General features: G+C 42.5%; 9 protein-coding genes across 16 annotated transcripts in view; 4 read left to right on the forward strand and 5 right to left on the reverse strand.

The window, feature by feature from the left end:
* Positions 1 to 179: 179 nt before the first annotated feature.
* On the reverse strand, positions 180 to 4,796 carry c4h6orf120 (chromosome 4 C6orf120 homolog). Its single transcript, XM_018749352.2, has 2 exons — positions 4,229 to 4,796; positions 180 to 2,718 (listed from the first exon to the last, which is right to left on the reverse strand). Exon 2 carries the CDS (start codon positions 2,657 to 2,659, stop codon positions 2,105 to 2,107), a length of 555 nt encoding a protein of 184 aa, XP_018604868.1. The 5' UTR covers positions 2,660 to 2,718; positions 4,229 to 4,796; the 3' UTR covers positions 180 to 2,104.
* A 344-nt stretch (positions 4,797 to 5,140) lies between these two features.
* ppm1g (protein phosphatase, Mg2+/Mn2+ dependent, 1G) lies at positions 5,141 to 10,453 on the forward strand. Its single transcript, XM_018749267.2, has 10 exons — positions 5,141 to 5,737; positions 6,199 to 6,268; positions 6,653 to 6,738; positions 6,905 to 7,034; positions 7,305 to 7,810; positions 8,150 to 8,269; positions 8,392 to 8,626; positions 8,766 to 8,895; positions 9,016 to 9,115; positions 9,254 to 10,453. Exons 1-10 carry the CDS (start codon positions 5,627 to 5,629, stop codon positions 9,440 to 9,442), a joined length of 1,677 nt encoding a protein of 558 aa, XP_018604783.2. The 5' UTR covers positions 5,141 to 5,626; the 3' UTR covers positions 9,443 to 10,453.
* A 2,954-nt stretch (positions 10,454 to 13,407) lies between these two features.
* dna2 (DNA replication helicase/nuclease 2) lies at positions 13,408 to 26,488 on the forward strand. Its single transcript, XM_018749534.2, has 23 exons — positions 13,408 to 13,436; positions 13,623 to 13,679; positions 14,627 to 15,669; positions 15,913 to 16,080; positions 16,210 to 16,393; positions 16,634 to 16,782; positions 16,963 to 17,094; positions 17,284 to 17,506; positions 18,172 to 18,289; positions 18,560 to 18,719; positions 19,153 to 19,353; positions 20,255 to 20,485; positions 20,692 to 20,808; positions 21,385 to 21,494; positions 21,664 to 21,773; positions 22,565 to 22,786; positions 23,238 to 23,431; positions 23,573 to 23,662; positions 24,250 to 24,457; positions 24,573 to 24,662; positions 24,997 to 25,179; positions 25,784 to 25,930; positions 26,196 to 26,488. Exons 1-23 carry the CDS (start codon positions 13,422 to 13,424, stop codon positions 26,250 to 26,252), a joined length of 4,209 nt encoding a protein of 1,402 aa, XP_018605050.2. The 5' UTR covers positions 13,408 to 13,421; the 3' UTR covers positions 26,253 to 26,488.
* Positions 26,489 to 26,499: 11 nt separating this feature from the next.
* On the reverse strand, positions 26,500 to 32,665 carry LOC108932864 (phenazine biosynthesis-like domain-containing protein). 4 transcript variants are annotated; one of them, XM_018749537.2, is made up of 10 exons: positions 32,564 to 32,665; positions 30,099 to 30,227; positions 29,900 to 29,999; positions 29,499 to 29,597; positions 29,050 to 29,159; positions 28,768 to 28,797; positions 28,410 to 28,498; positions 28,120 to 28,295; positions 27,918 to 27,980; positions 26,500 to 27,687 (listed from the first exon to the last, which is right to left on the reverse strand). In XM_018749537.2, exons 2-10 carry the CDS (start codon positions 30,180 to 30,182, stop codon positions 27,569 to 27,571), a joined length of 870 nt encoding a protein of 289 aa, XP_018605053.1. In that variant the 5' UTR covers positions 30,183 to 30,227; positions 32,564 to 32,665; the 3' UTR covers positions 26,500 to 27,568. The 4 variants fall into 4 exon arrangements, with proteins under 4 accessions (XP_018605053.1, XP_018605052.1, XP_018605054.1 ...); XM_018749536.1 differs by lacking the exon at positions 32,564 to 32,665 and adding an exon at positions 30,962 to 31,019; XM_018749538.2 differs by lacking the exon at positions 32,564 to 32,665 and adding an exon at positions 30,845 to 30,863.
* Positions 31,975 to 39,062, forward strand: hnrnph3 (heterogeneous nuclear ribonucleoprotein H3 (2H9)). 2 transcript variants are annotated; one of them, XM_018749540.2, is made up of 11 exons: positions 31,975 to 32,034; positions 34,168 to 34,271; positions 34,416 to 34,571; positions 34,917 to 35,060; positions 35,805 to 35,943; positions 36,575 to 36,765; positions 37,061 to 37,153; positions 37,240 to 37,352; positions 37,467 to 37,602; positions 37,734 to 37,790; positions 37,952 to 39,062. In XM_018749540.2, exons 2-11 carry the CDS (start codon positions 34,184 to 34,186, stop codon positions 38,029 to 38,031), a joined length of 1,197 nt encoding a protein of 398 aa, XP_018605056.2. In that variant the 5' UTR covers positions 31,975 to 32,034; positions 34,168 to 34,183; the 3' UTR covers positions 38,032 to 39,062. The 2 variants fall into 2 exon arrangements, with proteins under 2 accessions (XP_018605056.2, XP_029106903.1); XM_029251070.1 differs by lacking the exons at positions 31,975 to 32,034; positions 34,168 to 34,271 and having other exon boundaries at positions 34,529 to 34,608.
* A 1,214-nt stretch (positions 39,063 to 40,276) lies between these two features.
* rufy2 (RUN and FYVE domain containing 2) lies at positions 40,277 to 55,852 on the reverse strand. 4 transcript variants are annotated; one of them, XM_029251408.1, is made up of 18 exons: positions 55,236 to 55,851; positions 51,711 to 51,977; positions 51,154 to 51,271; positions 50,134 to 50,235; positions 49,912 to 50,035; positions 49,601 to 49,665; positions 49,397 to 49,462; positions 47,248 to 47,317; positions 47,055 to 47,156; positions 46,676 to 46,792; positions 46,381 to 46,548; positions 46,200 to 46,297; positions 44,671 to 44,790; positions 44,224 to 44,353; positions 43,390 to 43,484; positions 42,868 to 42,916; positions 42,644 to 42,724; positions 40,277 to 40,614 (listed from the first exon to the last, which is right to left on the reverse strand). In XM_029251408.1, the coding sequence occupies exons 1-18, from the start codon at positions 55,507 to 55,509 to the stop codon at positions 40,471 to 40,473; spliced, it is 2,190 nt and encodes a 729-aa protein (XP_029107241.1). In that variant the 5' UTR covers positions 55,510 to 55,851; the 3' UTR covers positions 40,277 to 40,470. The 4 variants fall into 4 exon arrangements, with proteins under 4 accessions (XP_029107241.1, XP_029107242.1, XP_029107243.1 ...); XM_029251409.1 differs by having other exon boundaries at positions 40,278 to 40,614; positions 51,804 to 51,977; positions 55,236 to 55,849; XM_029251410.1 differs by lacking the exons at positions 40,277 to 40,614; positions 42,644 to 42,724; positions 42,868 to 42,916; ... (1 more) ...; positions 44,224 to 44,353; positions 44,671 to 44,790 and adding an exon at positions 45,138 to 45,616 and having other exon boundaries at positions 55,236 to 55,852.
* Positions 55,853 to 72,340: 16,488 nt separating this feature from the next.
* On the reverse strand, positions 72,341 to 111,012 carry tspan15 (tetraspanin 15). The gene is made up of 8 exons (XM_018749268.2): positions 110,522 to 111,012; positions 100,681 to 100,866; positions 98,286 to 98,360; positions 95,917 to 96,012; positions 89,743 to 89,859; positions 82,256 to 82,306; positions 80,245 to 80,361; positions 72,341 to 74,499 (listed from the first exon to the last, which is right to left on the reverse strand). Exons 1-8 carry the CDS (start codon positions 110,606 to 110,608, stop codon positions 74,338 to 74,340), a joined length of 891 nt encoding a protein of 296 aa, XP_018604784.1. The 5' UTR covers positions 110,609 to 111,012; the 3' UTR covers positions 72,341 to 74,337.
* Positions 111,013 to 117,804: 6,792 nt separating this feature from the next.
* tacr2 (tachykinin receptor 2) lies at positions 117,805 to 123,294 on the forward strand. The gene is made up of 5 exons (XM_018749387.2): positions 117,805 to 118,534; positions 121,591 to 121,785; positions 122,114 to 122,264; positions 122,490 to 122,686; positions 122,885 to 123,294. The coding sequence occupies exons 1-5, from the start codon at positions 118,134 to 118,136 to the stop codon at positions 123,072 to 123,074; spliced, it is 1,134 nt and encodes a 377-aa protein (XP_018604903.1). The 5' UTR covers positions 117,805 to 118,133; the 3' UTR covers positions 123,075 to 123,294.
* Positions 123,295 to 125,824: 2,530 nt separating this feature from the next.
* hk1 (hexokinase 1) overlaps positions 125,825 to 141,773 on the reverse strand; it is an 18,301-nt gene continuing 2,352 nt past the window's right edge. Inside the window, exons 2-18 of the mRNA XM_018749438.2 lie at positions 140,596 to 140,758; positions 134,841 to 134,989; positions 134,623 to 134,742; positions 134,343 to 134,438; positions 134,094 to 134,193; positions 133,639 to 133,822; positions 133,192 to 133,347; positions 132,568 to 132,801; positions 130,747 to 131,051; positions 129,972 to 130,120; positions 129,611 to 129,730; positions 129,170 to 129,265; positions 128,647 to 128,746; positions 128,297 to 128,480; positions 127,689 to 127,844; positions 127,341 to 127,574; positions 125,825 to 127,158 (exon numbers count right to left, since the gene is read on the reverse strand). Coding sequence (XP_018604954.2) covers positions 127,011 to 127,158; positions 127,341 to 127,574; positions 127,689 to 127,844; positions 128,297 to 128,480; positions 128,647 to 128,746; positions 129,170 to 129,265; positions 129,611 to 129,730; positions 129,972 to 130,120; positions 130,747 to 131,051; positions 132,568 to 132,801; positions 133,192 to 133,347; positions 133,639 to 133,822; positions 134,094 to 134,193; positions 134,343 to 134,438; positions 134,623 to 134,742; positions 134,841 to 134,989; positions 140,596 to 140,758 — 2,694 coding nt within the window. The 3' untranslated portion in view covers positions 125,825 to 127,010. The remainder of the gene's footprint in view (positions 127,159 to 127,340; positions 127,575 to 127,688; positions 127,845 to 128,296; positions 128,481 to 128,646; positions 128,747 to 129,169; positions 129,266 to 129,610; positions 129,731 to 129,971; positions 130,121 to 130,746; positions 131,052 to 132,567; positions 132,802 to 133,191; positions 133,348 to 133,638; positions 133,823 to 134,093; positions 134,194 to 134,342; positions 134,439 to 134,622; positions 134,743 to 134,840; positions 134,990 to 140,595; positions 140,759 to 141,773) is intronic.

Raw genomic sequence — 141,773 nt, forward strand, 5'->3', positions numbered from 1 at the left:
AAACAGATTTATATAGAATGAAAAAAAAAAACCAAGCCAGAACATTTCAAATACTTACAAAAAATATATTTAAATTATCTACCAATTAATGTAGGTTAATAGGTTAAACAGGAGTAGCAAAATGCAGCCACATCATGAGTCAAGTTATTTTTATGACATTTTTAATAAAGTTTGGCACTTTCATACATTTTTTTTTTTTTTGCTTAGTCAAAAGGTTGAGCTTTTTTTCATGTTACATGTGATGCACTTTTCATTAAAGCATAACTTCTTTCCTGTTGGCTTTTTGGCTTTAGTTTTTTCCATGTTATACAGTATGTGAAAACAAGGAATTACAGAGATCCTGGCACCTTTTGAAGAATAACATCCATTGAGTAAAATAAAAATTTCAATGCAAATGACATTTTGTTAGAGAAAGAAAGTTGGCTTCTGGATTTTTACCACAAGTACAACTAATGAAGCATGAAGTTCAGAAATGGCCAACATCCATGACCCTTGCACCACACTGTATGTGATCACATACTTTATCCAATTTTCATGATAGGTTGTAAATATCAGTATACGGTTAGTGTGTTCTTTCCCCTCTTAAAGATTTACTATGCTATTATGTCACAAAACTTTTTTCAACAACTGCACTGCCACAGAAAAAAAGGTTAAAAATTTGCCAGTCATCTTTGCCTGATTTTTTTAAAAAAAAATCCAGCTGGACACATGATAAGAGCCAACTGGTAAAGTATTTTGGAGTGATACCTATTACATTTATGTAAATGCAAAATAAATGTCAGTACTGAAGGAAAACAGGCAGTAAAAAATTTGTTCTGTGCTCAGAATTTCATTTTGTAATAGAATCATCCTGCTCCTTACGGAGATGACTGCATAGCTTCCTATACAGTTATAATAAATCATATATGGATACGCAAAAGATTCCTATGTATCAACACAAGTCAATTTACAAAAGAAAACTATTTCTGACAAAGAAATACTAACAATAATTAATTTTACCAAAGCTGGAATTTCATCCTTTTTTGTACATTTCTTAGTAAATGTGTTACAAAACTTGCATCACACCTGCCACACTGCACTTTCTTTATAAACACATTTTTAAAAAAAAAAAAAAAATCTAATTATGCATTAAGTGTACAAATAATCAAGAGGAAAAAGAAGAATATTCCCTTACCCTGAGATTATGAGCTATATATGACAAAACTCCTTATTCAGATTTTTTGCAAGGTAACAACTGACATTAGAACTCTAAGGAAGAATCAACATCTAATTTTTAGGTGGGCTAGCCTTCAGCACTGGTAACCATTTAAATGCTACCCATTATAAGCGCACTAACTACAACGTCAGACACAGAGTGCACACTCCCTGTATTACGCGACTGTGTTCAATATGGGTCACTTTTCAAAGTCGTGCCTCCTGACCACATTTGTTGGCACTTGACACAACCACTGCTCCTGTCACTCATCCTCTTAGTCATACCCAACAGCTGCCCTGTCAAGACAGCAGTTAAAGGTTAGATTATTTGCAGCAGAATCTTTTGTACTTTCACTTCCGTCACCTAGAAAAGCAATGTTGTTCAATAGCTTAACTCAGTGTTGCTCAAGTCTCCATGTACATGGGTTTTAAAAAATTCTCAAGTTACAGCTGGACAATTAATGCATGGAGTACATTCATCAAGAAAATCAAAGGCACTACATTGCTTTTGCCACTGTCAAAGATACTGAGGATACCCTCATTTCAACAGTATATAGGCTGAGGAATATAGTTTAAACAAAAAAAAGGATGTTAGAAGATCATTGGCGGCAGGAGTTGCAGGAAGGAAGTGCACATTTGATGGAAAGCAGTGTCTGAAGCCGAATGACTGGTAAGTATACATGAGAAAGACCAAATCCTGGTACGATCCTTGTTGAAGTACTAAAGATATGTTTTCAGAAATATGTGAACGAAAAAAAGATGCTTATTTTCCTCATTTGAATTTTCCTCCACTAATAAAAGTTGCTGCCAGTGTCCTAGTGCACAAGTGAGTTTGATTTCTTCAAACTGCAGTTATTTCACAGTATTGCTGCTTCTATTAAGTCTGTCAATATCCACCACAGACAGGACTTCAAAAAAGAATTTCAAGTATTATTTTTAAAATACCAATGAGGACAGTTGAGAGAATGGATTCATCCTCATGGAACTCGTCTGTGATTTGGGGCTGCTTCTCCTGCTTGTTGGTCTCTTCTGAGAAGTAAGAACCTCTGTCAAAGGGGTCTTCTGGAACCGACTGGTCATAGAATACCTTCATTTCAAACTCGCTTTCCTGGTACGATGGATGTCCATAGATCCCAATCCCAACCGGCCGGGTAAAGTCCACTGGAACCACCACTGTGTCTGAGCCACAGGTAGTCGACTGCAGCTTGTATGTGTCAAAGTTGGGGCGCAGAGTCTTGTCCGACACATAGATGTCTGCATCTCCTTTGAGGCTCTGCATGTACAGGATGATGCGCCCATCATGGTTAAGCCTCAAATAGCTGTAGTTTCCCGCACCAACATGGCCCTGCACCACATGGAGGAGGACCCAATCCCCAGGCATGATATCATGCTCGGAGCTGTGGAATAAGCCCCAAACCTGGGACATTAACAACACCAAAGACCAGGGGGTCCAGCACAGCCTCATTTTTACTGAAGGCTGTCAGCAACCAGAAGGCTAGGTGCTTTAAGATCTCTGAGGACAACCTGGGGAAAAAAAACAAGAATGAAGCATTTAAGTTTTTGAATGAGTGAAGTTATTTAATTAACTCTGTCCAAAGCTTCAAAACATCACATACTGCACACCTGTGTAAAGGACTGTAAAAACTGATTTACCAAATGGCAAACTACTGAAAAATTAATGCTTTATAAAAGGTATTTTCAAGACTTTTGAAAATCTTAAAAGGACAGCCTTGTTTTGAAACAATTCTATTCAATTTTAAATATGCCCCCCAAGAAGCAAATGAGACCATACAGAATTTATGCAGTTATTAATAATTGACTGACAAGCTCTTTTGTACTCATTATATAAACAAGTAGAGAGAGACTGAAAAAAATCCAATTCCTATAATCTAAAGGCTTAATAGTAAATGTGCCAGACTAATCTATTCCACAACATGACATTATCAGTGTCTCTACAGAATATACACACTTGTAGTTAAAAAAAAAAAAGAAAAAAAAAAAGGAGTGAGATGATGTTAATATGGACCTGTACAAAGGCATCACTGTAAGACAGCATGGGTTCTGTGTAACTCTAAAGCAATGCAATACAGAGCAGTACTCCAAACAACTAACTCCTTGCCATCATAGACAATGACTCTCACTCTCTGCAGGCCACCCTGGATAAAAAAAAAAAGGGGAACCTTTTGCAAGAGACTGGTCAAGGTGTGCTGCTCCATAGAGCCACCTGTGGTCCTTCCTGCCATCAGGCTTCACCAGATTCATGAGTCCTCTCTCACTGTGAGGGTGGCTTCTTATTATTACATTTATTCATTTATTATACACTTTTCCTCAAAGCCACAAACATCGCCAAGAAGTATCAAGCTATCAATAGTACTTTTCACCTTTTTAACATATTTCCATTTGCTGTCTATTTACAGTAGTCACTATGTGCTTTTGCACAACTATTTATTACTGTTTATTCATCATGAATAAGAGTATCTTCATGAATCTTCTGTCACTGTGTTGCACACATGACATGCTGCTGTAAGTTAATCATTAATCATCATGCAACGGGCAAGAATATCATTAAACCACAATCGCTGACATTCATTGAATGATTCAACTGGATGTAAGTATTTCCTTATAACAGATAAACAGAGGTGAAATAATAAATACAGTTATTATCATCACTCAGGAATTTGTACGTCGTGCCCCAGTCAACGCCTCCAAGCAAGCTGCAACGGTTCCAGCTGCTGGGCGGTTCTCCAACTTTACAATAAAACTGTAGTAGTAAGAGAAAATTACAATAAATGTATTTTCTGTAGTGAATATGATATTTCTTTAGCGGCGAACTGCGTTCATGCAGCCCTCGCTAGCTGAGCTGCTGAGGCGATCACAGCTGTGTGTGTGAAGCAGCACGTCGCGAACCACACACACACAGCGTGCGTAATCCTTCATTCCGAAGAGAACCCATTAGCGACTCCTAACAGTAAACAAAAAGTACACAAAACACCCGTAACATGTAACTCGTAACTAATACGAAGTAACAACTCACCTTCGAGTTTGCCGTTTTAACAGCGCAGCAATTTTAAAAAGAGCAACTCGAGCTCCATTTCTTCCACTTTCTGGACTACAGCGAGCCCTGACGAGATCACGTTGCTTCTCGCGAGATTTTTTCCATTCCCAGGGCACTGTTCGCCGCCCGTCTTGTTTCCAGTTCGAAAGTGTACGAATGCTTAAGCGTTGCTTGGCGTGGATTTAAATGCTGCGAACTGAAACTTTTTACAGAATACGCAGCTACGACAAAACCTATGAACGGGAAACTACTTATCTAAGCACGTGAGAAACCCTTAAAAGTTTTAAGGGGTTTGTTTGAAACTACTTGAGCCATCGAATACAACACTACGTAAATTTAGCCATTCTATATATCGTCCATACACAGGGTTACATCCACGTAAGTCCTGTTAATCGTGTTTCGTTTAACAAAAGAGTTCAACCGCACAAGAAAATATCAAAAACAGATGCGATGCCCACATGATTTTTTGGCAGTCACTCACTAGTCGGAACTTGGTCTAGTCATTGCTGCAGTACATAATTCAACTAGTGGAATTGTACCACTTTAAAACTCTCAGAACCCTGTAGTACACCGAAGTTGTTGCGGTTCACTACAATGAAGAACACAGACAATATAGTGTACAATTTAAACAGTAGAAATAACAAAATTTTACATTTAGTATTCCTAGTTCTCAAGGTAGCATGAACTCCTATCCAGAATGTTTTGAATAAACGATTATCAGTTATACTAATGACCTATTGTAAGTTATTTCTTACAGTAATACAACCTATAGGAGACACCGTTAATAACTTTTGGCGCGCTTGACAAACCCACGTTTGCTTCCGGTGCAGCGCTCATGCGCAGTCTTTGCCACTCGATAAACTTCCTGTGTACCAGTCATGCGCAGTTCTTTCGATCGATACATTTCCACTTCCTTTACACCCCGGGTTCACTTTGGAAGGCTGTTGATTATGGTTTTCGGTGCACGTGCTGTCATTTTTCTTTATTTTTAGCTGTTTTTTTACGAACGGGGAAAACACTTTTGAGAAGAATTATTACAAGCGCCCTATTAATTCTTTCATCCGACAGTTTTTATCACGTCCCATCGGTGGGTTAGTTCAGTGTGTGTGTCTGGTGTTGGAAAACGTCCCGTTGGCCGCTGGCTGGCTGGCTGTACCGCCGGGACTCCTCCTCGGTGTTCGAAAAAGCAGTTTACGCCGGAGTGCGTTCACACCGGGGAGTCGCTGGAGTCCCAGAGAACCGAACATAGAAGAGTGCGATGGTCAAGAGCGGGTTGACCACTAGAAAGCAGATAGAGTAGACTAAGCTCGCACTTCTCTTCGGCTCTTGCGGTCCCCCCGATTCGTTCTTCACCCGTCCCTCCCGCCCTCCTCCAGCATGGGCGCTTACCTGTCCCAGCCCAACACCGTGAAATCCTCCGCCGACGGCGGAAACCAGCATCTGAGCTTCGGGTTCGCGGCCATGCAGGGCTGGCGTGTCTCCATGGAGGTAAGAAACGTGGACTTGCTGGGATTTCAATTTGTGTCTTGCCCGGCCCCGTGTCTTCAGGAGTGGGGCATGAGTTCGAGCTCTGGACATTCATTCACATTGTGCGCGGGGTTGGCTGCACAGACTCCTGAGTGGGATTCACACACAGGTTGTTGTTGGCAGTTCACGGCACCGAGATCATGTTGGGCTGCATAAGATCACGTTTTCCATCTTTAGAGGTTTTTTTTCTTGAAATCACATTGTAGTCATCTGTTGAATCAGATGTAACTGGTGGGGAAGGGGGAAAAAAAAAAGTTTAAAATCTGTACAAACAATACAGATCCTAGTCTGGCTGTGGTTTTGCTACACTTTGTCAACAACTTTGTTAGAAAGATGTGCTCCATTCTTGCTGGGCATGAGAGCAGCTGCCTTGTATCAGTTGTTTGCCACTAAGTTTGTTTTGTGTGTTGTTGTATTTCCAGGATGCGCATAACTGCATTCCGGAGCTTGACGAAGAAACGGCAATGTTTGCAGTTTACGATGGACACGGAGGTATGATGATCAGTACTCTTCAATTGGTCTTTTACAGGGGAAGGTGGAGCCAGATTACCATAAATGTTCACCACGTGCTACACAGACATTTTCCTTCTGATCTGATCAACAGATTACTACATTGTTGTTATCCTTATTGTTTATGCATTTAGCTGAAGCTTTTCTCCAGAGGAACTTAACAGTTTTTAGTTTTGTATCGTTAACCCCCCACCAGAGATGGGGTTTAAACCTGGGTTCTCCGATTGCAAAGCATTGGCCCTAGCCACTACAGCACCTGTGTAGAATGTTCCAGATTTTCTCTGGAGGTAAGTATGTTGATAATCATTGTGTGTGGGACACTATTTTGGAACAATGTCAAATGACACCCTTGATTTGTGTTTAAAGGTGAGGAAGTAGCATTGTACTGCTCCAAATACCTCCCAGATATAGTCAAGGATCAAAAGGCATACAAAGATGGCAAGCTGCAGAAGGTAAGAGCAATGTATTTTGATGAAGTCTTGCGTAACAGCACACAGGAGAGCAACTAAGAAAGATTTTACCGTGATTCATCCTGTTACATTTCACAGTAATGGGTAATAAGGCCAACCTGAGAAATTGAGAGCTTCAGTTGCATCAGGACATATGTCTGTGTTGCAGGCTCTGGAGGATGCCTTTCTGGCTATTGACGGCATGATCACGACAGAGGATGTGATAAAAGAACTGGCTCAGATCGCCGGCCGTCCTCAGGAAGATGCAGCAAAGGACCGAGTAGCTGAAGAAGATGACGGTGAGGAAATAAGTTCTATTCTTCTCTAAATATTCTGTTTCTGGGTAGTTTTTTCTTCCTCTAAAAAGGTGCATTAAATTGAGGAAGAGAGCACATCCTTTGTGGTTAGCACAAATGTTTGACTGGACACGGAGGGCACAAAGCTGTTTTGATATTGCTGACGTGTTTCTCAGTCATGCTGATTCACAGCTTGCTAATATCCGGCAATGCAGGTCTGTCGTATGGAGATTGGCATCTCAAGTGACTTATTCAACCCTTCCCTCTTATCAGTGGACAATGAGGAAGCTGCGCTTTTGCACGAAGAGGCCACCATGACGATTGAGGAGCTGCTTGTCCGCTATGGGCAGAACCTGAACTCTGTCAGATATGGGAAAAAAGCCAGCCCTGCATCCAAGAAAGAAGCTGGGGATGAGGTGAAGTCCCACTTGGAGAAGGGGGTAAATGGGGAGGCAGAGTGTGAGGCCACAGGAAGTGAGAGCAGCAATGGGAAGGAGAAGGTTGGAGGCTCAGAGGATGGGGCTGGCGGCACAGGGGATGGGGCCAGCAGTAAAGCTCGGGGTTCCAAGACGAGGGCCTGCCGGAAAGCAGGAGGAGATACTGGGGCTGGAGACTCAGGTCAAGGCGAAAAGGCAGCCAAGATGGAGGGGGAGGCCGGGCCCTCCTGCTCTTCCTCCACAGCGCAGGCCCAGTCTGGAACCAAGTCAAAGTTCTTTGAGGACAGTGAAGAGTCTGAGGAGGCAGAAGATGAGTCTGAAGATGGGGGCAGCGAAGAAGAGGTGAGGAAAAATAAAGACTAATGAAGTACACCTCTTCTTTCATGACAGGGTTCCTCAGCGCTGTGGCTAAGTAAGATGCTGTATATCCACATTGTCATTTTGCCTCAGGGTTTAAGCTCTAAATTTAAAAAAAAGTTTAGTACTGGGAAGTGTGAAGTTGGCAGGAAAACTTGCATATACAGCGGCTTACCTGGACAGGGTCTCCTGTTCTATAGGATGCCAATGGGTTTAAAAAAATCTATGTTTTGAAAAGTTCACACTCAAGTTACCTGTAGTGTTGGTGAAGTGTGACTACATTTGTGATGTACTAATGAAACTGAAATCATGGTCTGTCTTTAGGACTGCAGCGAGGAAGATGAAGCTGAATACAGCAGTGAAGCAGATGAAGAAGATGACACTGAAGAGGATGATGAAGAGGAAGAAGAGATGTGCCTTCCCGGGATGGATGGGAAAGAAGAGGTAAAATTATTAATATTTTTTTTTTTTTTGCTACATATGATGAGAAGATGGGCGCTGAGTTATAGTTCCTTTAGCGTTCTGTGTTGTGCATGGTCTAAGATGGTTAATTTGTTTTCTCCAAGCCTGGCTCAGACAGTGGCACCACGGCAGTGGTGTCTCTAATTCGGGGCAAACAACTAATTGTGGCCAACGCCGGGGACTCGCGCTGTGTTGTGTCGGAGAAGGGCAAAGCTGTGGATATGTCCTACGACCACAAACCTGAGGATGAGGTAGAACTGGCCCGGATCAAAAACGCTGGTGGGAAAGTCACCATGGATGGAAGGGTCAATGGAGGGCTCAACCTTTCCCGAGCTATAGGTAAAACTCTTATAGGATTCAGAATGAATTGCTACTGAGAGTCAGTGATTCTTAATAATTTGTGTCTGATAGATGTTACGCATTCTTGTTTTTAATGTCTCAAATGATTTGGCCATTCCCCCTCCCTCTTTTGTATCAGGGGACCACTTTTATAAACGGAACAGGGCGCTTGCTCCAGAAGACCAGATGATCTCAGCCAAGCCTGACGTCAAAGTGCTCACTCTTAATGATGATCATGAATTCATGGTCATTGCGTGTGATGGAATCTGGTAGGCATACCCCAGAAATACGTGTCTACGCCCTGAATGTACATTGCTGCTCTTAGTAGAAAATGTGGTAATGCACAACTGAAGTGTTTGCTCAAGCCATATGACTTTTATCATCCATAGGAATGTTATGAGCAGCCAGGAAGTGGTGGACTTTGTCAGCGAGAGGATAAAGCCCGGTGAGGACGGGAAAGTCCGAGCACTTTCCTCCATCGTAGAAGAGGTATGCCTCATATTATAGTTTATGCCAGACGACATTTTTTGTTTAGTTTCAGGCTGTAAATCCAAAAAATGTATAATATATCATGTGTACATTTCTGTTGTGGAGGAGTAAATGAGCCTTTTCTATGTTTTTGCACAGCTGCTGGACCACTGCTTGGCACCAGACACCTCTGGGGATGGCACAGGCTGCGACAATATGACCTGTATCATCGTGACCTTTGCTCCCCACCCCTGCAGCAGCCAGGCTGAGGGCACCAAGAAGCGCAAACCTGAGGAGAGCAGCCCAGAGAAGAACGGTAGTGACAGCAAGAAGACCAAGACGGAATAGCCCTTGCCGGGCCATATCTGCAGGGCCATTTTTAACAATCAGTTAGGACTTCTCTTGCACCTCCTCCTCCTCCAAAAATGACAGCTTCTGAGGGAAGACTGTGACCGCCTCGGAGTCCGGATGCGGTTATAGCTGTGTTTCTAACACACTGTAAATGTAAATCTGCCATTTCTGTTTCTGGTTTCTAATTATTTTGTTGCCTAATTCTCCCCCGTTCCACCATCTGTTCAACAGCAATATTACGGTGTCTGAAGGTCTTGAGGGAAAAAGAGTGCTGTTGATGAGTCTGAAGTAGTATGTGAATCCTATATGTGCTATATGTTGTTATCCATGCCCGTATTTTTATGTATATATTTCTTTCATACTTGTCAGTTCTGAGGAAGTCTGAAGAAGTGCTTTTTTTGTAATTGTGTGGCCATGTGACTGTTGGTGCTTATTCTTCAAACACCAACATGTTACTACATTCAAATACACATTTTTAAAAAATGTGAGGTCCTGTCTTTATTTTGTCATCAAAAATGGAGGGAAAACAGTAGTGCTTGACAAAATTTCTTGTTTCTGTTCTAGCTTGTTTAAAATAATGAGGGGAATACATAATATAAATCCTAGAATGGTCCCAGAATATGCTGAAGATCATGTTTAATAAAAACCAAATAATAGATTCAATGTATCTCCTTAGATTTCTGTACAACTTGATCACATCATACAATGTAAAGGGTTTATTTTTTTTCCTTTCTTCATTTTCACTTGAGGTGTCGCCAGGACTCAACTGTGTTCTATACACCATAAGGCATGTAGTACTGAATGTGGCAGTATTGCCTTAAACCTGAAGAAATTCTACCTAGGTCCCAGGTATTATCAGTGGGATTTAGTTTGAGCCAAATTACATTTATGTTTCTTTGTAGTTTCTCATTTTCTTCTGAATCTGTGAACACCTGTGCAGTTCCATAGGTTTATATACAAGGTATTTTTGAATATATATTTTGGTACTTTTTAAGAGCATCATTGTGAGTGGTTTAGAATAACAAAATTGTTCAGAAGGAAATGTCATTTTTTTTTTCCTGAATCAATAAACGGATGGAAACAAATGTGTCTTTCTTTGTGAAATTTGGCAAATGTATGCAATAGCTTTAACTTTGTTGTGATATGTGTAATTATTAAAATAAAAGCAGATGTTGCTACTGTGAGAAGTAGACCATATTAGGAACTTACTGAAACTGTTAAAATACTATTTGAAACTAGTTAACTGACAACTTCACAGATGCCTTTTTTGTAGCTTTTAATCAATTTTTAAAACATTCTGAAAACAATCTGATACTCAAGTTTTACAAAAAATGCATACTGTAAAACACTGGGCACAATACAAAAAACTAAAGATTCAATGGCAGAAAGTAAAAATGCAAGTGACCCGATCCAGGTTGTGTTTTACCACAGCGGCCGTGTGAACATGCCTCTCCAGCAACGCGAGTCAGCCATCTGAAAGTCGAGGTCACATGTGTTTCAGCTACTACTCAAAACATAAAAATTAAAATACAAGGTCAGCTCATATGACACACATCGGACTCTCAATATTAGATGTGAAACCTCTTAAAAGAGTTCTTTAGTCCGTGACATCGGGGACCTTTATGTGCACAATTAACTAATGAGTTTCACATAAAATTATTGTCACATATGTAAATTATGTTAAATATGCAAATTCTGATGTTATATATGTAAATTATTATGTGCACAGTTAACTAATGAGTTTCACATAAAATATAAGGCAGTTTGTCCACCTTTATACCACATTTTCTACTAAGAGCGGTGATTATTTAAAAAGAAGATGATGATGATGATAATAATAATAATAATACTAGATCCATTTAAATGATCAGTATAACTGTGCCATTGAAGCAGTGTGTACCTGCAATCTCTTGTTCAGAAATAGCAACTTCTGACGGAGGAAGTCAATTTCCTGTTAAAAAAAGATTCTCAGTTGAACTGCAGACATCAAAAGAGTTTTAATGGTGCTGCCATTTCATAAATACCCTCATTTCCCTTATACTGGTGTATTACATGGAAATAAATGGAAAAAAAAAAATTACCTGAATTATTTTCTCTTGGTTTTTTAATTTAATTTGTGGAACAAGTTCTTCAAGTTGTTCACTCTAAAAAACACGTGGAGACACAGATAAAGTTCATTTTAAGGTTTGTTCAAAAATAAAATAACTAAAGTGATTGTATTAAAAATATCACTTCAGTACTGATCAGTTGCATTTTGGCATTTTGCATTTTCCACGTTTTTGCTGACATGTTGTAAAGTCCAGCACATATGGCCTATGCGTGAAAAAAAATTATATGCAGTGATTAGATAATACTTAAAACACTTGTTTCCTGATACATGTAAGGTGTTTTATTTCAGATGAGAAATATAATAAATGTTTTCCTTGCATGTGTTTGCTGTTCACTTGTAAAAGACAATTTAACGGTACAAGACAACCATGCATATTTTGGATCTGGAAAAAACATCAACATTATTAATCACAATAATTATAACGGCCTAATTTATCTTTATCATTGACTTGAAAACTAGAGTAATACTTTATCTCACAGATATATTCTGAGCTAGAAAACTGAGAACAAAATACGTGACACATTATTTTCCAATACCTTTAGTATCACACGATCCAAGTCGAATCCGAAAGAGCAACGTATTATCTGGAAAATTATATTTGTGGATATTTTAGGAAATATTTTAGGAAAATTCACAGGACTGTAAATAATTGCATAATGTTAACACACTGTGCATAGTCATAGTCTCAGAGTTGTTGTAAATTAAATCATATCACATGTATGTGGCTACAAAAAATGTCAAAAAAAGAGATGAAGAAGATTAAAAGAACTCTTAACTGGTAGAAAGAGTGATGGACACTGATACTACAAGTTGTAACTTGTACAGGTATCAGTTCCCCTGGGTATAGAGACCTCCTGGAATGCAGTCAGCCTGTCACGTGCAATGAGTTCATTCAGTATACATGCTATGAATAATAATAATAATAATAATAATAATAATAATAATAATAATAATAATAAGATATGATACTGTGGAAGCCTAATGAAATATGAAACAACCTAACAATTAAAACGTTATTTTTTAAAAAATATTTAACAAACATTTTCTCTGCACTGATTTATGTACTGATCCTTGATTACAATCCAGAGGATAATGAACAAGCCATTTTTTGCAGCAGTACAATAACAATGAGAAATAAGTTATGTAAAGTATTAACAAATCTAAAAAAAATCTGCTCTTCTTTATCACGCTCCTGTGATGCATCTTTATTTCCTCGTTTTTTATCCGCCAATTAATTATTGTGCAGCACTACACAAAATGGAAGATGCCATGGCTTTGTCGTTTCTATGGCAACGTGAAAAAGCGCGTGAAACAATTGTACAGCAGGATCCGGCCAAGATGACAGATACACACTGCTTTCCTCATTTGCACAAGTTTACACTATCAGTGCACCACAAACGTACCATGGAGGTCGAGCCTTTTTACAGCGATCCACACTTTAAACTCGCCCGTTTTCTCAGAAGCCCTATTACCATATTGAAATCTCGTGCCATACGTGTACAAATGCGCCGCGCGGGAGAAGCAGCTCGCACCGGGACCGCGCCCCGCCTCCGCAGCTCGTCCTTTCTTCCTTATACGGAGAGACTTCCGGCTTTGTCCACGTGCTGCCATGCACATGCGCAAAGTACTCGGCGCCACAGTTCAAAATGTGAACAGAATAATGAGGATTTTTAAAAAAAAAAAAAAAAAAAATATTTATTACTTTTATTATTTTTTTAAATTGTATTTTCATTACCATAACTGAATCTCCAATGCGGATGCAAAATGAGATGTATTTTTTCCCCCAAGTGCTGAAGTAAGAGGGAACGTTAGGAAGGACGCCCGTTGGGTTATACGCCGGTTGTGCCGCTGAAGAAGAAGAAGAAGATGAGGAGAAGCGCGGTTCGTATTTCGTTTCTGACGCGCGATACATACAGTGACACACACACACACAACTGGGCACATAAGTTACTTGATAGCTGGAAAACCGAAGGAACTGTGTGTATTAAAAAAAAAAAAAAAAAAAAAAAAAAACCCTTAAGTTAGGCCCAAACATTCTCTCTCTTACATCTCATCTGTGTCCAACAGGCTGGCGGTGGAAGCAACCAGAAGCACATCACGTCCTTCTTCTCTGCTGGTGCCTTGGTATGTACATATCATGTATGTATGTATCTGTGTGTGTATGTGTATCTATCTATCTATCTATCTATCTATCTATCTATCTATCTATCTTTCTTTCTTTCTTGTATCTGTGTGTGTTTAATTTTTGGGTGGTGCAGGGAGTCCTCCTGGGCTGTGTATTCAGATGTAGGTTTGAATAATGTCGGAGTGGACTGTGCATGTTCTCCCTGTGTTCGTGTGAGTTTCCCACCACAACCCAAAAGTGTTCCAGGTGATTCGCTCACTATAGTCTATACTGGCTGCAGTGTGAGGTTGCGCTGTGGTGGACTGGTGTCCCATCAGAGTGTACCCTGGATCGCACCGTATGTTTCTGGAGTCAACGTCGTCATCATGGTACTTCGTAACGCTTCGCAGTTTCTAGAATGTTTACTAGAGTCCATACCAGGTATTATAAGCTGTGTCCATAATTTTTAGTAACCGTCTATGTAGTTTTACATATTTATACAGTTAGTCCAATAATACGACTTTTAAGGGGTTCACTAACCATAAAATTATCTCTGTTTGATTTGTCTGTTTTGATTAAATAACTCTTAATAATTTTAAATAAATGTTTTAATTAGATTTAATTTTACTCATTTTGCAGATGCTCTTCTACAGAGTCAAGTGCAATGAACATGCATACTAGGTGACACCTTTTTCATCTAAGGTGAAGTTCAATGGTAGATACACTGTACTACACTACCTATAGTCATTCACTCACTTATAACAAAGGCAATGTGACACACACACACAGTGGGTGGTTTAGTGTCAGTAATTAACCTGAGAACATGTCTTTGGAGTGGGAGAGGAAACCCTTGTGAAAACAGGAAGAACATGCAAACTCCACACAGACTTAGTGGGGATCAAACCTGTGTTCAGTGTTACCGTGCCACTCTGTGATTAACTTCGGTGAATTAACTATCTTTTCGCAGGGCATGGCATCTGCTTTGAAGAAGAGTGGATGTAACAGGATGAAAAGGGAGGCTTCTGACATGAAGCCCATGATGTCTGATCTGCATGGAGATGTTGAGAAGGAGACTGAGAACTTTCCCGTTTCCCCGTGTCCGTCGTTTATTCCAGAGACCCCCGACAGCCAGATTTGGCCCTCGTGCCCAAAGCTAGAGGCTAAAGGAGAGGTGTGCTCACCTGTAGCACGTAAATCTCATTCAGGGCCATTGGCCTCCAAGCAGTATCTGGCAGCCAGGAGGCCCTCACTGTTCCCTGCACTGGAAGAAAAGCCTTTAGTAGAGATGTCACCTGCGGGTCACAACAGATCTGTTCAGAGCGGCTCCACAAAGAGGCCACCACTGTGTTTCCGTGACGAGGCGCTAAATACCAAGTTGAGGAAGACCTTCTCACTCACCCCCATTCGTGGCCCCTCCGCTGAGGATATTCTTAATGATGAGGATCTAGGCATCTGCCTGGAGATGATTGAGGATTCTGCTGGTGCGCAGGTCAAGAGAAAGTCGAGCATCGCCAGGCAAGGAGCAGACTGGAAACGCAGGCAGGTCCTCATAGGGGATGTAAGGAGATCCGCTCTTGGCCCTGAACCTAACGAAGTGAAGAGGAAAGCTCTGTCGCCACTGAAGACCGTTCAGATTGACAGGAAGCCCTCAAATGTTTTCTCGAGTAAGCTCTTTGGTACCTTGTCCTCGAGCACTGAACAGAAAGCTGACGTACCTGTAAGAAGCAATAGTGTCCGAGCATCTCCCGTTGGACCAGCAGCCTTGGAAAGTCCAGTCAATCTAAGAGCTCTTGAGGGATGGGAGAATGACATTGAAAGCAGTGGCATAGAAAACCTGCAAGCTCCTCTCACTGATGAGGACGCTTTTGGGGACACTCAGCCATCGAGCAGTGGAGATGCCAGTCAGAATGCCCTCACGTGCTCAGAAGATGATTTCATTGGTGATGAGGCCTTTTGGTTTGATGAGAAGATTGAGCTGAATGAGATGGAGACCTCAAAAACTGTCACAGAGTAAGACAGACCCTTAAATAGACTGCCTTATTAAATAATGAACTGAAAATCTGTGTTTCTTGTTTTATGTGTTGTCCTAACAGATGACAGTATATTTGCTCTCTTCTGTTGCTTGTTGTTGTCATGTAATCATTGTATTTTTCTGTGGGATGTGTGTCGCTTTGGGGAAAAGCGTGTGCTATATAAATTAAAGCGTACATGTCTGCCTTACTTAATTGTCCAATCTGGACTTTGTTCATTTAGGAGACGGATTCCGGAAGATGTTATCTTGTCCACTGGGCTCTACAATAGGTACTGGGTTCTAGATGTGCAGGAAGCCGTGGGTCCCAGTGGCACATTGGAAAAACATCTGAAAATTACTGCTTCCAAGACCACGCAGCCAACTGAAACCTGCATTTTGAAGGACGGATGGTAAAAAAAAAAAAAAAAACTTTTGCTGAGTTGTGATGAATATCCTTGCTTTGATTCTTAAACTGTGTTTATAAAGGAATCCCCATAAATTCTGATGGACACTGTTTTTGACTGTGGTTTTCCCCCTAGGGAGTCCATGGTGGTTGCTGTGGGTGACATTGTGCACCTGGAGGGTGAATGTGTCTCAGGAACCTGGGTGATTGACAGAGAGTCTGGATTCTTGGTCTTGCTGCCAGACATTTTGATCTCAAGCACCAGCATTGCAAGCAGTATCCGTTGCATGAGACGGGGAGTGCTGGGGGAGAGGTTTAAGGTACAAATATTACAACGGCTTCTGATATCAATGTTTGGACTGTGGGAGGAAATGGCACCAGTGAGAAAGCCATGTGAACATGGGGAGAACGTGGTAAATCCACACAGACTGAGCCAGATTGAAACCCACTGTTGAAATTTCAGTCCATGAACGGTGAGGCACCAGCACTACTGGCTGTAGTGAAAACAAGATATGTCAGATGGTTAATTGATCGATCGATTGATTTGTCCCTCTGTGCAGGCTTTTGAGGGAGGTTCCAAGCAGATGCTTAATGGTACCATAGTTCATGACATCTTCCAGAAGGCAGGAATGTCCAGGGACTTTGCTCTGGAGAAGCTCCACCAGCTTGCTGACGAAGCCCTGATGGGTTCGAGCTACCTCAAGGAAATGTAAGGGTCAACATTTGCTGTTTAAAGCCTTCAGCAAATTTATAGCTGCTTGGTGCATTGTTGTTTAGGTTCTGACTTCACAGGTCCTATGAAACTATGTAATGGCAATGCCTACAAAAACATTTTGTTTTTAATATTTGTTTAATGTGTATTGTGACTGCTGATTCTCCTGCTATGTAGGTATAGCCTGAAGCTCACTCAGGAAGACATGAGGCAGGAGGTGGAGGAGTATTTATCCCCTGTCTCCGAGTGGGCAGATGACTACCTCCGCTCCTCCCCTCTGGAAGGGAGGAAACGGCTAATGCTCAAACTGTGAGTTTTCCTTCCTTCTCTTTTGTCATATGCGTGTCTCACAAGTGCACGTGTTAACGATGAAAGGATTTAGGGTGGCTTTATGAGCAGTTTGGGGTCTGAGTATTCGCTAAATATACTTCTGCGGTCAGTCAACAGTTTTGTTTTAGTGAATTCAGAAAGCTGTAACTGTTCCTGGTTGCTGCATAGGCCAAGTGAGCCCCAAAAACAGGATGCTGAATGCAGCGTCGCAGTCACAGACTTCGTGGACATTGAGGAGAACATCTGGTCCCCTCGCTTTGGCCTGAAGGGGAAGATCGACCTGACAGCCAGGGTGCGAATCCATCGCAGGGGCCGGCCATGGCAGGAGCGGGTGGTGCCCCTGGAGCTGAAGACGGGGAGGGAGTCCAATTCCATTGAGCACCGCAGTCAGGTACCATCATGCAGAGTGTAGCTGTACCTGTGAGGAACAACCACTTCAGGAGAAACAGACCTGTTTTTTTTTTTTCTTTTTCTTTCTAACAGTTGCTTAGACGTGGTTCTGTAGTTGATTATTACTGAGCAGTACATTAAAATATACACATACAAAATCAAAGGACGCAGGTTTATTCTTGCTCCTACTGTAGTACCCCTGAGAAAGGTACTTCCCCCTAATTACTTGAGTAAAAATTACCCTGCTGTATAAACTATTACCTTAATATACAAGGCTAACATTGTCACAGGTCACGTTGGAGAAAAAGGGTCAACTTAAATGAATGCATAATTATAATAGTGCACAGACCTCAGACTGCAGACCCGACCTTTTCTTTGAGTATAATTTTACTTTTAGTCATTTAGCAGATTCTTTTCTCCAAAGTGATGTACACCTTTGTAAACAGAGGACGAGTCTCAATGTCGATTAGTCCAATACCACCGTTTTGTGCCAGCATGCGTTACATGAGTTGGTATGTGTAGAATTGATAGGTGTTGCATGAAGGTTTTAAGGAAGCCCTTGAGGCAGCAGGGCCCTGTTTGGGCTATGTGTGTTCAGCCCAGTTAAATGATTCTCCTGCTGTGTAGGTATAGCCTGAAAATGATTCTGGAGGTCCTCCTTTACAGGTCATTCTGTACAACTTGATGAGCTTGGAGAGACGCAGTGATGCAGAAGCAGGTTTTCTGCTTTACCTGAAGACTGGCAACATGCACCCAATTGTAAGCAGCCATATGGACAAGAGAGGTGAACACTTATGTTTTTTGAAATTCATTATTAGTTTTGTGTACTGAGTTGCTTACAATAACTTACTCATTTATATAGGCTTGTAATTCTTATTGTATCAGTTCAGGGTAAGTTGGTTTCTCAAAGGTGCAACAAAATGAGGAGGATTTGAATCTAGGTCTCTAACCACTACACTATCTGCTATCTCCTACTTTTTTGTTTTGAAGATTGTAAAAAGGTTATTAATATCCTACCTCTTAAGTCCTGATTTGTCTACCATCCTGTTGACAGAGTTATTAAAATTAAGAAACACCCTGGCTCATCACCTTGGCAACAGCTTAGTGCAAGAAGACGGGAAACACCCTCAGCTGGCACCGCTGCCACCCATAATTTCTGACTCTATGGCCTGCAAGTACTGTCCTCAGAGGAGGAACTGTGCTCTCTACAACAGGTGCAGTCACATTGTCAGGTGTCCTTACTCTGAAAATCAACAGTGTACCTTAAAGGCACATCATCTGCAAAATACAAATTTGCATTGTTAATTTCTGTGTAGCTGATACCTTTGTCCAGAGTAACATACAGTGCTGAATACACTACACTAAGCCAATTGTGTTTACCCATCCAAACAGAGCAATGTCACACACATTTTCTCACACAGACACATTAAGGGCAGTTTATATTTCCCAGTTCAAGTCTTTGCGCTGTGGGAGGAAACCAGGGCACCAGGAAACCCATATGAACACAGAGAGAACATGCAAATTCCAGACAGACTGAACTGTATTCAAACCCACATCCCACTTTTGGTCACATCTATGTTTAACTGACCCAAAATCTGAGCAGGGTGCAGTGGAGCAGGGTTCATGCTGTTTTTTTTTTTTGGACAGGGCTGTGGAGAGCAGAGGTCAGTGTGGTCTTGAGCCTCCCAACAAGTCCCAGTCCCCCTTCCTGGAGGAGGAGAGCCAGCACCTGAGGGAAGCCCACCTGCAGTACTTCAGCCAATGGGTTCTGCTGTGCACTCTGGAGGCTGTCTCAGCAGAAAGCAGGGGTGGACGGAGGAGCATCTGGCTGCAGAACACCCAGGAGAAGTATGTCTTGCACCATACAGCTCATCTCTATGTGCCTGGCCCTCTGTCTCCTTGGGAGGCAGGGCATAGAGAGTCCTGCTCAGACTGGCTGAACTCAATGGGAGTCTCAAAGTATTTTACTGGTAGCAAAGCTTGTGGTAACTTTGGGTGTCTTGTAAATCTGAAAAATGTAAGGATTTCATTAAAGAGGGTTTATGAAATCGTACCCCTTCTTATGACAACTTGCTTGACTTTGTGTAGAGATGTTGCATTTAGTGCTGAAAATAAGGTTGCTTGCAGAGGATCAGTATTGACTGGCGTCTTGCGATATGAAAAATAAACCTACTCTTCACAGGATATTTTCAGGGATGTCTCAACTGTGCTGTAATGTGAGACTGTAATATACATCTTGGAAGGGGTGCCAGTCCATCAAAGGGAAGCCACATACACACTCTGGTCTTAATTTGGGCAGCATGGTGGCACAGCAAGTAGTGCTGCTGTCTCACAGCGCCTGGATGGTGCGAGAGAACATGGGTTCGATCCCCGCTCAGTCTGTGTGAAGTTTGCATGTTCTCCCTGTGTCTACATGGATTTCCTCCAGGTGCTCTGGTTTCCTCCCACACTCCAAAGACCTGCTGTTGGGGTTCACCCATAGTGTTTGTGACAGAAAGAGTGTGTTCCACTGATGTATGGATGAGTGACCCATTGTAAGTAGTGTATCTAGCAGTGTAAGTCACCTTGGTGAATAAGGTGTGTGGGCTGGTAACACTACATAGTATCCATTGTAAGTCGCTTTGGATAAAAGCGTCTGCTAAATAAATAAATGTAATTTAGAAAATGCAGCATTCTGGTAATTAGTGTAAATTCTTTACCCATATCTCCCTTTGAATGCCTGTTTGACATTCTGTCTCCTGCTTCTCAGGGAAACCCAAGGTGGGTGCGTGGGCAACTTGTTGAGAACTGGTAAAGTGACAGTAATGTCAGACAACAAGTACGTCCACCACTTCAGGCGACAAGGCCCGGAGTTAGCTGGCGCTGGCTTCAACGTGGGGGATAAGATTGTGGTCAGCGGCCAGGATGTGAAGCTGTTTGCTGTGGCAAAGGGCTATGTCACTGAAGTCAGCAGACATGGCGTGGCCTGTAGTCTGGATCAGTAAGATCAGTTTTTAAATAGCTTATGTCTGGACTTGGTCTCCTTTATAACTTAATTTGAACAAGCACTTTAATGGATAAGTCCAGTAACATTCTAATTGTGACATGATTTCACTTGAAAACATTTTTTTAAGAGTTGCCCTTATGTCAGTGTTCTGAGCACTGCTTTCTAACAATTATAATTTCCTTTTTGAATCATTGCTATAGGAATCTGTCCAAGCTGCCAGGAGATGTTGTGTTTCGACTGGACCAGGATGAGGGCGAGAAGCAGTTGTATATCCATCTAGGAAATCTCTCCAAACTCATGGAGAACTCCCCGGAAAGGTGTGTTTCTTACATTAGCGCCTTTTTCCTTGTAATTATGTATTGAATAATACAAGAGTCAGGCATGTTGATATGTCGTTGTTTTAAAAACATTCTAAATACTTCTGTAGTACTGTTGGATAAGGTACATTCTTTGAATGACTAATAAAAATTGTATAAATGGGTTAAATAACTGTAGGTGCCTCAACACTGAGTCACTTTGGAGAAAAATGTAAATGAATTGAATAAATGTAATTTAAATGTAATATGCATTGATTGTCAGCAAAATAAGAACAAGGGAAGAGAGTAGGGAGACTTGTAAATTAGTTCTAGAAGTTGTATATGGTAGTTGCGAGCCCCACTGTTTTCTATCAGACAAGTTTATTGGAATTCTGTTTTACATTAACACCTGTTTCCTGTATCCAGTTGGGGACTTAAAATGATTTAACTCTGATTTTTTTTTTTGAATTTGGAGACAGACTTCTAATAGGTTATGTAATTTTCCGTGGAATGACCCACTCAGGTTGTCGTCATGGTCCTCGTAGCAACGCAATTTCTGCTTTGATTCTGATATCCCATGAATCTCTGCATCCTCAGCGAACGGCTCCGGAGGCTTGTCGTGGAGTTCGACCCTCCTCGCTTCATCCCATCTTTGAGCAGTGTATTGCCTCAAGACGCTAAGGACACTGTCGCCAATATCCTAAAAGGTCTGTCGTTAGACTTTTCAACCCACAGTTCCTTTCATTTAGCAAATTTTTCAGTAAAGCTGCTCACATCCACTATCTTTTTCAAATGTAGTACCCCCAAAAATCCCTCTTCAGAATTCGAGACTATGGTGCTAATCAACGTGCTTTATCAATGTATATGAACTTCCAGGGCTGAACAAACCTCAAAAGCAAGCCATGAAGAAGGTTTTGCTGTCCAAGGACTATACTCTCATCGTGGGTATGCCAGGGACTGGAAAGACCACCACCATCTGTTCTCTGGTATGTTCAATACAAGCTGATTCTTTCCAGACTTGTACTGACAGTGTTTTCCTTAAATCTGATGTCAGTGTTGATAAATATGCCGGAAAACATCAGTGCCAAGATGCTCTTAACCACATTTAATAAGCACTTAAGCAATTTTGTTATAAGCCTAACATTGTAAGTGGCCATGGTCAAAGTGTAATAGTAGCAGCAATATAATCACAGTGGCTCCTTGTGCTAAGTATAGTAGAGTTATGAATTTTCTATGATATAAATGTTTTTTATAGTTTATTTTAATAGCATTTTATATGTGTCTGCTTTGTGACATTTCTGCTTGTTGTGGAGTGAACACAATCTACAGAAAGGAGTTTGGGCCTGGACTAATTCAGCTTAGTTTGAGTGTTTACAGCTTGTCTGCCATTGACTGTCCATAGTCAATAATAAGATGAGGGACATTGCATGTGTCTAAGGGAGGAGCTGTCAACAATTATCACAGAGGAGCTTGTGCGAATTAATATTTTCAGTAATTTTATATTTTTAATTTCAGTATAGCTCAAAATTAATGGGGTATCTGTATTAGTAAAGGTATCTGTACTCAACATTTACTTGATTGATCAGGTAATAAAATTTAATGAAGTAGATTGTAACTAACACCATTCAGTGTTTGGCTCTTGCTTGTTCAGTTGCTACATCCTTGCGTGTATGTCAGCTATCCTGAGGTCCTCGTTGGTATAAAGTGGTAATACTTCATGGTACTTGTGAAAGTGGGCAGCGATCACCTATGTACGGCATTCCCACACCCTGCGCAGGTACGGATCCTGCACGCATGTGGCTTCAGCGTTCTGGTCACCAGTTACACACATTCGGCTGTGGACAACATCTTGCTGAAGCTGCGCAGGTTCAAGGTGAGCTTCCTGCGGTTGGGCCACGCTCACAAGGTGCACCCTGACATCAGGCCTTTCACCGAGGAGCAGATCTGCGCCCGCAGCGTTCACAGCCTGCCTGAACTGGAGCAGCTGTACAACCAGGAGGTGGGTGGGCTGAGGGAGTGGTGTTTCACAAACTTGCCATGTAATGTTAAACAGTGGCTAAATGAGGTGTTCTGTAAGGTATGGAAGAAGTAAGTGTATCAATCATTAATGACAGGTTATTTGAAATAAGATGCAGTGCAAGGAAATTATCAAGGTCCAAATCAAACAAATTAACAGCAATATTATATTAAAGAAACCAGTTATGAATCCAGTCAGATTTACATATACCTCTGGAATGGATGGAGATGCTGAAAAACTATCTTTAGTACTTGTTTTAGGAAACATGAGGATGCAGGATCAGTTGAATGTAACAGCCTGTGAATTTCAGTTGCCTGAAGAGTCCACAAGATGCAGACTTTCTCTTTGTTACATGTTTCCTCCTGGCTGATCACCTGTTGGAAGCATGTTGCTCTATGGTCTTATGTCACACCTTTCCTCACTACACCCCTAGCTGGTGGTTGCCACTACATGCATGGGCATTAGACACCCCATTTTCAGCCGACGCCGCTTTGACTTCTGCATTGTGGATGAGGCCTCCCAGATCAGCCAGCCTGTGTGCCTGGGGCCGCTGTTCTATGCTAAGCGCTTTGTCCTGGTGGGCGATCATCAGCAGCTGGCCCCCATTGTGAAGAGTCCTCAGGCCAGGTAACCATGGTCTCTCGCCACTGATTACTTTTCCCAGCAATCCTTCGTAGGGTGGTGTACTCACTGGGGGTTGTGCTTTGAAGCTCCCTGGTAACAGAACTCAGTTTTGCAGTAAGAGCTTTTACATACCTTGTCTTGTAGGGCTCTTGGGATGGACGAGAGCTTGTTCAAGCGTTTAGAACACCACAGCGATGCGGTGGTGCAGCTGAATGTGCAGTATAGGATGAACAGGTCTGTATTTTCATTAATATCTCCACTTTCAATGCGTGCAGCTGTGTGTTTCTCTTTATTAATGGTTCTGAACAGATGCACATATGTAATAGTACAGTTGTCCCTTGTAAATGGAATTTTAATTTGTATTAATACTAAAGGATGGCATGGTATTTGCAGGTAGCACTAGTTATCAAGGGCTGTGTATTTAAATGTGGCTTTTAGTCCAGCTCAGTCTGTGCAGAGTTTGCACAGGGTTTCCTCCAGGTGCTCATTTTTACCCATAGTCCAGAGACATGTCTCAAGTCCAGTCATTCAAGTGAATTTGAGAATCTTAATTGCCTATAGATAATTAGTGAGACAGATATGTGATGGACTGGCATTGTATCCTGGGTGTACCCTGCTTTGCACCCTCTGTTTCCAGATTTATGCTTCAGGACCACAGTGACTCTGTACTGGACAAGCAGGCTATGAAAAGGGGGGGGAATTATATCAATTGAAAGGAATGTATTCTCTACTGAAACTGATCCTTTAAGCATTTATCTAACATATGAAATGTCTTTTTATTTGAAATGCTGTCTTGTTTTGACCTGAACTTGTTTCCTCAGTAAGATCATGTCTCTGAGCAACATGCTGATGTATGGAGGGAAACTGGAGTGTGGATCAGAGCGAACAGCCAATGCTGTACTGGAACTTCCAGGCAGGGGCGCTCTACTGCAGGAACTGGAACTCTCCGTGAGCCACACTGAGTATCTGGCCTGGGTCCAGGCTGTCCTGGAACCTCAGAAGCCCATCTGCTTCCTGGATACTAATAAGGTGAGACCACCACCTCATTGGTTGTAACATGCCCAGTTCTGCCACCTTGAGTATTGTCTTGTTCTCTAAAAACAGCAAATGGACACAGAGCGTACGTGAACATTTTGTTGTACAGGTTCCTGCTCCAGAATTGGTGACGAAAGGAGGAATCAGTAACCCTACGGAGGCCTTTTTGGTGCACTGTGTAGTCAGACTACTGCTGAAGGTGTGTCTATGGAATAAAAGTAAAACGTGGGATCTTCCACCTCTGAGAGTAGCCTAAGCTTTGTGCCTTTTTTTTCTTTTTTTAAAATTCCAAAGCCTTCACTACATTCATGGGTACAAGTTATAGTTTCATTAGTCCTTATTGTGGGTTTCCTAAAGTTTCAGTTATAGAAAACTGGTGGGTTCATCTGCTTTATTACTCAAATGGACTACTGCAGCGAAGTTACTGTCACTGTATGACTGGATTTAATAAAAAATAATGCTGCTGCATGCAGCACATTGTGCAATAAACAGATACTCTAATAAGATGTGAATTCCTGCTCCCCCACACCCAGGCAGGCTGTCATGCATCCAACATCGGGATTATCGCACCCTACCGACAGCAACTGAGTTCCATCTCCAGCCTGCTGGGGGACTCAGCATTCAGTGCAGTGGAGGTCAACACAGTAGACAAGTACCAGGGCCGGGACAAGAGCGTTGTCATTGTGTCCTTTGTCCGGAGCCACACAGAAGGCTACGTAAGTGTCCTGCCTGTCACAGACAGGGCTTTTTTTTTTTTTTTTCCCCCCCCCTCCCTACAGTGAGCCCATATTGGTTAAATGTGCTACGCATGCTTCAGATTAACATCCTGAGCTGACAAAACACTGGAAAAAGTAAGAATAGTCTCAGGATTTCTAAGAGATGCTTGTGAGTGGGCACACCACTATGAAACAAGTAATATGTATGGGAGAATCTAGGCAATGTGCTGGGTACTGCTCTCCTGGTGTGGTACTCCATGTCACCATGGCTCAAATTCTGAAATAAAGTATCTGATCTTGTTGGATGTTTATCATTTTATATGAGCAGACAGTTTGTTTCGTGGTATAATTTACATGTGATCATAGTTGAACTGTGGTATTGTGAGTGCTTGTAGGGGAAGACTGCACACATTGTTTGAAGTAGAGGAAAAACAATGGGTCTGTGAATGTTAAAATAAAGCTAATTTTGCATTGGCTTTTTTTTTTTTTTTTTTATCTTGGGCATTCAGTTTCAAATTGCTTAAGAGCACATTGATGTACAGAGTTGTACGAGTCACACTGCTTGTGGGCGAGAAGTTGTTTTTAAAGTCATCCACATGCACAGGTGGGCGAGCTGCTGAAGGACTGGCGCCGGCTAAACGTTGCTGTCACGCGAGCCAAACACAAGCTGATTATGCTGGGCTGCTCTCCCACCCTGTGCCACTATGCCCCTTTGGAAAAATTGCTGAAACACATGGAAGAGGAGGCCATGATATCCTTTCACTGTGTTCCTATGACACAGGAAGTGATTTGCTCAAGTTTTCATGGAGTTAAAAATGGGGGATGCAAAACTAATGGCAAGATTTACATTACATCACCATACCAGTGTTTACAATATTACTTAAATCGGTGCAAATGGTCTAGTGGCTGATGTTTATTCTGAGGGACTGGTATTTGATTGGGGTCAGTAATGGTTTTGTAGGGATCACTAACTCATGGTGAAACAAAAAGCTTGTTTTTCTTTAACTGAAACCCACATTGTCCAGCTGCCACCAGCTGTCCATGAAGCACTGCCAGCCATACATCTCATGTAAGGAACATGTGGTGAAAGGTACTGCCTCCACCTGGCAAACTGGTTTCTTAGATACTCTTGTCTCTTGGACTTTAGATTATAAATCTTTCTGAAGGGATGATGTTATTTGAATATACAAATGGTAAGGTCTGAAATAATGCAACAGTTGTGATTTTTCTGCTGCTATTAGGCATGACACAGTTGCAGTGTCCCAAAGCACACAATTTTACAGAATCTTTAGTTCAGTTCTTCCCCTGTTTAACTATGCTAATTCAAACTTTCATTGTATTTTTTCCAATCAGTTAATGTTTTACTTGAATGTCATCTAAGTTGGAACATTGCAAACAATGTAATATTGTGAAAAGCTGCTGGAAACTAGGCAGAAGACATCTGTTGTCAGGGTATGCAAGTCATCAGGTTATGCATTTCACATAACTAAGTTTTTCCATCAGGAAATGGTACAATAGTTTTTCCTTTAGCACTGACTACTAATCACAAGGAAGGAAAACTGTATATGTTAACATTTCAATTTCATGTTTGTCATTACCTATTATCAAGGTCTTCCAGTTTAGTCCAACTGCAAGCAAAGTACTTTAAATAACATGTGAAAAGTCACCAATTTGTTGTACCAAAGGATCATAGGAGCTGCAAAAAATATGAAGTTGTGGAAAAGGTTGTTGCTGTATTATTCTAGAACACTTTATTCACAAATCCTTACTATCCAACTTAAACTGAATAGTGTGGTTTCATAGCCTTGCTGCTGACCTGAATAAAATTGTCTACTTCACAGGTGATAAATACACCTTTTACATTTTACTTCAGGTCCCTTTTACCTCACAGCTAGACTTTTGTTTGTGCTGTTTTATAGCTGTACATCCTGAACCAGTATTTAAATTCTCTTTATAGAAATTTTGTACAGTACAATTGTTTCAAAGGTGTTTTGCTTTTTAAATAAAGATGACTATTAAAATGTTTGGTTGCAGTAATTTTACTAAATCTATTATCCATTGTAAATGACAAAAGGGGACTTTTGGCCAAGAAAAACCATTAATTGAACATTACATGTTGCAGATTTGACCTTACTATGGAAGGCAAGAGAGCTAAGAGTTGTTAATGTTTGTTTTACACATGTCACACATACTGTAAGGCTAAAGCATGTAATTTGTCCATTAACATCCTATGAGACAGTTTGAAGTAAGCTAAACAACACTTTGCAGACATGGAGACTTCTCTAACTGCAGACATTTTTTGCAGTTAAACTAATGGCAAGCATGGTGAGGTTAAGCACAGGCATCTATGTGTTTCTCATGGAGAGTTTAACACCTTCAGTGGTCCAGTTCAGAGTGGGAGTATGAGCATCCCCTTCAGTACCGTGACAGCTCTACCAGCAATGTCGACTCTTCCGTCATCTTTCAGGTTCAGAGTGAGCTCTCCACCTCGGCTGGAGCACTGGTAGGCTAACGTGCGCACACACAGTTTTCCATTTAACTGCAACAGCGTTCAGTGTACTGAACCAGTCTTGAATAATTGCATTCATATTTCTTATACACTGAAGTGACTTACTGAGAATCTGTTCAAGAATTCTCAATACTTTTACAAACAGTAATTGCGATGTCTGAAGAATTTCACAGGTTCAGATATCTATTTTAAATTGTTTTCTCAATGAACAGCAATTAAAAATACTTACCCAGCATCTTTTTCTTGTCTAGTTTCTCTGACCAGTAACTGCCAAGTATAGTGTGTGCAGAGCCTGAAAATGCCAAGTAAAAATGGCACACATTCATACCTGACTTAACAGAAAGTAATTGCAAGGTGTGGGTTAAAAATGACTCTTGCTGTTACCCCCAGAAAGTCATACTTTAGGACACATGAATTCCAACAACACTCACCGGTCACAGGGTCCTCTGGAATCCCATGCCAGGGGGCAAAGTTCCTGGAGATGAAATCGTATGCTGGTTTTGAGGAAGGGTCTCCTTTCATCGTGACGATGATGGACTTTATCCTCCCGCTGCTCTCGGCATGCAGAAGAGCTTCCGGATCAGGCTGAAGGGAGGTCAAAGCCGTCCTGAAACATCACCAGAAAAAACCTCAAAGCTACAAAGGCACATAGAGCAATTACAGCCATATTTTCCAGGCATTAAGATTCAATAAGGAACCTTCTATAAGCTTGTCTATGTACCTGTCACAATGATCACTCAGACGCACCATTAGCGCCTTTATCGCTCCGCAGTGCTGCACATCAGCAACAGGCAGGTCTCCAACTGCAATCTGCAGGATACCATTCAAACCATGAACTATAGATACATTGATTCCCCATAAGCAAACCATATCTGAACTATAATTTGCTAACAGCAATAGAGCATATGTAAAAGCATAGAATTTTAACTCAGCAAGGTGGGTATGACATTATTATGAATTAAAGTTTAAATGTCTTGTACTTTCAAGCATTCATTGGTTTCCACTATAGTATTCCATTGTAGATTTGCTTTAAATTCCAAGAATTAAATACACTATTGTTAAAAATTCTGCCAACTTACTTTAATTAGATCTTTCACCTCTTTTGGGTCCTGAAGAACATAAGAATAGATAGTTATAAATCATTTATAACCTTGCAAAGATTAAGCTATAAATGATTAACTAGGAAAATGTAGAACTAAGGACTGGGCTAAGGATAAGACAGAGAATGCTAGTGTCATAAGGCAGTGAAAGTTCCAGTTTTGAAACAAGATGTTTTTAAATAACAGCCATGAAATATGGGAGACATACAGTACTACAGTATAATTGCTATGTCACACCCTACATCGCCACATTTTGCCTACCTGTGGAGTGGGCTTGTTTTGAGGAAAATCCATGACTATGGCCTCTTCATGCATGCGAACATACAGCTCACCGCTCAGAGTCTCAAATGTCACGGAGGGGTTAACATTTTCTTTTAAATACATAAAAAATGTATTACAAGGGCACCAGTTCAAGCATCATACAGTGGGTGTATTTCATATTCTTAAACTCACTTTGTTTTCTTCGTAAGAGTTACTTCGCTGCTTCTACAAGAGCACAAAGTATGTCACAGCTGTCTATACAATATATATATATGTTAACATATTTACTGTGTGTGTATATATGTCATTTTTACATGATTTTTACCCAGGGGAAGATCTTATAAATGGTAAGTTAAAAAGAGAAAAAGACATAAGTATGAGTGTTCATCACACAAGATGTTTTTTCTGTATATGAGGACCGCTAGTGTCTCCACTCAAAAAACTCATACTTTTGTGGTAAAACAGCACAGCCGCTGAAGCAATGGTGGCATGTCCACACAGGGGGATTTCATTTTTCGGGGTAAACCACCTCAGCCCAAAACGGACCCCTGCAAGGAAGACAAAACTGAAATTGCTAACATTATCCAAGTAATGACAATAGATTTAAGACGCATTTAATGTGAACAAGCTGTTTATCCTGTATAAAAACGATGTAGGATCAGAACCAGAACTCTTGTTCCAGGCAAAGTGTGGCTGTGACATTTGATAAATGTTTTTGTATAGTGTGAGACAAATAGAATTTCTACAGCAAAATTCTGCAAAACTGATTTGCTTTTTAATACCTGCACATCTGAATAAATGGAAGATTACACATCCATACACAACCATGTTACATGGTTTAACAGAACACCTGAACTGAAGTCATCCGAAGAGTTCAGTGTCCAGATGAACGCCGTCTCTGAAAGGTTCATCTCTGCTGCAATTTTCTGGTACAGGTCATCGTGCAATTCCTGGGTATGTGGAAAAGCATTTCAATTATTACTATTACTTGTTTAAATAAATTAACCGCTGTCAGCCACTTGATCACGGAACGGCTTGGTGACACTCACATGTTGCAGAAGGCAAACCGCTGCAGGATTGCCTCGGAAAGCTTGGGTGGTGAAGGCATCCACTACGAATATGGGGATGTTCATGGCTCACCGTAGGCTGTCAGGGTGTTTCACAGATTCACCGTGGACCTGCAATAATGCTGTGTGACTGAGACCCCTCTGTGCTGAATTTATTTATTTAAGTGCTCTGCAATGGACTTTAATCCTCTGAGGAGTAAGGCCTCATTTAAAGGGACACCGTCAGAGAGATTTAAAACTTTAAAGCTGCATGGAGATTAAAATACTTTGACTCACCAAAAAAAATTATGTATTTTTTAAATTATCACAGCTGCAAAAAAAAAAAAAAAACCTGCCACTTTATAGGGGAAACTAACATACTGTACTAATAAACTAAATATGGGTGGCACAGAGGGCCGCACCTGGGTGGTGTGAGAGGTGGTGTTCTCCCCGTGTCTGCATGGGTTTCCTCTGGCTGCTCTGGTTTCCTCCCACAGTCCAAAGACATGCTGTTCAGGTTCCCATAGTGTATGAGTGACAGAGAGTGTGTGTTCCGCAGATGTATGGATGAGTGACTCATTGTAGTGTATCTAGCAGTGTAAGTCACCTTGGTAAATAAGCCTGTGTGTGTGTGGGCTGATAGTATGAAGTCGCCTGGAAGTGTCTGCAAAATAATAAATAAATGTAAATAATGACTATAATTACTCAGGGTCCTTCACGAAGCAATCTCTAAAGAATTTGCAACATACCGACTACATGTAAGAAATCACTGACAAAACGCCCGTCTGGACAAAACGCCCGTCTGGACAAAGCAACTTGTCACAAATAAATGAAACTGAAGACACAAGCGAGTTCGGCGCACTTACAGCCAAGCGCGTGCACGGCAAGTCAAACCGCACCATGAGCTTCCGGCCTTCACTTCTCGCGAGATTACCGAAAACGCGGAGTTTCTTAAACTTTTCAAGGCTTCGGACTAATTTGATTTTTTTCTTTCTTTTTTTTTTTTTTTAAATTTCTTTTGCACTTTATTCACAAAAAACAGCCGTTTCAAAAGATAGGCTCATGAACAGAACAAGGAACCCGATCCAGATATTATAACAAACAATCACAATGTCAGACTGGGAATAACTTTGAATAACAAGAAAGAACTGCCATTTCGTTTTAAAGAAACAATGTCTTTTTAGAATATCCCTGTTGTTCCAAGTCCATTCTGATGGGGATTTTACTAATGTTTATATTTACCTTTTTAATTTTAAAATGTCAGTTTTGATGGGGATTTTACTAACTGCACAGTAAGTAATGTACACTGTAAATTGCACATGAGAGAAGTCGGAGGCCACCTGTCTCAGAAAAAAAACATGAATGTGGGATGAAAACAAATGAAAATTATTAAAAAAACATAACGTGGGATAAGATCTGAAATGGAGAAATGAGTACCAAGGAATTGCTTGAGCCAGTCTAGTCTATTTTTAAGGTGTCATTGAATGTTCCGAAGTCAAGGTAATTCACATCCTCACATGCACTGGTGTTCATTAAAGATTTTTTTTAACATGATAATGTGTCCTGCTCTTTCATATAAAAATGAAAACCATCAATAACCGGATTTATATTTAAAGGACACCTTATTTTGGGCGCGTTGTCTAAACCTAGAAGAATCTAGATAAACTCAATCTTGGCGATGTACAGTATTTCACCTTAATGCAGCTGTCGCCATTCTTATATAAAGTGCGACAGAATTGTAGAAAAAGTGGCACAGCAAAATCTCTCGAATCAAAGCCTGTTTGACCGTCTGAAGAACTACGCAACGATCAGTCTGGCTACAGCTCGGAGTGCGCGCGCCACATCGGCCGGCGTGATGTCAACTCACGTCGCAAGGTCTCGCGAGATTGTCAAATGAGACGTCGCTTTCTACCTGAGGCGGAACGGTGTCGGAGGGACGGTGAGCGATTGCGTTTATTCTGTTACTCGTGTCTTTTCGAAGCCAAAGTCCTGCTTAAAGCGGCGTCCGAGTTCAGCGATGAACTGGTTTTTCGATTGTGGAGAATGAGATTTGACTGAGCTAACTGGCGAGAGGGAATGGAGGAAGTGTCGCTGCTGGGGCCCTGCTATGCTAACCGCTAGCTTGCTGCTAACGACGTGTTGTTGGTGGCGACGGACGCGAGGGGTGGGTGAACGAGCCGGCTGCTCACTAATAATTAAGTGCATTATTGCCCCACTTAGACCTAGTCCATAGTCCTTCTGGCACCTTCTGAGATGCTTAACGGCATGCAAGCCGATGTGCGACACGAACTGTGTCGTTTACTTGAAGATTCAGTGCGAGTTATACAATCATTGACAGGAAGTGATATTTAAAACAGTTGAGGTGCTGACACAGCGGGGCTGTTTTCCATGTTTCCAACTCGGACTGATGAAGGATCGCAGTGAATCATGGGACTTTTTCTCACGGGCTGTGTGGCGACGGTAGTAACCTGTGTCTTCTAAGACGGTGCGGTCTTGCTTGGTGTCCGCTTCCCTTCATCACGCCCTCAGCCTCAGCAGTCTGACATTCCTGTCCTTCAACACTTATGGACATGGGCGACAACTGGCCGTGTCCAGCTCGAGTCCAAAGGGGACGCTATTGAGTCGCAGGCAGAACAAGGTCTCCTGGGGTAGTCAGTAAACAAGCCTTGAACTCACTAATCATATGCAACTTTTCTGAAAGTCTAGTGGTGAGTTTACATTGCATTTATTTAGTTTGTGCCTTTTCCCAAGGTGATTCATAGTGTTTCGTACAGTACTTTGTTTGCAAAAGTCTTAGGCACTTAGATGTTTTAGATTATTTGATGTCTTCTGCATTAGTGTTAATGGGAAAGAGCATATTTTTAGATTTACAAGTATTACAGTAAGGGTTTTGTGTGTTGTTAAAGAAAGAAAGTACGACACAGAGTTTAAAACCACTTGTCCCGAGCGGGGTTGCAGTGAACCGGAGCCTAACCCAGCAACATAGGGTGCAAGGCTGGAGGGGGGAGGGGACACACCCAGGAAGGGATGCCAGTCCATCACAAGGCATCCCAACCAGGACTCGAACCCCAGACCTGCCAAGTATGCTCGGGCCAAGCGCTTGTTGGCAATGGGTGGTTACTAAGCTTTACAGGAAGTTTATTAATTAAGAGCATTATTTTTAGAAGCATTCTCACTTTACAGCTTTTTTCACCCAAGTGCCTAGAACTTTTGCACAGTACTGTATATTAACCTAAAAGTTGGTATGAGTATGGTACAGCTGGTGGTGTAGTGGTTACAGCTGCTGCCTGGGCCCAAAGGTCACAGGTTTGAACCTCACCCCTAACTGTAGTACCCTTGAGCGAGGTACTTGCCCTGAAATTGCTCCGGTAAAAAATTATCCAGCTGTACAAATGGGCAAATAATTCTAGCTAGATTAGCATTGTAAGCCACTTTGGAGAAAGCATCAGCTAAATGAATGTAAGTTCAGGGTAAATACCTTGATGAAGGAGTAGCAGGTGCAGGGATTCAAAGGTATGATATGCTTCCAGATTACATAGCTGTTTTGGGTGTTACACTTTAGGCCAGGAGACACTAAAGGCTGTATAATAAAGTTGATCATCTTCAGACACAAATAACAGCTTGTCACCTTCTCCAATATGGATAAATAATGCCAACACTAGTGCAGAGCTGTTTAAATTCTAAACTCTCTTGATTTTTTTTTTTTTTTTTTTTAATTTTTGCTGGTCCATCTTCATATTAGTAAATGGGCGAAAAACAGTCCATGGTTTGCTTTTATTGTGCAAGTAGTTAGATTAAAATATTTTAATTTGCTGGAGGTTGGCCTCCTGTAAGGTAATTCTGTCTTGTTTCAAGTGTGTTTTTCTAAGTCTGGTTTCATAGCTTCTCTTCTGCGAAAGAATTGTACTGTCTGGGCACAGTCTTCCACCTTCTGTGAGTTAAGCACGTTAGAGAGTGTCGCTGTACTCATGTTTTGTTTTATTATAAGTAATACAGCAAAGGTTGGTATATTGCGTGTTCGTTTCTGTACCTAAGTTCTGATTTTTGGGTTTTGTTTTGTATGTTTTGACAGCTGCAGAAGCCAGGAGATGTCTCTTAACGATGAGGGGTTCGTCGTGCGAATTCGGGGCCTTCCTTGGTCCTGTACACAGGAGGAAGTGGCTGAGTTTTTCTCAGGTAGGTAAATGCAGTCTCATTGAGATGGAAAAAAATCCTGTTGCTGATTAAAATAAATGCGTAATCTACAACCAATCTGAAGTAGTTTTAACTTGAAAAGGTTCTGTAGCTTGTAACTAACTCAGTGCTGCTCTCCGCTTTCAGACTGTGACATAGTTGGGGGCGTAAGTGGAGTGTGCTTCACCTTTTCTAAAGAAGGACGGCCCAGTGGAGAGGCTTTTATTGAACTGAAAACTGCAGAAGACTTCAAAAATGCCATCGCCAAGGATCGTAAATACATGGGCCATCGCTACATTGAAGGTGTGGCAGTATTTGCTCATTGGGGCATAGGGTGATGGTAGGCAAGAGTGTTACTTTTTTCTAAAAAAAAGAAAAATTTGTTTATAGCCAGAAGTTGCTACAGTACAGTAGTGGTTCTTGGTGCTGTGCTAAATTTCCCAGAATGGGGCAAGGCAGAGAATTATTATAAATGAGAAAATAAATCTCCATGTCCTCAAGTTATAGTGCTTGCAGCAATTCGTTCAGGTTGTCTTAAAAATTACCCGTACACCAGAGTGGTTCCGGGTTCTGACTTATGTAAATGTATGGAGAGCCTTTGAAAAATTAGCTCCGTTGTGCTACTAGCATCATTTTGCCCCTTCGCAGTGTTCAAGTCAAACCGCAGCGAGATGGACTGGGTACTGAAACGCTGTGGCCCTACTGACTACGACAGCAGCAGTGGGTGTATGCTGCGGCTGCGAGGGCTGCCCTTCGGCTGCAGCAAGGAAGAGATCGTCCAGTTCTTTGCAGGTACGCGCAGCCCCCCCTCCCCTAGGCACGGCCTCAGCTGCTCCAGCACTCGCTGCAGCAGCCTCTAAAAGATAGAAATGTGAAGGTCGTGTCCTTGCAGGTCACATGGAAACACTGCTATTTTGGTTATTTGAGGTATAAGACTCTGATTTATTGTATAGACAACCTGCTGTAAGAAAGCACAATGTAACATTATGTCATTAATATCAAAGTAGCTTGTGATTAATGTAAGCAAATAAGGGGCAGAATTTCTCAAATGACTGAGCACATTTTCCACCACTGACTGTTGTCATAAATGTGGAATATGTAGTGACTTTTAGAGCATTTTATGGCCTCCTGTCCATTGGCAGTATTTAACATTGATGGATTTGTCTTACTGCTTTTAACTTGTATATATCCTTTTTATACGTGCAATAAAAACATAATTTATAAAATAAATCATCAATATTAAAATATTGAATGCACAGGCACATTCAGAGAAAATGTCAGATGACACTGTTTAAAATGCTACAGAAGTCACTATATTTTCTGCCACAGACTGCTTTCTATGTTTGTCTCTGTTGCAAAATATATTTTTGTTTGAGAAATTTCTATATAAAGACATTTAATGAGGCATATTTTTTCTTTAAGAAAGAAACTGACAGTCTGTAGTTTTGGGTTTTTGGTGAATGGGTTAAGTATTTTTTTTTGCTGAAGATTTTAACGTGTCTCCCCTTGTGGGGGTTATCTGTCCTTGGGTTGAAGGGTTGAAAATCGTGCCAAATGGGATAACATTGCCGATGGACTTCCAGGGGAGGAGTACGGGGGAAGCCTTCGTGCAGTTTGCCTCAAAGGAGATAGCAGAAAAAGCTCTTGGGAAACACAAGGAAAGAATAGGGCACAGGTGGGGACGGAGAGACTGGGCTGGGAATTAATGTTATTACTAATGTGGGGATGGGGTGGGGGTGGGGATAAGGGGTTATGATCTTGGGCACTTATGACTAATAATTCCATATGGCTCATTTTTCTGTGCGGGAGGAAAAAGAGTGAAGTACACTGTAGTATTGTACCTCAAAGACTGAGTGAGGGCTGTATGTGGAACCGTGGCTGCCGAACGGCATAAAAGCCTTGGCCTATGTGTGGGAGAAATGCCTTTGAAAAGGCCACGCCTCTTCTTCTGTCCCTCACAATCCTGAGACACCGCTGCATGACGACATTGCAGTCAGCCAGTGCCTTCTGTGTGCATTAAGAATGCCATGACAAAGTGTGCTGTATTGCTAGCTAAGTGTGGTAGAGTAACAGTTCTGTGCTCACCACATACATCATGCAAATATAAAAAGCCCATCAGTTTTTGGGTATTGGTCCCAAGAATAAGTCATACTTAAATAGCTATTTTTCTTCAGTTTTATTTATGATTGCCCATATGTGTACCATGAACATAACTGTGTTTTGTCTGTTAAAATGCTCCTTAAAGAGACCATTGTATCCAGTGTGTATGTTTTACCCATAATTCCTCTGGAAATGACCTTCACTAGGTACATAGAGATCTTCAAAAGCAGTAGAAATGAAATTCGGGCTTATTATGAGCTGCCACGGAGGATGATGGGACAGCGGCCAGGGCCGTATGACAGGCCCTTGATGGGCCGCGGAGGGTTTTTTGGTCCTGGACCAGGAAGAGGGGGCAGCGTTTTGGATCAGATGCGCAGTGGAGGGGGCTACAGTGGTGGTATGTATGCTTAAATCTGATTAATTATGCATAACCAAGGTAGAGCCAATAAATGATTGGCAGCTGTGTAACACTGCTGGGGGCTTGCAACCACAATGTCGTACGGACAAATCGACAAACCACTGACTTGTGTAAGATGTATTTAAAGGAAAGTATTACACAAGGGGGATTTCTTATGTTTCACATAAATACTCAGTAATATTATATAAGCATATATGGTATCAAAGCTGCGGTGCTAAAATGTTGCTGTACAACACTTTTGGTTGTTTATGAAGCTATAGTGTTTATTCCTTAGGCTACGGGGGATTTGACAATTACAACGGCTTTAATAACTACTGTTTTGGCAACGGCATGTTTGAGGACAGAGTCAGAGGCGACCGAGCCAGAGGTGAGATGGGTTCCGCTTTCAAGCAAGTAGGGCAACGCATGGAGGACCGCAGCGTTACTGAGAGGGACTGGTCTCGATCTCTGCAGGGATGGGTGGACACGGCTACAGTAGTGGGGATGCTGGCTCCGGCTTCCACAGCGGACACTTTGTGCACATGAGGGGCCTTCCTTTCCGAGCGACCGAGGCAGACGTTGCCAGCGTAAGACCCCTTCATCTATATCCAGTTATTTTTTTGCAGAATGCAGTTTTAGGGAGCATAATTCTTTAGTGTCAACGTATTTAAATTTATAGGGGATGGGTTATGTGTTTGTAGTTCTTCGCACCACTGAGCCCTGTACGAGTGCACATTGACGTCGGGCCCAACGGGAAATCCACAGGCGAGGCCGATGTGGAGTTCGGCTCTCATGAAGACGCAGTGGCCGCCATGTCAAAGGACAAAAATCACATGCGTAAGCACCTGCTTGTTTTTTCTTGTGAGCTTTACTGCCTGTGGTTATAAATATAGTATATACGAAACCCACAATGCATTGAGTAATTTTTCTGTGTCATTGTAATAAAACCCTGCGATTCTCCCCCACAGAGCACCGATACATTGAACTGTTTTTGAACTCTACAGCCAGTGGAGGGTCTGAAATGGGTTAGTGTGAATTTTTCCTCCATAGTGATTGTATGCTGAGATCAACTGTCTTCTGAAGTTAATATTTACGACCTGTTGAGAACTTGCAGGGGAAATGTTTCCAGTTGCGATACAAAAAGTTTTACATGACTTATTACCTGTTCCTTTCCTGATTTGTTTAGGTCGTGGTGGTGGTGGTAGTTTCTACGGCAGCTCTGGAGGCATGGGTTCAAGAGGAGGTGGGCTGAGGGGGATGTTTTAAAGATGCCATTTTGAAATGACAAAAGCTCATCACTTTCATCCAAAGTTGGAAGACTTTTGTATTTGGGAATGTTTTTCACATGATCAAAAATTGTATTTAGAATATTTCCTGTTCTCACTGTGGAAATATATTTCAGATGTTACATAGGTTAATCAGTTATTGTACATTTTGCTCATTAAATTTTATATAAAATCTTCTCCTGTGGTCTTTCACTAAAAGTCAGGTCAGCAGAGTTTTAACCTAACAGGCCAGGATGTCCCAGAAGAAATAAATCTCCACTGTTCTCTAGTCTATCTTCCAAGTAAACATTGGTGTGGAATTTAAAGCAATGCCTGAATTTCCTTGTGTTAGACTTTTGACTGTTGGTACTACAGGAAATTAAGCTTACAGTGCAGCAAAAGAACCTCATACACAGACCATTTTTTACAGGGACTAACTTTTCCCTTAAATAGGTCACCTGGAGCTCTGGGTGTAGTGATGAACAGCAAATATGTCCCCTCCCTGCTCACTCATTCTATTACAAGTCAGCCAGTGCAACAAGCCATCTGAGCTAGAACCACCAGTACTTAAAAGTTCTGCTATCAAACAGGAAGAAATACAAGCAGCACAATTACTGCAGTTCTTCCAAAGCCACTGGTTTCCAGAAGGCTACTATTCAATGTGTCCACAAGGAGTAAAGACCTACCTGACAGCAACACTTTGTTTTGTCAAGACAGTAGTAGCCAAGGAGGAAGTTGGTAAGCGGACAGGTAAAGAGACAACCCCAAACTCTGCTTTGGGACAAGGTAGGAAGGAGCAATTATGCCTTGTAAAGATTTTTGAGGTCTAGAAAATGTTAACGCTGCAATAATAAATGGTTACTTTTAAAAAAAAAAAAAATCCATAGCAGCTGGCCTTACATGGACCCAATACGGATATAGGAACAAACAACTACCACCCAACCAAATCATTCCTGTATCAGACAAAGAACAAAACCGTATGCCAGAAAATTTTTTTAGTACATACTCATCCGAAAAATTTGGCACAAATTTTAAAAAAAAAAAATCTATACACATTTTACCATACTAAGAAAACAATGCAAAATTTACTGGAATTAATAGGAAAGTAAGAAGGCTCTTTCTGAATTACTTTGCGTGTCACTAAATACTCAGATTTCATTTAAAACAGTGGTAACTGATAGAATGTACGTGAACAAACACCAAACACTTTGCATTAGACATTGTATGCTGTACTGTATTCTGTACCATACTCTATACTGCACACACAGTATCTTGGAGAACTGCAGTATAACGTGCTTGAAACACGACCATTTAAAACATTCAGATTTTGAAATGATTAAACAAAGAAAAAAAAACTATGTGCACATTCAATTTTAATAAACCTTTTAGTGCTTATTAACAATAGTCAATATGCCATTTTTATTATTTGGCACCTCTGGGCATTATTAGATAAATATAACAAAGATTTATAATGTGCATTTAAATAAATGCCATGAAATAAGGACACCCATGAAATACTCCATTTCAAAGCCTTCCACTTTTCGAATATATAAAATAACTTGAAATGACCATTCAGTCAGATTTTTTGTAAATATGTGCTATGTTAAATAATAGTCTCTAACAACTACTTTTACCACAGTAGTTAGGTATACTATTTGCCATCCAGAAATAATTACATCAATATAAAACAAAGTTGCTGTGCTGATCCTTGTAGTTTCTGGTCTGTTTGCTCCAGTAAACTGAAGGCAAAACGTTTTGCCTTCATAGAAAAAATACTCTTTTTTTTTTTTTTTTTTTTTTTTAAGCGGTGTCACCTGAACGTATTTCTGAGGCACGTGTGAATGTCACCATACAAGTAATCTCAAAAGCAAAAGAAATGTGAAACATTTAGTATGTGCCCTCGAGTTTTATCGCAGTGTTTTAGAGTCTAATACCCTGGACATACTATGAATCGTCATTAACGACCAGCGTGTTTCCTTATAATTTCAGTTTAAATTTAAGTTAATTTCAGCAGCCTTAGTGTGAGTTGCCAATTTCTCGAACGCTCTGCTTGGCCTCCCCTCTGTAGTGGAAAAAGAGATGCGTGAAGTGAGATGAGTGACGTTCTCCCCCTATACACCCTGTATACACGAGGCTCACTGCACCTGTACTGTATCTTATCCAACAAAGACAAACGTAAAACAAGCTCTGAAAACCTGGACGCTTGAAAATATAAAACTTTCGCAGAACCTCTTAGATGCACCTGGACAAAAAAAAAAAAAAAAAAAAAAAAAAATTCACAACTGCCATCTGGAAGGTGAATTTTCACTATGCTGTAAACATTGGACAGGTCAACTGGAATTTAACCCTGCGGAACAGGGTTAAAACTGGGGTGGAGGGGAGGTGGGAGGGGCTTAAGCAACCATGTGCTGTGAGCACTGGCTCCAGCTTCAGCTTCGTCTCAGGTGGTGCTGGAGGAGCAGCGCTGGAGCAAAAGAGCATGGCAGGTGTCGCATACCCTCACGGGTTTGGGCGAGGCGGGCAGAGGCAGCTCATTGTCAGAGCAGGCGTTGCAGAAGATCTCCCCGCAGTTCCTACAATGATGCTGGGACACGAGAGAGGGCCATGAGTTGGGCCACAGCGGAGCAGTTCCTAGGTGCATTAATTATGCAGGAAGTTTTTAAACATACATTTACATAAATCAAAGAACATCCAAAAAGTCTTATGTGCAATGAAAGACTAATCAGTTTTGTAATGTCTAATTCGCAGCTAATAGCTGCCCTCTACCCATTTGCTTCAGCATCATTTATCATCTTTTATTTTTCGGCTGCAGTATATTTCACGTCCAGATCTTACAGTTTTATATAAGCTACTTAAAAATTTAATTTATAATTAATTACCGATTTAATGTAAATTTATCATCAAGTACTTTAAGCACTACAGCGGAGATTGACCTGAAATAGACCTGGACATTATACAGAGGTGTTTAGATTTTTACATTTACATTTATTCATTTCGCTGATGCTTTTATGCTAAGCTTCTTACAATTATTTATCTACTTACGCAGCAGGGCAGTTTTAGTGAGCAAAGTACGTACCTTGATATTTTTGGTAGTGGATGGGAGTTTTTACCATTTTGCATATAAATTGCATAATAAAACTGAATATTTGCCGACAATCTTTTGCGAATTACACGTCAATCGAACGCTCGTGCCGAGGAGCACACATTTTATAGACTGATGTGCATCGCAAACAACAACAACGGTGGAAAGAGGCAAGTTCATTTTAATCATTTCTTCAAAAAGAATGAAAATACGGTTTTAAATACACAAGTATTTCTCGTGTTAAAGTGAGTTATATATGGTTTTGAAAAGATCCTAAATGGTACTGTGCTAATATACAGTCATGTGCCGCTTAACGGCCGACCACATATACGACTATGGTCCCATAAGTTAATAATGGAATGAAAATTAATCGACTAACGACGCCGTAGCACAACGCGTTACGTGCTCGTGGTGGTGCTGCTGTAAACAAACCTACTGCGCTGCCAGTCGTACAACTATAGCACATACAACTATGTACAGTAGATAATACTTGATAATGATAAACACGTATGTTACTGGTTTATGTATTTACTATACTGTACTTTTTATCGTTATTTTACTGTACTCTTATAATAAAACGTTTACTGTAAAACAGTATGCTGTGTTACGCCGGCAGCAGCGTCAAACCTCGTGTTTACCGCATTTCTTGCATCGAGGCTATACCATCTAGGTTTGTATGCTGTAAGTACGCTGTATGATGTTCGCACGACGACGAAATTGCCCGACGACATTTCTCAGAACGTATCCCCGTTGTTAAGTGACGCATGTATACTTTTTGTTTCTACTAAGTTTCGTCGTCGTCGTCAATACTGCTTTTGATTCTCTTATTATCGCTCAGACTAACTGCTCTATAATGCTGATAAAATACACTGTCATTAGGGGCTAAAATGTATTAAACAATCAAAACTAAAGCTAATTAATTTATATACAAGAATGTTTAGTAGGAAAGCACTGTTAATAGCATTGTTAAGACTGGCTGCTTGAAATGTCCAGCCCATTCCATCCCATCACACAGCTGCCCTTGCCAAAGATTTTGCTGAAATCCAACAAGCACCCAGCTTATTAATAAATTATTCTGGTGGCGGCACAGACCAAAGGAACACCTGCTTAGTAGTTTTTATTTACATCTTAATTAATGCCATGAAAACTGTTTCAAGTGGAGTTATTAGAACCGGTCTCTTTCATACGGTACTTGGTATTATTTAATATTTGTGGCACTTTTACCTTCAGTATTACTTTTTCTTGTTATACCAGAGACTGTAGTTATCTATCAACACCACCAGAATGCGGAGAAAAATAAAAAGAAAAATTCCCTACATGACCTCAACATTTTATTAATTTTGGCCTTATAGTAAGACTCAAGATGATGGGTGCACATTATATCAGAGGTATTACCACAGATACCGCCCACAGAATCATGCTAAATTATACAGTATAAACGCACACAATTACATTTATAACAGGTTTGTGTTACTATTTAAAAATGTCAATGATATTATGTCGTCAGTCTTTTTCCGTCAGTAATCCTGACCTTTCTCCTAGAGATGGAGAACTCCTTTTCGCACAGCTTACAGTGGGTGGCATCCCTGTCTTTGAGCCAAACCTGCCCCCCCTGCAATGCAAAAACATAGTATGTCTTTCAGTATTATTTCCATCTTTTTCCACCGAAATCTGCTTACCCGGATTTGCAAGGAGCTACTACTAGATCATCATTAGACTGTAAGCTGTTCTAATAGCACGCTGTTTAATACCCACCTGAAGAGCTTTATTCGCTTCCTTTATGTCTTCAATTTTCAACTTTGATCTGGGAAATTAAACATTTTTGTTGGAAAAAACCAGTTTATGCACATTTCAAATTCAGACAGAATATAAATCGACAGAGATTTACTGAATAAATTGCCAAGTGCACACCATCTACCACCAGCCGTGTCTTACGCCTAGACGAGGATTTATTTTGAAGATATAAATATAGAGAGGACAGTGAAGAAGCTAACAGGCAGTATCCAAAGAAGCAAACTACATTTACATTCATCTGACACTTTCTCCAAAGTGACTTACAATGTTAAGCTACTTCCAATTACTTACCCATTTGTACAACTGAGTAATTTTTTTTGGTACTGGCACAATTTAGGGGAAATATCTGGCTCAAGGGTTCTACAGCTGGATCCAAAGGCAGTAGCTCTAACCACTACACTACCAGATGTCCCACACTAGCTGTAGTAAGTATCGCAAAGATACTACCTTACTGGCAATGAAATGGAGAACAGAGACGCTTACTCGCTGAGCTTGTAGCCAAGTTCCTGCAAGGCCTGCTCCTGTTCCGCGCAGATCCCCTTCAGTGCCCTGTTCTCATCCTGCAACTGATGAAACTCCTGGGAAGATGAACAGAGAGAAAACGTAAGAAAAACGGGAGTTCTTTATCGGGCTTTCTTTTTTACGACATGGGTTGGACCGGGTCCTGCTCTCCGAGTCCCGCTTGGGGTGCCTTGCGACGGACTGGCGTCCCGTCCTGGGTGTGTCCCCTCCCCCTCCAGCCTTGCGCCCTGTGTTGCCAGGGCAGGCTCCGGCTCCCCGCGACCCCGTATGGGACAAGCGGTTCCGGACAACGCGTTTGTGTGTTTTACGACATGTCCTAAACACCCCAGCCAGGAGACTCAAAGAATGCCAAGGAGGAGGGGTTGTCTGCCCCCTCACTGCCTCTGATCTGCCGAGTGGTGCTGCTCGGTTTCTGTTGGGGGGGGGGGGGGAAGAACACCCGAGCTGTTGCTTCCTACCCTGCACAACGGTCCTGGTGGTTATTTACGTTTATTCATTGAGCAGATGCTTTTCTCCAAAGCTGGAAATGTAAGTGCATTTCATCAGCTTACGAAAAGTTATAGATGCAAACATCTCATTGTCAAAGTACAGTCACTTGGTCCAATAACCCCCGTTTACAGCAGCAACATAAAGAATTGATGACAGGGCTCTCATTCTCTCTGTGTCCCATTTGACTTGCAAACTTCTTGTGAAATGAACCAACTTTTGGTCTCAAATGTGGTTTGTAAGGTAGGGATGAAATGTACCGATATGCACGTTCCTAGGACGCGTCGCCGACGTTGACGGACCCTCTACCTTTTTGAGCCCGTTTATTTGCTGGGCCTCGGTGCTGAGCTGGGTGATGGTCTCGCGCTCTCGCTCCAGGTCATTTTGCAGGGTCTGTCTCCACTCCTTCTCAATCTTCAGGTCCGTCTCCAACTGAACCCTGCACCAGGAAACGGAGAGCTTTCCTTCTTCGCAAAGCAAGACCCAGCAGGAACCGGCCTATGCTACAGCCATATATAAATAAGTTATTAGAAATATAAATACACATTAAAGCATTGATTAACTCTAGTGCAGTAAATTTATTAAGTATTTCCTAATGTTGGTCACAACACCACAATTAGATTTAGGAAGCTTATTCAACAGTAGCTGTACGTGGTTCAGCAGAAGGTGGCTGCCAAGCTAAACGAACATGTCTGAGATGCAAAGCAGGTGGTAGGACTGGGTTTGCTGACCCCAGTGGTACCACCAGACACTCACAGCTGCTTCTCTCTTTGGCTGATCTGCCTTTGCAGGCTGTCCGCCTTGTTGGCAAAGTCCTGTTTGAACTTGCGCACCTCGTCCTCGGCGCTCCACTGGTCCCGTTCCGCCTCCTGCAATCTGCCGTAATTCAAACCCACCGGGTAAAACGGAGGCTCCAATCACAGAGGATGGGGGTGGGGTGGGGAGGTGGGACGAGAATGGCGGGGCGGAGGGTTGCACAACGTAAAAGATGAGGAAAGGAAAATGTGACAGGAGGAGAGCTGGGCCCTCCTGTGGAAAAGGTAAACAAGGCTGAATGCAAACTTGAGGAGGTGAACATTAGGTGTGTTGGACTACGGCTTTTTGGGGGTGGGGGGTTACGTGGCCGGGCTCGGGTCACTTGCAGGTCAAAGCCAGGAGTCATTTTGCTAGGAAAGACCATTTGCCATCAATGACTCAAGTTAATTTTTAAAAAAAAAAAAAAGAAGAAAAGAAAAAAAAAGACAAGGCAAACTTCAAAACATCTAACTTTATTATTTCAGACACCAAATGACACGATATAATTTTTACTCCCTGTCTAACGAGTGCCCTAACTCACAGGTTCTGCGTATCCGTACATTTCGTGATGCCTCTAAGCGCTGCTCTAGAAAACGTACTCTTAGAAAAGCTCGTCTTCAAAAAAGTGAACTCAAATATACAAACAAAGCAAAAAAAAAAAAAAAAAAAAGAATATACAGAAGAACGAATAATCCCTTAAATTTCAGACAATATTACGTTAGTGGATGTTCCACATTTTTATCCCCCTAAGAAACATTAATAGAGAAATAAAGGGCTTTTTCTTCCCCCCCTCAAATCTCAAAAAGAAATGTCTTTGACAAGCTTGTATTGGTGTTCGGTGTCTGTGCTGGCGCATTTCACGAAGGACATGGCAAGGGTTCGAGTCTGGCTCAGCAAGTCTTTGTCGCTGCGTACGGAAAACGCAAGTCACGAAACCCGGTTAACGCATCCGTGGGCAGGGAGGAACGAAGGCGTATAAATGAGGTTTTAAAAAAAAAAAAGCATGGAAATTAAAATTAAAAAAAAATGACAAAAAGAAAAGAGGGGAGAACAAAAAAGGGAAAGAGGATGTCAATATCAGTGAAATTCCATGTTACTTAAAAAGCCGTTCAAAGAGATCGTTAGGCAACACATTCGTAAAGTATCACAAACGAGATGGCGGTAAACCAACAGAAGAGACGGAGGAGGTGGTCCATGTTGACAGACACATGACAAGGCCATGGAAGTACCACACCACACAGCCATCCGACCAGTCAGAGGGGGGTTCGAAATAGCCATACTACAACTTCCCAACACGGGAGAGGCCATGCACACCTGCACAGTAATAATACACAAGCTATATAACTGGATACACCGATATAGAGAACCACAGTAGCGTCTGTAATACGCTGCAAGTAGACATTTGTAAAACATCTAAGGGCGAGAGAAATAAGTAAAAACCTTACGCTAATATTTCATTTAAGTGCAATGTGAGCCATCAAAACCTTTACCTTTGCTCCAGCTGTTTCATGGTTGCAGTTATCTGATTGGTCTTCTCCTCCAGCCGAGCGATGATGTCGTTCTTCTGCTTCATGCTATCATCCGAACGCTGTCGAGAAGGCGGAGGAGGCGGTTACGTGGCGCGACTCTGCTCCGGGGACCAGCAGGTGAGGGTGCGTGTCGAGGCGCTACCTGCATTTTCTGGTACATCTCCACATTGATGGCCTTGACCTCATCCAGCTGGTGCCGCAGACCGATCAGCGTGTCCTGCTTCTCGTGGATGTCCTTCTCCAGCAACTTCATGGCCAGCTCCATCTCCTGCTTCATGCTGACCTGCACCACCAGCTCATTCTCCACGTCCTGCGACACAGCAGCGCTGCTCAACTCACGCCGAGAACATCCACGCTGCACACCGACCCGATGCTGCCTGCCCAAAAGTCGCAGGCAGCCGTGAAGAACTGGTGGGTGGGTGCAAATGACCCCTGACCTGTCGGAGTTGACACTCTTCCCGCAACTGCCTCCGGGCCTCGTTGTACATCTCATCCAGACCTTGCCTCGACTGTTTGTAGGTGTCGAGCTCCACGCCCACGTCCGCCTGGCTCATCTGTCCGAAATCCAACCGCAAGTGTCACGTGACTTACTGCCAAAACACACATGGTGCCTAGCCTTTGATCCAGACAAAAGGGAGAGCAGGCCCACGAGCGGAGTCGTGCACCGGTGCCCATCTGCGCTGCTTAATCCACCGACCTACTTCCACAATGACGTCATTGGAGTAACCGCAAACACCGGCGGTAGAACGGCAGGAGGAAGTCAACGCGTGGGCGGGCTGCGCTTCCTGCCAGCGGTAGCCTGGTGGGATCACTCACCTCGAGGTGTTGCTGGGCTTTCATCAGAATGATGGCGTTCTCGTTTCTCAGCTGATGGTTCTCCTCCTGCAGTTTGATGATGTTGTTCTTTGCGATGGCCAGCTGCAGCATTACGGAAAGGGCCATTAACGACCTCAGCATCGGAAAGCAAAGAAAAGAATCGCGGAATGTCGACGTGCCCTTAACGAGTTACCTCCTCAATGAGTTTAGTGTTAGATTTCTCCAGGGAGTCAACCCGACCTTGCAGGCTGTGAACTGTAGAACTGGGGAAAAGCATGCACAATTATTACTGCTATTAATCAATATGAAAATATGAAATAGCCCTACTCTAAGGTACCAGGTGTCACAGAGAGTAGTGCTGCTGTCTCACAGTGCCTGGGTGGTGCGAGAGGACGTGGGTTCGATCCCCGCTCAGTCCGTGCGGAGTTTGCATGTTCTCCCCGTGTCTGCGTGGGTTTCCTCCCACAGTCCAAAGACATGCTGTTCAGGTTCAGGACCCTGATTATTGTTTACAAATGCATCAATAGAACTGCTCCCAGCTATTTACAGGACTTGATCAACTGCTACACCTCAGCCAGACTCCCGCACTCCTCTACTTTTGCTCGCTTGGTGGTCCCACGCACAAAAGGTAAAGCTTGGAGGTTCTCGGTTCTGGCTCCGATGTGGTGGAACAACCTTCCACTCTCACTCAGAACTGCTGAAACTCTGTCCACATTCAAGAAAGGTCTGAAAACTCACCTTTTTCAGATCCACTTTGCCCAAGAACTCTCCAGCTCATGTACGGTGTAAATGTTCATGCACTGTAACTTCATGAGTATCCCCAGATATAGCCTTTATTCAGCCACTACTCTGGCATTGTATTTGCTTGTTAGTATATCTTATGTTTAAAAAAAAAAAAAAAAAAAAAAAAATTGGTAGGATGGTATCAGGATTTGTCTATCCTGTGTTTTATGCACCTACTTGAACGATGAACTTCGGTGCAACAAGTGGCAGGTAACAAACTAGGTTTACTTGAGACTTTCATGTCTGCAGCTATGTCTCGTTCTCTCAACGTAATGCATAAATTGTACTTTTGCCGAGATGTACGTCGCTTTGGACAAAAGCGTCTGCTAAATGAATAAATGTAAACGTTCACCCACAGTGTGTGAGTGACAGAGAGAGAGTGTGTTCCACTGATGTATGGATGAGTGACCCAGTGTGAGTAGTGTATCTAGCAGTGTAAATTGCCTTGGTGAATAAGGTGTGTGGGCTGATAACGCTACATAGAGTTCATTGGGAGTCACTTTGGAGAAAAGCGTCTGCTAAGCAAAATAACGCAAACGTACCAAGAGAAACATGTAAGTCATTCAAACACTGGGCTCTCACAAGTTACAAGGTCAATATCACATGAACCTAAAAAAAACCCTGTGACTCCCTTTCTCTTCAAACCCATCCATTCATTATAACTGCTTGTCCACTTTACAGTTGTGGTGGTCCAGAGTCTATCCTGGCATTGATCCTGAAAAAACAGGATGTGAAGCAGGGTACACCATGGGCAGGAAATCAACCTATCACAGTGCAATCTCATACACACACACACACAAAATGGGCAATATTTAGAGTCACCAGTTCCTGTGAAACACATCTTTGGACTGTGGTAGGAAACCAGAGCACGTGGAAGAAACCCACAGAAACACAGGGAGAAGATGCAAACTGCGCACGCACACTGAACTGGATTCAAGCCAATGTACAAACGCAACGTCACAAATCTGAGGCACCAGGTCTGCCCACTGTGCCACCCCTCTGTAAAAATCATACGATTTTTAAAAAAAAAAAAAAAAAAAAAAAATTACCGCTTTAAGCAGAAACAAACTTTCCCATGCAAATAACACTTTGACAGTGACAGTTCCTGCTAGACTTGCTGGAACTTGGCCTGATATGAGCCAGACAGCGAACGCCCTTTGAAAGTGCAACTGTCTTTGTCAGAACAAGAGAGGCGCGACTTTAATCGCTGTATCTGGAGCGACGCTACGGGCAGCTTCTATATGGCTTAGATTCGAGGAATCCTGCACGCGGCTGTTTCACGTTCGCACCCATCAACTGGGGCGTTCATTTAAAAAAAAAAAAAACCCATCCAATCGCAGGTTATGATTTCTCACCACTGCTATGACATCAGCTGTATCTCAGGCAAACCTGCGACAACAATCGCAGCGGCTACATCCTGTAGATACTATAGTTGTTCATCAAAGCAACGTTACGACTTTCCAAATGACATCTTTTAAAACTCCTTTCGTTTTCATTTGCCTGCACAGCTCAGAATAAAGTCAGACGCAAACCTGATCAGATCAAACCTGATAACTCACTTGAGCTGCCTGTTCAGCTCTTCTACATAATTCTTCTGGTCCAGAATAGCAGCAATTTGGCCATTTCTACAAAGGAGTAGAAAATACACAGTGAAAAACACAGAGAATGTGAACTCAAATATCCCAATGCCAAGGTGGTGGTGCTGGGGGTTAATTATCTTCACCAGAAGTGGGTATTACCTGTGTAAACGTACAAGCATTTACCTTTCTTCACTCCTGTAGTCATCAATGTCATTCTTCAGATACATGGAGAAATCAATGACTCCAACCTGGATAACAGTATAGAGCAAATTTAGAGCAACGCATTCAAATTTAAAATAGAAAAAATTAATCACAGGCTACAAAACAGATTTGAAAGCTCTTTATCATCATCGCTTTTTCTGAAATCAACGTTAATTACCTTCAGTGGCTAATGACAGGTCATACAGGTAATTTTTATGAGCTGTGCTGAGACTATTTTATTTTGGTCATCATTCTGAGAAGATCTGCATCCTGCAGAGCAGGGGGACTCTTACTTGTGTGTCCAGGTCCTCACCCTTCACGCACAGGTTGGCATCGATGACGTTGAGCCCCACCAGCAGCCCGACGATGACGGCACCTTCCTCCTCCAGCATGACGGCACCGCTCTCGTAGAAGTCGCTGGAAGACCCACATCTGATCACATCTGACCTGTAAACCATCCTGCGTGATTCCTGCGTACAGGTGAACAGCACTGGGGTACAGCTGAGATGTTCTACCTAAGCAGGTCCTTCCGGGTGATGAGGCAGCGGAGGTAGTCAGCCAGTTTCTTCTGCATCAGAGCAAGACGCAACCACGCACGAGCCCGACCCAGAGGGGTCCTGGAGGGACAGAGGAACACCTCCCAGGTGAGCTGAACAGCAAGCAGGGAAGGAAACTATCCTTCATATGACAAAATACTCTTATGCTCTACCACAGTCAGAAGGACCAAATTAAGGATAAGATAGACATCGCAGACTGCCAAAATAGACAACAGCCCCAAAAAATCCGAGCGGTTAACCCAGTTACCACAATTGCTACAACTGGTCATGATAAATAAATCGAGCGATGTCTGTATTATTAAACTTTTACTGATTAGTACTTTGAGGGCAAAAGTGACTTTGAAGTTACAAAGAAGGTTTCAAACAGTCTTCCAATCACAATTATGTCTAAAAGATGAGAAGTCAGTCTACTATTGTAATATCAAAATCAGGAGGAATTATGAGTGCACGCAGTTAGGAAACCTCTGAACTATATTATGAGTTGGTGTTGAAACGGTTAAGGAGCTGAATCAAACACTTAATGATTCCGATTCCAGCGGGAGTGGTCCAGCGCAATGCTCTACCACATGAAGCTTCATCCTCGGCAACTCTGTTTTTTGCATACAAACGTATGATATGCAAATAAATATAACAACACTAACATCACCCAGCAATTCAAAAAAAAGAGCAGATGTTTAGACTGCCACATCTTGCCACTGTTTGTGAAATCCAGTTCTGTCACTTGAAACTGAACCAGCCATTTCAGATGGTTTAACCTTTTAAAAATAGTAGACGGTTGGAAATGTGAAGTGAAAGCACCTCATCGGCAGAGTACTTCCCATTTCTAATTCAAACTCTGGTTCAATATTTCACTTCTTGGAGCAGTTAGGAAATGTGGCACAACACCCTTCCTTTGGTATCAGCCTCCTGCAGGACACATTCCCACGTCCTTCACTGTGACCTCAACCACAGGCGGTGACGGCTGTGTACTCTACGCACTTGAGTCCTGGCAAGTCCCTGACGCTCGCGACGATCTCCCCGGCCTCAGGACACAGCTTCTCCACCATCTCCAGGGGGCCCCACAGTGACTTGTTGTATCCCAGAAAAGACTTCTTCACTGGGGACACATGAGCAAATAGGTGACCTTCAGCTGAAACAGTACTCTGCTCCTGTTTAACCCAGTGATTCATTTTTATAAGAACAAAGATAATACTCGGGCAGAAACCCGAGTGGAACATTACTTTTGCCATTGCGTAATATTTAACGAGAATGACAAGTACGGTAATTATATAAATTATTCACCCCCCAGACTTTTTCAATTTTTTTGTATTGAACATACAACACAATCACAGTGAATTTAAAAAAAAAAAAACACTGATCAGCAATATACTCTTCAATCTCAACATGAAAATTTTGCTGTGTGACTATGGGGGGGCGTGGTCGTGAATACTTATGCAGTTAGTTCTTTTCTGTGTTTTATAATTAATTCAAAATTGATTTTTAGCAACATGTTTTCTCTTTGACAGAGTACTTTAAACCTTAAGGTGGAACCCTACCAAATGCACAGGCTTGGGATAAATGTCGCCTTCCAGTTATGGTTTGTGTCCCCGGGAACAGAGGTGGCGGCAGGGTAATGTGCGGGGTGGTACCTTTCAGACCATGTTTGAGGCAGTGCTCCATGACAACGAAGAACTGCTGCAGGGGTGGGTAGTCAGAGTCAAGGGTGCGGCCAAAGCTCAGTGCCGACTCGATGAGCCCCTTGATGCTCAGCTTGGCCATGTTGAGCAGGTTGGCGCGCTCCATAGCCATGGGGTCCCGGAGAGCTAGCCATGCGGAAGGACAGAAATTGGGGCTTAGATGCCACACACAAGTAGCATGCTGCACTGTGCAGCAGGTGGTAAAGCCACTAATAACCTTTAATGACATTTAATGATTTACCTGGAGGGCTGCAGGTTCAAAGCTCAAACAACCATGCAGCTGCCCACTTTAACAGACCCTTATGCTGCTTTTCTGACAAAAATAGTAAACACCATACAATGGAAACTGACCTTTCAAGTAACTATGGAACTTGTCATTAGCCTAACGTGTAGATTTGATTATTTCTTTTTGTTAGAAACTAACGGGTTTGGCACAAATGCATCACAGGACAGCCCAGAGCTGTGTACACTATTACAGAGCTAAATCACCAGAGTCCGAACAGCCAGACCACTTAACTGACACCGTTTCCTTAATTTACACTTAATGTATCCACCAAGATGACCATGGAACTCCCTCTAAATGTCACGTATGTTAACCTTCATATAATTTAGTTTTTTATTGTACCTGACAATGAGAGTATTCTACCTGGTAAAAGAAAAAATGACAAATGAAATTCATTTAGGAAAAAAAGGCCAATATTCAAAAGAGTTTGTGGTTGAATACTAACATGTATATGAGCCTTAGTGTTTTGCAATAGTTACGCTGCTGTTCCTAGTTGCCAAGGCTACATCTCGAGAAGCATCCCTCGTGGTGGGGCTAGTTACATAACAAACTTCCCAGCAGCTGTGTCTTTATCGTGTACATCTGAACGGCGCCATTTCTCCGAGAGGCACACGTACACCTATTTTTGCTGAGGAGTGTGCACGAGGAACTTGCGGCTAAAGGTAAAAGATTTGTTTCTAAATGCCCTTTCACCTTGGGTGAGGAACATTTTTTTTCCATTGTTTCAGTTTTCACACATATGTTGCAGGTTCCTGCTCTCATACATATTCATGAGGAAAATCTTTCTGGATGGAGCAACGCGCAGTATACAGATGATCGAGGTCTACGCGGCTACGCGTCACACGAACTTGCGTTCGCTTAGCGTACAGCGCGCGTGTATCAGTTCACGAATCAGAGCCACACCGAATAAAAACTCCGAGCGAACTGGCGTGCTCTCACACAGATAAAGAGCTCTTTATCCCTTTATCATCTGACCCTTGTCCCAGGTTTAAGATGAAGTCAGATTACTGCGTTTTGCCAAAATAAAGGCTATCAGAGAAGCAGCCTGTAACACATACAGTATGTAGTCTGAACGTGTATATTCCAACAAACTAAAAAATAATGTACAACCCACTGTGTAAAAATTCTGTATATGGACCGGTGGATACGAAACACTTTCAGGCAGAGGGGAAAAAAATAATGTAACACGAACTAGCAGTCACCAGTTATGAAACAATGTGAGCTTCTCTCTTATTAATCAGTAACAGTGTCCTTGGGCTGCTGCTTTTCTTTTCGCACCCTGGGGTTTCTAGCTCCTCGTATGGATGCTTGGGAGGGCTGGGATTTTGGACTCGCTGTGGCAGTCGTTTCACTTTACATGCATGTAAATAAAATCACACTGCCAAAGCGAGCAGGCGATGTGACATTGTGACCTTGACTCCTACTACCTGATAATAGGGGATCACAACAGCAAACCCACCGCTTCTAGAATTTTGGTTTGAAATCAAACGTAAAAAGTCCCTTACGGCTGCTGAAAGTCATCAGAAGAGAAACAGAAGTCGTGGTTTAACCGGGGTTATGGCACAGCTGGGTTGCGATTCTCTATCCGAGGCACGTGTCGTGATTCAAACGCAGCATCACAAAGGGTCAAGAATTCAAAGTAAATCACTCAGGCTTGGTGAACCAGGACCGGTCCCCAATACCGTCGCTAATACGAACGGGGCAGCAGGTGGCGCAGCGGTTAGAGCCGTCGCCTTGCAATTGAAGGTCCTGTATTCAAGCATCACTTCTGTAGCACCCTTGAGCAAGGCACTTACCCTGAACTGATACCATGAGAATACCCTGCCCCATATATGGGTGAATAAATTAGGCAGCTTGTTACACAAACCTAATGTTAGAGTTTCTTTTGACAAAAGTGTCAGCTAATTAACAATACATTACTTTTAAATAATAAAAGAAACTACGGTGACCACTTCCATGGTTGTCTTTGAGGAAAGGGTATAGAAGTGGTTTACCATTGCTGCCTGCAGCACATGTCTTTTTGGTTGCGAACATGGACAAAACATGCAAACTCCACACACCCTGATGTGGATTTGAATCTTAACCTGAGCGAGCGGCACAGGAGCCGTGGGGCAATTATTACCCGCTGCGCCACTGTGTGACAAATTATTTTAATTGCAGCCTTATGTTGAAGAAAGCCATTATGTCCGTCCATCCATCCATCCATCCATCAGTTACCCCTTGTCCAGAGCAGGGTTGGGATGGTCTAGAACCTATCCAGGAGACACAGGGTGTGAGGCAAGATACACCCACAGGGAGGATGCAAATGAGTTTGCGTGGAGAACTGAGTCGGGATTCAAACCCGCAACCCTAGCCTAGAGCCATAATGGGTCCATCCGATATTTCCGCATAGCCTCACTGAGAACTGCTAACAATTTTGGCTCCCCCAGGCAAGACATGTCACAGGCATATTTCATATTACACAGATTCGTGATAAAATTCCGCGTGGGCTGCAGACAATTCAACCAGGGCTGAGATGGATGTGAAAGTACACATTACATAAAGAGAAAGACCATTACGTCATCCGGAGGCCACCAATCAGAAGACAGCTTCTCACACCGGTGCGCTTTCTGCAAGAGCCAAAGTAAACGCGTCGCATACGGCGGGCCGGTCACCGCCGAACCTGGAACCGCGGCGTGACCACGCAGCGAGGCCCGGGGCCAGCTTACGCACGTCCACGCGGTTTACACACGCGCTAGTAGCACGCGGGGTGCTCCGCGCGCTACCTGGAGATTACGCCGGGGCGTGGTCTGGGGGGGCTGATGTAAAATGTATCCCAGAGACTCTCTGAGAGAGTCACTGTGCAGCATCAAGGACCGGTGTCGGTCAGTTGTACGGAGAAGCTGCTGCTGGACATCAGTGTCCCTTCGTCCAGTGTCCATGCGCATCACCCCGCGGACACGCTCACTGTAACGTCACTACACGCTTTATGCTTTTTTTACCTCAGTAAAGTAACGCGTCACGCATCTGCTACGTACGTCCTACCTGACCTGCCTGCGGCCCAGGCTCATACGCACCACCCAGCAGCCCCTGAGGCGAAAGCCGCCGCGCCCCCCGCTCACCGTGCGCGCCCCACTCCTCGTCCGAGAACGCGCCGTGCTTCTGCTCCGCCGCCTTGGGAAGGACGTGGATGCTGCCCGACAGGGTCTCGGACGCCTTCCTGGCCAACGCGAAGATGGGCGCCTGCCAGCGGCCGTCGGGCGCCTTCGCGGCAGCCGCAGCCCGCTCGGCCGCGCGCTCCTCCTGTAGCCGCAGCACGCCGAACACCTCCTCCTTGTCCTTGCTGCCCTCCGCGTCACCTAGGGCGAGGTCGTGCTCGGCCGCCGGCGTCGCCATGGCGCGGCTCGCTCTCACGAGGCTGGGGCAGATGCGCGTGCTGACAGGAGCGACCACCGCGCGACCATGAGACGAAGCATTCACGCCGCCGATGAGCGAGCGAGCGGCTCCCCGGCGACACCGCCGCGCGGGCTCGAATCTCTGCACGTCCAGCCGCGCGCCCGCGCCGCTACATGCTGCGTCCCGCGCTGTGATTAGAAACGAGACCCGCGCTTTACAACCGAACAGAGATAACGTTTACGCCGACGGAGCGCTGGCCAGAGTCTCCGCGCGCGTCCTGCAAGGGGTGGTGTTCTGTTGCTCACGAGACACAAAAAGGCACTACGTAATGCCGCCGTTTGTACGTGGGACGCACGCTGGCGCCCCCTCGCGCAGCGCGGACGCACTGAGCGGCGCGAGGTGGCAGAGCGCGATTTCGTCGGGTTCACACAGTTTTTTCCCCGCAATAAAAACATGATAAATCACTGTCACTGTGCCGCCTCGAGCAACTATAACAAAATAAAATAAGAGATAAAATAGAATAGACGATAAAAACATGTTCTGACGCTTTACACGGTCTATTTGAGCCATAATAATGTTATATTTATGTAAAATATGAAGCCATGATTGAAACTAAGCCACACATGTTGCTGTCAGCTGCATGGAAGTTAGATGAGAAAATTACAATATTCATAAATGTGCTTTGAAATGATCATATTGGGTAACTGGCTTTAAAAAAGGCTATTTTTGAATTCCCTTTAGAGAATTACTCACAGCAACATGCGGCCCAAGTTTGTCTCATTTAACAAATTCACAGAAATTCAGAGCTTAAGCAAATATATGTATATATATATCACATATATTTCCAAGCCTGTGCTGTAATAGTTAATATGATTTACAGTGGCATCCTATTTGCTGTGGGTCGCTTCCAGTACGCTGGTGTGAAGAGCACAGAGGACCGCAGATAAAATCCAAAGTTCAAGGGGTAAAACTAAGGCTGCGGCGCTTTACCTTGGCTGTAGGCCAGCTGCTCCATGCTCTCCGTGTGTGTGATCCCCCAGCGGTGGAGGCTCTGGGGAGAGTACATGTCCGCTGCTCGGATCTGCCTGGGCACAAGGTCACGGTCACGGTCAACGTGAGCAATTGCGCGGACTGGCAACCGCATGCAGCGGCACCAAGCAGGACAGGGGCGCATAGAAAAACCCTTTGCCTTCGCCACCCCACCGCACCCCTGTCCTGATTCACAGCTGAGCAGAAGATATAACAGAAGATGTCCTGCGATGCCGCAGATGATCGCAGTCACATCCACACAACTCATCTGGACTGATTTAGCTGACATCTGATTGATTACCAACATCATGATGCTGTTGCTTTCTTTGCAGGCAGCAGGTGGCGTAGTGGTTACAGCTGTCACTTTGCAAGCAAAGAACCTGGGTTCAAATCCCTGCTCCTCCTGTAGTACCCCTGGCCATGGTACTTACCCTGAATAGGTCCAGTAAAATTACTCAGTTACAGTTATCGCAAGCATAAAAGTACCCAGCTGTAATAACCATGTTAAGTAGCTTAACATTTAAATCTAACCCAGCTTTGGAGAAAAAGGTCAGCAAAATTAAATGAATGAACAAACAAATAATGTTTGTGGAAATTATGGCATTTTTGTTCCATACAGCTAAGTTGTCGAGTGAAAAGAAAATCACACGTGAGACTTTTACCCTATTTTGTGCCCCGGCTGAGCGCTGCAGAGGAGAACTGCGGGAATGCGTAACTGTAACCGTGCGCCTGTCCTGCCTGGGTGGGCTCGGTCGCTTCTGCTAACCTCAGCTGCCCATCAGGGTCGAGCCCGAGCCGCCGGGCAGAGAGAAGCTTTCATGTAGTCAGATGCAAATTATTTCAATCGGAATTAAAGGAAGGCCCTGTCTGAGCACCTCTAAGAAAATAGGCTTAACATTCTTCTGCATGCAGATTTGATATTTGTGGAAGGGCCTTTCCAAGTGTGTATGATCCGTGTGAACTGACCAGGCCCTCATTGTGTGTTTGTGCTGATCCGTCTATTTGACAGGGTGTCATATGACTCTGATTTCCCGTTGCCCCAGCCCTGTCCGTTAAGTAATCCTCCACGGAATAGGGAAACAGGGTATTTATCCATCCCGGTCCGAACGTGCATTTCAAACCCTTCCCGAAGCTTCTGCATTTGGCCTGGGCCAGACCCGTGCTAAAAACCCACTTTGTCTAGATAAACACACTGCCGCTTCTCTATACTCCTGCTCACCTACCTTTGCCTGGATGTGGCGCTGGGCCAAGTTTGGCTCGGCTTGGGTCTGGCTCGGTCCGGCCCGGTCCGGTCCAGTCCAGTCCAGTTCAGTCCCAGCTTAGCCGGCCAGGAGCCCACAGGAGCCCCCCGGCACCTCCGCAGCGTGAGGCCTGTGTGTGCAGCCGGAGCTCGATCCCACTGCAGATGCACACAGCTGAGCGGTGATGTCGCTCCGTGGAACGGCCTGCTCTCGACAGAGAGCGCGGGGGGGGGGGATCCTGTCGCGGGATGGGGGGAGGGGCCAGCCGGTGTGGGTCAGCCAGTCCCTGGCCTCTGAGCAGGGAATGCACCAGGGCGGTGGGGTGTGTGTGAGTTCCAGGAAGTGATGACACGGTCACACGGCAATGACGCCGCAGCCGCCCATTTCCTTGGCGCACGGCTGTGAGAGGATGAGGGAGACGCGGGAAGCGAAAGGGATGAGAGCGGGGAGCACGCCGGTTGAGCTCTTGTCATTCATAGAATGGGTTATGATGTAATCTCAGCTGAGATTTGAATGAATAATAAATAATCATGTTATGGAGTCAAGTACTTATAATCCACATCTCTGACAACATTCCTCACATCCAGCCTTTCCAGATGAATAATTTCAATGAAAAGTATAATATTAATTAGGCAAACTTCTTTATTTGGCTCTTTGTTAGAGCTTAAACATAATTGTGTGATTTAATGAACCTTTGTCACTTTTATTATAGTGATGTGGGGATCGAGTTATTTTCTACTGGGCTCCTATGCAGATAAACATGTACAAAATACAGAAATTAAGCTGTTGTATGTACGAATATAAATGTTGCATATTTACAGTGAAACACAAACTGAATAAAATGTAAAGGCCGTCAAAAGCAACACTAACCTGCTTGGTTCCACTAGATGGTAGCACAAACTTGCTTTAAAAAAATAACTATTGCATTTCGTACCGACAGCAACTGGGCCCCGGTTTTTCTGGACAGCTACATATGTGACTTATTTTGCCATATTTTTCATTTCCATATTTTTGGTGCTGTGCTGTACTGTACTTTTTTCCCCTTGTAGAGATTTACTGTGCTTGAGATTATCATACTCGGTGAAAATATCGAAGTGGGTTCCGAACCCCATGTGGAACCACAATCAGGGTCATCCGTTCTACATTTTTTCCCCATGCGACATTAAGTAATTTGAAATTACATACCAGTTTCTACAGTTGGGTAATTTTACGAGAGGAATTAAGGATAAGTACTTTGCTCAACAGTACTACAGCTTGAGATGGGATTCAAACCCATGACCTTCAGATCCAATGACAGTAGTTCTAACCTCAACATTACCAGCTGTTTTTGGGCTGTGAAACACAGCCTCTGTTTTATACCCTCATACAACCATGTTCACATTGTATCAAAGCAGCTGAATTTCACAGCAGTCAATCATTTAACTTTATTTTTTGTACCCTTGTCAGTGTGAACAATTTCAAAAGGTTGTACTATGAGGTTGTTTTAAGAATATTCAAATATCATGCTGTGCACGCTGGACCGACATGTAGAAACACACTAGAGCGGCAGGATCTCTACTGCTCCCAGAAGATGGCTCTGCTTGTTTTGTATTTTTTTTCTTTACTAAGACTAAACGCAGCCGTGGTGCCGCTCTGGCAAATCACTCACTCAGGGCAGGAACAGGCCGGCGGGGTCTGACTGCAGGCGTCTGCTGCGGTGAAAGTCCTCCGCGATCTGCCGAAATGAAGAACGACACTTTTCGATAAGCGGAAGGGGTCGGAACACCGAGTCCACGGCCTGGAAAATGGGCCATCTTGCCAAGTTTTCATGTCAAGGAGCGAAACAAACTTCACCCACGTGGACTCGAACCTCATACAAGAAAATGGTATTTTGTGGTCGATGGTGAAGCCTGTTAAATCCACGCAAATCTGGGATGCCATAGTGGCTCTGTGGATGAGTTACAGGGGGTCCATGAAGCAGAGGCTTGCTTTGGAAATAACGCTGTCTGACTAAATAAAAGCTAAAATGCAAATATTGCTATTCTATTGGTACCTGTCACATAATGCAAATGGAAGGAAATCAGTTTTCTGTGTAATAAACTGACTGCATGGAATTATGGAATTTTTTTTAGGAGCTTTCTTTATCTTTCATCAGGTTCTTAAAAGTCTCAGACTTTTTATGCTGATCTTAGGGGCAGTGGGTAGCGTAGTGGTGAGCACTGTTACCGTTGGACCTAAAGGTTGCTGGTTTGATTTCTGCCTCTGGCTGTAGTACCCTCAAGCAAGGTATCTATGTGAAATCATGCCAGTAAAAAATCACCCAACTGTATTACATTCATTTAGTTAACTGACACTTTTCTCCAATGCAACTTGGAATTACTTACCCATTTATAAAGCTGGGTAATTTTTACTGGAGCAATTCTAGGGTAACTACCTTGCTCAAGGGTACTACAGCCAGAGGTGGGGATTGAACCCACAACCTTTAGATCCAAAGGCAGTAGCTCTAACCACAACCTTCTAGCTATCTCATAAAGAGGCACCTCTCTAAAAAAAAAAATGTATAAATGGGTAAATAGTTGTAAGTAACAAACACTGTAAGTTGCCTTGGAAAAAAGTGTCAAATAGATATAAATGTAAAGGGGTTCGAGGCCTAGACAGGGGTTAAGGTGTCTGATATGAACAAACCCTCCCATTTTAGTCCAAACATTTAAGTCACTAAGGAAGTCAATTCACTGTGTCACAAGATCCTTTGGAAGCTGTAACAAATAACAATGTAAATAATAATGATAATAAGGTAAATTCCTTTTTCACCGGGGTGTTTTTAGTTGTGCAACCAAAGGCCACTCCCAGGCAAGGCTCACTTGACTGCTTCCAAATGTTCCCCCTTTTAGAATGAAACCGCTGGAGGCAGAAATATTGCACGTGAAATTTTGACGACAGAAAGCCAACGAAGTGAGGGGTGGCGGCTAATCTCGCTCTCTGTTGTATAATAATGCGCTCTAAATAATTTATGCAAATAAGGCGACGCGCTGGTGTGGGGGCTCCTGGTGGAGAAGGCTGCCAAGGAGAGGTGGAAAGTGATTCTATTAGGGCCTCGTTTTAATAAGAACCCCTTCCATTAATCTGGAGACAGACCCTGGGCGGCGCAATTTGAGGATGTCTGCAGCTCATCGCGGAGCCCGAAAACTCGCCGCTCGGCGAGCGTGTGTTTTTCTCTCACATTTTCGCAGCCCGGCCTGCAGACAAAAGCAAGAAGTTCTCGATCCAGTGGCCATCCATTGCGGTCCACCGGGCTTCCAGTTTCTGCTGGCTGTGATGCCGAGCCGCTTGCGTGTATCCGACACGTAACTTCAAGAAATGCAAATTGGTGTTAAATTTGTTGTCAAGGGCGACGGTGATGTGCTGGGCCTGCAGTGTGTGTGTGTGTGTGTGTGTGTGTGTGTGTGTGTCTAAGGCACAAAACCCACAGCTTCATAATGTGACAAAGTTCTCTGACCATCAGCAACATTCCACAGCTGGAAGTGTACCGGTTACAGTTGCCGAATTTTGAACCCAAAGGTTGCAGGTTTGAATCCCACCTCCAGCCGCAGTACCCTTGAGCAATGTACTTATCCTAAATTGCTCCGGTAAAAATTACCCGGCTGCATAAAGGAGCAAATAAATATAAGTAACTTAACATTCTAAGTGGCTTTGGAGGAAAAGCATCAGCAAAATAAAAATGCAAATTTAACCAGTTATTACCTCTGTAGGCAGGACTGTCTGGTAATTCACTGCTCAATAAATATGCTTCCTAAAAAACAGCAATATGTTCACGTCTCCAATGCCTAACAGAGAAGGGGGGGGGGTGATGGCTAATAAACACAGTAACCCGAGCTTCACCTCTGCAAATAATAAATTAAAAATAAATCTATACAAGCATTGCTACAGAATGTTTCACTGGTGCTGACATCCAGAAACTGTAATTTTTTTTTACAGCTTTCCTAATTTTTGGTAAATAGCAGGACCTTAATATGTCAAAGATCTTTAGGGTTTTTGTATCATTTTTCCTTTCGTATTTTTAATATTTTATTATGGATTTCCTATAAACTTAAATGTTCATCTTTTTTTTCCATTTATCTCACATTCATGAAATGCTTATTTTATAGGATTTGTTCTTGTTTACTTTATTTATTACTTTGTTCAAGGCTATCTTATTTACTGTACTGCATATAGATGTCTTATATATGGAAAGTGCATCAGACACCTAATGATGGACACTATGGTAATTTGAACATCTTCAGTTTTTACGGCTACCCCCCTACACCAACTCCAGTGGCGATATTGAACAGTGTTCACAATCATTTTTAAACCGTCAGGCTAAAAAAAAAAAATAAGGTAAATTACGATACTGTTTTCGTGAACCCTGAAATGTTTTACATACTTACTTTGCATATCAAATTCTGTTTTGTAGATTTTACTCCACAGTAAAAGTGATGTAGTGGAGCCAAGTGGTTAAATAGCTTTTCAAGTGCGTTGCAGGTGCTTACAAAAGAGAAAAAATAAAGGGTTTCACTTTTTTTGGACCTCTGAAGCTTTTCATATAACAATGTAGTACATTCAGTTGTAGGGGGGTACAGTGGCACAGTGGGTTTGGCTGGGTCCTGCTCTCTGGTGGGGCTGGGGTTCAAGTCCTGCTTGGGGTGCCTTGTGATGGACTGGCGTCCCGTCCTGGGTGTGTCCCTTACACCCTGTGTTGCCGGGTTAGGCTCTAGCTCCCTGCAACCCCACTTAGAAGAAGTGGTTGCAGAAGATGTGAAGATACATTCAATTGTCATATATGTGGCACCAGCTAAAACTTTGAATATGCATTTTGTAAACTTTTTTCCAGTGAGGAGTGGTGAAAATGGTCAGAATCTGATCAGGACATGAGGCACCAAATCTTCCTTTATTTTGCGTTCATTCTTCTTTCCAGTCCATTCCTTACAGATGTTGCCCAGGTTACCTATTGGACTCATGCTTTTCTCTACTACTGTATTTTTCATTCCACATAACTTTTAATTGATCATTTTCTCTTCCGCGAACGCAATCTGCACTCATTTTTTGCCAAAATAAATTTTCAATAAATTTAAAAAAAAAAAAAAAATCCACCAATCTGTGTAGCGGAGGTGCAACAGAATCATTTTCCACAAAGGAAATGATACCATCTTCTTTACTCACCTGGAAGTGAGACAGGTGCTTCACGTTCTTCTACAAAATGGATTTGAATTGAATCAATCCCCCAGAAATAAATCAAACATCGGACCTTCGGGGCGCCCGTACAACGGTCAATATTTTTGTGGTCCGGGTCCAAATTCATGAAATGTACATTATGTCGTGCATTGAACTTTTGAGATTTGTTTCTTTAATAAGCGTTCATTATGTAGATAAGAGGAATCAGTCTTGATCTGTGACAACTCTCCTCAAGCTACGTATGAAGTTATCGTTGTCTCGGACTGATAACTAACAAATGATGATTTTAGACTTAGGCATTCTGGGTCTCTTTCCTCAAATAGCGTCATATTAAATAGCAGTTGCGAGACTTTTGTTTTTGTATGATAGCAGAAATGATTGTGCATTGTTAAGTCATTAGGCAAGCAGAACATTGTTGAAAAAATAAATCTTTATTCAAATTTTGATTTAAACCACGGTTGAATTCTCATTTTCCAGCATGTTTCTGTATAGAAGGTCTGGTGAAATTTTAGTGGCCCTTATTCTCCTGTGGACAATCAAAACTGCGTAACGACGACTGCTTTGGACACGTCATAAGCATTTGGCGAGAGTGTTTTGAAAAGCAAAGGGTCAAAAATGTGGTTTTCAACACAGTGAAATGCAAGAAACAGTCTTTTAATATTAGACCGCGCAAAACTTTATTTAAATACTGATGACTATTCATTAGCTGGTAAGAAATTTAACAGATTTTCTCTGTTCATCACCCAGAAGTACCAAGATGATCGTCTTGAAGACGATGTAATTGTGGATAATATGAAGCTTAAATCCCACCTGGTACTATAGGACCCTTGAGCAAGGTACTTACCCTGAATTGCTCCAGTAAGAATTACCTTGCTCCATAGATGGGTAAATCACTGTAAGTAGCTTAACACTGTAAACTGCTTTGGAGAAGAGTGTCAGCTAAATAAATAAATGTAATTTGTCTAAATTCGCTCTGTGCTGTGGGAGGAAACGCACATGGAGGTGAATATATAGTCCCACATGGACTGAGGTGCGATCGAACCCACAATTAGATGCAGAAAGCACAGGCTCTCTAGCATCGGTGCTGTCCATGTACCACCCCGACATGATCCCTGGATGTTGAACTACTATATTCTAACCGAAAATGGAGTGTTCGCTTACCATAGCTTGCACACCGAACAACAAGGCCTGCTCCTGTTTGACGTATTATAGTCTCCAAAGAGCTTTAGTGGCTAATTTGCTAAAAAAAAGAGATCGTTTTGAGTTTGGTGGTGCAGTTAAACTGCTCCCGCGATGATGCACAAACAATCGACCCACGGTGCATGCGCATCTCCTGGGTCAACCCAAACCGGGGATTCATGCTTGGCTGCGGTCTTAAAAAAGACCGTATTTGACTGAGTCTAGAGAGTTCTCCACACGTTGACCCTGGGGGCAGCAGTTGATTGCCTCTCATCGCAGAGGCAGGCAGGGATCGGACCGAAGCGTGAAAAACGGCCCTGATCTTTGGCACAAGAAATCAGCCCGCATCATGAGCCGCTATTTTCATTCCCCGGCGGGAGCAAAGCACTTAATCATTACACTTAGATTAGAAGTCACGTATTGTTGCCTGTGACAATTCCAGGTCTCACGACTAGCCAGCGGAAGGGTGACTGAAGGATGCAAATTTCACATGTCAGGGCTTCTATTCAAAGACGTTGCTCGGGCGAGAAAGCAGACGTCCGAAGCCCGGTGTTTATCAGAACGCGCTAACGTCACCATCGTTTAATTTCTGGACACGCTTTCGTTGACCTTTAGATATTTAAATATCTAAAGGTCAACGAAAGATGTTCTTGGGTGGACGTATAATTAGCATATTTGACAGCCACAGTATTTCAAATTGTGTGAGAACTAATGTTCAAACTATTATTATTATTATTATTATTATTATTATTAGCTGGTTTGTATCCTTTTTCCAAACAACATTATTATTATTATTATTACTACTACAACAATGACCTATGAGGTTTGGCATTTTTAATTTGCATCAATAAATAGTTTTTATAGCTACTTATTCATTTTCAAAGCAGGATAGGGCAGCATAGTGGTGTAGCGGATACCGAAGGTGCTGTCACAGCTCCTGCGTTATGGTTTTGGCCGTGGAATCTCACTGGGCTCTCTGTGTGTGTGTGTGTGTGTGTGTGTATGAGATTTCCCTGTGATGAACTGGGGTCCCACCCAGAGAGTACCTTGTCTCACGCCTTGTGCTGCTGGGATAGGCTCCGGATCACCGAAACCCTGCATTAGGACAGACAGTTTATGAAAACAAATGTATCAATTCAGGGTAAGGATCTTCATCAAGAGTACTATAACAGGAGTGGGATTTAAACCAGCAACAGCCAGACTGCAAATATAAGGAACAGCATGTCTTTGGAAGGAAACCAGAGCGCCCAGAGGAAACCCACACAGAAAGAACATGTAAACTCCACACAGGCTGAGCGGAAATCGAACCCACAACCTCTCACAGCAGCGCTGCTCGCTGTGCCACCATGCGGCCCGAAACAAACACTTTGTTGGACAACCCTTCTCTTTAGATAATATTCTATGAAATGGTTTGCAGGTGCAGAATAAACTCATCATTCCTGCCACACGAGTCGTCTCCAGTTATCTCTGTTGATCCATCGGCATATTAAGATCCAAGTCATATTTATCTCCATTGCGCGAAGAGCATTTGCCTAATGTTTTCTTGACTCGAGACGAACATAAGACGAGGTTGTCGGTATAAATTACACAGACACCTTTCTCAGTGGGCATTAGGGCGAATGGCGCTGTTGGCCTGATTGCTCCAGCATCTCTGTGATTGAATTGGTAGGAATTATTTTTCCATGGCAGTGGGTTCAAAGTCTGCATCCATCTTCAAAAAGAAACCATTCCCAGGATCGGTACGGGGCGGAACACGTCTGATTACAACGGACCTTATTGCAGAGATGACCTTGCAGAGACGGTTTATGTTCTTACTCAACGAACTGGTTCGTGAAAAACAATGTGAAAATATATAACCCACCTGTTAATAGTCCTTTAGCGCTGGGAAATGACCTACCACATATAGCAAACTACATAAAGACAGAGGCCTGAACACCAGGAAGCTGGGCACGTGCTGGGTGTGATGTTGATGTGGTTTGAAATTATTCTCGGGCATGCAATTTAAGAAACGTACAGGTGGAAGCGCGGGGACGATACCGACTGATGGATCACGCACAGGGAAGCGCCGCACCGCAGACATATTTCTGGATGTTCAGTGAGCCTATCTAGAATGGTCAGCAGCAGTGGCTCCATCTGAGCTCCGGCAAGAGATTAAATGCGAACGTCGGCATTACGCCCGTTCGACGCTCTTGAATGTCTGAAGAGCGGAGCAGCGAATCGTTTGCGCATTTGGCATCCGCGGGCCTGCGAAAGACAAACTCGCCTTTCATCAACAGCCTCACGTGGAAAGAGATCCTTGAAAAAAGACACGTCGTTCCGCTCACAGGTTAAAAGCAGCCAAAGCCATTTGCGGGGGGACCTGCTGTCCCGGTAGCCTTGGATTATGTCCATTCAGGACCAATTACAATAAGAACCGTTGCGCTACTTGTACCACGGTTTCACCGTGACGCATTTATCGTCGGAATATTCAGTGCTCCATGGAAATACGGCGTCGGCTGCGAACTTCTCAAAGCCGTCATCCAGGGCTTGGCGGAAAGCTCAGAGGAGCAGTTCGGAAAAACAATTGGACAGCTTTGACAAACAGGACCACTTCTGTTTTGACAATGACTGATCGGTGAGCATTTTCCTCAAACCGTACCCTCGGAAGAGTGCCGCGGACATAATTGCGCGCCAAAATATTTACACAAGGCCTCATACGTTGCACACGAGACAAAAAATCTCGACATTGTTAGCATCCATTAGCATGAGAGAGAACCCTGAGAAGGGCCAGTCCCATCAGTCGACGACGGACTAAGCCCGAGGTATAGCGAAGGATCTTAAAAAGCCTTGGAGACAAACACAATCGAGAAGACGTGGTTTTGGAGGGAAACCAAAAGCTCTTTAATCGCAGTGGATAAACAAAGATGGGTGCAGCCGCTTGGTCGATTTCGGGCAGGAAAAGAGCAAGGCAGCAAGCAGCCGTCTCCGACAGCGGAGGGTGGCACCGGTTTGCATGAGGAACCTTTTCTAGAACTGACTGAACGATCACGTTTACACTTCTTTTTTTTTTTTTCTAAAGGAATGGTACTTGTACATTTATTCATTTAGCAGTTGCTCTTCTCCAAAGCGCCTGACAACTCGCAGAAACCGAACGCGCACTTCGCCGGCAGAGAGGTAGCGATGCAGACGTTGCGAGGCTCGAAAGTACAGCCAGTCCGGCCAAAAGCGCGGTTTTCGCCAGCTGCATGTGGAATCGGTTGAGTGCGATTGTTATTATTTATTTTTAAAGAGATAATGCGGTGCAAGTTTATGGCGTAGATCGAGATCGAGAGATACGTGGGTCTGAAAGAGGTGTGTTTGCAGACCCATCTTAGGGACGGAGGGAAAACTTGCCTCCACAACTGAGTCAGAGCAGAACCTCCGTACTTTTGAGTTTCCATCTCTTGTGCGCAGGCAGAGGGGCGGTGGGGAGCATAGTGGCTGGAGTTGCTGAATTTAGGCCCAAAGGTTGCAGGTTCGAATCCCAACACCGTTACATTTATTCGTTTACCTCACTTTTCCCCCCATGCAACATTAAGTAACTTAAAATTACTTATCCATTTCTACAGTTGGGTAATTTTACTGGAGTGATTAAGAGCAAGTACTTTGCTCAAAGGTACTACAGCCAGAGGTGAGATTCAAACTTGTGACCTTCAGGTCTAAAAGCAGCACTGACCACTACATAACAAAGCTAGCCCTATCCCAGCTGCAGCACCCTTGAGCAAGGTACGTATCCTACATTACTCTAGTAAAATTACCCAGCTGTATAAATGGGTAAATAACTGTAAGTTGCTTTAGACAAAAGCATTAACTAAATGGATAAATGTGTAGAACCGCCAAGCAGCTGCAGGAGGAGTGCGGCAATCTGGCCGGAGCATAACAACAGATCCTGAATCAGATCACCTAAATTTCCTATTCATGTTTCTCAGAAACATCTCCATTTCCAGACTTTGAACAGGTTCTGGAGTTATATTACATTCACATTCATTTACTTAGCAGACGTTTTTCTCCAAAGCGGCTTCCAATGAACTTTATGTAGTGTTATGAGCCCACACACCTTATTCACTGCGGTGACTTACACTGCTAGATACACTACTTACACTGGGTCACTCATCCATACATCAGTGGAACACACACTCTCTCTGTCACTCGCACACTATGGGTGAACCCCAACAGCAGGTCTTTGGAGTGTGGGAGGAAACCAGAGCACCCGGAGGAAAGCCACGCAGACACGGGGAGAGCATGGAAACGCCACACAGACTGAGTGGGGATCGAACCCGCCTGCTCTCGCACCACCCAGGTGCTGTGAGACAGCAGCAGGACTATATTAGCCCTGCTCTTCCTTCTGATACAGCAGAGAGAGCAAGATCACGGGCTTCAAAATCTCGAGCGTGTCATGCTGTCACTGCCGAGCTGATCCCGGTCAGCCTGCAGCACGGAGCCTGAGGTTCCTACAGCGAATGAGAGTCACTTAAAACACAACAGCAGTTTTCACAAATAATAGAAAGACTGTCCTTTGCGCTCTAGCTGGGCACTCATTTACCTTAGATAAGGTACTTACCCAAGATTTAACTTAGATTTACCTCTCTGGATACCGCGTCATTTCAGTTACTGTAAATAATTATCTCAAAATAAGGTCTCAAAACATCCAGATTGGATGGCTCTCCTCCAGTTACTTAATCTTACAGGCCAAACAGCGGGGGCCTTCATATGTGTGTGCGAAACAAACAGAAATACGTTGGTGGGCCCGCCGTATCTCACGGTGACGTCGTATGAGCAAATATTTAAATAAATAAATAGACAAATAAATGATTGAGATGAAAGGATGGGGATACAAGGAGACAGAAAAAACACTAAGGGTAATAACTTCCTGTAATGAGGGTCCCCCTTTGTGCATTATCACGCGGCACGGGCTGCACTGGCCGTGTCCGCTACTGGCACCGCGTGCGCCCGTATGAAAGAGGTCCCCTTCCAAAGGCGCTGGCGGGAGCAGCACGCCGTGTTCGGAGCGGGGGGGACGGCTGGCGCATCCTGATTCCCAGGGAGCCAGGCTCATTAGGGAAGAGCAAACAGTGGGTGCGGAGAGGGCGACGGCGGATTTTCCGTCAATTGCGAAGCGGTTGGCGGCGGATAATTGGATTGGCGCTGCGTGGCACATCGTCGACGCGGTTCCCGAACGGAGGCCATTTGGTTCATGCGGGGAGAGGTGCCAGCCACAGATCAATAGCCAACAGCCAAAAACAAATTTAGGTAGGCTCTAAATGAGAACCTTGATGGACCTAGAAGCACAGTGAGATGGACGGATGGACTGTACACCCCTCCGTTCATTTCCGCTGGATGAGGCAGAATCAGCCTTGTCACTTTCACCTGTGAATGAAATTTGGTTTTGCACAGGTCGCATCTTCTGGAAACCTTCAAAACTTCGAAAACCAGTTTATAGGCCATTACTTTGACCGCATTACTATCCAACACTTACTTTGACAGCCCTGTCTCCGGCGCGGTGCGGTAATGAATGGTGTCCCGCACTGACAAGTGCGTTTTAGATTAATGATTAATTGCCTGAAGCAATTATGCAGAAATGGCATTCGCCTCTCTCTGACATTAAGACGTCTAAATAACATTGGGGGAACAGCTTAAATTCAGAGTATTAACTGATCCGTAAAACAATGACACGGATCCAAAAGACAAAAAAAAAAAAATTCTTAAAAGATTTGTTTAAAAAAATCCTACGAACTTAGACCGCACTGTTCCTTCTGTATTGCTTGAGACGTTTTTCTGGGACTTGGATGAGTGTTCATTATAAAACGGTACATTTTCTGTAAGGACTGCAATGTTTCCATGCCTGGCGAAGTCATTTTCCACCCTGACTTTTCCCAGGGTCTGTTTGCCTGCTATCCGCTTTAATCTCCAGCGGAGAGCCATTGGCAGAGCAATGTGAGTGTACGTGACGCCGTTTCCCTCGCCTGCTCTTCTTCCAAGGTATGCCATCTGGACCGGGGAGCCTTGATGGAGCCTGGTTGTTTATGCAACACCGTGCCATGTTTACGCATGTGGTTAGTGCCCTTGAAACGGTGCAGGGCCGGCCATGCCATCGCACCCCTCAGAGCGACACACACGTTCAGGTCAGCTCCATGGATAAGGCAGAGGACAGGTCACAGTAGAGCTCTAGGTGTCCAACCTGTTGACTAAAACCATAGCTAATGGACTGATAAAGTGTCACTGCAGGTCATGTCGCTGGCAGTATGAACTTCACTCAAGGGCAGGTGATCCACCACCTGTTATCCACCGTCTCCAAAGCGAAACAGAAGCATTGTGATTTGAGTTGCTGTCTTTGGACCCAAAGGTTGTAAGGTCAAATCTCAGCTCCAGCAACCTACAATTATTTACCCATTTATGCAAATGGGTAATGTTACTGGAGCAATTTTATGGTACTTTGCTCAATGGTACTACAACGGGAGGTGGGGGTCAAACCTGCAACCGTTGGGTCCAAAGGCAACAGCTGTAACTACTATGCTACCAGCTTGCTTCTGAGAAAAGCATCAGCTAAATGGGGGGGGGGGAAAAATGTAGATTTGTGTGTTGCATTACTTTATTGTGTGCATGGATGGCAACTTTTATGTAGTTCCCTGTGGTGCATCTAGCATCAAAAACCACCTTGAACAAAGGCATCATTCAAATACAACACAAGTAAAATTAATAAAACTTTTCTTTGTGTTCAAGGCAGTTGTCCAAAATGCACAGGGAATCAGAACTGATGCTGCAATTAAATGGTTTACAAATTTTTAATTTCAGGGCCCCATCATTAAAAACCAAAGTGCCTAGTAATTTAATAGTCATTTTGTTAATTAGTTTACAAAGCACTTCTGGATTCAAAAGGGGAAACCATCGGTAAGCAACATTTTTTTCATGATTCAGGGGCTAATAAGTGTAAACAGCAACAAAGCACAGTACGATATATTATTATTACTCAGAGGGTGTCTTCATTTAGTTCTGACTAAACGAATTCTACTGAAAGAATGTTCATTTTATATAACAGCATATTTATTTATACAGAAGCCAATTAACTTTAACAGAAGTTAAACCAGGACAATAATGTGCTGTTTTCACAAAATTTAAGCAAGCAATTAATATTCAAGAAACTTTATTACTAACCAAAATAAAAACCTGATTTTTTTTTTTTATCTACCAGACAGATACTGAATTAAACTAAATCTGTCCATAAATACGAGTAAAATTTAAAAGCTACTTTAAATCACATCAGACAAAGATGTCTTCATAAAAGAACAATATTGGTTTTATGCTTTCCAGGAACAGTGGTATTAGGTAGATATTTACGGTAATGTTGTTAGCATAATTGTTCTGTTTAGTGTCCAAGTCTTTTCCGTTCCATTCCATCTGTTTCCATCTGGGTTTATAAATCTATATAAAAGCGTAATGCGGGTCTCATTTTTTTGTAACGATACGAATAATGGCATAAGTCACCAAGGTCTAAAACTGGTATGAGATCCTCTTGCTGTTCTACTTAGATTTGTAGCTTTGCCCGTAAACAGCAGACCCTCACGGCATGTAAAAGAGCCCAACAAAGGAAAGGCAAAGGTCACAAATGCAGCGTATGGTTGAGCAAAGCGAGTCTCCACCGCTACAATAAAAAGTAGGGGCTGCCGCAGTTTAGAGAAAAAATACTGCAAAACGTCAATATGTTCAACAGGAGTGGACGTACATTCACATTAATTTACTGAGCAGATGCTTTTCTCCAAAGCGACTTCCAATGAACTCTATGTAGTGTTACCAGCCCACGTACCTAACACACCAAGGTGATTTACACTGCTAGATACACTACTTACGATGGGTCACTCATCCATATATCAGTGAAACACACTCTCTCTGTCACTCACACACTATGGGGGAACCTGAACAGCATGTCTTTGGACTGTGGGAGGAAAGCAGAGCACCCAGAGTAAACCCACACAGATACGGGGAGGACATGCAAACTCCACACAGACTGAACGGGGATCAAACCCACATCCTCTCGCACCACCCAGACACTGTGAGACAGCAGCGCTACTCACTGTGCCACCCGTACAGACCAAACCCATCTAACCTGCATATTTGCTCTTTATTTAATATGCGCAGAAGAGCAAAAAACCCTGAAAATTTAATGCTTAAGTGGTCTGTAAGCAGCAGTTGGAGGCTGAACGGTGGCGCATAAGAGTTGATGACATACAAGTGAAGAACGCCGCTGTGGAGCTGACAGAGTGACAGGAGCCAGACACCGAGAGATGAGGTAATGCTGATGAAGGAACCTATAATTACCCCGTGCTGATGTAGGGTGGGCTGGGCACCAGTGAGGTAAAATATTAACAGCGTCACAGTAAGATCTACGTGGCTTCTTTTAAGAACCATCAGGATGGAAAGAGAAACGGGAAAAAGCCACAACAGCAGCTTCTCAAAAGGCACCGTAAACATTTATTTATTCATGGCCCTTCATGTCAAAGCCTTTACATGTCATAAATAGTAGTTGACAGCATACAAATAGGAAAAAAATCTTTTCGAAATGGAGGATGACATATGTCAAGTTAGGCAGAAACTAAACAATTAAACAACACAGTAGTTAGTCCACCATAGCTCCAAAAATCTCGATGTTGTCCTATTAAGTTTATATTTCTGAAAAGTATGAAGAGACACAAGAGAGGGTCTTCAATCTTAAAAGATTGTCACCAAGTGCTTCTGTTGCCTGGAAATAGACCTGTTGTTTCGACCGATAAAAGGATATTAATGTCCCTCTAGCTGTGGCTTGCAGTTGATAAGAAGAATCATAAAAAGCATGATAAAGAGTAAGTCTTCACCTGAGGGGGACGTCCATCATCCCTGGACTGACTGTGCTCCAGGTTCTTCCACAGGTGCCAAAACACACTTGTGAGAAGCAGGTTCTTGTACAAAAAAAAATTGCTCAGGTCTTAATATCTAGAAAATGCATAAGAAGCACAGCTCTGGAATTGTGTGGAGCATCTCTGAAAGCAATGAACAGTCATCTGTCACCCAAAGTCCACCCATATTCCAAGACCAAATGCGGGGTCACTCAGCTACAGAACGGCGGTGTAAGCCAGGAAGCGGAGCAGCTTCGCCATTTACTTTGGCAACGAAGTATACCCATAGGCACCGATGAAGTACTATACATTCATAAGCAGTAATCGTAAATAAAGCCAAAAAATCTTGAAGATGCAGGGAAACAACAAAACGCTTCTCTAGGTCCATTAACTAGGATCTTCGAGGCGTAAAGATGTAATTGCTCCTGAAGAACCTCAGCTCTTAAAGGCTAAACTGGAATGGCTACTTGCATAGTTGGCCACCTGGCACCGTGGCTGTGGTGTTTTGGTGGCCCGTGCCAAAAACAGGTGAGATTAAGGCTTTTTAAAGCTCTTTCCTGCAATACCCGCTGCGGGGTTTGCTCTGTCTGTGAGAGAGCTGTGTACGCGTGTGTAAACACATTACTCATATTCATAAATCTCAGGCCGTTTTATAGCAACCTGCCGCTACCTGAGAAAAGATGGCACCATCAGTCTGGTTCCTTAAAATAACTTCCAGCATCGTAAAGGCGCATTTCCAGACACCAGTCGGTCTAAATTACGAGCCACGTGATTAACGGGAAAGTTTTGGCACCTCACATCTCTTTGAAATACATTGCAAACATACAAAATGCACCTTCTTGAAGGCAACAGCCGAAATTCTTTCCATTCTCGTACACCCCATACGCTAAAAACAGTCTTTTTAAAAGGGGTTTTCGATGCACCGATACACAACTGAGATCACGTGCGTTCAATAAAAGTCATTTCCTGTTTACGGAGCTCACACACTGGTCGCACCTGATATCTGCTGAGAAGTTCGTTTGCTTTTCCCTTGTATTAATGAGCTTTTAGCTAGCTCTGACAAAACCAAACAAAAACCATCAAAAGACAAGAATTGAAAAAGAAACAAGAAAATTATGTCAATCAGTAATCGACTGCTGGAAACCTTCTATTTCTTCAGCACAAATTACAGATAACCATCCCTTTTCCCATACATTTTATAAACATTACAAGCACTAGGAAGCCATGCCCCTTCCCCCAGCTCCTTCTGTGGACAAGGAGAAAAAACAACTCCTGGATTAAAAAGGTGGAAACAGGTGCCGCTCAACTCAGTCCAACTCAGGCAGGCACCTGCAGCACCTGGCCACCCTGCCCTGGTGTTTTAGTGTTCGGTTGCCGTCCAGGAGGAAACTATCCGGGTAGTTCCCAAACTCGGCGATGGCGTCCTCCACTCGGGTGATGTAGAGCCAGCTGACGATCACACCAAAGAACTGCAAGAACATGACAGTTGGCAGGTTACCATCAGGGAGGTGGGGGTTCGGGAAGGACTCTTTAACCTTGAACCCCAGTCGTGGAGCTTCCTTTGAGGTTAGAGAACATATAGCAGGGCAAATCGCCTGCTCTTGAGCCCCATGAGCCTGAGTGCTTGTGCTCCACATTCAAGACTCGAGCTGTATGAAGGAAGGACATGACACTCTTGGAGTAAAAATATGAACATTTCTGAGCCAATTTTATATTACAGGCTCCCATTTAGAGTGAACCCCTCACATCCAGTATATCCTGTGTGGAGAATAATCGTAAACCAAAGCATTGAAAAACCCTGTAGGAGATATTCCCTTTCTTGACTCTCTGAGGTTCAAGATGACTCCCCTCCCTACAAGACCAGTAAAAAAACATCTGCTGCCATAGAGGCTTTGCAGCAAAAAAGGAATATTAAACATATTGGTTTTTAAGTTTGACCCTCTTCATGGTTGCACAAAAGTACAAGACTCTGAATATTCCCCATGATGGAGAACAGGGTTGTTTTTCTGTACATTTCGGACATTGAGGCATGCTTTCTGATAAAATATGCTTGCTTTCAGCAGCATGGGGCTTGACAATTTGTCCATTAAAACCTATAAAATATGCATGTTTCTGGCACTGACCATTGCCCTCTCCTGAATTAGCTGTATAAAAAAGGCTTTTTTAAAGGATAACTGATCAAATCATTCTTCTACAGGAATTGGTAAGGACTTCAGTAAAAACGTCATTCTCAACCAACTGGCATAAATGGTATTCAATTACAATGTTATATAAAAGTGCAGAATATTGACTACTCAAAATCAGTATATTGAAATGCTCACCAAAGCTTAAAATTGAAAGATTGTGCAGAATGACGACTGGCACAAACCCCTGTTTACCTTCCTGTAGCCATGGATATACAGCGTTTATAGAGTTCCGATTTGAAATGTTTCCTGAAATATTTGTGTAGCTGTGCATTACAGAGCTAACAGCAACCCATAAACAAATACAGGAGTTAAACACTAAAACGACGTATCCACCATAAATCGAATTGACATTAAAAAAAAAAAAAAAAACTGGATCATTGTAGGGAAGAAATTCAGAGCTTTAATGACCCGACTTTCATACAAACTTCAATAATCCACAATATTGAATCTTAAAGAGAAAATTAGAGTAGCTGAGGTCATTTTTTACTCTATGATGAGAATAGTTATATTACAGTAGTTATCTCTACATGTATGTGTATTATTTTCTCTGTAGCTGTGCTAGATTTATTTCTTACATGACGTAATGACATAGAGGTACAAGTCATTACCATTTGTTTCGTGGCAGATTTACGGCTCTAAATGAGCGCGCGCTGAAAATCAGAGTTACCTGAATCACTTTGAGATGGTTTGCTATTTTCCTTGCAGAGCAAATTATCACATTATCCGTCCCTGACAAGCTGCAAAATGTTGACAGCCAGCAAAGTGAATACATAAAACAGACATAAAAAAAATGCTAAATTATCTTGATTTGTGTCATTTGTGTCCACACCTTAGTATTTTGTGTTTGTGGAAAGGATACGTAAAACACTAAGCAGTGATGAACACCATTACTGTGGCTGAAGTTGGGTGTAAGTGATTCAAAGTGGGTTGTCATGGTAACCCGTCCACACATGGCAAATTACATGCAGCGCTGGGGTGGGTTACCAAGTAGGCCTCTAACAAGATGAAGATTACTGAGTAGTGTCAGGTTGTTCATGTCCTTATTCATCAAGCAAGACCACGTTTTTCATTATACAAGGCTTTTGAACTAAAGAAGAAAAAACAGAAATCCATCGCTACTGCAGTTTTCCTTGGCAAATTAAAGCGTTTCTGGCAAGCAACACCAATCCATACTATCGACGCGATGTGGAAGCCTTCAAGAAAGCATAATCGGCTTTGTGTCCACTGTGTTACTCGACTGTGAACGCAACTAAGATGCCAATATGAGATTTGTATTACAGCTTATGGCTCTCACATGGCAACCTACTGGTGCCCTCCCAAGGCTTTGTTTCAGGAGACACCTGTTTTAGGACAGTGAACCTGGGGATGGTGAGGGGTGAATTCTGCTGAGCCCTGGATTTCTCCATTGTCCCAAAGTAGGCTTACAGAGGACTCATTAGGAAGACTCTTCTCTTCACCACTTCTTCACAGCAGTGCTATCGATTACACGGTCATGGGCCAAGAAGCACATCTCTTTCAGATTAAGCCCACCATCTGATCACAGCCACTTTACTGCTTCCCAAAAGGCCAGTGCCAAAAGGCAAGCTGCACAAAGCCCGGCAAGCTGTTTGACCACATGAAATCAAAGTGAGAAAATCCGACTGAACGAAAGCTGGGTTTCTGAGGGCAAGCAACATTCCCAGTGCAACCATGGAGCTGTGTCCATCAACTATATCCATCAACCATGGAGCTGTGTTTTCTAACAGAAAAATCAAGTGACAAATGTGAAGAAGTTTGACACCAATGCGAAGCGCATAAATCTGGGGTTCAGCATTTTCCTGGACATCACCAAATCAGCATCCTCCAAAGAAAAGATGAGCAGAGTAGTAGACAGGCAGTAATGTATTTCTACAGTCCTCTTGTCACAAAGTCTGGGTGGTAAATAAGCTGAATATTCATCTGCTAGCAGCCTTTATACAAGTCAGTTCAGCTGTTATTGAATATGAAGCCATTTTCCATTTTGTTTCTTTTTAATTGGAATTTTCTCTATTGTTCAGCACAGCAGGCTTTGACAATTGAAATGAAGTTTAATTATGCCAGTGAAGCAAAACAAAGCAAATAAAAATGAATTATGGAGAACAAATACAGAGGATCTTTTTCTCTCCTCTTAATTTCCGTGGCGATCGATGAGGATGGCGAACAACCACAAACAACAGAAAGCAACAGTCCGTTTTTTGCAGGTGCAAATTACAGGAGTAGATGCCTATAGAATTGAGTCTGATAGGAAATATGAATTGATGGTGACAGATGGTGCGATGCAAATTTTTGGTGCTGTTGGGAGATCGGAAGAGAGGCAAATGAGAAAGATGTGTTCTGTGACCCCCCCCCCCCCCCCCAAATACTGCAAGGAGCAGCATTTCTTGGTCAGCTGGATAGGGTTGACAGCAGAAACCAGAACACCAAAAAAGGAACAGTAATGGTCCAGGTGGGATAATACTCTAATGCAGAAGTTACAGTATATAGGGTGTGTTGGTCAGACCCTGCATATGTCAAACTGTTGATATCGTAGGATGGCTTCAGTATGCTGGGAGAATAAGACACTTGAGTCAATTGTTACTGCCAGGTTCTTAACTGATGATGTTGATGAAATGAGCAACATTGGCCAATTTGATAGAAAGTTCCTGACAGGTAGATAGAGCTGCTTGGAGATGGAAGACTGTAGTCTTACAAAGATTCAGTTGTTGACGGCAGTGAGTCATTCAAGCAGAGATGCAGGTTGCAGTATGAGAGTAGACATCTGAAGCAGCTGGAGGAAAAGGGGAGAAGAGCTGAATATCATCAGTGTAGCAGTGATAGAAGAACCTGTAACATGGAGTGACAGAGCCAAGGGAAGTAGTGAAGATGGAGAAGAGTATGGGACCCAGCAATGAGCCCTGTGGAACACAGGAAGAGAACAAGGAAGAAAGGGAGACACGCAAAACCAGCCGGTAAGATCTTCCCAATCGGCAAGACTCCAAACCATTTCAGCGTTGTTTCTCTTGATATCAAGATGTTCTACAGAGGACAGTAGCATCTGTTGGCTGACAATGTCAAATGCTGCAAAGAGGTTAATGAAAATGAAGGCCAGGGAAAAAGAGGCAGCTCTAGCTGATTGATGAGCTTTTCACGCTGCAAAAATGGACAGTTTTGGTCAAATAGCCAAACCTGAATCCAGATTGATATCCATCAAAAAAGTTCCTCTTGAGAAATGTGAGAAATACCTACAACTAGCTATAATTTGCATGTTCAGGAATGTTGGAAAGCATGTAATTAACATATGGCTGTAGTTTAAGTTTTCATAGCTATTTCACTTATTGGTCTCTGAGCAGTTCGTTTGTCTCGACACGTTTAATGAGCCTCTAGAGAAACAATTTAATTTGCCATAATTTTGTGTGTCAGTAATGACAAGAGCACGGGCCTCCAACATCTACAGAATGAATGGTATCAATAACAAAAACTTCATTCAGTAAGGAAGGTTCCTTCGATACATCACTGCAGCAGACCATGTAGAGAACAGAGGATTAATGAGAATGCATTTACAAGATATATCCAGCGAGAACTCGTTAAATATCTGACAACAATTCAGAAAAATGGGTGCCGATTTGCATAATGAAGCTGCATATCAAAACACCGCACATCGTGAAAAATGTCATCACATTAATTCAACAAACTTGTAGGCTGAAACAAAGTCAAGGCATTCTTTTCATTAAAATACAAACTTCTGTACTTCGGGACACCAGATACACGTCAGACCAAACATGTCAAATTCATTCATTCCGTCATAAATAAGCATCATTAATTGCTATTAATGTTTATTGTTAGTGCTGTATAATTGGTACTAGAAACAAAAATCACTATCTATAAGAGGTACTCATAATTAAGCGGTTAATGTTCTAATGAATGTTATTTTCCTCACCCAAGTACATTACTTCACAAAAAAGTCTAAATGTTTCACAACTTTGATATACATGCATGAGATGTACACAAAATGTTTACATAGAAATTTAACGGTTTGTTCTTTTTGTCCCAGTCAATGTAAGTAGACATATTTCGTTACACCTGGGATATTAAATTTATTTCACATTACTTAAGGATATGTATCTTCTAGGCTTGTTGTGAAACAAAATTACTGAATGAAAATTCATGCAAAGGCCTTTCAACTACCTCTATGGATGTTAAGATTATTATTTATTGATTTCACAAGCTTATTTCTGGTGTACATGAAAATTATTTTTATGAACAACACAGTCATTGTACTATCTGTACTTAATATGCAAGACTACTCACAATGTAGTCAAAATGTTAGCTAAAAGTAACATGCTATAAATAACATGAATTACCATATTTCACTGCAACCTACCTACGATATGGTATCTTAATTGTGAAAAATTTAAAAAACACACATTTTCCCCCTTTCCCCCCCACCTGTTCTGACACTTGAAATGATTTATCAGGAGAAGAACATGAATTTGTTATTCAATAGTAATATGGTACTTGGACATCTGAGATACAAACAGGTAATTTTTGTATTTTCCAGTTTTTTTTGGTTTTATCTGAATATAGAGTAATCCAAGACCCACAGTTTCAATACACCAAACTTCTGACCGCCTAGGATGCCGAAGCAATTCCTTATTGACTAGACAGCAGAAAGGTAAAGCGGCTGGGAATGAACTTCAATCCCTCCTTTTAAAAGTGTGCCGAAAGCACAATACGCCATTTGATTATATTTAATCGTTCAGACAGCGTATGCTGACCTCTTTCACTCTCACTCGGTCCTTATCAGGGAAATGTGCTGTGTTGTAACTGCGCAAACACGAAAATCGGGTTAATTATTTCCCGCGACTGATCGGATTTTTAATTGGTAAGGATTAGCTGGCAAAATTGATAGGAGATTGTTTAAGCAGGCTGGCCATTCGTGCCCGCAGTGTCAAGGAGATAGATTTAGAAGGACGACACAGTCATCTCGGTCAGGAAAGACACAGTCTCCTAACAATGAGCAGATGGGCTTACCTGTGGAAGTAAAATACTGAGCAGGATTACAGCCATGGTCGTACAGTTGTCCATAAGCCAGATGAAGACTGCATCAGTACAGCCTCGCGTGTACACAACGTCCATGAGCTCCAGACGCTGCAGATAAACAACATAAGAAATCAAATAAAAAACATAAATGAATAACCTTAACATATTGCCTTCCACACAAATCATTATGCCATTTGCCACCATTTGCGTTTTACCTCCTGCGGGCTACGGAAATGCGACGATCTCAGATCGCTTTCATCTTTAATGAAAGGAAATGAACCTTTCTGGCGAGTCCCCTCCCATAGCTCAAAACATTATGATGCGACCAATGATGACTATAGTACAGCATGAAATATACAGTATATACTATTGATACAGTATACAATATACTGGATATACAATAGATACAGTATGCAATGAATATGCTATAGATAGAATATGCAATGTTCCAGTGATGTTCTGCGGCAACATTAAGAACAATTTAATAAATGTAATTACTGAATGCCTTATCAAGAGTGTTGTTGATGTTAATATTTTTATTACTATTGTATGGAAATTCATTACAAGTTCAATACCATGTTTTAATGTGGTGAAACAATAAATCAAAGACTTTTGCTTTTTTTTTTTTTTTGCTGCTGCATACGGTAGGGGACAGTTGGTAGTGTAGTGGTCAGAGCTGCTGCCTTTAGCCCCAAAGGTCACAGGTTCAAATCTCACCTCAGGTATGGTACACTTAAGCAAGGTACTTACCCTGAATTGCTCTGGTAAAATTACCCAGCTGTATCAATGGATAAATAACTAGGCAGATTAATATTATGAGTTGCTTAGGAAATAAATGTCAGCTAAATGAATATTAAAAAAAAAAAATTAAAAAAAAAAAAAAAATTAAACAAGTCTTCAAAAATTGAACAATTTTAAAATATTTATTCATCCATCCCTTCACCCATCACTGCTTGTCTAATGTAGGGTCCTGGTATCTATCCTGGAACCATGAGGCAGGATATCCCCTAGACTGGAAGCAAATCTATCACAAGAAAATGACAGACGATCATTCACACTGTACAGACTGGGCTATGTTCACGCCCACATCCGAACCCACAGTGCAGGAGCTGTGAGGCACCAGTGCTACCCACTGCTCCGTCATGCCGGCACAAAGAAACAAAGGGATTTTTTTTCCCCAGTCACGTCATTAACATTGATATAGCTGGCCTTTATTTCTCTGCTTTCTGGTAAATATCCTCAAACACAGGTGCTATCACCTGACATCTCAGCAAACTGCTCCAATAACCGCAGCCACGCCTTTGAACGCCGCATGCAGAACTAACCGGTCTAAAGCACGCCAACCTTTACATGCTCACTGCAGCGCTGATGCCGTCACCTTGTAAAACCAGCAAACCTGAAGTTGATGCACCCAAAATGTAAACTCATTATGAGTCATTTTTAAATGAAAATGACAGTAATGCAATCGGCACAGATAAACTTGAACCGCAGCATCCCTTCCTGAAGTACCCAACGATGACTAAGTACACAGACATAGCAAATACTGGGGGGCGGGGGGAGGGTTTTTAATAGAGTGGCACATTCCGTTGAGCAAGAGGATGAGCAGTTTGTCTGGAAAGGATCAAGATCAATGAACAAAGAGCAGGAGACATGGTCATGGTCTGGGAGTGGTGCATGGCTTAGAGTATTTTTGGAGAAGAGGTGTTGGGCACATGCTCAAGGAAAGGTTGTGGAGAAAATATGAGCGAGACTGCGCGATTTAGATGATGCTGGAGGCACTTTCAAGGTCCTTTCGTAGAGAACAGGCCAAGAACAGCAAACTGAGTAAAAATGGAAAAAGCAGGAAGGGGCAGAAAGTCAAATATTCTGGGGAGCAAATACATCACTGTACCATCAAACACGGTCCATACTGAACGCATGATGTCAATCACGTGTTCAATACAGACTGTTAAATCACTTTTCGACAACGGGCATCCTAACCAAGATGCAGGCAAAGTCTTACCTCCTTTTTGAGGACCTCGAATCCACACAGAGTGTTAACAACTTCGTTTGACTGAAAGACAAAGAACAAAGAAGTGATTTTAACCATTACACCTTGAACCTCTCAAGTGGTACACTGTCATACCAAGGGCCCCCTTAAAATAACTGCTGATACATTGCTCAACCTAAAACTAAGGAGAATCTGAAGTTACTTTGGCATACAGTAAATTAGAATAAAGACAGTGAATTATTTCAGCGTAGTAAATCAAAGTTCAACAAAACCCAAAGCGGTACTGCCCTAGTTATTAAGTACTAATACATTACTATAAGTACTAGTACATTAAGATATTTAAGTTGAACAGTAGGAGCAGTGGGTGGTGTAGTGGTTGGAGCTGCTGCTTTTAGACTCAGAGGTTGCAGGTTCAAATCCAACTTATATACTCCAGAGCAAAGTATTTACCAAGAATTATTCCAGTAATAATTAACCTACTGTATAAATAAGAATAATTAATGGATGGAAAGCCGATGTTCTCAGAATAACTTATCAAGTGCACAGTGCATAGCAATGTTCAGATTTACCAAGGCAGAAGTACATCTTCTGGACTCAAATCCATCATTAATGGCAATCACTTAAGATGCTTCCAATTCTTGCGACACTCAGGGAACATGGTGATTATGTATCAGCACCGTGCTAATACTTGTGGAACTCAACAACTACTTTCCTAAAGGTCATCTTCAATGATGAAAGACTTTCTCCCCACCTAATGGATGATCTCATCCACAATTATTCAACAAACAGCTATTATACTTTTCACTGGGAGTTCATTGCGATGTCCTGACATCAAGGGTCACAGGTTGATCATTTTAAAGCAAGGGTTAGAAGATGGCATACAGTCTATTTATGGTTATATTTTATATGTATAAAATAAGGTAGGCTTACCGTTCACATTACGACTGATTATTGAACTGTAGAGATTCTAATTCAACGAATGGAAGTGTAATAAACAAAACCCAAAAGAGAAAGTCGAGCCAAAAATACCATTAGCAAACGTGCATGGAATGTGTCCTCTCACAAAAGCTTTTCTAAACTGTCTTACCGCGTTTAGAAACACCGGATATTCTATTCTGCTTACGAATGGAGTGCTCACAAAGTAAGACCGCTTCACACGTTAACGTGAAATAGACGGTTTGTCTCACATTTTGCGGGACAATGCCATGATGGGTTTCGGCAATATCGGACGAAATCAAACAGTTGAGTTAGGATTTGAGGGTTGTCCCGTTCACCCTGCAAACTAATTCATCCTGTGTCTGAAATTTTACACAAGTTGAAATAAGCCTCCCCATTATATGTCAGCTCCTCATAAATTATGAGTTACATTTATTTAGCAGATGCTTTTCTCCAAAGCAACTTCCACTGAACTCTATCTAGTGTTAGCAGCCCACACACCTTATTCACCAAGGTGACTTACCCTGCTAGATACACTACTTACACTGGGTCACTCATCCATGCATCAGTGGAACACACTCTCTCTGTCACTCATAGACTATGGGTGAACCTGAACAACAAGTTTTTGGACTGTGGGAGGAAACCAGAGCACCCAGAGGAAACCCATGCAGACATGGTGAGAACATGCAAACGCCACACAGACTGAGCAGGGATGGAACCCATGCCCTCTCGCACCACCCTGGAGCTGTGAGACAACAGCACTATTCACTGCGCCACCATGCCGCCCAGTAAAGCTATGTAGTAAAGTTACGTAGTAAAGGCTGGAGGTCATGGAGGTCACGGAATTCTATTAACGTTTCTCAGACACGGTGCAATTGACTGAAAAGGGGATGAGTTTCAGGAACACCGGCAAGCACGAGGGTCTCAAACGTGGAACACGGAAAGCTAAACCATGAAGCACCACACGCGTGGAAAAAATGAGCTTTTAACATCTCCTTGAGATGTCTAGCGAATACAGCACAATCCAGACATATTTTCCATGGCAGTTAATCTTTACGGATTTCTAGGCCCTAAAACATCTGCACTTTGCAGGAAATGGACCAAACGCTCAAATACGACGTGGGTGTGAGTTTGTCCAGTGGAGGATCTGGTTCTTCCACTAGACACACAATGCTGTTCATTAACTAATAACTAATCTGAAAAGAATTTAAAAAAAAAAAAAAATGTTGTACTGTACATATCAGTCCATACTTCAAAACCTTTTTCATATTCTAATTGAATACCTTGACACCTCGTATAAAGAAATTACACAGTTCTTCTGGCGACAAGAAATGGAGCACAACGAGAAGGGAAGCCAAACCGCAATGTGATTTCAAAAGCATAAATTCTGAATTATAATATTTATTTGAAACCTATTTTCTAAGCTTTACTGTTATTTACATTTATTCTTTTAGTGGACGCTTTTCTACAAAGCGATGTACATCTCAGCGAACAATAACCAAAGTGCATTACATCAACAGAAGGAGGAAACTAGATGCAGATATGTGATTCTAGAGTTAAAATCTATTTCTCTCAAATTCCACTATAAGAGTCAGTGTACTGAAGGCTTTTCCATTATTAAACAAACTTATTAAAGATTATTAAACATGACAAACACGCACACTTTTCTTTTTTTTTGCACCTAAGAGATTAGGGTAGAATTGAGTTTGAAAGAGATGAGTTTTGAGACCCTTCTTTAACGTAGAGAGAGATTCAGCAGTTCTGAGTGAGAGGGGGTGGTCATTCCACCACATCGAAAAGAAATTAAATCAAACCATGTATCCCAATACAAAACAAATGAAGATTAAACAGTTTAAATCTGGTTTCGTGGTTCCTTGATATATTCAGAAACAACCCCTCATAGTGTCGATAATTACATTTTACTGTCCTCTCACTTCTTCTTGCTGACTGATTTTATCTTGCCTACAGTTTGTCTCCTTAATCGACTGCATTTGTGGATCCTGCTTGCCTGAAACATGCAAAATATGCACTGCAGCTGTTCTCAAGGGGTTCATTAAAAACACCCCTTGAAGCCACTAGATAAAGCAATTAAATAATTTAAGCGAGTACTAAAGAATCTCAGGCCCAGTGTCCCACAGCTAATCTTCACCATAAGGCTGTGATTAATTTTCACCATCTCTTTTTCTATGCTGCCGTCCTCTTCGATTCTATTATAGACCGATGATTCAATGGCTGATGTGATTCAATGGGCAATATTCTCACTTCCACTCTACTTCATGGACCATCCGGCCTGATGAAATCCTTTTTTTTTCTTTTTTTTTCTTTTTTTCTTTTTAGACCGCTGGGGGGACAGACCATGCTGGTGAACATCACTCCAGATGCCAGGGTTGGCCTGCCTGTGAGCGGCGAGGGCAATAATGCAGTAAACCCCCACATCCAGGAGTGAGACACAAATCGCTCCAGGTGGCCTCTGCGCGAATTAATAATTTAAACACGTTGAACGGCTACACGGGGTCTGCAGATGATGATAACTCCAGTACACCAGAAGTCACTTAAGGGAACGAGACCAACTTCTTGTTCTGTTTTCCCAATAATCTCTTGTTCTGCATAGTTCCTGTCAAATAACAACTTTGTTTTTTGGCACATGACTTTGTTAATGCAGTTAGAATGATCAAGCTGTACACAGACCATCAAAATCCACAACAATGTGAAAGTTAACAGTATTATTATTATTATTATTATTATTATATTATTATTTACAACCGATTTAGATGTGTTATATATCAATGAGCACAGGCAGCAAAACGCACGGACAAACTGCACCGAGATCAGACATTGGTGGCCGGGATCACCTCGAATACAGTGCAGTGATTTAAGGCAAATAAAGGGACATTATCCTTGACATGTGGCTCAAAGAAGAGAAGCGTTTCGGTTGAAGGTAAATAAAGGCTATTCAAAGGGGACACTCGCATTGTCTCCATGTTTTAATCCACTTACTGTACACTTGACCTTGCAGGAACGGGGAATGATGAACACTAGAATGGTTTATATATTTGATAAAGCAAGCAGCACTGATTACATTCCATTCAAGCACAGTGGAAAACAGCCCCATACAAACTATAAAAAGCTTCATGCCAACATCAAATAACATCAGATCTTCAAATATTTTATATTCCAAGAGAAGAAGAGATCTTAACAGGTTCACTACAACACTGTTGCAGTAGCACTGACCGAGCACCAGTACAGTCCATCTGCGGAACAACGGATGGCGGCCAAAAAAAATGTTATTTTACTGCTTTTGGTGGAAAAAACATCATGAGAAAAGATTAAAGGTTTTTTTTTTCTTTTTTTTTGAAGAAAGCATTAAAAGAATAATCAATAAAAATGTATCGATACATATACACGCAAATGTAGTCACATACCTGTGTCTGTGTTCACATTTTGGAAACGCCATGTGTGTAGACCTACTGCAGATGGTGTTACCGTATATATGAGTCAATCACATGACCAAGGCTCAGTGACTGCCAAAGTTTGCAAAGCAGGCTCTTGCGTGCATTTCACAGCCGTTACGCATCATGTGTTTTACTTTAATGTTTGCATCATTTTTCCGGGAACATACATACTTATGTGCATATTTATTTACGTTTTTCATGTAAACGTTGTGTATGCACATACTTGGAGTACACACAAACGCAAAATGCTGGGAACAGATTTTCGGAGTAACAGACACTGCCTGCTTCCCCCTACATAGTCCGTTGATCTGAGTGCAGACTGCATAGGGTAAATTTCCTGGTAAACATGGTGATTCATGCCGGGAATGACTGCAGATCGCATCTTGAACTTCACCGATTGATCGTGCTTTAGTGTGCTTTCACAAGTCAGATTTACGCTTTATACAGGATTGTTCATTATTTATTTAAAAGGTGGGATAATTTGTCCTGGATATAGCGTTTAGTTTTCTCCAAACAAAGCGCAATTAAAATAAGACATAAGCGTCCGAGTTAATTTCTTCCTTCCTGTCGTGGACACTGATATTCACCATTATAATAATAATAAAAATGGAAAAAAAAAAAAAAAACCTCTGATGAATTCCTGGCGTGCTTCCAGAAATTTGAACTCAGACCTAAAATGAGCACCTGGCTCCCATTTTCTCATTTCCCCCCAGATGGAAATGTAGCTCCTACACAAGCAGCAAGGTGACCAAAAAAAAAAAAAAAAAACAGTTTCACATCCTTGCGAGTTGTTTCATTGCCGCAAAGTGCACTTGTGGCCATCATGTTCAGAAAGCCTGAAATTTTTATAAGTCAGTGACACCGTATTACACTGCTGATCAGTCGTCCGTGGGAGAAACAAATTGAAGGATTTACACAATTTTCCTTCCTCTTGTGCTCTCCGTTTGTCGGCTCTCGGATAACAGGCAGCGGCCTTGGAGTTCTGCACCTCAGCGCCGAGACACAGCGAGTTCTCGCGGACAGATGAGCAACGGCCCAGCGTGTGCCTCCGCAAGCGATGCAAGGGCCAAGAAAGGCAGCGTTGCCAAAATCAGGAAACAGCCCATTAAACCCCTGACATTTAACAGCTAACATGGCAGCTGAAGCTGCACTTAAGAGAAAAAGCCAATAACAAATTGCATAATTTATTTATGCTGGCAAAAAAATAAGCTTGTTGACTATTTATTCAGTTTTTGTTTATTATGGGACATGTTCATTTTTTTTCTTTTTTTTTTTTTTTTTTTTAAATTATTACAAATTAAGCAGGTTTTTCCCAAACATAGCACTTTATGAAACCCAGTGCTTTATTTATCCCTTTACAGCCACTTGGCTTGCATGCAAAAACAATTTGACACCAATTTTCCCGAAGACTCACTCTGCTGAGATCCTAATGGATCGTTTATGATGCCCTTGTAAATAAAGATGCAAATTTCACAAGACTTTTGTATTAACGAGTACTTGCGGCTCTAATTATTTTATCTAAAGTATATTCCTACGAAACTGATGAACTGTCTAATCTGAACTACGTACCAAACTAAAATTGAGGGAGGAAAAATGAAATCACAATACATTTTTACATATTTAGTTCAAAGGATGATTTGCTTCATCTGACATCAAGATCACATTTGCATTATTTCCTGCACAGCAGAAGATTGTTCAGTTATTGCCACGGAAAATAGCACCGACCAACCCGATTTTTGTCATTCGTTTAATGAAAATGTACTCAGGGTGGCCATTTCATTTAATAACATATCTCAGAAATCAGAGGTTGCTCCAGATTAAAACTAAATTTCCTGGCTCTTTGCAACAGTAAAAACAAAAAAAAATCTTTTATCTTTCTACACAATTTGATCTAAACCCTTGTAGAGTTTTGATGCCGTGTTTGGAAAGCCGATTTCATCCGTGCCACTAGAGCCTTTGAAATATGAAGAAGGGGAGAAAAAAAATGGTGTTTTAGCACAGCTGTCTGATCAGAGTCAAAATTATTACTTATTCATTCATCTGATGCCTTCATCCAAGGTGACTCTGAATGACATGTTTGTATAATAAACTTTTTAAGATTGTGTTCGACAGATGGTAGCGTACTGGTTAGAGCTACTGCCTTGAGACCCAAAGGTCACGGGTTCAATCCCTAGCTTTTGCTGTAGTACCCTTGAGCAAGGTACTTACCCAAAGGCGCTTTGGAGAAAAGTATCCGATAAATGGGGAAAAAAAAAAAAAAATGTAATAAATAAAAAGGATCCAGCTGGAAAAAATTATTTATTTACAGCAGGGTCCTTATTATTTATTAGTTCAGGATAAGTACCTTGATCAATGGTACTACAGCAGGAGCTGGGATTCAGACCCAGGTCCTTCAATTGCAAAGCGATTCCTCTAACCGCTGTCCCCCGAAACTAATGGAAAACCCACGCAACTGGAGGTGATCCAAAAGCACGTTCGCCACTCAAACGACCGGGGGACAAATACGATCCGCTCAGTCGTGGGAGACTTTTTTTTTTCCCCATAACCGTCACCGTGAGGAGGGCGGCGTTCATAAACGAGAGCACCGTACGGTGGGGCACAGCGGTGTGCCGCATGCTCATTTCCCCTGAACCACACACCACGGCACAAGGAGCCCAGGGTTTATACTTGTGGTTTACGAGGCGAAAATGCCGAAGGACTGCAATAATGGGCCGAACCGACTCCTCGCTCGCCTAGATTGCAGCTTTCAAATGTCAGAGAGACGTAGGGAGAGGCCGAGATCCGGCTGGGTGGCGTGAAAAACATTCTTCACGGGCACGGTTCTCAAAGTGACAAAACGAGCAGCCAGGCCTCGCCAAGCGCCTCCGACTCATCCACAACCCGACGTAACCTAACGGGACACGGCAGCCTGCGCCGACGGGTCACCGGAAGTAAACCAACGAAACGTACAGCGGAAAGCGTCACCTTGCAGGGTATTTGCCACGACCAGCTGCACCGCGGTATTTGTTCAGAGCCCTACGTAAACACAATCCCTCCAAGAGCCTAGAGCATTGGGCACGGGAAGCGGAGGTCCGGGAGAACACACACATACATACGCAAACACAGACGCACCTTAACGTTCACGCAGCAGGTGTAAGGAACTCCGCACGCTAATGGTCCAGGAGCAGAGCAGTTGTGATACATGTTCACTTCCCAGTCCTTGTACTCCTGGCCTCCGCAGCACTTGAACTGCAAAGGAAGGCAAACACAAATACTTTGTATCCGTGTAATGGACGATAAATCACATTTCATTTTGAGGAAAACTTTTAAATAAAACAAATTAAAATTTTTATTATAGATATACAATAAATTATAATTTTTTTAAATTATACAACACATTACAACTCAACACTTACTTCTGACAAAGATAAACAAGCATATATTATATTTATTTATTTTTTTTAAAATCCCTTTTTCTGCTGACACCCCCCACATGCATCTAATTGTATTCATTCCTGGAAAAAAAATTACTAGTGTTATGTGCTGTTACATGTGGCACTTTTTTTTTTTTTTGTTAAAACATGTTTGACATTTCACGAACCTACTTATCGCACTAAGTGGTTTCTCAAACTTTCAAACCATAGCTGCATTATTACAACACAGCGCTTGAGCTCCAGCCAAGTTTTTTGCCAAGCTCCAGCTACTCCTTTTCCCTCTAATTAAGCAAAACATGCAGAAGACATAATGTTCAAAGTCAACAGAAGCAAGAGCGCAATCTGAATACACACGAGTGTACAGTTTTACAATTCAGTAAGGCTCAGACTTCAACACAAAATCGGGAAAATCTGGGGGTCATAAACTCAACTGGATCTAAGGCGTATGGAACTCAAGCCTCAGTTCACAAAAAAAAAAGAAAAAACGCGTAAACATAAAACACAAAACCCCAAGCTGTTCCAAATTAGCATGGTGGACAACTGTTTTCAGGGGAGAAATGCATTAATGAATATTAAGTTATTCTGAATTTCTCTTGCGATTCATAAGCGGCTCCATATTCTGACTCTCCAGCTCATCTGAATCTCAGATTTTGCTCCAGCAGTTACCAAAGGCATTTATTGGTTCTACTGTGAGTAGCTTCTCATGGGGTTGTCTCTGGTTGGGATGATAAGTCAGGCTCTGTAGATATGTCTCTCTCAAGGACACCACGATCAATCAACACGCAGAGTCACGACGACCGATTCCTTGGACGTTCCCTGGTAAGAGGCGAGTTCCATCAGCCACGAAACCCTCAAAGCTCTGCAGGCAATGTGCAGCAACCCTTAATCCATACTCAGAAGCAAGGAGTAACCCACAAAGACCACTCAGCTATCAGATGGAAAACACGGTAACGCTACTCAGGTGATCTACCCCCCTCTTCGGCAGCATTGGTTCACAGCCAAGCTTTCAAATGGATTTTATAATTGCAGTTTGTTCTTAGTACTCAGGCTGCGAATTTAAAAAAAAATAAAAAAATCCTTTATAGGTATTCAAAGCAATATTTCACAGGAGAATTAATCACATCCAACTAGAGCGGCACTCTGAAGCCCAATAATTGAAACACGGTGCCTTCGGAAAACATTCACGCCTAGTGGCTATGTGTCGCAATGTCTAATTAAAATGTATGCAAATGATATTTTTTTGGAGTGTAAGATAACGTTTAAACAAACTAAAATAATAAAAATGACATAATTCACAACTATTCATTCCATTTATCCTAACAACCAAATGTGGGACAGGTGCAGTCACATTAAAACACAAATGAGGTCCACCTGTGATGCTATGAATTCCACCTGAATTCAAAGGCACCAATGGTGAATAAATATTACTCTGTGATCTCTCAGAACAATTACGCTGCCATGGCAACCAAGCTACTGCTTGTGAAACTTAAATGTGGAGATTTTAGGAGGCAGAAAGTAGGAGAAGTTTATTAGAAGACTGACAAAGTCTCCAGCTTTCCCGGAAGCACAGTTAAGTGTGTGGAAAGAAAACTGGAGAAAATGGGACACAACCCATTGCGTAACGGAGACACTTCTGAACGAGACCAAGTCTCACGCTCTACCTGTAAACGTTCTGTAATTTGACTTTGTGGTCTGGGGATGAATCGAAGTTCATCTCCTTGGCCAGAACGTGAAGCACCATGTTAGGCGCAAACCAATCACAGGCCTTCAACCTTCAACCTACTATCAAGCCTGGTGTTGGCAACATCAGCGAGGTTGTTTTCTTTGGAGGACGGACTGAGAAAACAGTTTCATTCAAGTGTAAGACAAATGGAGCAAAGTACAAGCAAATTTTGTAGAAGAACCTGTTCCTGTTGGCATATGTGAGGAGTCATGTTCCAACAAGCCAGTGACTCAATACACACGGCAGAAACTACAAAACAATTACTTAAAAACATTAAATCGATTGAATATCCGTGATAAAAATTGCTGTCCACCGATGTTTTCGTTGCTCTCCGTCTTGGCAGAGTTGCTGCGATTTCCATGGAAAAAATGGGCAAAATTTCCAAAATGTAAATGTGCAAAGCTCATTACTTTTGGAAATGAGCAATGTCTTTCATTAAAAAAAAAAAAAAGAAGAATATTTTTGCATTATAAATGTTTAATTTGTGGTAGTAAAAGGGACACAACTTTTGAGACGATTAACATTTTAAATGTAACAAAATGTGAAAAAGATCAGGTGAGGGTTACTTCCTGAAAGCACTGTAACGGTGGCAGTCACAATGTACACGCAACACTATTTTTGCCATTTATACATCTATATTTATTCATTTAGCTGAGCCTTTCTCCAGAAGAGCTTATGACATTAAGCTGCCCACAATTATTTACCCATTTAAACACTTCAACAATTTTAACTGGCGCATTTAGGGTCCATCCCTTGCACAAGGACACTACAGCAATGATTTGAACCCGGGTCATTTGAGCACAAAGGTGGTATCCCTAACCGCTACGCCACCTGCTGCCCACACATCATATTGTTATACAAATAATCCTTGGCTTCATTGCACGGGATGTAATGGTTTACTGAAACTGTTATTCTAAATATACAGACTAAAAAGCAAAACGACTGCATACGTTTAAAACGAAGCGGTTCAAAAATACATTCCTGGAATCTTCACAAGTAAAGAAAGAACTAGAAAGATTTTAGAGCATTCAAACATGTCTGCAATTAATGTGGCCGAAAAGTACTTGAAAGCAGCTGCACGTTACAGTGGGCCGACCAGCATTTATTGAAACGGCTAACGCTGATTTCCTCTTAATGCCGATCACTTTTTCACAGCACTGTTCATGCAACTAGCAATTTGATGATCCTTAAAAAAAAAAAAAAAAAAAAAAAAAAAAACTTGTTTCTTTGCGAACAACCTGTAAACGATCCTAGAACATTTTCCTTGATAGAAATCGAGCGCATGTGAAAAGTGACTAAGTGCAAATTGTTTCAGCGGTGCTGCATGTGCTGTTCTCACATTTCTCAAATATTGTACATTTCCTTGAACTCATCTCCATCTTCTAACACAAACAAACAACTCCGTAATTACAACAGTGAAGACCTCCTAACAAAATCATATGCAAATTCAATTTTTTTACCAAAAAAATAAAAGAAAGCCTGGCATCTGTGCGTGCACGTGCCTGCTAGCTATACGTTTTAAAACGTAAAAGGAAAAAAAGACGGAAATTACGGTAATTAAGTAAAGCGGTACGACTTTCCGCGGCAAAGGAACTCTTTTGTTTTGGAAAAGGACAAACTCGCCGGGGGCCGCTTCCGACCCTGCGACGAGTCACCGAGCACAAAAGGTGCTTCATGAGCTCCTGCTATGCGGGAACTGAAGCGCTCACTTTGCGAAAATGGATTTTAACCCCCATGTTTGGTGAAACGCCGGTGGAGAATGCTCGTGAAAAGCCCCTAGATTGGGAATCCTGTCATAAAGACACCCCTGCTCCCTCGCTGTTACCACGGGAACAGGTCCCTGTTGACGCCATGTGGAGCGATTCGGGTAAACAACTAAAACCTCTGCCTAGTTAGATGCCTCATCTCCCCACGAGAAGCCAACCGCCCAACCCTTGGCATGTTGGACCCCCTGCTCTTCTGAACCCATGGATCCCGTCGGTCTGCCGAATCTGAGTATTTCACCTCCGGGGACCTCAGAGAAGGGCGTAAATGATGAATTGGAAGACACCATGCTCTTCGTTTTACATGTATCCATTAGCTGATGCTTTTCTCCAAAGTGCCTTACCATTTTAATCCACTAATAATGATAACTCACCCATTTGTAGAGCTGGGTCATCTTTACTGTTGCATTTCAGGGTAAGTACCTTATCTGAGGGTAGAGCAGCAGGAGGTGGGACTCAAACCCGGAACCTTGAAATCCAAAGGCAGCAGCTCGAAACCACCGTGCTACCTACTGCCGCACCTTCATCATCATCACACAGTTATTCTTAAGATTCGAATAGCTTCGCCAACTTCCACGAGACTTCTGACCTTTTTTCTCGACTGATGGCAGGAAGGTTTCCTTGACGAAAAGCCATTATGTAGCTTTCTGGGTTACTTCCTGTAGACACTAGAGGTCTACAGCTCTGAAATGGACTTGTATTGACGTTCTACTGTTTAATAACCGTGCTTTCGCGTGAAGAAGGCCGTGACCCTTTACGCAACTCCATATGGCAAAAGTGACGGGAACACATTTGAATAAATTGCCGTGGTTTCCTCTATTGTGCATCACTCTTTCCATGCTGTCCATTACAATATATGGCACTGCAAATATACACAGCCTTTCCCATATATGTCATTAACGGCACACAAGCAGCGGACCACACATTCTGATAACCGACAGAGAACATTAAAGGATGAAGTGAGATAATTAAATTCAAACTGTACTTGTCACATACAGTACACAACCATACTTAGTACGGGGTGCGGCGAAATCCTTTTCCGATTGTCCGTGATACATACTAATAGTAGAGATAATATAAATAAGGGCATACAAATAAAAGAAATTAGAAACATACTACAGAAGCATAAAGAATATGTAATGATGAAAATAGGACAAAACAAGATGAGATAAAAATATAACGGTAAAAAATATGATCTAGAAATATAGTAATAACAAAATTTAAAAATAGAAATATAATAAAAATGTAATAGAATGAATAGAAATTACTGTGCGAATTTGCTGCATAAGGAAGTTTAAGGGATTATTAAATTAAATATCATTAATATCACTAATGTTTCACTTATTGAAGAGCAAGTCTTCAGACTAATTACTCAAAATGCACGGGACGGTGGTCGACAACGGCAGCGAACGAATCACTGATGAATAAAATGTCAAATTAAACGGCAATTTTGCAAGATTAATGCAGGCTGTCAGAATACTGATTAGTGTCCATTACTGGCAATCTAAATATCTTGCCATTTAAATGCTCCAAATCACCCTCCAGTGAAACACATTCAAAGGTCACATCAGGTAGCTGAGTGAATGGTTCACTTTACAGATTCCATAGAGCCCATTTATTCGGCAAATGTCACAACCACAGCAATGCATTAATGCCAATATAAAAGATTAGGAGATGCATTAGGAGGACACCAATATAATTTATTCAGTACTTACTGAGCATTTACTCCCTATTACAAGTGTGGGAATTTGTGAAATATCCACTGATTTAAAATGTGTACAACAAAAGCCTGAATACAGTCAGTTTCTGATATTAAAAATTATTTGCCGCATCTCTAGTAAATGTAAAATTAAGCCAAAGAATAAAGAATGAAAAAATTTTTTTTTTTTTTCCCCTTAAAAATCCTTTTTTTTTTTTCCACTGTTTATTTCCAGGTTTGCTTTTCATTTCTTCATTCAGTGTTGTAAAGAGCTGTTCTAGAAATATACACAATACTCGCCTCTTCTGTTAAATGATCCGTGAAATGTGTGTGTGACACAAAGTGTGACAGCTTGAAAATAATACCATTTACAAATTGATAAGCATGGAAATGGGTGCATGAAAAGCAGTTTAATTTCACACCTTTATTATAGACTATTTTTAGAAAAAACCATTCCCGGCTCAGTAAATCTGTTCAATAAAATACAGTATAAAATAACTTGCTTATCCTGCTCTCAAGACTGAGTACGAGACTTTTTATCCGAAGCAGTTTATGTTTAGCATTTAAGCAGTGTAGTCTCTGAAACACACTAAGATCTGAAGCTTGAACTCAAATTCAGATTTCCAGTTCAAAGGTTGACACGTGGACAACGTCTCTCCAGCTGTCGATACACGTTAGGTGTCTTACCTTTCTCTGAACAAAGTCCATAATGTTCTTGAAATCCAGATCGTCGTAGTAGTTCACCATTCCTTTACGGATGTTTTTATTTAAGAGGTCAACTGTCTGTAAATAAGAGAGAAAGGGTGGGCATGAAGCGAATCAATACAAAATAATTTCAACCTTCTTTTAAGTACAAACCTTTACAGTAATGCGATCTGGATTGTACCTCTGAACGACACAACAATTCAATGACAGCAGGACCTTTAAAATGTTTCAAAAGGGAAATTACCTGGTGTAGAAACTCCATTTAGGGTCATTCAGAAAGAAAAAAAACAAAAAAAAAAACACACATCACCAAGATAAAGTATTGATTTTAATTGATCATATGGTGGTATTGTGGACAAAGTGGCAACTGAATTTTTAAAATCCATATAAAATTGTTTGTGCACATAAACTGGAAGCAGGACTGCACAGCCTATCAGCTCCTGGGCTGTGGGTTCGGACTTGAGGTTCAAACTTGCTCGGTCTGCGTTGAGTTTGTAAGTTCTCCCCATGCTCATATGGGTTTTCACTGGGTACTCTGGTTTCCTCCCATAGTCAAAATACATGTGTATCAGGTGAACTGGTGACTCTAAATTGTCCTGTGTGTGTGTGTGTGTGTGTGTGTGTGTGTGTGTGTGTGTGTGTGTGAGATTTCTCTGCAATGGACTGGAATCCCATCCAGGGAGCACCCTACTTCACACCCCTTGTTTCATGGATAGGTTCTGGACCTCCATGACCCTGCATTACACAAGTAGCTATTGAGGAGAGATGGCTAGGCAAATTGTAAGCCTCAGCGTGTTTTCCACGAGCACAGAGTACAAATCAATTTGCGTGCATAAAACACACACTTCCTACTCTCCCTCCACAAGTATGGAGAGTCTTGTAAAAACGAATCCTGCACTTTCACACAATTGCAAACCATTCCAAAGATGTCTACTGGTGCGCAGCGACGCATAATCAAGCCACCCAGACGCAAACACGCGTGAAATCAAATTTATTGGCCAAGGAAACATTAAAGGCATGTAATCAGCGTATGTTATGTGGCGCACCGCGAAGTGAACCTCGTGGCCTCGGTGAAGGCGATCACCGAATGTCCAGGATGAACCCAATCAAAGCCCAACACGTGTCGCATCATCAGGGGCCACCAAGCAAAAAAATGTGTAGAGGACAGCAGGAAAGGGCGTCCTTATGGGCACCATGGTAACCACTACTAGGTTCACCTCCCAATTACCTAATCCTGCCCCTGTTAATTAAACATCATAATCAAGGGATTAATTAGAATTGATCTTTTGTGAATGGCAGCCTGCAACTAATTAATACCAGTTGTCTCCATGGAGAATTAAGACCCCTTGAGACACCATAAACGACAATTATGCGTTACACATTATGTGTATCTTGCATGGGTCAACCAATATGCATAATATTATATATATTTTTTTTATTTTTTAAGTTTCACAAAGAAACATGCGTCTCTTTTCCCCCCACCACCAAAATTCAACAATTTTCCATTGAGTCCCTGTGAATTTGCAATGAGTCGCCAGATTTGCACGACAGAAAGCCAACGCCTTATACTAAGCAGCGTTCTTGTCATCTTCAGCAAAGCGCCAAGATGAAACAGAAGTTGGTTCATCTGGAGAACTGCACACCGCTGTCCCTCTTCAAGGTCAGTGCTTTGAGAGAAAACAATAAAACTGCACCGTCTTCTTTCAGCTAATCCCTGTTGTGGTACTGTGCTCTCATTTGGGACCCTGGACGAGAATTTTAATTTTTAAAAAAAAAAAAAAATTAATAAAAGGGAAATTAGCTACTCCGGCAAGTTAAGACTTTTGGCCATCAGGCATAATTATATTTATTTTAATTAATGACTCACTTAATTGTATTTCCAGAATTTATAGGAAACACTGAGGGATGGGCTGGGAATAGCAGGAGGACTCTGTGCAACAGTGCCACTTGCTTTCTGAGCATCCCATAACCGCAATCAAAACCACACTTAATCACAAATAACCTCCTTATCCAGGATCCTGACAGGGAAAATACGCACAAAGACGTGCGATACGTCCACCTGCCGAGAGACGTCCTGCACTTCTTGACCGACGTCATCTTAATGCCCCCGGCTCTTCCGCAATCACCGCTGCGATTTATGGCATCTCTCACAATCTGCATCGATCATTAACGTGCAGCGGTCCCGGCTCGAGCGTGCTGCCGAGTCCCGCTCGTCTCTCACCCACGCCGTCACGCGGTCCGTTTCCCGAAAGCGTCGCAGCCGCCCACAGTTCAGCAGAAACTTAGTGAATTATGACCACTGTGATGATTACAATGATCTCTGGGAGATGGCAGGCGAAGAGCGACGGTACCTTGTTTCTGAACATCAGGGCCAGGATCCCGCCGAAGAGTTCAAGCATCAGACACACCGTCAGGGTGTAGAGGAACTGCGAGCAGAGCAAAGAGGAGGGATCGGCGAGCGGCCAGAAACCGTTTCAAAGACAACATGGAGCTTTAGTCTTCGTCAAAAACTCATCGCTGCAACAGGCTTATTAATCCGGGCTTCAGATCGTGTTCCTCAACACTCAGCATCGGACAAACAGAACAGTGACGCCACAGTTCCGATTCACATCATTACCTTTATTTCACTGAAGCTTTTCTCCAGAGACTTGCCCATATTAGTCTGTGTACAATGATTTACACAGGTGGGTAATTTTTACTGTACCAATTTAGGGAAAGTACCTCTAGCAAAGGTACTACAGCGGGAGGTGGGATTTGAACCCGGGTTCTTCCGGTGCAAGGCGACAGCTCTAACTACCACTTATATCTCTGCTCTATTTACAAGCTTACGACAGTTTCTAAGGACCAGTGTGCTTGAAAACGTGGTAAAGCGAAACATGTAAAACACGTGGTATTCTACGCACAGGGCCACGCTTGAGCTTTGCTTCTGCATTCTCACAAATGGTCTTTTTGGCTTCACGCGAAACCCTTTTAAGAGGCAACCCAAGGTACGAGTCGCATGGAGACGGGTGCAGGCCATATTAACGCAAAATACTTAATGCTGCTGGATTTAAAAAAAAAAAAAATGCAAAATAATTTTAAAATGTGTCAGTTAAGCTTCATACTGACTGGTTGTTGTTTGGGAAAGTCATTTAATAAGCCTGCAGGAGAAAGGGCTCATATTCCTTATTTACATTTATTCATTTAGCTGATGCTTTTCTCCGAAGAGACTTACAATGTTAAGGTTACAATTATTTACCCATTTATACAGCGGGGTAATTTTTACTGGAGCAACTGAGGATAAGTACCTTGCCCAAGGGTACTACAGCTGGAGGGGAGGCTGGAACCTGCAACCATTGGGTCTAAAGGCAGTTGTTCTAACCACTACGCTACCAGCTGTCATCCAGATGCCTGATGTTTTTATCCAAAGCGATTTACAACAGTAAGTTACTTACAATTATTTACACATTCATACCGCTGGGTAATTTTACTGGAGCAATTTCAGTGCAAATAACTTGCTCAAGGGTACTATGGCTGGAGGTGGGAACTGAACCTGCGAACTTTGGATCCAAAGGCAGTGACTGTAACCACTAACTTTACTTATTTTTTTCCAAAATTCTTCCTCCTACGGTGGATAGCCGTAGAAAATTCTGCTCTTCCGAATCAAAGAATGGCCCCTTGAGTGGAAAACCTGAGACAGCAGGTGGCGGAGTGGTTAGAGCATCACCTTGCAACTGAAAAACCTGGAAAAAAAAGTGCCTTTCACTGGTCACAAAGCAGCAGATTTGCACTCACACATGCATTCCCAGACCTACATGGGAGCCGTGAGAAGTCCCACGAGTCCTTCTGCAATGACACTTTAAACACACAGTATAGCTGAAGTCTTCATGGCCTTCAGTTGGGAGTCAAGCAGCTGTAAATGTCCACCGTGACAGTGAGCAGAAGGTGCTTAAAATTAAATTTAAACGAAGACATGCAGCTCCGGCGGTGTCACCGACACTCCGAAACAAAAGACTCTCGTGGGCACCGACAGATGCTGTGTCAACGCTGCGTGGAAGACGCGTCCATCAAGCGGGACAGCGCAGATTGGATCAGCCGAATTAAAGGGCACGGAAATAAATGTGTCTTCGACTATCATTTTTCTCCTTCATAAAAACACTAATTATTTTCAAAACGTTCTTCCTGTCTTTGAATCTGGGACTGTGCTTCACCCAGTCATCATACTACCAGCAAACTAAAAAAAAAATTACACTAAAAATAACGTGTTACTATGTATATGACACAAAAATATCATTTAGTAAACTTAGACCGAGCCCCCATTAAACATTAACATATTAAACATCAAACAACATTTGTGTATTATATTATATATCTTATATGCATATTATATATATGTATTACATATACATTATATTACAACATTATACATTACAATAACATTATACAGTATTATTATTTATACTGTATAACATATAAACAACATATTAAACAATTTGTTGCTTTTACCCAAACCTTGACAATGTATTTTATTTTACAAGATATTGCGTAAAAACAAAAAAATTCTTTTCAAACAGAACTCTGCAAAAGATTTCTTGCCAATGTACCAAAACACTCCTTATGTTTATCGATCACGAACGGCTTGCTAGCGCTGGGGTTCGGGTTACATTTTCATTTCAGAGAGGATTTCAGATTTTCATTTCAGAGATTTGAATACCTGTTTGTTAGGGTTACAGCGCTTTTAAATCACTGCACTCGTGAAGCTCTCACCACTTTCAGAAGACACAAGTTGTCTCTGAGGGATGCCAGCACGCCGATGAAGGAGACGAAGAACATGACCAACCCCAGGACGATGAGGATGATGGCAGGGGCCAGGAAGACCCCCTCGAGAGTCTTATAGCGCTGACGCTCCACCTCTGCATATATGCCGATGGCCAGGATGAATCCGCCAATCATCTGTCAACACAGAAAGATGGATAAATGCGTTATAGTCACACCCAGGGTCAGACCGGGTCCTGCTCTCCGGTGGGTCTGGGGTTCGAGTCCTGCTTGGGGTGCCTTGCGACGGACTGGCATCTCATCCTGGGTGTGTCCCCTCCCCCTCCAGCCCTTCGCCCTGCGCTGCCAGGTTAGACTCCGCAACCCCGTATAGGACAAGCGGTTTCAGATGATGTGTGTGTGATGCGTGTAGTCACGTACAGGACATCCCCCTCTTGAACACACACAAACACGCTATTCCCAGTGTTTTAAAAATGCCCTTAGCAACAGAAGGCTCTCTTCTGACCTCCTGTTGCAACACAGTAGGATCCTTCACAAATGCTGAATCCCTTCCACCAAGCAAGGATGACCTCAGACGTATGTTTCTGTCCCACTTCTCTCCCGAGCTCCTAACTCCTCCTCAAGTTAGTCCGTCGGCATCTGTTGCTTTTGGTTGACTCGTTTTCCTATACATTTGTCACTTCCGCAGGTAACTGCTGGAATACGTGTGCTACGACGGCGGCGGAATCGAACAAACAGGCTGCGCTTCAAGAACCGTGTGTCTGTCTCTAAGCCTTGGATCTGCTGTGAAATTCACTTTTGGTTACTCTGAGGTGTACATGAAAATAAATGTAAATGCACAAATAGCTTACTGGTGGCCACTTTGAGATATGGCAGGATAGGGGTTAACAGACTCATTATGTGACAATGCTGCACCTCTTGTCCAGGAAAACATGGAAGAAACCTGTCAAAATGGAGCCATCTTAAAAAAATTATACAGATTATAATTTTTTTTTTTTTTTAAGATTTAATAAAGCAAGTGGGATGCTTGTGATCAGGGGCCAAGGTACTATGGAGAGCCGCTACTCCTCCACATTGAGAGGAGCCAGTTGAGGGGGTTCGGGTATCTGGTAAGGATGCCCCTCGGGTGCCTTTTTTTGGAGGTATACCAGGCACGGCCAACTGAGACGAGGCCCCGAGGTCGGCCCAGGACCCGCTGGAGGGATTATATCTCCCGGTTGGCCTGGGAACGGCTGGGGATCCCCCGGGTTGAGCTGGAGGAAGTCGCGAGGGACAGGGGCGTCTGGGCTTCTCTGCTCTCCCTATTGCCATCATGACCCTAGTAAGACAAGTGGACAAGAAAATGGATCGATGGATGGATGGATGGATGGATGGAAGGAAGGAAGGAAGGAAGGAAAAGTCATGTAAAATCTTGAACGTTGAAGATAACCATCTCTTAACAATGAAATACTTAAAGCTGATTTTGGCTGAAAAAAAAGGTGGGTTATCAGGGTTGGTTATTTCGTGCTTAATTTGACACCGTAAATTTCGATGCCTTTGTCATGCATCGAATTCATTTTGCGACGTCAAAGCCAATCAAATGAGAACACAGTTTGCACTGAACTCAGTTTCAACATTTCCAGGTACGTCTTTCAGTGCGCGAGCGCTAATATATCCCCACCTGGAAGCTAAAACAATCATCACCTTAGATGAATTGAAGATGATTCATCTGAGCTTATCTAACAGCAAGTTGCATTTCCGCTCCATCGCTACACGACTCAGTCCAGCGGGTGCCCTCATTGTAATATTGGGTCCTGTATGCAAGTCTGAAGGAAGAGATGGAAAAAGCAGTGCAGATGTACATCGGTGGTGTACCAAACCAAGCGCGCTTATTAAAACGCACAGTATGAAGAACAGGATGAGTTTGGACATATTTATGAGAAAAAAGAAAACACATTTAAGTTGTTTTGCGACAGGGACTGTTCCTCCGGGGCGGCACAGAAAATTAAATATTAAAATATATGCTGGAAAAGTAAGATTACATTTGACTGGGCTTAGTGAAGCATGGCTCTGAAGGAAGAGTGTTCTCAAACACCTGTGGACTGTAATAACGGGGCTGCTTTGTGGATCATCGCAGGGGGTCTGCAGAAACACTGCCGCTGCAACATCCACCTTCAGCTCCATATTCCCCGGTGTCTTTCTACCGATGTGTACATGATGTCATACATTTATAAATGCATTATTCTGCCTTTATCAATTCAGAGACTCCGTCTGATTAAATGCATTATTTAAAATGCTCGGGCCAGGAGCACAACCACTAATAGTTACATAATTTATTACGTGTCCAGGGCAACGCACGGCGTTTGGAGCCGCACACCTCAGCGGACAGCTCGCTATTTATAGACCGCTGTGTTTTATGGAATGACTACACCGAAGGGATGTGTACGCAGAGCCATCAGGTCCAGGGAGGCGAGCGTCAACCATCCCTGCTCGCTACACCCGAGAGGCCCTTTGGCAAAGTGAACAGGACCAATTTACCACCAGCTTTGAGAGCACAGAAATCCACACTGGTTTCCATAATGACGTTCGAACATGTCACGTATTTCCGGAATCACAGCTTTACATACCCACCGATAGGGTCTTTCACCGCAGCTGTTGTGCACATCGCTGCGGGTTCAACGGCAAATTGCAAAAAAACCTTCCGGAATGTTCCACTGGCACATTCTGGGCTCTGCCAAATTCATGGCGTGGGATGTGCAGAGTGCATCTCAATTCAGGGCCTGTTCTTCTCAGCAAGAAAAGTACGGAAAATGAGCTCAACACAAAGGGGATCCTCATTTCCTTAAACCTACACGGCCATCACGGTCACGGTTCACTGACTACCGTCTTGGCCGTCGCGTAACTGCCCATCGTACTGCACTCTATCCTTAGCTCAGTAAAAACATGTTACAGAACTCGACTGGCATTTCAACGAAACAGTTGTGGGAGGCAGGACCGAGTGTTATTCAGACATGTAATCTAAACAACGTAAAACAAGGTACTTATTCCCATGTTCAGGAAAAAAAGAGCGCATGTAAAAAATGAAAAATACGGGAAACTTCAAGGCTCCACCCGGAGGCCTGTCTCCTCTTTAAATTGATCTATCGTTTATTTACTTCCTTCTTTTGCACAACTACCTTCGGAAGGCTGGAAGAAAAAATAAAAGGCGAAAATACAAAAAAAGATTAAATATTCAAGATAAAAACACAAGCATAAAGAATATTGATCTGAAAGTTCAAGGAAAATGTCACCAAACAGCAAGATAACATCAGATACTTTCTTTTTTCCAAGTCCCAAAATTAAACAAAGGGGAACTGTTTAATGAAAAGAGGAATTGTGTCATATATTTAAAAAGGTATTTATGCGACATTTTGCCCATTACGTGGAAATCGATGAATAGCTAAGAATCCCAACAATTCGAGAAATCCAAATTTTCTTTACCATACATATTAACGGCTGGATTTGTGAAAGAGACTAGCGCGAGAGACCCAAGCGAAGCAGAAGACCTCCCCGGGATGCTCGGAGACTCGAAATCAGCTAAATGAGGAACTAAACTCTAAGCAAGGCAAGGAATATGAAGAGAAAAGAGGAAGGGCCACGAGGGTAATGTGCGGTACTACTGCAGATCAACAGGAGCAGTACAGTACTAGTCAACACCAACAGTGTCTCTCAGCGTATCAACTGCCCTCCATCTAAGTCGTGTGTGAGAAGTGTGTACGGAAGAGGGACAGAGGCAGAATTAAAGCCATCGATTCTAGGCGGCCTGTCCACACCTTTAGAGGACACTATCAATTATACCTACATAGGGGGGGGGGCAGTAACCCACCGCATTGATTATACCACCCAAAACGTTGTTAAGGGTTTTACAGCTGAAATTTCAATCCCAGCATTTTTATGTAGACTTATTTTTGTTTTCTTTGCAAAAATCTTTGTGAATTTACATTCAAACTACTCTCATTTACACGACTCGGTTATTTTTCTTCAATTCAGGGCAAGTACCGTGAAGCCGGTAATTACTAGGTTTGGACCGATCATTACATTTTATAATAATGGTCCACAGCAACATAAAGGGAATATGATATTCGTGCATAAACCTACAGTAATAGCTTGATGTGTAACTTCTCATGTTATTCCGAGGTCAGTGTTTACTTGGTTCAGTATTATTTTAGTTACTATAGTTAGTATATTAGTTCTGTATTATTTTCATAGCCCAGTATAATGGTTTAGTCCTTAAAGCCAGAGGGTTTAATTTAAAGGGTTTCATTTGCTCTTTGAGGACGGTGCTGTAGATGCGTAATGACTGAGTGCTTCCTGATGGTACATGTCAAGTATGGTGTACTTTGGTAAATATAGTATATAGCATCTCAGGCATTTTGTCACTTTTGCATTGAAAGAGTTCTTAAAACTTACCGACGGTTAAAGAAAAAACCCCGAAGGAAATACGTACCCTTTGCACCGAGCTGCAAGGTGTGATACAATGATAAAGGATTTTTTGACCGATTCACCCATTTACAGCGGACAGCTGGTACCGTAGTGGTTTGGACTACACTCAATCTTCAGATTTAAAGGTTGCAGGTTCGAATCCCACCCCTGGTTGTAGTACCTTTGAACATCAGCCTTTTTTTAATGTAATTTTTAGCGAAGCAATTCAAAGTAAGCACCTTGTGCAAGGGTATCACAACAGAACGTGGGATTCAAACCTTGGTCTCTTTGACTACGGGAGTCAAATACAATGTTTTGTATTTAAATGCGTGTTAAATGTACCAGTAATCTGAATCCGGAGAGGAAGAGGGAGAACGGACCGATGAATGAAAACACAAGTGGACGTACACACTTTACTGCATACCACTCGTGTCGTTGCGGAGGAGGGGCTCGGCCTTTACTCGGTGTGACACTTGGACACTTCAGTTTTACCGTGCCGTTGGCAGTATTTGAAAAAGAGAAACGGAATGTGAAAAAGGGACATTTCCGAGGATGTTCAGTTCCTACTTGTCACGAAGCGCCGGACCACAGTTTTCAAAGAAAAAGCCAGAGACGCGACTGCCGACACGGTGATTACGAAAGCAGAGCCCGGCCACCGTCAACCCATCGTGACTATTTTGTGGCTCTACTCACTTTTATTGCGGCAAATACTTTGAAGCAGCTGTTAAATGTTGAAAAAAAATATTCCAGTTAATGTAACATGATCTCTGGTTACCACTGTAGTGGAATAAGTGTCACTCAGCGGTGTAAAAAATTTTCAAGAAATTGTTAGGGTCATAAAACATTTTACATTTAACGATGGAATACTTCCATGTGCACTTTTTGCAATAATCTCCTAATTCATTTTAATATCGATGTGTTACAGTAACTTAAAAGACCTTTTTAAGGGTAGGAATTTTAGCCTGATTTTCAGCTGAAAATATTATTAACTCCCAGCAGCCGCTGAAAAATATGTTGTTCCTGATTCACATTTGACGTTTGCTTGGAATTTCTCGTTTTATTTTTTGTTTTAATATTAACGCACGTTTAAATTTTCTCACTCCCTTGACAAAATACTCCTTCGGTCGGTGTCATTCTCAGTATTTGTTGCACCCATAGAAATTTTACTCTGTTATGCTCGGATAAAGATATAAGGTATTTGGAATGAAATAGTAAGAATTTAAATTTTAACACAAATAAACTTCATGAACTTTGAATGAGATTTTTCAAACTTTATACAGGCCCCAGGGTAATAACAAAAATATACACTGGATCACTTCACACAGAAAGATATAGGTGTGTATATATGAGTAAGCACACCATAACCGCAATTCATCTATACTAATTTTAATATGTATTAATATGATCAGTATGTGAGTGTGAACATTTCAAAATTCAGCTGAATACAGTAAATCCAAGATGTCTACACTGATCAATAGATCATAACATTGAACCTATTATCTTTCTGACACCGTACCTCCAATTCGACATTTATCATCATATGCGGGTTCAAGTGTACTTGTAAGATTTTCTTAAATATTTGCAAACACATTATCGGCCAGAAGGATTCCCGCTGCGCCCAGCATTTCTGAGACGATGTCTGAAACGGAAGGGAGACCTGTTCGCATCCAGGTCGGAAGAAACGTGTCTCCAGTGGTGTTTCACTTTGATCGGTTCTGACTCTAAACAGTGTCCGCCACCAGAAGTGGCACCAGGAAGGCACGTGATCGGCGAATCCAACTGCTTTCGTTTATGGCTGGAAAGAGGAAGAATGGAGGGGCGGCGAGTCGGAGCTGTAAAAGCTGCTGAGCCCTGAACCCGTAGGTGGGGGAGCAGAAACGAACAAGGCAAAGGGCCCTGTGGTGAAGGTAAAGGCTCCAGACGGACCCGGCGACGAAGTCGGGGGACTCCCAGGCCCTTTGTTTGTCTTAGCCAAGACGGGTCTGAACAAGTGCGGCCCGGCTGCTAGGTATGCGCCGTGCTGTCGTCGCAGGGAGGGAGTCGGACGTGCGGGGGAGGGGCGGACGAAAAGCACTCAAACTGCCACGAGCATTAGGGCCTGGACTGGCGATCATCGCTTTCTCATTACGTTGTTTACACTAGCTCTGATCCCATTAAAGGGCCATATATTTAGACATTTCGATATTTAATCGTTGGGTCTTTTAAAATGATGGTTTTTCTCATGGCTCAACAAAATGCTGCAAATCCTTTTCCGAAACCCTGCACAGGGGCCTATTTTTTGGTGAAAACACGATCTGGGCAATTGTGCGTCATTAGCCAGCTGTATAAATGTGGAAATCAGTGCAGGTAGCTTAACACTGGAATTTGCTTTGGCGAAAAGAGTCTGTACGGATGTCCATGAGATGCTGGGTGATGAAAACGAATAAAAAAAAAATACACTACCTTGTATGCAATATGCTTTCTTCAGATGTTGTAATAACAGTATAATTTATTTGTGGTCTTTTATTCACAAAAAATAGTCTTAGATTTGTTTTCCAAGAAACCTGTGATTTGCTTTTGTTTGTTTCTATTAAGTTGTGTAGTACTGACACCGACAAATGAAAATCACAGGTCACACACACACTTTCTGAACCGCTTGTCTCATACTGGGTCGCGGGGAACCGGAGCCAACCCGGCAACACAGGGCGTAAGGCTAGAGGGGGAGGGGACACACCCAGGACGGGATGCCAGTCCATCACAAGGCACCCCAAGTGGGACTCGAACCCCAGACCCACTGGAGAGCAGGACCCGGTCCAACCCACTACGCCACCGCGCCCCCCAATCACAGGTCATACATTCCTAATATGATCGAGATTTTGTTTTCACTTTCAGAAATTTAAGGAATGAATACTGATAGGTTACAGGAACTAAACTGTGCCCGTTACAAACCAAGCAGTCGGACGGAAGCTAGAAAAATGAACATGAACCGTTCATAAAAAATTTTCCATGTCAATTCACCATTTTTCCAGGCCCCAGATTTTTTTTTAAGAACATTTGCATGGTCATTTAAATATTTAAAGAAACAAAACCCAAGAAGGTAAAGTCAAATTATTAAGCCCTGTGCCCCGAAACGCAAGGACTGCCGAGAACAAGGACGCACAAGTACAGCGAGGGCCTTCTTGAAAGTGCAGCCGATCAGCATTACCACGTTCTGGAATTCCTCCGCGGCAAAGATGCTGTACACAAAAAGCCAACGACCACACGGTTTCCCCACCATCTACAGGGCCTTGTGCAGAATAATAATAAAGAAATCCCTCTCTTAACATGGATTTAAGCTGCAAGCAAAATGATCCATTTTGAAACAAGAACAAGTGCTGTTGCTATCCATATTTTTAGTGTTATTATGTCACTTATCATCAAGCCATACTGCAGTCTTGTACAATGCTCTATGGAAGAAATAAATTGAATTATTCCAAATACATACACAAGTTGTACTTTTAAGGGCTGCAAACATGGGGCCATAATAAAAGCGGAGACAAGATCTAGTTAGTCTCATTCTGTAAAGGGTGGAAAAGTATATTTTCGTGAGAATCTGAAGAAACACGGAAGAGAGAACGCCAAATAACAATTTCTGCTCTGGGACATTAGTGCAGAGTGGAAGCAGGGGTGCTGGTAGTGTAGTGGTTAGAGCTGCTGCCTTTAGACCCAAAGGTATCAGGTTTGAATCCCACCTCCAGCTGTAGTACCCTTGAGCAAGGTACTTACCCTAAATTGCTCCAGTAAAATGACCGAGCGGTATAAATGGTTAAATAATTGTATTTAGCTTAACATGGTAAATTGCTTTGGAGTAAAGTGTCAGCTAAATGCATAAATGTTAGGCTGCCTCATGCAAATTTTAGAAGGAGAATGAGCTCTGGCAGTCAACAAGTGGCGTGTACGGTAATTTAATACCCCGGACACCAGAAAACAACGTAAAAATGAGGTGCAGCATAGCTCCATAACAACACTAATGTAGATCAGGGAAGTTCTCACACTTCTGCTGGGAATCAATGTCCAGCGTCACTGAGACCTTTACCGGGCCATGGAGCAAATAATTATAGATTAAAGTTGGAAACTTTAATCTATAATTATTTGCGCCTTCCTTTGTCTTCTCAGCCTTGGTAACATGAACACAACATACGGGGTCAGACAGGAGAACAGTTCTGATGATGTCTTACTGCAGGAGGAGGAGGGAGGAAATATCCCCAGTTTTGGTATTTTCATTAACAGCCTTGGGTTTTGAAATTTTGGGACATTTTACATTTCAAGATTTAAATTTAAGAAAACGCAGAGAGAAATGGTCTGAAATGGTCTCATCCGTAGCGCTGTTATTCACCCTGACTGTCAGTTGGCCGATCGAGGCCCTGTGCCCCCAGCTCTCCTCGAAATCAGTTCAGAACTTTTACATGGTGTCATTCCTCGCAATGTGTCTCCGCAAGAGCAAATTACGGCGAAAATGAGCTGGTGTGTGTGAGCTCTCCAAACTGCAGTAAGTATCATTACACTTACATTTATACATTAGACACATACACTGAATGCTTAAATATATATACCGTAAATACACACACACACACATTTTCAGAGCCGCTTGTCCCATACGGGGTCGCGGGGAACCGGAGCCTACCCGGCAGCACAGGGCGTAAGGCCGGAGGGGGAGGGGGCACACCCAGGACGGGACGCCAGTCCATCGCAAGGCACCCCAAGCGGGACTAGAACCCCAGACCCACTGGAGAGCAGGACCTGGTCCAACCCACTGCGCCACCGCGCCCCCCATACCGTAAATACTTTTTCACTAATCATTTTTCATTCCACTTATGTATTTATTTTTCATTTTCCACTCATTCCACTGCAGCCTTTGTCCAAGGTAACTTGAAACATTACGAAAACAGTTTTGATCATGGTATGCATATTACTTGAACCTTTTAAGATTATACATAAGCACTACACACACACAAACACATACATACATGTACACACACACACACTCACACACCTATTATATTATATATACACACACACATACATAATAATATAGATACAGAGAGAGTATTATTTATTATGGTTCGGCCGATACCGGGGTCACGTGACTCGCGGGGCGGACTCGTCTACCTGTGCAGGTACACGGCGGTGCGATCGAACTCAAACTTTAACTTACTGTACGTACCCCGCTCTTTCGGTAAAGTCCTCTTTTTGTACCCCTTGTGCTCTATTTAATTACTGCGTTATTAAGATCAGTAGCCTCGGCTCTTCTTCTTCTTCTTGTTTACAGAAAGAAACACTCCCCACGATGAGCGCACGCGCGCGCGCACACACCCACACACACGTACAGACAGAGGTCTCCGTGAGCAGGAAGCGGAGTGTAAGTGGAGCTCACCCAGAAGATGGTGGCGTACACGATGAGTAGGATCTTGAGGAAGAGGTAGGAGATCCGCTCGCAGTATCGCACGTCTCCTGCAGCCATTGTCGACGGACGCGCTGCTCCGGCTCCGACCTCGAGTCCAGGCGCCCGGCGGAACGACAGAGAGAGAGAGAGAGAGAGAGAGAGAGCGAGAGAGAGAGAGCTGCACCCACCCCAGACAGCCTCCTCCGCTCCTGAGACCTGCCCCGTTCTCCCGCCCTCCCTTCCTGTTCCTGTTCCTGGACACCCGCAGCCGCACCTGTCTGGAGCGCAGAGCCAATGGCATGGAGCTCTGGAGGAGGTCTGCAGAAGATCTGCAGAAGATCTGAATAAGATCTGGAGAAGATCCACTGAAGATCCTGAGAAGAGCCGAAGAAGATCTGGAGAAGGTCCGATGAAGGAGGCGCACCGCCACCCCTCTGACTGTCTGCTGACCACATGGAGATCTGCTCCAGCCACACCGTCCGTCTCTGACACACCACACGAACACACTGGCAGTGCTGCCCTCCCATCGTCTCCACTGCGTATAATAATAACAATAAAAATGCGTTATTTGATCTCAGCTTCCTTTTGATGCGGGGACTGGGTCTGAGGGTCTGTAACCACATTCTGTTGGCCTTGAATGGCCTGACATGTGTGTTTGAGGACTGTCTGGATTCCAATGAGGAATTACTTGCTTGTATTAAGGGAGTTTTTAATGGAAAAGTGTTTTTTTTTTTTTTTTTTTTTAAATTGTTGAAGAATGTTAGATGTTATTGTTTCGAAGAGGATACGATGTAGAACTTTGTTGAGTAGCCTTGTTGGAAATGTACTTCGGATCCTCCATGTGTGTTGATGGAGGGATGCAGTTTTGTGGAATTTTTATGAGTGTGGAAGTTCTAATGTGAAATCAATAGACCGTATTGAATAAAGCTGGGGGAAAAAAATGTCTAATGTAGGTGTATTTGGATTTCTTTACTTGTTTTGAGTGCCTTAACGAAGAGTTTTTTTTTATTAGGAGTCTTGTCTTTTTGTTAACTAGATATAATTAGAAGAGACATGAGAAATGTAAGACCCTTTGTTTTGGAATGTCTTTTGTATTAGTGCTTTATCATTTTTTTAAATGTCTGTTTTGACCGTGTTTGCTAAGTATAACAGTAGAAATAACTTTATTCAATAATTCTATTGGGGGGAAATCTCGAATGTAGTTGTGAATTTGTAATGAAAAACAATATCTTTTATTGTTGGGGGTCATAGATTAAATTATAGGCAATGCAGAATTTTCTTATATAACTTTATTTTTGACAAACGGTTGTTTCATTGTACAGGCAATCTGTGTTGTTGGTGGAGAAATGGTGTTTTATGGAATTTTTATGAATGAGGCAGTTCCAATGTGATACCAGTCCACATTATTCATTAAAGTTATGTCGACAAATAAAAATTCCAATATAGGTGTATTGCTGACTCAGCAGTAGCAGTTATCAGGAGTTGTATGTAATGTAGAAGAGTTTTTGTTAAATGTTTCTTATTGTTAAGATGTCATTTTTTATTTCCACTTTGTTTTTTTTTTTTTTTAATATATGTAGAATCATGGGGGGCGTGGTGGCGCAGTGGGTTGGACCAGGTCCTGCTCTCCAGTGGGTCTGGGGTTCTAGTCCCGCTTGGGGTGCCTTGCGATGGACTGGCGTCCCGTCCTGGGTGTGTCTCCTCCCCCTCCGGCCTTACGCCCTGCGTTGCGTAGACTCCGGTTCCCCGCGACCCCGTATGGGATGAGCGGTTTAGAAAATGTGTGTGTGTAGAATCATTTCATTGAAACAACAATGGGACTCCATGGTTTTTATGATGTTTTGATGTTTATGATGATTTTATTAAGAAAGGTCTATAGTGGAGAACTGTATTTAAAGAATTTTTAATTACATTATTAATCAAATAAGTCTGGAAAAAAACTTATGTAAATACATATAACTATAATGAGCCTGTTCTGCCTCCCATGGCACAGCATGCAGTAAATAAAATTATTCAAGACTTTTCTCACATGATAGGAACATTTTGGTCAGTCAATATTTTGCTCAGTATTTTTGTCAGTTGATATTTTAGTCAGCATTATCATCAGTCAGCTTCAGCATGAACCGTGTGAAACCTGATTCCTACTTCTGCCTGTAACCTTATATCATGAGATATTCTTTAGCTGGGGTTTAATTTAGCTTCATAGTAAACAATATTTTCATGCACTGATGCACGTTTTAAAATAACTTTCTTTTTACCTACCAGCCTTTTCAAGTCTTAATCATACACAACACAATAAGAGAATATGAAAATAAAGCGTTGACATTCGTCTTAAAAGCGAAACGATCCGCCTTGTCCTAGTTTAAAAATTAATCGTTATATTTCATATATCACAATTTCCCGTGCATCTTGTCCCAGTAGCACGCATGTTCTAGAGAAAATCAGTAATATATCTGGTAACAGAATACAAGTAAAACCAAAATTTACTGCTTGATCCTTACAATGATGATTACAATGATAAGACAATAATACACACCAGTCCCTACAATAAAAAAAGGTGAAGGTCTGTCCAGGGATCCCAAGACACTGGCTATTGTGGTTGGTGATGGTCATCTTTATGGATGCATGTGATGCACTTGAACATGAGGGCATGATGTTGGAGGTTGGGACTGAGCTTGGTATCTCTGGACATTGCCTTGAGGTCGCCGTCCGGTCCTATCTTATATCTTCAAATATAATTTCCAGTATTTTGAAATGAACAAGAAGAGAGACAGACAAGTCATTCTCACGATATGAACCCGAAGTACATTATCTTTACAGAGATAAAGCAAATCAGAAACAACAATTTTGGAAGATCTTCACAGCAGTAAAAAGCACCGCTTGAGTTTTGTTTCATATCCGGCAAAGCTGCAGTTAAATAACCTCAGAGAAAATTTCACCGGCTTTGAGGAAGTCCGTCCGAACTGTCCGGGATTTCACCGAGAGCAGTATTTCACTAATGGAAAGTCATTTAATCACATTTAAGGCAACTTGGCAACAAAGTCTTCAGCTCAGACTGGAGTCCTGCACATATTCTTGGTCAAAGTCGTGCCCTGGAGTGACCGCTGCGGTACATAATGTGTTTTTTAAAAGGTTGTTTAGCAAAATGAGGGCATGTCACAAAAAAAAAAAAAAAAAACCTCAGCCCTACATATATGTTAGAATGATGCATTCCTGTCTGAAGATATTAAAAGATGAAATAAAAATGCTATGACATATTCATAGCCTTCTCTTCCGCTATATCAGCTAATGAATATTCCAGGTGGGTGTGTCAATAGGTATGCAAGTGGAAATTTTCATCATGAGGGCAATCTGTCGCTGTCTTTAACAACATGCCTGCAGCTCGTTTACAGGTTTTCTCCGCATAGTTAAAAAAAAAGATGGGCAACGGGAATACGCCACACACCAAAAAATTTTGCAATAAAACGACTCATATAGCTACCATTTCTCAATATTTAACACTTTCTCTACTGAGATACCAAAAGGAAACACATTTAGTGTTGAAAAGTGTATACGGGTGGTCCCCGCTTTACGACGAGGTTACGTTCCGCGAAACTCATCGTAAGTCGAAAATATCGTAAGTCGAAAATGCATCCGATACACCTAATACACACCTCTACGTGACAGACTGGGAGATGCGGATCGCTGTCGCTGCTCAGCGTCGCAGAAGAGTATCGATTGCCCGGGTAAAGATCAAAGTTCAAAATTTGAAGTACGGTTTCTACTGAATGTCTATCGCCAGCTCACCATCGTAAAGTCGAAAAAAATCGCAAGTCGAACCATCGTAAATCGGGGACCACCTGTAAAAGAAGGGCGATACAAGCCACGTGCCAGATAAGAGCTGAGCTGCAAACGCCAGTCCACGAAAAGCTAAATATTTAATTTTCAGTGTGTATATCAGCGCATCGTTACAGCGTTATACTTGGTCTTTACAAAGTGCAGTAGCTGATATCCCTCTCACTGGTGATCTTTCCTCCTCCCTTTGGTTAACACCAGTAGCTACGTCCTTATCCCAATGCTCTGGTTAGATCCGACCAGCACCGACAGCCCGGTGGCACACAAGATTGTGGAGTCAGCATTGCAATGGTAACCGGTCCAGTGCAAAGGGTAACATTCTGAATTACTACAGTAATTTCAGTATCAGGCTCTCAGCGGGAGGAGTGACCCCTGAGTAACACCTGGCACAGGCTGTGACATCTCCTGGGTCTTGTTTGCTCCGGCAGTGAACATGCGTGTGAAGTTGGATGACGTAGAGGGTAGAGGTCCATGCTGTGAGGGAGATGTCAGGCAACCACACATCCAAGCCCCTATGGATGACCTGGAACAACATTGTCCGTGGCAGGAGGAAGGTGGATCCTGCAGGAGCTTTTTAGATCGCGGTTTGTGCAGCTTCAGGGATGCATGCTAGACATGGCCATGAGCAGCACAGAGGCCCGTTGTTTCAGGTTTTCCTCTATGATTTACTGGCGAACATAAATTAGGAAGTGTTACGTATGACAAAATCTTTGCATGAGTGCATTTGCAACCTATGCTGGAATTTAAATGGACTTTGCACCAATAGGCCGTTACCTACGTTCAGTTACACAAGGTGCATAACGAAGGGCGGCAGTTAATCTGAAAAAAAACGTCACTCACGCTCTTATGACAACCGCCAATATCAATCATGAGTGAAAATAATTAGACATTGCTTTGATTCCCGTAGCTCAGGGAACTATGGGGAAGCCCTGCAGATCTGGTTTAATGACTGTCATGAATTTTTATTTTTAGAATATGATGAAAAGGGCTTAAGGTAATTTCCTTCAGTTTCTTATACGTTGTCCCAGATCGGAAACTGAACAAAATATTTCCATGTACTACCAAATAATTCGGCGAAGGAAGGGCAATGGACAGTAACCCTCCGCACATCTAAGGTGATCTCCGTGTATTTAAATGAGGGGTAAATGGAGCTGTTCAGCCAAATGCCTTAGCGGAATGGAACTGTTAATTTAAAGTAACGACTTTTTGCCCTCTTTATCATCAGGGGGCACTGATTTAATGAACAATGCATTGCTAACCATGCAGCGCAAACCTCAAAACTGTCCGGGTGACGTAATTCTCAGATCTGAGCATTTTGCAAACACAGTATACTGTTATTGTGTGTATTTGAAATCGCATACATGCATGACGTATATTCCCCGTGCAAATGAATTTGGTGATAAAGGCACGTGCACCGTTTTTCCCTCCTAAATTTCCGATGAATGCAGGACTCAGGGCTTTGCAAGTAAAATTCAGCCCTTCTTCACCCATGCTGAGATACTTTTGAGGTAATTTGCTGTGGTCCAGGGAAGTTGCTGTTTAAACACTGTATGAGACGTGCGGTTAATGTCTTCCTTCCAAACTGTCTGTTTATTTGAGTGGACAGCTTGAGACTAATGAGGGTTTTCGAGGCCAAAGCGTAACCAGTGGGGGATGGTAGGACACGTCCACGAGTATCAAAAATGTAGGGACTATACCGTATATATCATACACCCTGGATATAACCCCCCTACCTAGAACTAAGATGAAAGTTACATCCATTGACATGGAGTAACAAAGAAAACAGATACTCTATGGTAAAACCTAGCATTTATTGGATGTTCTGTCTAGATGTCAGACACGAGGGATAAAAGGAGGTTAGGCCATGGTGGTCTCCTGAAGCTAAACAATGTCCATCTTTGATTAAAAAAAGACAGTACTGGATGCTGAGTGAGAAGCAGCACTAACCTTTACACTTTTCAAGGAAACAAGGTGTTAACCAGACAGCAATGGATATTTACATTTACATTTATTCACTTAGCAGACGCTTTTCTCCAAGGTGACGTACATCTGAGAGAAATACAATTTGTACATTAGGAGAAAGAGAAACATAGTTGCAGACGTGATTAAGTAAACTTTATTTCCACTTTATGCACCGATGCTCATTGCACGAGTAGGTGCACGAAACTCAATTCTGATCCCCTTCCTACAATTATTATTTTTTTTAAAAAAGGTACACAAACATTTACAATACAGGAGTACTGGCTGTGTAAAGGTTTATCTGGGCATGGTCGTAAAGTCAAGGTGCATGAACATTTACACCATACATGAGCTTGAGAGATCATGGGCAAAGTGAGTCTGGAAGAAGTGAGCTTTCAGACCCTTTTTAAATGTGGACAGAGTTTCAGCATTTCTGAGTGAGAGGGGGAGGTCATTCCACCCCAACGGAGCCAGAACTGAGAACCTCTGTGCTTTACTTTTCGTGCACGGGACCACCAAGCGAGCAGAAGTAAACAAGCGAAGGGGTCTGGTTGGGGTGTAGCGGTTGATCAAGTCTTCTAAATAGCTGGGAGCAGTTCTACTGATGCATTTGTAGGCAACAACCAGGGTCTTGAATTTGATCTGGGCAGCTATAGGAAGCCAGTGCAGAGAAGCGAGTAGAGGAGATAGATGGGAACGCTTTGGCAAGCCAAACACAACTCATGTAGCAGCATTTTGCAGAAGCTGCAGAGGTTTGATGGCAGTAGCGGAAAGGCCACACAAGGCCAAACAGACATATTTACTAAGGCAGGGCAGTAGAATAATTTTTACCCTGCGAAACAGTCATTTAAAATCTTATTCATTTGTATGGGTCCCAGTTCAATTAGTTAATATAACATAAGACGTAAAACACCCTATCTTAAAATTATAAGTACTGCTGGAGGTATGTTATATAAGTAACAACAGCTGAACGGGAAACTGCACATACTGCAAAATGCATAAATAAAATTAATAAAAAAAACAATACACTCCCTGCAAACTGTCACTGCCTGAATGGTTCATACCAGTTTCCAGTTTGCTTTGCTCTTAGAAATTCATGAGGTGGGAGGACTTATTGGAATCAGCACAGAAAATACACGCTCAGATGCGCAGACTTACTTAACGTGCCAAAGTGCCCTGCGTGACAAAACGGAGCTGAGAGCCCCAAAGGGTTTCTCACACAATTGGATAAATAAGAAGGCTGCGCGTTTTCTGCCACTTTCCTGCAGCACATTGTTCAAGGGCGCAGATGGAAAGCGCAACCGGAGCGCAAAGGAAAGTGGACAGAGGCGCGTGGCGCGGCGCGGCGCGGCGCAGCGGGCTGCGTAATTCACTCCCCGCCGTTGAAACGAAATCGAGTTGAAACGTCATCGCGGGGGACGCCGCACACCTTCGCGCGCGCGCGCGGCTCGCGGACATTCCGTCAGTTGCGGTCCGCGAGAGCGGCTCGGCGGAGCTCCGCGCGCTCACGTGCGTCCTGCGAGACGCGCCGAACCCGGCGCGGGAGCCGCGCTGCGCCGACCGCAGAGCCACGGCCACGTGGGTCGAACCTGATCCGACGGGCCTCGATCTTCTTTTTGCCCTAAAACTGAAATCAAGATTTAAGTTTTTTGTTTGTTTGTTTATTCGTTTTATAAGATTAGGATGCCCCCCGAACGTGCGCGTAAAAAGTCTGATATTATTACCTTGCGTGCGCGTAAAGTGGCTCCGCGTTGGTGCTTAGCGCAGAAGTGAGCAGGGGTCTGGACCCCAGTGAGTGTGTGAGAGCGACATGGATGCGACACCGGACCCTTCGACTCCTTCTTTGACCTCCTCACTCGAGGAGCCCGAAGACTGGTACAACAACACGAACAGGTTCGAGCAGCCGGGCTGGCAGGTCGCGCTGTGGGGCGTCGCGTACGCGCTCATCGTGGTCGTGTCCGTGATCGGCAACATCACCGTGATCTGGATCATCCTGGCGCACAGGAGGATGAGGACGGTGACCAACTACTTCATCGTGAACCTCGCGTTTTCGGACGTTTCCATGGCCTCCTTCAACACGGTCTTCAACTTCGTGTACGCGCTGCACAACGACTGGTACTTCGGCTTGGGCTTCTGCAGGTTCCAAAACTTCTTCCCCATCACCGCGATCTTCTCAAGCATCTACTCGATGACCGCCATCGCCGTGGACAGGTAAGTCTCAGAAATGAACGACAACAAAGAAAAAAGAAAAGAATGAAAGTTTGCACAACGACGACGACGCCGGTGCGTTTGATGCGCATCTATGAAATCCCACCGCACCGTTAGGAAGCAAAGCTCGTCTTGCCTCATAAACAATATTTTATTACTTTCCTCACTCAAAGAACATCTGAGGGGAGACGCAGCACTAACAGTTTTTTTTATCTTTTATATTTGTTTTACTTCATTAAAATTGCGCACGTTCCACAGTCCGCCAGCTTGATGACAAATTTATAATCATAAAATCAACTAACTAGGCATGCTAAATTATGCATCAATAAACTGTTTTTGAAAGACACTGTCCATTTCAAACTGACCGTTGTCCGCTATTATACAATATATATCATCTGTTATATGTAATCTTTCATTATTGTTCTTCCTATATATTTATATATTGTAAGGGTCGCGCTCGTAAGGAATCACCTGTTACTATTTAATCAAGACAATAGAAGCGTCGCCTTGGATATTTGCGCTGTGAGGTTGGTGCAGAATTGCTAAACACTGACCTCTAGTGGCGACTACAGCGCACAACTCAGCACTGGTCCCCACATAACAGCGTACAGTATTATAGTACTGTACTCTCTGTGACACTATGCTACTCTCTTCCATGATGTTGCATTTGCATTGATATTGCATTATCTTTATTACATTTTAGTACTCTCCACTTCACCATACTGTCCACTGTTCTATTATAGTACTGTATTCCTTTTAGTACTGTTTCATTATAGCATTCCATATTCCATAATTGTACTATACTTTATTATATAAATCTGTTTTACTGTAGTGGTCTCTATTGCATTATCGTTAACCTTTGTTTAACTGACATCTTTGTCCAAGGCTACTTGCGGTAGATAAATATTTTAGAACGATAAAGTCCTGCTCAGCTGTGATGGGTTTATAGTTTTCTCTATGGTATAGACTGAAATTTGCATTTCTTCACTTAGCTGACGCGTTTCTCCAGAGCAACTCGCAATGTCGGGGTTACAATTATTACAAGTAGTAAGTAGTAGCGTAAGTAGTAAGCATTGAGTAGTATGTACTCCCTGTTCTGTTGTACAGTACATTGCAATATTTATTCATTATAGAGTTCTCAGTTGCATTTTAGTATTCTGTTCAAATATAGTACTTTCTCTTTTGCTATAGTACTCTGCTTCATTTTAGTATTCTTATTTATTCCAATATACTTATCTTTCTGCCATTAAACTTTGTACTCTCTATTCCATTTTGTTATTCCCTGTTTAATTATACTACATGCTGTTTTATTATTGTGCTGTTTCTTTATTGAATCATCTATTCCATTGTAAAATTTCATTCAGTTCTAGTACTTTCTATTTCATTACAATGCTTTGTGTTCAGTTTTAGCAGTCCATGTTTAGTATTCAATGACAGCTGCTACCACAGTGTTTAGAGCTGCTGCCTTTGGACCCAAAGCTTGCAGGTTTGAATCTCACCTCTGGCTGTAGTACCCTTGGGCAAGGTACTTACCCTACAATTGCTCAAGTAAAATTACCCAGCTATACAAATGGCTAAGTAGTTGTTGATAGATTAACACTGTAAGTAGTTGTTGTTGAGAAACATCTCACCTAAATGTACTCTTATTAGTATTTGCTGTTCCACTTTCTAGTATATTTCATTTTAGTGCTTCATGTTCTGTTACAATACCGTTTCATTATTATTCTCCCTATTCCATAATTGCACTCTGTATTCCATTATAGTAGCCTCTGTTCTTTAATTACTGGACACTTTCATTCATACAGTGCAAATGTCATTGAAGGACCTACATGTGGAGCACTGGAATCCCTGAACAGTAAAGCAGAAATTCCCTGCGATAACAACCGTCAAGATATCAAAAGTATAAATATTTTTAGAGACACCATATGGAACACAATATTTTTTTATTAGGCTTATCACTTACAAAATGAGATTTTGACTTTGAGAATAAAAGCTGTTTTAGAAACAAGCATCAAAGTCTCCTTACTAGGACAAGCAGCAAGATAAACCATTGTCAAATGTTCAGCGTAAGGAATTCCACAGAAGGATTTTTAAGGAACAAGACTAAAGAAACAAAGTGTTCTCAAACAAAATCTGATCAGTAGTCCTTTGTCCTTATTTGTGAAACTGCCATTCTTTGTCCTTGCAAAGCAAATTTGATAAAACCAGCTGGCTCATGGGCGACCAGATATTGGATGTGAAAGCATGAGTTTGACTTAACTCACCGTACCATTCATCATGACATATAAAATCTCTCTAAACTCTGTCTGATGCCTTCCAGTAACTGCCATAAATTCAGATGGCAACTTCATTTTTCTTTATTTATAGTTTCTGGAGTTACTGCGGTTACACACCTCTATTTAAGGGTATAATAACAGTCCCCCATCATCATGGATGAATGAGTCTGAAAAATACAACTTGAAAGCCCATAACATCCACCACACAATTGCTTATTCTTATATAAAAAAACACACACACACACATACGGCATTACTTTTGGAAAATCATCTAAACAGAGACGCAGCTTCTCGGAATGCAATTAGTAGATTTGTGACCTATCAAAGCTTGATAAGGCCCTTGTCATATCCATATCTTACCACGTTTGGCATGTACATCAAAAACTTATCTCAACTGTTGCATTTATTCTTATCCAAATTAAAACCTAGTTTCACGTCACTGTGGTATTTGTCCTTTGTATAAATAAAAAAAGGATAAAGGTGTTGTAGTTAACATTGTTGCCTTGAGATTCAAAGGTCCCTGGTTTGAAACCCCCCCCCCCCCCCCTTCCTGCTACGGTACCCTTGATCAAGGTAGTGTACTTAGCCTGAACTGATACAGTAAGAATGCCGTGGTGTAATAATGAGTAAATCAATGTAAATTTTTTTGGAGAAAACATTCTACGCTGCCTTGGACAAAGGGGTCAGTTATACACAGATCAGTTATAATAGTGGGAATAAAAACAGCATTGAGTGTTTCTGTCTCTTGCTGGACCTTAGTGGTGTTTTCCCTCTGTTCTCCAGGTACATGGCAATTATCCACCCGCTGAAACCTCGCCTGTCCGCCACCACGACCAAGATAGTGATTGCACTCATCTGGGCTGTGGCTTTCTCCCTGGCCTTCCCTCAGTGCTTCTACTCCAAGACCTTGTTCTTCTTCCACCGCACAGTGTGCCTCGTGGACTGGCCTGATGACTACGGGGGGAAGCATCAGCTCACGTGAGTGATTCCCTTCTGCCTGGAGACATGGGAGCGAGAGCCTTTTAACCTGTGCATCTGAAATACACAAATCACTGTTTCTGCTTCATGTATCTCAACCTCCATTCAAATTTCATGCACCGCCTTGATGTTTCTTGTACTGTTGCTTATATAAAGTGGCCTGATCAGCATTAAAAACAGATCCCATTGTGGCAATTAACAGGTTAAGTAGTAGTCTTCCCGTAGCGCAGCTGGAAGTCAGTGGAACCTGCGGGGTCTTTCTGTCACCAGTGTATTGGTTTAATTATAATTTTAAGTTTATTCCTTTTTCTCACTGACTTTGCTCCAGGTATCAGATCGCTGTGATTATTTTGATCTACGTGCTCCCACTGTTGGTGATGCTGGCAACGTACAGCCTGGTGGGAATGACGCTCTGGGGAAGTGAGATCCCTGGGGAGGCCTCGGATCTCTACCAGAACCAGATTCGGGCGAAGCGTAAGGTCAGCAGCCCTTATGGTACCACAGCAATCGTACCCCTCCTGAACAGCTGTACCCTTCCCGTGGGGTAGTCTTTAGCCGGAGACCTATAAGTAATTTCAATGAAACAGCTTTAAATTTGATTTTTTTTTAAATGATTCCATTTTGTAGGTTGTACAGCTGTTGAGAAGAGGTTGTCTGGACTGAGAGGAGACACCAGACTGATCTGTGATACACTGTGTTCCCAGGTAGTGAAGATGATGATTGTGGTGGTTCTGACTTTTGCCTTCTGCTGGCTGCCCTTCCACATCTACTTCCTCCTGGGCAGCTTCAACGAAGACATCTACAAGAAGAAGTACATCCAGCAAGTCTATCTGGCCATCTTCTGGCTGGCCATGAGCTCCACTATGTACAACCCCATTATCTACTGCTGTCTCAACAAAAGGTATGAGATCCGTTAAAGCTTCATAGTGCTTGCTGTCACAGTTTTCAGTTTCAGGCATCTGGAATCTCTCTGCCAAACGGCATGAGTCCAAATATGAATCTAAATGTCAGCTCAGTAGCTGTTTGATTGGTCCCAAATGTGTTTCATTGGTCCAATATGCGTCTGAAGGCTCTCAAAGAACTCAATGCCTTCTTCCAGATTCCGGTCAGGGTTTCGGAGGGCGTTTCGCTGGTGTCCCTTCATCCGGGCATCCGAGGAGGACAACATGGAGCTTCAGCACACTAGGACATTCCAGATGACCCGGAGCTACCGCACTGAGACCAGTTCAGTGGCTCACCAGGCTTCCACCGAGCTCGAGGACATCATCCCCAAGTTGATCAAGGCCTAGAAAACCCATTTGGTCCTATCCCCATACTTTACCTTCTGCAGACAGGAATGCATAACAGATAAAGGACACAGTTGGGGACTGAGTCTGCAGTATGATTCTGTCAAGTTACCTCATTGAGAAATCATCTGTAGGTGGGCTGACATTTTGAAGTCAAACATGGAGTGAACAATGATACACTCCTAAGGCAAGAGCACTATGCCTTACTCATCTTGCTGAAACGAGAGTGGTTTTTGCAGCATCTTGGAAAAAAAAGCTGGTTGATGTACAACAATGTTTAAAACCAAGTTAATATTGCTGTGAATATATGCTTTGATGTCAAGTGTGCATAGGTGTCTTTAAAATACTGGTGTCTTTAAATGTCATTTAACATTTTAGTATCCAAGTTATATCGAAGGAGCTTGAATACAGTTCTGGAACACCATACTTTTTAAATCTTCTGACATCTTCTGAATCTTCAAGAATACGTATCTTTGTGGTAAGTTTTGTAGGATGGCCTATGCTAGACAATGTCCGATATGACAGAAATTTTGATTTTGATATATACCTGTTCAATGCTGAGGAAATTAAGGCAACGAAATGCAGCAGGAGAGCATGAATTATTTTTATGAATGCCAGTTATGTTTTTATGAATGCACGCTGAGATATTGACTTCTAACAGCACCTCACGGCCAGCGTTTGCTCTTCTTGGGGTTACTGCGCCCTTTCATTAGAAGCACAGTGTATTAAATCTGATGGTACAGGATTAAGAGCTTGAAAAAAAATCAATACTGCAATTCCAAAGGTCCATAGTGAACTTCTCTGTTCCATATATAAATATATAATAGGCATCAATTATAGATGAAGTAGAAAGGACTGAGCTCAATTTAGATATACTTCTGTATGATGTTTTAAAGAACTGACTATTTAGTAATGTTAAGTTGCAGAGTTCATCTTGAGATGTTCTTAATTTTAAAGATGTGTAATGATTTGAGACCAGCGTGAAAACAAATTCCATGTGTTTTTTTCTTTTTGCTTTAGACTTGGTGCTAAGAACAGGATGGGAGCGACTGCTTTTAAACAAATAGCTTATAATCACATTTGCTGAGAACCATAAAACAGCTGCTTATGTGTGCTGCAGTGGCACAGCGGTATTGCCGTAGGGTATGACATCAAACTGCGCCGAACCACATTCACGACAAACGTTATATTTCAAGGTCCAAATTAACTGGATCTTTGACCAAAACATGTAAGTAAGCTGTGAACACACAGTGATGCAATGTGCAGGTGACTGTGACATTGCTGATAACACAAAGACTTTCTTATCTCAGTCAATGTGGCAGAACCCCACCTGTCTGTCAGTAGCGTACAACTGCTTAGAGACTTAGGTAAAATTATAATTAAAGCCAAACTCTGATCTGTTCTGAACAGCATCTCATAGATCATGTTGTGGAATTAATCGATGTAGAAAATTGACAATGAAACTGTGTGTGTGTGTGTTACTCAACATAAAATGGAGTGGATTTTGAATGGGATGACTGTGTTTATTCCATGAGGGCCTCATAAGCATGTGGAATAATTACCAATGCTGGATTTTATAAACTTGTATATTAGGTTATCAATTTTTTCCACATTTAACTCATCTTGAGGAATCACATGCTTTGTGGCGATAAGCATAATCCTGTTGTTTTACGGTGTTTCTTATTCAGACATTTTGGGTTTATATTTTTGCACCTAACTCATTGCTCCTTTCGTTTTCAAAACACTTCACCGGCAATTCATTTCACGGATCAGAAGAATGAAAACATAGTGTAGGATCTGGACTTAAAGCTGGTTGTTTTAGCTAGTTTAGCTCTCCTAACCTAAGGTCTACCACCTGAGACATTGTAATACAAGCAAAAATGCCAACTTTAATAAGAAAAATATTCCTCTCATGATCCTCTTTTGAGATCTTAGTAGTCAGAGCTTGTTTGGGGCTGCCGTTTCGCCTCACAAAGGTCTCATCGGCCATCGTGAGGAGGGATCCAGGATCTGCATTAGCTTCTTGAGATCTGCTGCCTCACAGCATTGGCACTTTGAAAGGATAGTGAAGGGGCTAAAATCAGAGAGCAATGCAAAAGCCACAGGCCAGGGCGCTCTGGAGCTCCGCGAAGGTGAAAAAGCAGAGGCGTCTCTTCTAACACATATTTTGATGAATATTAAATTGCTATAATTTGTAGGTTGTGCAGCTATAGTGAAATTAAAATGAAAGCAAATCCTGTTAAATGAATTCCATTCACATAATTCTATGATAGCAGCGCAAATGAGCTTCTGCCAAAACTGATATTAGCCAAACTCTACCACTTTTACCAGGACCATTTTTATCAAATTCTGCCTATCCATCTACCATTATGAAGAAAAATATGTTCAGTGGAGGGTTACAGTGGGCTGGAGCTTATCCTGGAAGCATAACGTGTGAGCCGGGGAACACCCTGGAGAGGATGCCAGTGCTTCTGGAAATAAAATTAATATTTAAAAAAACAATGAAAAGTGTTACTCCTCTTTTTTGAATGAATGCTCACATAACGGTTAGTTTAGCACATAGTTTATCTTCATGTACCCAGCACATCATACACAGTAAAGTCTTTACAGATGGCTCACCAAAGCTCGATCAGATGTTTTGAGCTTCCAAATAAAAGTATGTACCCCTTGTTAATTTCCACTCCTGTCTATTCTTATTGCATTCAACAGAGAGATGGAATAAGAGAGGAAAAAAGCAAAGGACTTTTGGCTGCACATCAAAACAAAATTTATTTTTCATCATTTCATTTTCTGAAACACTTGTGCATCTGATGTATGGTATGAAATATCCTATCACTGTACAAAATAAATGGACCAATACTTTTGTGTTACCCAGTAAGGCATGTTTTCATTATGAACATTTAAAGCTACGGGTCTTACAGCAGGATTAAAACACATTCAGCCAACAGGAAGCATGAACATTGCCAACTCGCCCTTCCAGGACTTCTGTTTTGACATTGTTTACAGCTGAGGTTCAACATGACAATTACAGTAATTCACTAAAAGCAACAGCATAATACAGTACAGCACCTGGTTCCATTTTAGATCTGAAAGAAGAAGAGGAATCAACATGTTTCCAATGGGAGAAGGCAAGAAATACTACAGTCTTGGTTCAATTCAAAGTGTGTAAGCGTAAGAACACGTAGACAGTGACCGGAGTGATCGACAGCATCACACAGAACACGACCACGACTCTTTGTGCGTGGCCTTTGGAGCTGGAAGCGAACACTATGAGAAGCAATGGGTGGGCATCGTACTTTGCAGCTGCCACTAAAATTTCCACCCTTAAATGCTATGAAGCATACAAAAGCAACATCCGACAGTTTACAGATACTAAAAACGGCATGTTCAAATGATACTCAGCTGCCCAGCCAGCTACTGTACTCGTCTGGCTCACATGATGCACCTGCATAATCTCATCACCGTAATAAACCCCTCAAATACAAAAAATAAATAATACACACATTGTAAAGGGCTAAAATTTAGTGCAGCTACATCTTCCCTTTATTCACTAATGTACATCCTCAGGAATGGCTACAGCAGTGTTATAATATTTTAAAATATATCACACCAAAAGGAAAAAACTCTCTGGTACACCTAGTATGATACAGGTTGAAGAGTTAGCTGTGTACATAGGTATATGTAGTATGTGGGATTTGTATTTAATTCCCTAAGGAAAGTTAAAAGGCAAACAGAAGCAAGACAGTAGTAGGGATACAAACCGGGGTTGTAGCCAACCCTTGCCCTCTGCCTGTGGAGGTGTTTCAGGTGTGGTGAGGTGACCCAGGGCAGAGTTTCAACTGCTGCGGGAGAGTGATGCGTACGGATGGTGGAGGAGGTGTTGGGATGAGGCCTCGGGGAGAGGAGCACATGACGGGTACCAGGCCAGGCACCAACGGTTCAGCTCTGTTGCTCCTGTTGGCGTAGACGGCAGCCCACGGCTGTGATGAGGGCAGCCCCCTTGCCGCTGCCATCCTCAGACAAGAGGAAGTTGACGTCGCACTTGGGCGCCAGCTCCTTCACCGTCTGGTGCATGATCCTAGAGAAGCTGTTGGGCACAGGGGAGACGTATGTTCACAAGCTCGGAAATACAATGCTGCAGTGTGTTAACTCAAGACACGGCTGTAAGGAATGGTATTGACTGTAAAATTCACTATTCATTCCTGTAACATGACGGTGCCTGTCCCCGTAATTAATAAAACGTAACGGCACCTATCCTAGTTGACTCACTGTGGGTGGAGCTTGTAGAGTGTGCCGTCCACCCCGACGGTAATTTCCAGCCGGTCCAGCCCACGGTTCTCGCGGATTTTCTCGACGACAGCAGCCATGCCAGCGCCACAGAGCTGGGCGGCCCGGAGGGATACGGTGCCACACACCTCCTTCACTATGATACTGTCATCACATGTACTGTCCAGGCCAAGGTGCTGCAGGATGGACCTGACCTGTAGCAGCGCCAGCCGGTCACTGAAAGGAGGGGCAATACATGCAACTGATCAGAATCTTCCATACAGCAAAAAGAAAACGTAATGTACTTTTGAGTCATTTATCATCACATGACCCCGGTCCCAGCCCTCTTACCTCTCAATCTGGGATAGGAACTTGGTTTCAAAGATACCCCTTGTCTTCAGGGTCTCGGAGATCTGGCCCCTGAATAGGAAGCCACGTTTGGTGAGGTCAATCAGGATGTTCCTCACGATCTCACCCAAGTACATTCCGCTGCACATCTTCTCGTACCTGTAGCACAATGGAAAAATGTGAAGCAGCTATTGAATTTTATCTTTTTAAGGCTGAAAGCAAATCCAGGACTGGTCCTGCTGGTCTTACCCTTGAGCAAAAATTTTAATAAAAGCAAAACTGCCTGTATTAGAGCCACTAAAAGATGCAAGGGGACAGTATTTATGATAAAGTTTTTAACCTTTAGATTGCTGCTTCCTTAAATATTGACAGCTATTGTGGTGAAGTTCAGCTTGCTTCTTATTTTAGCTTTATAACCAGACTAATCAGACAATCAAACTATGATGTTTAAACATATAATTCACGAAAAGTCAGTCCTATCAGTCTGTCATGAAAGTGCTGTTTAGTCTGTAATTGCACAGAATTATCACCATTTTTATCCCATCCAAATCCAGACAGAATGACATGGATCAAATAAAGCCAAAGTTAAGTGAAGAGGAGGAGAAAATTACTTTTGTTTTCCAGCATTGAAGGACAGTTCATCCACGGCTTCATCATATTTGGTTCTGATGTCATCCAGGCAGCCGTTATCACCAAAGGCACCCCACTCCATATTGACGCACATTCGGCCCTCATTACCCTCTATCGTCTCGATGTTCCTCATCTCCTCCATGTAGCAAGCATTACTACCAGTTCCTGAAACAGCAACCCAAGTCACACCGTCATTCTCTCTATTGGCTTATTGCTTGAATAATAGCTTGTTTGCGATTTCACTTTGACGAGCTTAAGTTTGAGTTCACGTCTTCCACTACTGAGTCCGTGCTGAACAGCATCAGCCAAAGCAGCAGATATCCTGCTCTACCTGCAATCAGGCCAATCTCACATGTGGGCTCCTCATATGCGCAGGTCATCATTGTCCCTACTGTGTCATTCACCACAGCAACTACGTCCAGGTCAAACTCCTACACACACAAAAATACAAAATGGTGAAAAGGGTCAGAGGTGCCATAAGCAAGCTGTTTCCCTTTTCAGCGTTACTACTTCAACCGTGCTACATAAACGTAAGAGAGAGATTCATTAGAACACTTACAGGTCAGATGTGTAAAACTTGCAAATGACCATGTAACTGTAAATCTATTCATTTGATTTTGAGAGGGCACCAACAATAAATTCAATCTAATTCTAGACCAAAACAAATTCATAAGGTTCACAAGATGCTAAATGAATAAATGTAAATGGTCCGTAGAAGTATAGATGAATGCATTTTGGTCTCCACAATGCAACAGTAATTGAAAAAACACTGATGAAAAAGGATATCATTTTGGATAAAGATAATAACACACAAAAAAAAATATTCACTAATCTGTAATATATGGGAAACTCACCTCTCTTCGTTTGATTCCTTCCCGAAGCAGGCCCACAACATCCTCACCCTCGCAGTCAGTGGCCTTGAAACCTTTGGTCCATTTTATAAGGATACCCTACAGGCAATGAAGAAGACATCACATACAAGACAAGGAAAGGAAAAACACACTGAGTGGTGGCCGAACACAGTGAGAAGGCATAATACCATCATACCAGCATTGTGGTACCTTTCCAAATGCTCTCGTCATTACCAAGGTTGGCCACAAAGAGGCGCTAAAGACATTAATATGATACATTTCAGGAGTCTGTAACTGCAAATGTTCCCTTACAGAGAAAGTAACTGTTAGTGGTACCTTCGGTTCATAACTTTTTTCAAAGGAATGTTGGGAGTCTGGGGCTCTACAGTCCAATACTTCATGGTCATGGTGAATGCTGTAGATATCCAAATTGAAGAAGCTTACCGCATCCAGACTCGTCTGTTTGCAGGGGAAGGAGAAGGTGAAGCCCAAAGGCAGGCGGGCATTCTTCATTCCCATGTAGTCCAGGAAGTCAGAGATGCAGTGCACGATGTGGTCGAAAAGCTGGATGACATAAATTATACCAGTAACTCATCACATTGCTTGTGGTTTTATGCACCTGTACAACCATGCTTACTTTCCAGTCGCTGTATTTGAAGTGTGTAGATGCCACACTTTGCTGAATGCTGGAAAAACATCTCAGCAGCAGGATGAAGGACCTGGCCATGACATGTTTTTTTATGTTGTAAGACATAATGGATTGTGTCCGAGACAACCACATCGAGACCGATCCCCCATCATTTACCTCCTCTCCAGTACCCTGCATAACCTCCAGTGGAATTGCATAAATTTTGTTATGCATCTCCACAGAGCGTCGCTTGCCACTGCGGATCTTCACCAGCAACACCCTGAAATTAGTCCCTCCCAGGTCCAATGCCAGGAAATCTCCATTTTCTGTAATCAACAACAACAAAACCAGGTCATTAGGGCATGTTGGGACAAAGGAAAACGGAGGACAACAGAGTCCTCAAGTCCTTTGTTAGAACCATTAATTTAAATCTCTTTTGTGATACATGGCTCTGTGTATTTGCCCTTGAGTGACCTCTGTGATGAACAGGTGTAGATTTTATTGAGTTAGTACAATACAGTCAGTATACACAGGTGGTTTCCACAGGTCACTTAGGTCGTGTGCTGTAACTGAAGCCCTGTGACCTTAATCGGAGTCACAGTAGGATTGCTAAGCTACCAGTGTTGTGTATCACATGGCCTTGAAAACCATGACTAGGATTAGAAGAAAGCCATGGAGTGAGATAAGACGGACACCCCAAGGGGTGCTTAAGAAATGAAGAGCTATCTTCAAAACAAATTAATAAGTGAAACAAATCGTTAGGACAACTTATAAAATAAGAATTAATTTATAACAGGCATGCCTCCTCACCACTGCCAATGTAAGTTTTGTTGACAGAAACAATAAAATGACAAATAAAACTGGTGAACTGAGCTAAGCTAAACAAACTGCAAAAATGACTAAATCTGAAAAATCTGCAAGTTGCTGAGTTGGTATTTCTGCCCTCGTTTACCTGTCCCATCAGGTGTGCGGCGTACAAAAGTGGGCAGCATCTTGACGGAAGCCAACTCGTGGGTCTCCTTTGACAGGCCTCTCTGAATCTCCGCTCTCATGCGCTCCTTGACCTCCAGCAGCTGAGCCTTGGTGAGCTGGAATTCGGCCAGCGTCTGGGCGATCTGCCGTGACTGCTCCGCCAGCCGGTACGCCACCGCGGTCACCATGGCCGCGCCCTTGCCGCTCCCGCTCTCTGACAGCAGGAAGCGTACGTCCGACTCCGGGACCAGCCGCCGTACAGTCTTGTGCAGACGCCGGGCATAGCTTTGAAAGAGAATAGACAGGCAAATGATGAGGTGAAAGGTCAGAGGTCAGTTCACATTTACTAAAACCTCTTCTGAAAGGCTAATAAGACCTTGTCTGCATTTTAGTAACTGCAAGTAAGTATGAAGACGAGCACCTGAAATAAATAAATAGAAATGTCTCTGGTCAAGTGTGAAGCTTGGGTGGCACGGTTCAATCCCCACTCAGTCTGGGTGGAGTTTGCGTGTTTTCCATATGTCTGTGTGGGTTTCCTCCGGGTTCTCTGGTTTCCTCCCATAGTCCAGACATGCTATTCAGGTTCACTCATAGTGTGTGAGTGACAGAGAGAGTGTGTTCCACTGATGTATGGATGAGTGACCCAGTGTAAGTAGTGTATCTAGCAGTGTAAGTCACCGCGGTGAATAAGGTGTGTGGGCTCATAACGCTACATAGAGTTCATTGGAAGTCGCTTTGGAGAAAAGCGTCTGATAAACAAATAAATATCAATTTCAGCTGGTTTAGTCTGCTACATTGCGTTTTACCAAGTCTCAAGATCAAATTTTTCACCCGATACAGCTCCTAATCATTTCTGTTTAGAATGCCAACTACTTCCTTTGCACTTGCTGAGTGTATGAGTAGTGTGTTTAGAAAGGGTGAGGTCGACTCACTATCAGATGACTCAGTGTGACAGGGTCCTTTATTATTTCTCACTCTGTCAAAGGCCAGTAGCACCTACAAAAAGTGGATACTGTACACTAGTATACTGAGTTCAGCTTCTTTCGTCAGCGCAAATGAACCCGATGTACTGCTGGTGCAGCTGATTCATGCTAAAGAGACTGGGAAGGGGTGTTTAAGTTCTGCCAACAATGAAGAGTAAGGAGGGAGGATGCATATAAAAAGCCAAGATGTGCACTTCTTTGAAGTTGAGGCTTGCTGGCTACAATTTTCAGAAAGATTAACAACACAGAGAATTACAGTAAAGCACTTGTGCAAAGAAAAGGGTGCTTAACTACAGCTTGGTTTGTTTGGCACATGTCGTTGTTGTTCTGTGGCTCAGGTGATGGCAGCGGGGTCTAAAGGTCAAGCCAACGAAGAAATGCTAAAGGCTTAGCCCCCACTTGGGTGAGGTAACAGGATGATGAGTTGTGCAACCTCATCTTTTAGTGGGGCCTGGAGTGGGGGCTACTTGTGATCTCATTGATAGCTGTGAGTATCGCTCGCTGCCTCTTTGCGTAAGAACTTAGTGGCACCCCGATTTGTGTGCAAATGCCCCGCAGCTTGGAAAGATGAAGTTCTGGAGATGAATGTGACTGGAAACAAAGAGGTGAGTTCAGGTTCTCTTGGAACTGCATTAAGTTGCCCTGGTTGCTTTGATGCTTGAAGGTTTCAGTGCTTCTCCATGTCCCTGAATTGGAATGCCCAAGATGACCATGATATTTTTCCGAGTAGCCACCCAAATTAAAACCCATTCTAAGCTGGGCCTAAATATCCCGAGTTTGGCTTGTGGTTTGGAGGCTCCAGCTGAGTCCGCACTTACTGAGGGTGCATCTTGTAGAGGGATCCATCAACTCCCACGGTGGTGCGCAGACGCGGAGAGCCCTTGTTGTCCTTCAGCCTGAGCAGGATGGCCCCAAGCGTGGCAGCGATGAGGTTGGCACTGCGGAAGGACACCACAGCGCACACGTGCTGCACTGCCACGCAGTCCTCGTGTGACGGCTCCACGCCCAGGCGCGTCAGGATCTCCTTAGCCTTGCTCAGGCCCTCCTTGGTCCTGTGTCATAGAGACATCTTGTCTCAGCCCACACCTTATTTTCAGATGTGCTTATCTGGCCATGGTTTACAAGCTCACAAATTACACCTTATGTGACTCATTTGTAGAACTGAACATTTCAGAAGATCAAGTAGTTTGACTGCTGGGAACAACAGTAGTTTTTCCCATTGGATTTGAGCCTGGAAGGTTATACAAGGGTAGTTTCTAGGAATTTGAAGAATATTGAAATCTCTAACCTCATGGATAAATTACTGGTAATTTTGACTGCTGATTGATTTAATGTTGCAGGCAAATCTTTGTACCACACCAATAACAAGCACACTCCACAAAATATGCTGTCTTAAAAAGTAACATCACTGAACCAAACACCTGAGACCACCTTCTACTTACTTTTCAATTGCAGAGACATGTTTTGTTTCAAATTTTCCTTTGGTGAGCAGCTCGGGTGTAATCCGACCTTCGAACAGCATCCCTTCTTTAGCCATCTTGACCAAAATGAGACGTACCAGTTCACCCATGTACATCCCACTGACCATCTTCTCAAATCTGGAAAAGAAGATTGAGAGATCCAGTTCCAATCCTTCATAACTAAGTTTAAGAACTTAAAAGTCAACTCCAAAAATTTGACAATTTAGGGTTCGAGGAAGGTAAACCTTTTCAGCTAACAACCGTAATCAGAAAGAAAACTTCTGGAAATCCAGGAAAAATCATTTTCAGCAAAATTCATTCTGAATAGCTAGAAAGATTCTGTAAAAGTACACATAGAAGAACTGAACAAAAGAACCTGATTGGCCCAGGGAAGTCATGTGACAGAGGTTACGCAATAAGTCATCTTACAGCTGCTTCCCAGGGTTGAGGGAGCCCCTGTCAATCTCTCGGTCAAACTCGGTACGAATGTCCTCCAGCATTCCATCATCCCCAAAGGCCCCCCACTCGGTGTTGATGCACATGCGGCCCTCATCTCCCTCCACAAGGTCAATGTGCCTCAACTCCTCCATGTAGCAGGCGTTGGTACCTGTACCTGTGGACAGGCGGCAAGGAATAAAGCATGTCATAGCCTGGTCTGGATGGACCATCATGGAGACACCTGACCTTCAGGCTGCTCTCAAGGCACCACATGTCAAATGACGAGAAGAAATTTTAACATATGGAAGTGGTTTCTCTCGAATCTACTTCCTGTGACTTCAGTTTTACCTTGGGTGTTTTAGCATGGAGCAAATATGTATTAACATGATAATGTTCTATAGTGGAAAATATTTTGTCTTTGTTAAAACAAGCAAGGATTGCATTACCTATGATTATGCCAACTTCGCAGCGCTGGTCATCAAATCCACAGGTCATCATAGTTCCAACTGTGTCGTTGACCACTGCCATGATATCAGCGTCATAGTCCTGAAACGTGTAAGCAGATCATTATAAAGCCATCCGTTGTAAAAAAAATCAAAAATTAATCTGAAAGATCCCTTCCATCTTTACTCAATTGCACTCTCTATTTTTCAAACACGGAGTCACCAAGAAGTGCTGCTGAAAAGACAAATTACCCCTCGCTTCTTGATGGCCTTGTTGAGAAGTTTGACCACGTCCGCACCTTCCACGCCACTTGCTTTGAATCGTTTTGTCCAGGTCAGTAGAATACCCTGTAAAATAAGATACCACCCTGTCAAAACTGAACACAGATATGGACCAAATATATCCAATAACCTAGACACACCCATTATCAATCAAATTATATTGTACATCATTTACCATCTATACTACACATAGCAGACATCCTGAACATCACTTTTTCCTTTCTGCTTAGAATGCTGCTCAATATCTTACCTCATCCAGCTTAGTTTGTGCACATGGGAAGGAGAAGGTGAATCCTACTGGGAGTTTCTTGTCCTTGATTTTTTGCTTCTCCATAAAGTCCCCCAGGCATTCGGCCACATGGTCAAAGAGCTGTAAAGGAACCCGAAGGTCTGTCAGATCAAACACTTGGAACGAGGCCTGTGGAATTTAACAGAATTGGGGACGGTGGAGGGGTGGGACCACGGTACCCGGGTGCCACTGCCATGCATGATGTCTTCTGGGGTGTCGTAGATCTGGCTCTCCATCTGCACCGTTTGCCTCTTTTCGTGGGACACCTTCACCCGCAGGATACGGAAGTTGGACCCCCCCAGATCGAGAGCAATGAAATCTCCCTTTTCTAGGGAATCCAATAAGAATATGCATAAATTTTAAATGACACAAAGCAAAATCCGCATTAATGATCTAAAATGTTATTCTAGCAATTTTATCTAGACTTTATGTGCCTGTCCAGTAGACAGGTACTGTCATTTCAGTTTTTTGTGAGCATTTTTTTAGAATAAATGTGTGCAAAGTGTTGCTTTAATGGACAGTGAGATTATAGTTTTCTGACATTTACACAGCAGTGCACATCATTTATGATGCAGCTTCTGTCAAATGCCACTCAAGAATACATGCTCTTAAAATATTCATTTGAAAGCCATAAAACTGACTGTCTGTCCTGTTCAGAGCTACAAATTTGAATTAATTAGAATAAAATCCAAATCTGAAAGTCCTGAATCCATACAAATGTGTCCGGCTGGTTACTGGAGACAATCCATCATTAAACAGTCCTGGATTCTGTTACTTTCTTGTGTAGCATTTGATAGATGTGCAGTAAAACACATGAGCAACGGTATCAATGCACAAAATTACTAATCTGACTCTAAGAATCCTAAACAAGTCAGTAAGCAACCTTCAGAGGACAACCCACAGTGTATCACCACGTGATTTTACAGACTTGGTTTATACCAAAATTATGCATGATGTGTAATGTGAGAAGTACAAAATAAGTGATAATGCCATCGCAGAAATCATTTCTGTGTAAAGCTGGCTCAGCTGTACACTCATGAAAATAAAAAAATGTTGGGATCTGCAGACTGTAATTATGAGATCTTAAGTCTGGCCAGAAGGTTCCTGGTTAGTGTTTCCCTCCTGCTGCGGCACCCTGGATCAAGGTTTTTTACAGAAAACAACACAAACAAGAGTATGTATAATATTCCATTGCCAATATCACAAATGTGAAAAAACAACATCAGGGGTACATGTTACAACACACATAAACATGATTCAATAAATACTAAACAGAGTAAACAAGGCATCACTTTCATAGTTTTACATTTACTTATGTAGCGGACACTTTTCTTCAAAGTGACTCCCAATGAACTCTATGTAGTGTTATGAGCCCACACACCTTATTCACCAAGGTGACTTACACTGCTAGATACACTACTTACACTGGGTCACTCATCCATACATTAGTGGAACACACTCCCTCTCTCTGTCACTCACACACTATGGGGAATTGAGCAGCATGTCTTTGGAGTGCGGGAGGAAACCAGAGCACCCAGAGGAAACCCACACAGACACGGGGAGAACATGCAAACTCCACACAGACTGAATGGGGATCGAACCCACATCCTCTCGCACCCCCCCAGGTGTTATAAGACAGCAGCATTACTTGCTGTGCCACCAAAAGTTTCAAATTTCGAAATTGCTTGTAAATAGACCTTTGCATCTAATTCCCTGAATAAAGGCACTTACTTGTATTGATAAACTAAGAAATACTCTGCTATATGCCTGGGATAATCATTGTAAAGATGTATTATATAACACCGTAAGCTGCATCGGATGAAGGTGTCAGCTAAATAAAGGCTAATAAATAATATAATAAGACGTTCTGCATCCATCTGGAAATATACAAAAATTTGTATTGGCTTTGGCAATACCTGCGTGAAGTGTGTTTATAATACATTCCAGTTAGAGGATCAGCTCCTTAAAACCAATTCCTGTTAACCTAGAAGAACAAAAAAAAAAAAAACAGTGGCTTTTACGGCCGGTTCCCCGGATTATTTGTCAATGCAGAAACGCGAGCACAACCGTGCGCAAGCACACACTCCTGTGAGCGCTCACAGCATTCCTTTTTTCGGTTTCCCGGCACCCTAATTCCTCCCGTCTCTATGCAATAAACTACATTGTTTGACCTTTCTACTGACACTCGCTGCATCGTCATCAACGCCGGGTCTGAAAATATAATTGAAATTGCAAACACGGCCATTTCCCTTTAATATCGCTGGAGCCCAGGATCTCTTCCGCTGAGTATGATTACCGCTTCACTTAAAACCCTTCTCCTCATTCTCTGTTTATTACAGAATGATTGAACAACTTCAGCGCAGCCTGGCAACTGCTGGACGTGGCGGCGAGGAGGGATGGGGCCTTTTGCTGTTTTCCTTCGATGCTTTCTGGGAACTGATGCTCGGCTGGCTTGCGTTCAGACACTCATGCTGTGCGAAGAGCAAGCATTTCAGAGAGCGGTGTGAATTATGACCACTAATCTCTGAATATCAGGCCTGTTCTGCTTCTCAGCTATGAGCGTGGTATTGTTTTACATATACCAAAGATGCCGAGTGAGTTTCCGATATAAGGAGAAGAGTACTGATATGCTGAATGAATTATTTTCCTATATGAACAAGAAAAAAAAGGGACAAAATGTTTAACTGGATGATTAGGTTACATTTTTGGATTCTCTTAAATAATAAGCATATAACCAGCTGTACAAACTGTTGTAACCCTTTGCCTTAGAATTGTTTTGTATTTGCATTTTCTGAGTATATTGATTCTGTCTCTGTAATGTGACTCGGTTCTTTTCTGTTCTGCTAATTAAAAAAATATCATTAATCTCCAAATATCAGGCAAACTTTGCTTCTCTGCGATAGGCACAATATTGTTTTTCAGAAATAAAAAACTGATCTCGCATCTTTGATACTAAGGAGAACTGTAAGAGAACAATGAAGAGATACACGCACACACACTGGCTGAAACCGCTTGTCCCAAGCGGGGTCGTAACCGACCGGACCCTAGCCCGGCAGCACAGAGCGCAAGGCTGGAGGGGGAGGGGACACACCCCGGACAGGACGCCAGTCCATTGCAAGGCACCCCAAGCAAGGCTCGAACCCTAAACCCGCCAGGAAGCAGGCACAGGCCAATCTTGCTGCACCCCCTATGAAGAGATACCATTTAGACAATTTATATATTAGTTGCTTAATTAAATGTAGTTTTGCTAACTAAACTAAATCATCCTTGTGTTTCACTGCTGGCCTCCCCTGCTGGTGGTGTTCATACGTAGGTCAGAAAGAGGTGGAAAGCCTATACATACTCGGTCTGTATATAGATCTACATGAGGCCTTTATATCCTACTTAAGTGAAAGCGACTAAGGACAGGTCCCCTGAAACCTTGGTTTGCACTTGCTCAAGTTATTAAAAGTCCATTGTAAGATAACCTCCTACCCTGAATGGACGCTGCAAAGCCAAGGCATCCAGAAAATGTAAACATGCCTGGGGGGTTGGGGGTAGAGCATTTGACAGCTGTCTTTCTGTGTGCAGCCTAACAGTCCAAAAAAAAAACGAATGTATGGGTCAGGTTACATGGCGCCTAGAGGAAAAAAGAAAGAACCAAACACAGAACAGTTTTAAAGTCTATATTCAGCACAGAGATAGGCCACTAAATGTAACTGCAAGTGCTGTAAACACTCCCCCCACCTTTTGGTCATTTTAATGGTGGGAAATTAAGGCTATTCCAAAGATTATAGCCTCAACTTGATATTGACACACAAAAATCGTCTTGACAAAAGACCTTAAAGCAACTGGACATCATTTTGTCATTCAGTTTCTTACAAATAACCCTAATCACCCTTTGCGGCTTAAGGTTAGAAAAATAAAGAAAAGAGTATCTGCCTTAACTAGGACACAAAGTTGTCACATTCCAGTAGGGTTAAATCATTTAGTAAGGTGGTCATATGTAACCTGATACCAGAACGCACTGGCGTGGAACAGGTTTACAGCGGACTGGGCTGGGAGGAATCACGTTGGAACGTGCAAAAGCAAAACATTTAAAAAATAAAATTAGGGTCTCTGTGGTACAACATTTGGCTCACACTACAGGTGTGCAACGGTAAAGGTAAATCACAGGTGGGGGGTACATTCTGGTGGCATAAAAAGCCCCCATCTCTATTTCGCGAGTAAAGATCAGAAACAGGATGAGTCTGCAAGTAACAGCAAAAATCTCAAAGAAAAAAAGACAGGAAATGAGTATGAACAGGGCAAGTGTCACACCAGTGCATCTTCGACATGACAGGATGATTACAGCAACTGGTCTAGATGATGGTGTCGTAATTTGGGGAATCAGTTTGTGACAAAAAGGTTGCAGTTTAAATCACAGAAGGGTAATATCAGAACCAATTTGCAGCTTTACAGGACATTGTTAGCTCTATTTGTTAATAAGAAATATAAAATATAAAGCTGTCCAAGGCACGAGAAACATCATTGTTTGCACGAACAATATCGTGTGGGTCAACGGCAAAACGATGGGAGCGTAAAACAAAGCGACACGAAGGAAGCTCACAGAACAGCTCTTGTGCGGTCCAAAACCTCAGCACATTTTTGGTGACATGGTCGTAGGAGGCTTCCGCCAGCAGAACGAACATGACATTCACTGCGGTGACACACTCAGTCCCCACGTAGACAGTAAAATCGCATCTGCTGGTGAACGAATCTGCTAATGGATGAAACGTGATATTTCAACGACATTCTGAAAAAAAACTACATAGCCGTCTCTTTGGCACATTTGAGAGAATGTCCAAAGGACTTTTTTGGCCCAGAGCACCGGGTTAGATGTTAAGTAACGAGTGCAAGGACTATTAACGTGCTTCTCCGAGGAAAACCAAGAAAATGATGTGTTAGCTGCGCTACATTTTTGCTAACCTTTATATTTTTTTTTAACAGAAACTTTTCTCCAAGTGATTTTAGCCATTCGTACAGCTGGGTATTTTACTGGAGCCTTGATCAAGGGTCCTACGGAAGGATGAATTATTTGAATAAAGACCTTTTGAGCGCAAGGAAGAAGCTCTAACCACTACGCCAACTACTGCCGTGAAGCTAATTTTTCAGCAGTAACACTTTTATGTAGCTATTAAATGTTATATTTCTAAGCACAATAAAAGTGAATGTATGTTGTCAGTGTGGACACTAACAGACTGTAAGCTTGGAGAAAGGCTTCCTTAGAGTTAACAATCTTCTGGCTGAAGAGAATGAGGCAAAGTAAAAGTGGGCCACAGCTAGCATGCAGGCTACATTTACAACAGGATTCCATTGTCTGCACACAACAACACAGTGTGCTTCTGGCCCAACTGGTTTCTGTGCCCTGCCAATAAATGGTACTACATGCATGACAGTGCGGCTCTGAAACAGGGTTTAAACATTACATTGATTAACCGCGTGCGCTCGCACTGAATGGAGCTTAAAATAGAAATTTGACCCTCGGTCTTATATGCCATGTATTTTGCCTGATTGATGGGTCAAAAGGGGATCTATTTGGAGGCAGGAGCTTTTTTTTAAAGGATCACGAGCGTAACGTTTCGAGCGAGTCCTTGTGACTTTGCGAGCTTCAGGTGCTGTCCACTGTAATTAGCTATGATGTACTTGCGGGACACATCATTGTGATGGTAATTAATGTTCAGCTACAAGAGTTCCTCAACCAAGTTTTCAAAGGCAGAATGAAGGATACTTGGCCAAGATTTTTGTCACATAACCATGCCAGATTCTCATCTGTATGACCAACAGGGGCACTAATTGCCCTGGCCTCACATCGAGGCTCAAAGCCGGTGCCATTTCTCATGTAACCCTCCAAAGGGCTTCCTTCGAGAAGAGAGCTAACGGCTGCAGAGCAACATCCGAGGACAACCAGCTCACCGGAACCGTCAGGAATGGACCTCACAAATGTGGGAAGCATCTTCACAGTGGCTGTGGGGTTCGTGTCCTTCCCAAGTCCATTCTCCATCTCCCTCTTGAAGCGGTTCATGATGTCCAGAAGCGTCTCATCCGAGAAGCGCATGGCGTACAGGTACTTGTCGATCTGAGAGGAAAAAAAAAAAGGCGAAATCTTGAGTGCTCACTACTGGAGGAAAAATGTCTTGAAACTGGCCCAAAATTTTAGCAAAAGGCTCTTTTGCTTCTCCGAAAGCTTAAGTCCTGCATCATGGTCATGTTAAAACAGCATTTTCCAAATTCTAACTTTTACTTTGTCATATTAAGTGAATTGGCTGTGGTTGAGTAACTACACAAAATGCTTGAGGTAATAAAATATGATGAAATGTACAAATATTCCCGCACGTGTTGGGTGGACACATTGCAAGTGACATAAAGGGATGAGTCAGTCCATGTGAGTACTCAGTGATCCCGCTGTAACTGTAAGTGATTACACCACTTCCTACGAAAACTCCACACGGTCTCCAAGGACAATATCTCGTGATGCCAGGGATCTGTCCGCTGTCCCAGTGTGTCATACACATCCAGTCGCTTCCAGGTCCGTAAAGGCAGCGGATTTGCTCTGTGTGGCACTTGTGTTTAAAAATGGTCAAGTGGACACTGCATTCCCAGGACAGCTTTTATTTTTAGTGTTGACACATACCTCTTCACATCTAGACAGTGACTGGAAATGGACATCTTTAGCTCTTATTTTAGGCTTGTACTCCAGGGACAAAAAATACCATTCATATATATATAATACTATGCAATAAACAGTGCAGTAAACTTGCAAATAAACTGGGCAGTTCCTGGTATGTTTACATACCTATTATTTCACTAGTGAAATAATACAGCAGTGAATGGCATGGAATTGATTTTTATATCAGTAATAACGTAGTAAAGTATTTCATGTTTAAAACTTCAGAACCTGTGTTGCATTGGGAATGGAGATATTGCTATGGGTGGAATTCCTTCCTCTTGAAGTGACCCTCCCTCAGTTCATTGTGTTTGGTACATAGACTGTTAAATTATTTAAAGCTGCTGGACAGAAATGGTGCCGCTGGGGAAATACATTCCCGTAGATTGCTCAAGCTTCTGGAGAAGACCTAGACACTGAAATATTT

This window comes from Scleropages formosus, chromosome 4 (genome assembly GCF_900964775.1).
Source record: "Scleropages formosus chromosome 4, fSclFor1.1, whole genome shotgun sequence".
Lineage (NCBI taxonomy): Eukaryota > Metazoa > Chordata > Actinopteri > Osteoglossiformes > Osteoglossidae > Scleropages > Scleropages formosus.

Excerpts from the sequence above, each read along its gene's own strand:
- c4h6orf120 (XM_018749352.2), bottom strand. The coding sequence starts at position 2,659 with ATGAGGCTGTGCTGGACCCCCTGGTCTTTGGTGTTGTTAATGTCCCAG.
- ppm1g (XM_018749267.2), top strand. The coding sequence starts at position 5,627 with ATGGGCGCTTACCTGTCCCAGCCCAACACCGTGAAATCCTCCGCCGAC. Across the intron at positions 5,738-6,198 it reads GCTGGCGTGTCTCCATGGAG|GATGCGCATAACTGCATTCC; the intron begins GTAAGAAACGTG and ends TTGTATTTCCAG. Across the intron at positions 8,896-9,015 it reads ATTGCGTGTGATGGAATCTG|GAATGTTATGAGCAGCCAGG; the intron begins GTAGGCATACCC and ends TATCATCCATAG.
- dna2 (XM_018749534.2), top strand. Across the intron at positions 18,290-18,559 it reads CAGCCATATGGACAAGAGAG|AGTTATTAAAATTAAGAAAC; the intron begins GTGAACACTTAT and ends TCCTGTTGACAG. Across the intron at positions 24,663-24,996 it reads TAGTCAGACTACTGCTGAAG|GCAGGCTGTCATGCATCCAA; the intron begins GTGTGTCTATGG and ends CCCCACACCCAG.
- LOC108932864 (XM_018749537.2), bottom strand. The coding sequence starts at position 30,182 with ATGAACATCCCCATATTCGTAGTGGATGCCTTCACCACCCAAGCTTTC. Across the intron at positions 29,598-29,899 it reads TTCGGATGACTTCAGTTCAG|GGGTCCGTTTTGGGCTGAGG; the intron begins GTGTTCTGTTAA and ends TCTTCCTTGCAG. Across the intron at positions 27,688-27,917 it reads AGACAAGAAAAAGATGCTGG|CCTACCAGTGCTCCAGCCGA; the intron begins GTAAGTATTTTT and ends TGCGCACGTTAG.
- hnrnph3 (XM_018749540.2), top strand. The coding sequence starts at position 34,184 with ATGTCTCTTAACGATGAGGGGTTCGTCGTGCGAATTCGGGGCCTTCCT. Across the intron at positions 36,766-37,060 it reads TGGAGGGGGCTACAGTGGTG|GCTACGGGGGATTTGACAAT; the intron begins GTATGTATGCTT and ends TTTATTCCTTAG. Across the intron at positions 37,603-37,733 it reads AAAGGACAAAAATCACATGC|AGCACCGATACATTGAACTG; the intron begins GTAAGCACCTGC and ends TCTCCCCCACAG.
- rufy2 (XM_029251408.1), bottom strand. The coding sequence starts at position 55,509 with ATGGCGACGCCGGCGGCCGAGCACGACCTCGCCCTAGGTGACGCGGAG. Across the intron at positions 50,036-50,133 it reads ACCCGGAAGGACCTGCTTAG|CGACTTCTACGAGAGCGGTG; the intron begins GTAGAACATCTC and ends TGGGTCTTCCAG. Across the intron at positions 42,725-42,867 it reads AAGCGAATAAAGCTCTTCAG|GGGGGGCAGGTTTGGCTCAA; the intron begins GTGGGTATTAAA and ends TTTGCATTGCAG.
- tspan15 (XM_018749268.2), bottom strand. The coding sequence starts at position 110,608 with ATGGCTGCAGGAGACGTGCGATACTGCGAGCGGATCTCCTACCTCTTC. Across the intron at positions 89,860-95,916 it reads TGGACTTTGTTCAGAGAAAG|TTCAAGTGCTGCGGAGGCCA; the intron begins GTAAGACACCTA and ends CTTCCTTTGCAG. Across the intron at positions 74,500-80,244 it reads TCAGTATTTTACTTCCACAG|TTCTTTGGTGTGATCGTCAG; the intron begins GTAAGCCCATCT and ends ATGTTCTTGCAG.
- tacr2 (XM_018749387.2), top strand. The coding sequence starts at position 118,134 with ATGGATGCGACACCGGACCCTTCGACTCCTTCTTTGACCTCCTCACTC. Across the intron at positions 121,786-122,113 it reads GGGGGGAAGCATCAGCTCAC|GTATCAGATCGCTGTGATTA; the intron begins GTGAGTGATTCC and ends ACTTTGCTCCAG. Across the intron at positions 122,265-122,489 it reads AGATTCGGGCGAAGCGTAAG|GTAGTGAAGATGATGATTGT; the intron begins GTCAGCAGCCCT and ends CTGTGTTCCCAG.